Below are 144,179 nucleotides of genomic sequence, written 5' to 3' on the forward strand. Positions count from 1 at the left end.
GACATGGTTTCTAGACCTTTCACCATTTTACTTGCCCTCCTTTGGACATGTTCCAGTTTTTCAACATCCTTTTTGAATTGTGGTGCCCAGAACTGGACACAATATTCCAGGTGGGGCCTGACCAAAGCAGAATACAGTGGCACTATTACTTCCCTTGATCTAGATACAATACTCTTACTGATGCAGCCTAAAATTGCATTGGCCTTTTTAGCTGCCGCATCACACTGTTCACTCATGTTCAGCTTGTGGTCTACTTGGACTGCCAGATCCCTTTCACACATAGTCTCGTTTAGCCATGTGTCTCCCATCCTATATCTGTGCATTTCATTTTTCCGCCCTAAGTGCAGTACCTTGCATTTCTCCCTGTTGAAGTTCATTTTGTTAGCTGTGGCCCAACTTTCTAGTTTATTCAGGTCATCTTGAATGTTGATCCTGTCCTCTGGAGTGTTAGCTACTCCTCCTAATTTGGTGTCATCTGCAAATTTGATAAGAATGCTTCCAATTCTGTCATCCAAGTCATTGATAAAGATGTTGAACAGTACTGGCCCCAGGACAGAGCCCTGTGGGACTCCACTGGTCACTTCTCTCCAGGATGAAAAGGTGCCATTGTTGAGCACCCTTTGCGTTCGGTCAGTCAACCAATTACAAATCCATGTAACAGTTGCCTTGTCTAGCCCTCATTTTATAAGCTTGTTTGCAAGAATGTCATGGGAAACTTTGTCAAAAGCCTTACTGAAATCAAGATACAGTATACGATATCCACAGCATTCCCTTCATCTACCAAGCTAGTAATTTTATCAAAGAAAGAGATTAGATTTGTCTGGCATGACTTCTTTCTCTGAAACCCGTGTTGACTTTTTGTGATTATGGCATTGCCTTCTAGATGTTCACAGACTCTCTGTTTAATGATCTGCTCCAGAATCTTTCCTAGTACTGATGTCAGACTAACTGGACGATAATTGTTGGGATCCTCTTTTTCCCCCTTTTTGAAGATGGGGACAACGTTTGCCCTCCGCCAGTCTGCTGGGATCTCTCCTGTTTTCCAGGAGTTTTCAAAGATCATTTGGCCAATGGCTCCGATATTACTCCTGCCAGTTCTTTTAATACCCTTGGATGTAGTTCATCTGGTCCTGGAGATTTATATTCGTTTAAATTGACAAGGTATTCCTGTAATATCTCCTTACTTATTCTGTACTGAAATTCCCCTATTCTGTCCTCTGCTCCATTATCCTCAGGTTGAGCACCTTTTGCCTTTTCTGAGAAGACTGAGGCAAAGAAGATGTTGAGTAATTCTGCCTTTTCTCTGTCTCCTGTTAGCATTTTGCCATCTTCTCCATGCAGTGGCCCTACCGTTTCCTTCTTCTTCCTTTTGCTGCGGACATATCCAAAAAAGCCCTTTTTATTGTTCTTAACCTCGCTAGCAAGCCTGAGTTCATTCTGTGCTTTAGCTTTTCTGACTTTACCCCTACACATGCCTGCTATTTCTTTGAATTCCTTTTTCGTGATTTCCCCCTTTTTCCATTTCTTATACATGTTCCGTTTCAAACTTAGCTTGGTTGACAGTTCCTTAGTCATCCATCCTGGTTTCTTGAGACACCTCCCGTTTTTCTTTCTCACTGGAACTGTTTGAAATTGTGCCTTCAGTATCTCCCTTTTGAGAAAGTCCCATCCGTCCTGAACTCCTTTATCTTTCAGTATTTCTGACCATGGAATTGCCCTCAATACTTCTCTAAGTTTACTGAAAGCCGCTCTCCTAAAGTCTAGAATGCGTGTCTGACTATGCCTGGCTTATCCTTTCCACTGTATAACAAACTCCAGGAGAACATGGTCACTTCCACCTAAGGATCCCACCACTTGCACTCCATTAATTAGGTCATCCTTGTTGGTTAGGATCAGATCTAAAATAGCTGATCCCCTTGTTGCCTCTTCCACCTTTTGGTCAATGAAATTGTCTTCCAGGCAAGTGGGAAATTTGCTAGACCTTGAGGTATCTCCCTCAGACCGCAGATGGCGGAGGGGAGGGAATGGCTGTGAGTAGTGGAGAACGGAGCTATGTCTAAGGCAGAGCATGCTGTCCCACCCCCAATGTTGAAGTAAAATTCAGCTGCTTACTTTGCTCTCCTTATTACATGGAATGGAAAAGGTGCTACAATATCTCTCTATGTACTGATTCTACAGTCTAACATGGTTATATCTTTGAATTCTACCACTATGGAAAGCACCAAACCTAACCGAATGGAGTGGAAATCCATCAACCTCTTCAAGAAATCTGCTCAGGTACAGACAGATGTATATGTCTATACCTGGCTTCCACTCCACCAGATGCATCTGAGGAAGTAGACTGAAGTCTATGAAAGCTCATGCTACCAATTTCTTTATTTCAGTTAGTCTCAAAGGTGCTATAAGATCTCTCTAAGTCAGGGGTAGGCAATCTTTTTGAGCTGGGGGCCGGGTTGCTGTCCCTCAGACAACTGGGGGGCCGAAGCCAAAAAATAAATAATTAAATATTTTTTTTTTTAAAAAAAATTAAATATATAAATAAACCAGGACAAATGTAGGACAAAATTTTCAAATGGAAGACACTTTTTTTAAAAAAAATGGAGGACATGTGAAAAAAATTGCTGATTTTTTAAAAAAATGTTAATATAAATGCATGTTTCTGAGGCTACTATAGACAATTGCCTCCCAAAGGCCCCAGCGGCAATCGGCGGCAGGACCGGGCTGGGGCCAGTCCCAAGGCCTCACCAGGCCGCATCTGGCCCGCGGGCCGCAGGTTGCCTACCCCTGCGTCTAAGTACTTTACCTCAAACAGTGGAATGTCATGGACTGGTCCTATAGGCTTCTTCCTTATTAATCTGCTGAAGATTGATATAAGCACATCCCAAGACATCTTAAATATTAGTGCACCTGAATACAAAGCATTTATATATCTTAATATTCCAGGCTCATTGTAGGTCTTGTGTCATTGCAGGGGGAATTGATAGTTTTTCTCAGTGCTAAAGGATGCACATTTGAAACTAGTTATGGTGTGACTCAAATGATGAGGAGCCAAACCCCTGCAAAGTGTATGAGTAAAGGAAATAAAGAAAGGACTGGACATTTAAGATGGAGAAGGTGCAAGGAAGGTGGATCTGAATTCTTGATATGCCCATATTTTCCTCCTTGAAACTGCTTTCCTAGACATTTTCTGTCCTGGTACAAGTTATTTTGATGACATAGCTGCACAGGGAGAGAAGTTGCTGATCATACCAATAGATTATGTCACAGGAGGAACAGCAAGTGAGGTAAAACTTAGCTCCCCATTGTGCTCTCCCCATCCTGCACTATACATTTCCCTCAGCCCACCTGATTGGGATTCATTGGCAGGCTCATCCTGACAGAAGGACACTTGCTCCCACCATACCACATTTGGCTCTATGCCAAAATCGCTGTCAATTCTATACAAGGGTAGAGAAACAGATACAGTTGTGCATGTATCTATCTGTCTGTAACACAGGTGGAAAATGTGCAGCCCTTCAGATGTTGAACTGCAGTTCCCAGCAGTACAACCGTTAGTTATGCTGTTTAGGGCTGCTGGGAGTTGCAATTCAATGACATCTGGAGAGTCACATAATTTCTAAGACCTTACTCTAATATTTGGCTGATTTATATGGTACTACATAAATTTATGAATGGTCAAATATAGGATTTTTCCAAAATGCAAGGTACTGCATTACTGAAATACTTGTGGAACAAAATACAGTATGTTGATTTGCAAGTTTCTGAAAGTTGTGGTTCACTCATCTCAGGCTGGAGAATGGGTGGAGTCAGGAGAAAGGGATGATGTCAGGAGGACTGACTTAATGAGACTACGTGTGAAAGGCATCTAGGAGTCCTAGTAGACCACAAGTTCAACACGAGTCAACAGTGTGATGCGGCAGCTAAAAGGCCAATAGGATTCTAGGGTGCATCAACAGAAGAATAGTGTCTAGATCAAGGGAAGTAATAGTTGGTCAGGCCTCACCTGGAATATTGTGTCCAGTTCTGGGTACCACAGTTCAGAAAGGATGCTGAGAAGCTGGAAATTGTCCAGAGGAGGGCGACTAAAATGGTGAAGGGTCTGGAAACCATGTGTTATGAGGAGATACTTAGGGAGCTGGTTATGTTTAGCCTGGAGAAGATATGGTTAAGGGGTGATATGATAGCCCTGATCTAAGTATTTGAAGGAGTGTCATATTGAGGATGGAACAAGCTTCTTTTCTGCTGCTCCAGAGAATAGGACCCGGAACAATGGATACAAGCTATAGGAAAAGAGATTCCACCTAAGCAATATGAGGAACTTTCTGAAGTGCACTTCCAGGAGTGTGGATGCACCAGGGCTGTATTTGGGTGGCAAATTTGGTCCCCAAAACCTTCTGATAACATCAGGATGCCACCTAAATTGAAATTTAAACTGGGAGAGGTAAGCCGAATTAATAAAACAAACGATAAACTCATATGACTCACAAAGTTCTCTTTCAAAAAGAATGGGGAGCAAAACGCTATGGGATTCCTGGAAATTTCTTTCCCTCTGAAGAATGACAGTTATACCTAAGTCACTTTGCTGCCTGGAGTGGGCCTTCAAATCTTATCCCCACTCCATTTATCAGCTATAATCCAGAGCCTTGCTGCATAATTCAGAAATCAACTACTGCCTTTGTGTATTCCCTGAAATCCCAATGCCTGTAACCTGAATAGAGATGCTACTGGTAGACTTAAGGGCTGTACAGACTGGCACTTTGTGCTGGCCTGTGGGTGGGATTACAGCACAGCCCCTGCACGCTGTGTGCCCTACCCCTGCCCCCAGGGTGTCATGATGGTGCGCACCCTTCCAGACGGCATGCACCATGATGATGCCCCTCCAGTGCTGCATCCACATGATGCAGCACCAAAAGGGCATCACAAAGTGGCTCCTTTTTGAGCTCTAAGGAGGCCCGATTGGGGCTGATGCTGGATCGTATGCACTTGCTGCGGCTATGATCCATCTAGTAAAGGGACGGCTGCATGCCACCCATCTGTACAGTCCCTTAGACACAAGCTGAAGTGCACTCAATTATCCATCATATGTTTACAATGTGATTTCTTGTGCCTCTTCCTTTCCTGAAACCAGCTGGCTCCTCAGGGATTTCTTGTTTCATATATGGTAGGAGTCTTTGCTGCAGAATTTTGAGCATGACTTTGCTTGCATGGGAAATTAGTGTGGTCTTACCATTGTGTTTTGCACCACATTTTACATGAGTAAAACAATCCAAGAATAACGTCAATAATCATCCCCATCTTTTGTGATCATAGAAGAATCACATATCAGTGAAACAAAATGTTATAATGGTATAGATAGATGATAGATAGATAGATAGATAGATAGATAGATAGATAGATAGATAGATAGATAGATAGATATTACTTAACCTGAAAAGGCAGTGTAATGGCATTCTGCATTTGATTGACTTGGCAGGCATCATTGTTAAATACTATACTGTTACTAATATAATTGTAAGATTTTTTTTTAATTTTGTAGTTTGGAGTTTAAACTTGGGCTAATACTGGAATAGATAAATCTCATTCAGTTATCCAAGTGAGTTTAAATCAATTAAGTTATACTTTCTACATTTGAGATGGTGTACTTATAAACCATACCAGACATCCTCATAAGAGAGATACTGTAGTTACAGTCTGGGAAGGTGCCTTCCATTTGACATTTCTAATGTTAAAAATAATCACTGATTTGTTCCCAAGTATATATTGCCCTATTAACTGGAAACATCAAACTAGAGACAGTAGGAATTGTTCTCCAATATATTTGGAAGGTAGCAGGCTGGGGAAGGATAATCCAGTGGTTCCCAAACTTTGGTCCTCCTAGTGTTTTAGATTTAGATTTCAACTCCCAGAAGCCTCAGCCAGCTTGGCCAACAGGAATTCTGGGAGCTGAAGTCCAAAACATCTGGATGACCAGTGTTGGGATTTCCTGTTGATATCATTAGAACCACTCCCTACCTGCTCAGTTTAATTGTTTCATTCAATCATTAAAGTACTGGTGGAAGATATAATAATAATAATAATAATAATAATAATAATAATAATAATTATTATTTTTATTTCTACCCCGCCTTTCCACAGGTGTGATCAAGGCGGCTTACAAAAATGAAGAACAATAAAATACAGTTAAAAACATCAGAGTATAAAAATTTAAAACAACATTACAAGGGGATATGAACAGGAATCTATACAAATCACATTCATCAGGGGCAGAATAAGCGGCACTATTTACAGTAATCTGGGGTCAAGAAAAACAGAAAACCAAGGGGCAGAAAGAGAAGAACACTATTAGCTAAAGTGAAAAAGCCAGCTGAAATAAGTATGTTTTAAATTGTTTCTTAAAAGAAACCAATGATGCAGAGGAGCGGAGCTCTATGGGAAGCTTGTTCCACAATGAGGGGGCAACAACGGTAAAAGCCCTCTGTGAGGTCCTTGCCAGATGAAATTTAGGGACCTCTAACAGATTTGTCCCAGATGATCTGAGTGTGCGGGGCGGATTATATGGGGAGAGACGGTCCTCCAAGTACCCTGGGCCCAAGCCATTTAGGGCTTTATAGGTCAAAACCAACACCTTGTATTGAGCTCAGAAGCGAACAGGCAGCCAGTGTAGATCTTTTAAAACAGGGGTTATGTGGTCTGTCCTGGAACTACCAGCGACCAATCTGGCTGCCATATTCTGCACCAATTGTAACTTCCGGGTTTGGTACAAGGGTTGCCCCATGTAGAGCGCATTGCAGAAATCCAATCAAGAGGTTACCAAAGCATGTACAACAGTTTCAAGGTTCCCACGATCCAGGTAGGGGCGCAGCTGGCGTATCAGCCGAAGCTGATAACAAGCACTCCTGACCGCCGCATCCACCTGAGATGTCAGCTGGAGCGACGAGTCAAGGAGCACTCCCAAGCTGCGGACCGAGTCCTTCAGGGGGAGCGTGACCCCATTCAGGACTGGGTGACAGATCTCACCACCCGAAACTGGGGAACCTATCACCAGTACTTCCGTTTTCCCTGGATTCACACTGAATTTGTTCTCCCTCATCCAGCCCATTACCGACGCCAAGCAGGCATCAAGAGGAGAGATGCCATCCTTAGTTACTGCATCAGTTGGAGACACAGAGAAAACTATCTGGGTGTCATCAGCGTACTGATAACACCGCGCCCCATGTCTCTGGATGATCTCTCCCAGCGGTTTCATGTAAATGTTAAAAAGCATAGGGGACAAAATCGCTCCCTGAGGGACACCAGATGTAAGGGCCCTCTTATCGGAGCGACAGTCCCCCAGCTCCACCATCTGGAATCTACCCGAGATGTAGGACCGGAACCACTGCAGAGCAGTGCCCCCGATACCCAACTCCCCCAGGCATTCCAGAAGGATACCATGGTCGATGGTATCGAAAGCCGCTGAGATGTCCAAGAGCACTAACAGGGACACGCTTCCCCGTCCATGCTCAGACGGAGGTCATCAACTAAGGCAACCATGGCAGTCTCAACTCCATAGCCCACCCGGAAGCCAGTTTGAAATGGGTCCAGAAAATCGGTGTCATCCAAGATCGATTGAAGCTGGAAGGCGACTGCTCTCTCGATCACCTTCCCCAAAAAAGGTAGCAGCGAGATGGGCCGATAGTTGTTGTGAATCAGGGGGTCTAAGGAGGGTTTCTTAAGCAAGGGTTTAACCACTGCTCCTTTCAATTTAGATGGAAACTGACCCTCTCTTAGAGATGTATTAACGATGCGGTGCAACATAGTCAACACCACATCTCCCCCCTGAGCTGCCAACCATGAGGGACAGGGATCAAGAGAGCACGTCGTCTTCCTAACGCTTCGAAGGATCTTGTCCACTTCATCGGTACTAACAAACTCAAAGTGATCCAGTATAACTGGGGCCACGGACGCTTCGGACACCTCTCTTACAGGATCTGCATAAATACTGGTGTCAAGATCAGCTCTAATCTGAGAGATTTTATCCGCAAAGAAGTTGTTAAAATCGTCACAGCAGGCTTTAGATGGTACCAAAATAGGGCTCAGGGAGGAAGGGAGCTGGGTTAGCTCTCTCACAACCCTGAACAGCTCTGCTGGACGCGACTCTGCGGACGCAATACGTGCAGCATAGAACGAATTCTTTGCTGCACCCATTGCCACTCCATAGGCTTTCAAATGAGAGTGAAGGAGTGTCCTGTCAGATAAGCGCTGAAGTCTTCACCAGTTACACTCTAGTCATTGCGCAGCCCGCTTCCTTACCCTGAGGTCTTCCGTATACCAAGGTTGTTTATTGGAAGCAGGCCGGTAAGGACGCTTGGGAGCGACACTGTGTATAGCCCTGGAAAGATTAGTATCCCAGATGTTAGCCAGGGCATCAACAGAATCGCCGTCAGTACCAGTCGTATACCCCTCTAGGGCTTCTTGGAACCTTTTGGGTTCCATCAGCCTTCGAGGGTGGACCATCCTAATAGGTCCGCCACCCCCAGGGGAGCTTAAGGTAGAAGCCTTGATTCGAGCCTCAACCAAGAAATGATCTGTCTATGACAAGGGAGAGATATTTGAAATCTCTACCCACGGAGCCTCCATGTCCGTACTAAAGATCACATCAAGGGTATTACCAGCACAATGCGTAGGCCCTGAGACTAATTGAGACAGGCCCATGGCAGTCATGGTAGCCATGAACTCCCGAGCTGCACCTGTTGGAACATTACTGGCCTTGAAAGGGATGTTGAAGTCCCCCAGGACAAGAAGCCTAGGGGACTCCAACACCAGTTCTGAGACCAGCTGTGTCAGCTCGGCCAGGGAGTCTGTTAGCACACGGGGTGGCCTGTAGACCAACAGAATCCCCAGACTGTCTCTAGCCCTCAGGGACAGGTAAATACATTCGATGTGATCTGTTTTCCGGACTGGGATCCTGGTTAAGGACAGGGTGTTTTTGTGGAGCAAGGCTACACCGCCCCCCCGTCCACTTAACCTGATCTGGTCCTTAACTGAGTACCCGGCTGGGAGGGCCTGGGCCCACACTGCCTTACCCCCAGGCCCAAGCCAGAGATTTCCAGAGATGTTGGCCTACAACTCCCATCAGCCTTACTGAGTATCAGCAGCAGGAAGGGATTGTAGAAGCTTAGTCCAAAGCATCTGGAGTGCCAGTGGGTCTCGACATACATATTAAAAATTTGTTTAAAGGATAATAACTTCTTGTCAATGCACATTGTGGATGTAGCAGAGAGAATTGCCCTGTAGATGGCAGCAATAATGAATACAGTATCATTATCATTACTAGACAAAAGTGCAAAGGCAGGATTAATGTTGAACACAAAGAAAACTAAAATAATGACCAGAGAAGAAATACAAAAGTTTAATCTAGACAATGAGAAAACTGAAATAGTCAGAGAATTCGTATACCTAGGATCAAACATTGACTAGAGTGGTGACTCCAGTCAGGAAATAAGAATGGGTAGGACAGCTGTGAAGGAATTAGAAAAGATCTTAAAGAGTAAAGGTACATAACTGAGTGCTAGTTAGAAATTATCCAGGCCATTGTATTCCCCATCGTCATGTGTGGATGTGAGAGCTGGACTGTAAAGGAAGCAGACAGAAAAAAAAAATCAATGCATTTGAGATTGGTGCTGGAGAAAAGTGCTTAGCATACCTTGGACACCAAAAAAGACAAACAGATGGGTCCTTGAACAGATCAAACCAGAACTCTGCTTGGAAACCAAGATGATCAAATTGAGGAAGTTGAGAAGTCATGGATCACTAGAGAAAACAATAATGCTAAGAAAGGTAGAATGTAAAAGAAAGAGGGAAAGACCGCATGCCAGATGGGTGGGAGCACAGGCATGGGTTTGCAGAGACTGAGCAGAGCAGTAGAGGATAGGGAGTCTTGGAGGTATGTCATCCACAGGATCACCATGAGTCAGAGTCAACCCAAGGGCAGCTAACAACAACAACTTACAGTAAGAAACTTGGCCATGTTACAATGTATATCTAGATGAGAAAATAGCTATGGTATAGTACAGTAAATCTCAAATTATCTGATGTGTGGGGACTGGTAATTTTTTTCCCTATGAATGAGAGATCTCCATGTCACCCTATCATCAACTGCCCTGTTCCGGTCTTGCAGCTTTAAAGCTATGACTTCCTTGACTAAGTCTATCCATCTATAGTGTGGTCTTCTTCTTTTGCTGCTGCCTTCTGCTTTACCAAACATTATTATCATATCTAGTGAGTCACTCTTTCTCACAATATGGCAAAAGTATGGCAGCCTCAGCTTAGTCCTCTTGGCGTTATGCTAAAAGGACAAATAAATAAGTCTTAGAGCAAATCAAGCCGGAGGGCCTTATGGACCAAAATATGAAAAAAATAAACCAGAAGGAGTCAGAATTCTACTCCCAGTCACCACAGTGGATGATCTTCGTCTGAGCATTGATAGGGGGAGTGTGTGACTTCTGGTGCTTTTGGACCTCTTAGCATTAGATACCATTTACTATGGTGCCATCCTGTCAGCAATGCTGTTCCCCATCTACTGTACATTCTATGTGCTGTGGCACTGAGGGGGGGGAAGTGCCCTTTTGGCCCTGCCTCCAGAAGCCCTGCCTCCGAGCACCCTGGCAGGGATACCACTGAGCTGGAGCAACTCAAGATGGTGGTGCATGTGCTGGTGACTTCAAGGCTGGGCTTTTGCAATGTGCTGTACATTGAGCTACCTCTGTGCTACGTTTGGAAACTGCAATTAGTTCAAAACATGGCAGCCAGATTAGTTAGTGGGATATCCAGGAGTGATCATAGTATACTAATATTAAAATCACTCCACTGGATGCCAATTTGTGTCCAGGCAAGGTACAAAGTGTTGGTTATTACCTTTGAAGCCCTACACGGTTTGGGTTCACATTACCTAGGGGGTCGCCTCCTCCCATATAATCTGCCCCATACACTCAGGTCCTCTGGCAAACATTTACTCCAGTCACTTGGGAGTTGGGACTAGGTTGGCAATTGTCAGCCAGAGGACCTTTCCTTCAGCCGCTCCCAGCTGTGGAGTGACCTATGGGAAGAGATTAGACAGCTGAATATGCTGTCTGAATTTAAAATAGCATTAAAGATCAGTCTCTTCTGGCAGGCTTATCCAGATGATTTTTAAATTGAGAATTTTAAAGGTAGATTGTTTCAATATGTGTATATCTTATTTGTCCTTTTCAACTGATATGTGTTTTAACTGATGCATTTTAACTGATGTCATGTATTTGTTAATTGTTGTTGTTCCCAGCCTCAATCCATGGGGAGAGGCAGGTAAGAAGTTGTTGCTGTTGTTAAAGGGAAGGTGTAGTTCCTGCATGTAGAGTATTTGCCATGTCTTTCTGTCATATTTAAATTTATACTGGTATGGTTATCTGGTTATTGAGGATCAGGCATGTAGCTATGTGGGGAGAAAATGGTGGTATTGCTCCCTCCAGATAAGGATTTTGCCATCTCCATAAAATTTTCATTCACTCTCCCAATTCCTGGCATTTCACTAGATTAAAACATCAGCTGAACATTTATAAATAGAATTGAGACTTCCAAAGAAAAGTGGCAAGCTAAGTTCCCAAGGGAAGGTAATCACAGCAAATATAAGATTTCTAGGTGTGATCAGTTTCCAGTGTCTCATTCTTTACAGTACTAGAAATCTGGGGACTGAAGGGGAAATTTGCAGGGGGGTAGAATTGTTATTTGGAGGGGCAATGCCCTTATTTTGGCCCCTGTTCCTACAACAGCACTGAAGATGATAGTCAAAGATCACTGATTCCGATGCATCATAACCACCAATTCTAAGGCAGAAACCTGACCATTCACTTGATGTCCAGTCAATACTCCCATAGTTTTGAATATTTTTGCAGTCCAGATCACGTTACACTTATATACAAACAGCATGACATGATACAATGAACAGTTCATGAAGTACAAGGTAAACATAAATCACATTGAATGCATCATGTTCTTCTGTTTAGACAATAGTTCTGCATCATCTTGTTTGGGAGGGGGGAAAACACAAAGTTTTCTCAGTATTTCAGTGTGGGAGGCCTACACTTTCCACAAGACCTAATTGTTCTGCTCAAGTTTGGTCTTTCTTTTCAGTGCTCAAAATCTGTTCTGAAAGACTCTACAGATACTCTACACCTGGCACTGTTTGAGCCTCTACTCCACATAAAAAACAAGCTAATTAAATAATGCTAAACTTTCCCAGGAAGTTACGATGTTACACTAGTCATGGTACAAATATTGCAAATATTGACCTTGGCTCTGGAATAATATCTGGCACTAGGAGCTGAAAAAACATGAAAAGCAGGCCTGGCAGTTTCAAGAAACACCAGCCATATGGCAAGACCCATGTTGTAAAAGAATCCACACTACTTACAACAAGTCATCTAAATTCTGAAATTTCTAAAATCATATTATCTGACCTATATGACCATCCCTACCAGTAAACTACCTTAGGTGCTATTTTCTAATCCTTGGTTTGTGCTCGAGTTTGCAGAGACCAAAAGGTACCTCTGAATACTAAGCCAAGAGAATTTTATGCACTAATTCAGCTGCAAGAAATTTCAGAATGACATAACTGTTAATTCTGCAAACTCTGTTGGTAATAATAAGAGTGGTCAGGATCCAAAGGCATGCAAAAGGCCCTTTAGGATTCTTTTAAACATTTTCCATAAAAGAGCAGATCCCATATTATAGAACTGTTTTTGGACGTTCCCTGCATTTGAGAAAAAGCTTGTCATGGGACACAAACATGAAAAATACAAGCCTGCCCACCACACTGGCAGGTAGAACTATGCATGCTTTTCTCCTGGTTAAAGCAATAATTGTTGTTGTTATCATCATCACCACCACCACCACCAATTTATGCCTTGTAAAGCTTGGAAATAACACCTTGCAAGTAACATTACCTCTAACATATTACTTTTTGCAATAATGCGGGCATAATAACATTTTAAATGAAATAATTAAATATCTAATGACAGTGTTAATTAGTGTTAATGGCTAATGACCAGAAGACCTGTCTGGAAAACAGATCACATTGAGTGTATCTACCTGACCCTGAAGGCTAGAGACAGTCTGGGGATTCTGTTGGTCTACCATCCACCCCGTTCCCTAACAGACTCCCTGGCCGAGCTGACATAGTTGGTCTCGGAGCTGATACTTGAGTCTCCCAGGCTTCTTGTGCTGGGAGACCTCAATATCCCCTTCGAGGCCGGCTCATTAGATATAGCAGGTGCAGCTCGGGAGTTCATGAATACCATGACCACCATGGGCCTGTCCCAATTAGTCTCAGGTCCCACATATTCTGATGGTAATACACTCAATGTGGTCTTTAGTATGGATCAGGAATATCCATGGGCAGAGGTAATTCATACTTCTGCTCTGTCATGGACGGACCATTTTCTGGTCAAAGTAGGACTAAAGGCTTCTATATCCCCCTCGGGGGGTGGAGGACCTATTAAATGGTCCACCCTCGAAAGCTGATGGAGCCAAAAAGGTTCCAGGAAGTTCTAGAGGGTCTTATGGCTGGAAATGATGGTGAGTCTGTCAAGGCCTTAGTTGATACCTGGAATAAATGACCTTACCAAGGCCATAGACATTATTGCTCCTGAGCGTCCTTACCAGCCTGCCTCAAATAAAAAAACCATGGTACACAGAAGATCTTCGTAAAATGAAGCGGACTGTGCAATGACTAGCGCGCCGCTGGTGGAAACATCGACGTTTATCTGATAAGACACTCCTTGAGAACTTATTGGCTTTTTACTGAGTGGCAATAGATGCAGCAAAGAATTCTTTCTATGCTGTACATATTACATCTGCAGAGTGTTGTCCAGCTGAGCTGTTTAGGGTGGTTAAAGAGCTAACTCAACTGCCTCCCACCCTAAACTTATTATTACAACCAACTTGAGCCTGCTGTGATGCTTTTAACAACTTTTTCACGGATAACATCTCTCAGATAAGGGCCAATCTCGACGCGGGCATTATGACAGAGATAGAAAGAGAGGTGTCCACTGACTCTGTGGCCTATGTTAGACTGGATCATTTTGAGTTTGTAAATACCGATGAAGTGGACAAGATTCTTGGAAGTGTTAGGAAGACGACATGCTCCTTGATCCTTGCCCATCGTGGTTGACCGCCCAGGGAGGGGATGCAACAAAAATATTACTACAATCTATAATTAATGCATCCCTTAGGGAGGGGAAATTTCCATCGAAATTAAAGCAGGCAGTTGTCAGATCACTTTTTTAAAAAAAAACCTCCCTAGATCCCTGGAGAGGAATAACTACAGATCGGTCTCCCTTTTACCATTCTTGGGCAAAGTGATCAAGAGGGCAGTTGTTTTCCAGCTCCAAGTTATCTTGGATGAAACCAATTATCTGTATCCATTTCAAACCAGTTTCAGGGTGGGATATGGAGTTGAGACCGCCATGGTCGCCTCAGTTAATGATCTCCATCTGGGAATCAACAGGGGAAATGTGACCCTGCTGGTGCTCTTGGACATCTCAGTGGCCTTCAATACCATTGACCATGGTTTCCTTCTGGAATACCTGAGGAAGTTAGGTATCAGAGGCACTGTTTTGCAGTGGTTCAGGTCCTACCTCTCGGACAGAGCCCAGAAGGTGTCGCTTGGGGACAGTTATTTGTCCAAGAGGGAGCTCATATCAGGTGTCCCTCAAGGCGTGATGCTGTCACCAATGCTATTCAACATTTACATGAAGCTGCTGGGAGAGATCATCCGGAGTCATGGTTGTCATCTCATATAGATGCGACGGCCAGGAGTGCTTGGTATCAGCTTCAGTTGATACGCCAACTGTGTATCAAACTTGAAGGACCTTGAAGCAGTGGTACTTGCACTGGTAATCTCTTGTTTAGATTTCTGTAATGTGCTCTACTTGGGGCTACCCTTGTACCAAGTTCGGATTGGTACAAAATGCGGCAGCCAGTTGGTCACCGGAACATCTAGGTTTGACCATATATCACCAGTACTAAAATCTCTTCACTGGTTGCCAGTTAGCTTCCGGGCGCAATACAAAGGCGTTGATCATCACCTTTAAAGTCCTACATGGCTCTTGCCTGAGTTACTTGCGGGAATGCCTCTTCCTACACAATCCACCCCACATTCTCAGAACATCAGGGAAGTATTTACTGGAACATCACAGTACTAGGTTAAAGACAACTTCCTACAGGGCGTTTACAGCAGCGATTCCAAAATTATGGAATGGCCTACTGGAAGAGATCCGTTGCATTACTACCTTATAGGCCTTTAAGAAGGCACTCAAAACGGATCTCTTCCAGTGGGCTTACCCATCAGATTCTATATAAAAGCTGATGACAATATCCCACTCTTGACTGCTATCACTGACTACTGATAAACTGATTTTAGGGAACTAATAGGAATTGGTAAATACAATATTAGTGTTTTATTGTATTAGTATTTTATATTATTTGTATTACCTTGTATTATATTATTGTTGTAATCCTGCCTCAATCTTTGGAGAGGTGGGAAATATAAATAAACTCGATGATGATGATGATGACTTATTCCTTCCAAAGCAATGGAGTTTGCAGATCATTTTCAGGGATTTTTAGCCATTTGGGAGCATTTTTCTATTTTTAATTTTTAAAAAATAATAATTATTTTTTAAAAAAATATATAATGTATAAGCATCTTTAGTAACACACTGCTGAGAGTCCGTATGGTGTAGTGTTTGAGCATTGGAGTATGCCTCTGGAGAGCAGGATTGGAATCTCACTGGGTGAATGTGGGCAAGTCACACTCTCTCTGCCTCCATGGCAGTGGCAAACTCATGAAGAAACTTGCCAGGAAAACCCTATAGTAGGTTTACTTTAGGGTCACCATAAGTGGGAAATGACTAGAAGGCACATAACAATATTAACAACAGCAATATAGTAACACATAACAAATAACAACTTAGGCAGAAAGTAGCAAAGTGTGGCCCTGGGGCTTCATGTCATCCTCCCAGGCTGTTTTTTCAGTCCTGGATTCATCCACATTCCTTGGATCTCAGCTTTTCTGACCAAAAAAAGAGAGAATACATATATCAACAAAGGCTACCTCTTGTGACATCACAAGGGTCATCCGTAAGATTTTGGCCCTGAAGTGTCAGGTTCTGGAATAGTCCTGACCTGGCAGCGATGCATCATTTTAAAAGTTTGTGGGACCTTCTTGCACTATTTATCATTACAAAATATTCTTTGTCAAAAAAAGGTGTATTTCAGGCTATTTCTGCTTTGGTTTGTTTATTTGTTTTCAGAAATTTGGCAATCCATGCAGCCTCCGCAGGGTCCCAGGGCAGGAATTTGGTCCTTGGACCTGCTGTAGTTGCCAGTTCCTGAATTAATGTATAACTTTTTTAAAATGACACTAACATACTAGCTTTTCAGAACACTGGTCGGGCACCCCCACCCCAGGTAAAGACAACAGACTGACTCATGTCAGTGCTATATGTATTAAGGGATGTTCAATTTGGGATCAACAAAAATTACAGGTAAACTTACAACCTCTAAAAAGTCATACCAGTGTTAAGAATGTGTGGGAGAATAATGTGTATCAGTGTGTGTGTGTGCGCACGCCTTCAAGTTGCCTGCCAAGATATGGTGATGCTATGTTGCTTTCGGGTGCCTTTAAGGTATTTAGGCCCTTGAATATTAATGTACAATATACAAAGTCTACAGTTTCTTAACAAAATGTTTTAAGAATACCTATCTCGTATTTGAATATGAACAGAAATGTCCAATGGCCAAAAGGGCTGAGTATGCAGCCATTCCTTCATGCCAGTTATGCAGCTGCACACTGTCTGTGGAGGGTTCATTCTCCCAACTGCTGCCTCATATTCTCAAGCATTTAATGCCTTCAAGCCGACAGGCATCTCCACAACATGCCACCTCCTATTTTTCCTCGAGTCTTAATTCTTGCATTTCTAGATCTGCAGCTTGCCTTTGCCAGCCTTGTGTACATGCTCTAACAGCCTCTCAGTCCATTATTTTTTTAAACTCTTTATATTTCTCCTTCTCACCTGCTTTTTGACACCTGCTTGTGCATGTGTATCATCACCTCCAAGTTAGACCGTAGCTCAGTTCTGGATCACATTATTTGCTGTCGTAACATCCTGAATTAAATCCACAATACATTTCACAACTTTCAGGTTCAGTACTTGGTGGACAAGGCATTCCCAGGCAGCTGTTGAAGTGCTTCTGAAGAGGCCCTCCATAGACTCAAATTATTTGGCCATCTATCTGCCAGTCACTAAATACTGTTAGATGCGTAAGTGGCAATCAGCTCAGCTCTAGGTATTCTTAAATGCATGGCCAATCCCAACATTAAGATGAGTGATTGATTAGGGACTGCATAATTTTATTTTCTTTAACAAACATGATTGTGACAAGAACAAGGCTTGCCCGGTAATGTCCTATGTTTGCCATGTTCAAGTGCCCCAAATCAAGTCCCCAAATCAAAGTACAATCTGTTCTTAGGACAAGAAGCTATTGTTAGAACAGCATACTGTGAAACACAATGGTTCCCAGTTGGCAAAGGGGTCAGGCAAGGCTGCATACTTTCTGTTCAACTTGTATGCAGAAAATATCATATAAAGAGTGGGACTGGACACAGAAGAAGGAGGACTGAAGATAGGAGGAAGGAATATCAGCAATCTAAGATATGCAGACAACACAACACTATAGCAGAAAACATTACAGACCTGAAAAAACTACTAAGGAAGATCAAAGAAGAAAGTGCAAAGGCAGGCTTACTGCTGAACATAAAGAAAACAAAAATAATGACCATGGAGGATCTACACAAATTCAACCTAGATCATGAGGAAATTGAAATAGTAAAAGAGTTCCCATACCTTAGATCAGAATGGGGACTGCAGTAAAGAAATGAGTGGAAGACTAGAATTGGGGAGGGCAGCTATGAAAGAACCAGAAAAGATCCTAAAATGAAAGATATACAATTGAGCACAAAAGTTAGAATAATACAAGCCATTGTTTTCCCTATTGCCATGTAAGGATGTGAGAGCCGGACAGTGAGGAAGCAGATAAGAGGAAAATCAGTTCATTTGAGATGTGGTTCTGGAGAAGAGTGCTGAGAATACTATGGTTAGCAAAAAAAAAAAATGGGTCCTAGAACAGATCAAATCTCAAATCTCCCTGGAAGCCAAGATGATAAAGTTGAGGTTGTCATACTTTGATCACATCATGTGAAGGCATGATTTATTGGGGAAAACAATAATTCTAGGAAAGATGGATGGATGTAGAAAAAGGGGAGGACCACATGTTAGAAGGATGGATTCTATTAAGGAAGTTACAGCTATGAATTTGCAGGAACTAAGCAGGTCAGTGGAGGATAGGAGTTTTGAAGATGTCTCATCCACAGACTCGCCTGGAGTTGGGATCAACAAAAAGGCATTTAATAACATCAACAACAAATGCAGGCAGCCTAGTTTTGCATATTATGTACATTTTCTCATGAAAATCATGTAGTGGGCCCATAAATCTTCCTCTCCACTAATTTCCTGCTCAAACACACTTTTTAAGCATTATTTTACAGGTAGGAAAAAGAAGGTGGGGTTTCCTATATTCTTTGTATGTAATGCAGAAGTGTGATCATGGCCCATGGGTCACATTCTCCACACTGCTCAAGTTGCTTTGTGCCCCCTCCAAAAAGTTTTATTTACTACCTTTTTGATCACCCATTGTCTTCACAGGGCTCCTGTGGCTTTAGCCACAGCAGATAAACTATCCTGCTGCTTTCACATTGTCTTTTTTTTCTTCCCTAAATGGATTGGGACCTATAGAACTGCCTCAAAGAGAAGTAAAAGGGAACCATGGTCTGCAATGTCTCTACACTAATGCACAGAGCATGGGAAATAAGCAAGATGAACTCGAACTCCTAGTACAACAAAGCAAATATGATATAATAGGCATCACTGAAACCTGGTGGGATGAGTCTCATGATTGGAATGTGGAAATAGAGGGGTATAACCTTATTAAGAGAAATAGGCCAAACAGGAAAGGAGGAGGAATAGCACTATATTTCAGAGATATTTACACCAGTGAAGAGATCCTGGACATCAATCATGGAAGCCAGGTGGAGAGCATCTGGGTAAAAATTAAAGGGGAGGGAAACAACAAGGATGTTACGGTGGGAGTCTACTACAGACCCCCAAGTCAGAATGAGGAATTGGATGATATCTTTCTAGAACAGATGACCACACAGTCAGAAAAGAGAGATGTAGTAGTGATGGGCGACTTCAACTATCCTGATATTTGTTGGAAGTCAAACTCAGCAAAATCCTCAAGGCCTAGCAAATTCCTCACTTGCTTGGAAGACAATTTCATGGTCCAAAAGGTGGAAGAGGCAACAAGGGGGTCAGCTATTTTAGATCTGATCCTAACCAACAAGGATGACTTGGTTAATGGGGTGCAAGTGGTGGGATCATTAGGTGGAAGTGACCATGTTCTCCTAGTGTTTGTAATACAGTGGAAAGGAGAAGCCAGGCATAGTCAGACACGCATTCTAGACTTTAGGAGAGCGGCTTTCAGTAAACTTAGAGAAGTATTGAGGGCAATTCCATGGTCAGAAATACTGAAAGATAAAGGAGTTCAGGACGGATGGGACTTTCTCAAAAGGGAGATACTGAAGGCTCAATTTCAAACAGTTCCAGTGAGAAAGAAAAACGGGAGGTGTCTCAAGAAACCAGGATGGATGACTAAGGAACTGTCAACCGAGCTGAGTTTGAAACGGAACATGTATAAGAAATGGAAAAAGGGGGAAATCACAAAAAAGGAATTCAAAGAAATAGCAGGCATGTGTAGGGATAAAGTCAGAAAAGCTAAAGCGCAAAATGAACTCAGGCTTGCTAGAGAGGTTAGGAATAATAAAAAGGGCTTTTTTGGATATGTCCGCAGCAAAAGGAAGAAGAAGGAAACGGTAGGGCCACTGCGTGGAGAAGATGGCAAAATGCTAACAGAAGACAGAGAAAAGGCAGAATTACTCAACACCTTCTTTGCCTTAGTCTTCTCAGAAAAGGCAAAGGGTGCTCAACCTGAGGATAATGGAGCAGAGGACAGGATAGGGGCATTTCAGCACAGAATAAGTAATGAGATAGTAGAGGAATACCTTATTAATCTAAATGAATTTAAGTCTCCGGGACCAGATGAACTCCATCCAAGGGTATTAAAAGAACTGGCAAATGTAATATCGGAGCCATTGGCAATAATCTTTGAAAACTCCTGGAAAACAGGAGAGATCCCAGCAGACTGGAGGAGGGCAAACGTTGTCCCCATCTTCAAAAAGGGGAAAAAAGAGGATCCCAACAATTATCGTCCAGTTAGTCTGACATCAAGACCAGGAAAGATTCTGGAGCAGATCATTAAACAGAGAGTCTGTGAACATCTAGAAGGCAATGCCATAATCACAAAAAGTCAACATGGGTTTCAGAGAAACAAGTCATGCCAGACAAACCTAATCTCTTTCTTTGATAAAATTACCAGCTTGGTAGATGAAGGGAATGCTGTGGATATAGTATATCTTGATTTCAGTAAGGCCTTTGACAAAGTTTCCCATGACATTCTTGCAAACAAGCTTGTAAAATGTGGGCTAGACAAAGGAACTGTTGAATGGATCTGTAATTGGTTGACCGGCCGAACCCAAAGAGTGCTCAACAATGGCTCCTTTTCATCCTGGAGAAAAGTGACCAGTGGAGTCCCACAGGGCTCTGTCTTGGGCCCAGTGCTATTCAACATCTTTATCAATGACCTGGATGACAGAATTGGGAGCATACTTATCAAATTTGCAGATGATACCAAATTAGGGGGAATAGCTAATACCCCAGAGGACAGGATCAAGATTCAAAATGACCTGAATAGACTAGAAAGCTGGGCCAAAGCTAACAAAATGAAATTCAACACGGAGAAATGTAAGGTATTGCACTTAGGGCGGAAAAATAAAATGCACAGATATAGGATGGGTGACACCTGGCTGAATGAAACTACGTGTGAAAGGGATCTAGGAGTCCAAGTAGACCACAAGTTGAACATGAGTGAACAGTGTGATGCGGCAGCTAAAAAGGCCAATGCTATTTTAGGCTGCATCAATAGAAGTATAGTGTCTAGATCAAGAGAAGTAATAGTGCCACTGTATTCTGCTTTGGTCAGGCCCCACCTAGAATATTGTGTCCAGTTCTGGGCGCCACAATTCAGAAAGGACATTGAGAAACTGGAGCGTGTCCAAAGGAGGGCGACAAAAATGGTGAAGGGTCTGGAAACCATGCCCTATGAGGAACGACTTAGGGAGCTGGGGATGTTTAGCCTGGAGAAAAGAAGGTTAAGAGGTGATATGATCGCCCTGTTTAAATATTTGAAGGGATGTCATATTGAAGAGGGAGCAAGCTTGTTTTCTGCTGCTCCAGAGAACAGGACCTGGAACAATGGATGCAAGCTCCAGGAAAAGAGATTCCACCTGAACATTAGGAGGAACTTCCTGACAGTAAGGGCTGTTCGACAATGGAATGCACTCCCTCGGAGGGTGATAGAGTCTCCTTCCTTGGAGGTCTTTAAACAGAGGCTGGATGGCCATCTGTCAGGGATGCTTTGATTTGGATTTCCTGCATGGCAGGGGGTACACAACAACAACAAAAAGAATTTCAAAGAGCTGCCTTGGGGGACTCCCCATGGTCCCCAGTGCTACACTTTGCTCCTGCCTACATTAAATATTCTAAATTTCTGGGAAATGGAGATAAAGCCCACTTCCTTGTCAACCAGATCTTTCAGAAACACTTTCTGTACAATTGCACAATGTATTAGAAAGCAGCTGAGGCAGACAAGGTTCAAACAAAGCTCCTTACAAGTTCCTGTTGAGACTGCTTCTTTACCACCAAAACCCCTCAGCTTATATTTACTACAAGAACTGAAATCACAGTCACTTTGTTTCCAGAACACTGTAATTTTCTTCCCAGGCAGTCCTGTAAAATTTAAGATTGGCTATAGTGCTATTCTTAAATGCATTCTCCTTCCCTACTGACCCACAGATCTATAAGCCTAGCACATGGGATCAGCATAAGTGGTTCATCCAACATGGAGGTAAAAACATTTTTTACTTACCAAGAGAAAAGAAAAAGTGAGTTGTTGGGGGCAGGGGGATGGAGCAAAACGGAAGTAGCTGGCTAATATATAATCAATTTATAAATAATAATAATAATAATAATAATAATAATAATAATAATATGTTTTATTTATATACTGCTATTCCAAAGATCATAGCGGTGAACAGCAAGTAAGCTAATTAGCAAGAAATTACAAGAGTAGCATTCTCTTCACCAGAATTTATTAAACTGTAAACAGATTTCTGAAAAGATAGACTTGAATTCATGATGACATTTATAAGTAATCTAGTATTAAGAATTTGTAACTGATTCATATTCACAACCTTATGTATTCAATAATGTAAGCAATATGTAGGGACCATAATAGTCCCCATCCTGACTTGCTAGGTATTAGCTATTGTGAGTGATGGAAGTCTGTTCTCCTATCAATCAGGGCACAGCAGACTGATGTTTCCATCCCTCTCCCACTAGCAATCTCCATTAGAAGGGGAAATTGCAGTAGGGATCTTGCTTCTGACTGTTACATGTAAATGTCAATCTGATGCACCCCAACTGACAGGAGAACAGATCTCCAGCACTCACAGTGACTGATGTCTGCTAAAACAGGATTTGAAGGGGGAAGACCAGGCTTAGCTATGTATACTTAACTAATGGCTCTTGTAGCACCTTTGAGACTAATTGAGCAAAAGAGCATTTGACTGCAAAAGATGTTGTAGCATAAGCTTCTTCCTCAAATCTGAGGAAATAGACCAAGTATACAAAAGCTTATGTCAGAACGTCTTTTGCTAAGTTAGTGTCAAAGGTGCTACAAGATCCCTTTGTATACTGACATTGCAGACCAGGATCTCACCCACAATCTTTAGCAAAAAAGAAACTTATGCCTCTTAAGAAAGTTCACATGTACAACCTTTGAATCACTATACTGTCTTCCTATCATGTACTGTATGTGATGACCCACGAAAGTCATTATAAATTTTCTATGGATATTATCAGATCAGGGACGGGACAGGACAGGGTCAGGAGTGAAGCGGATCGCTCTCCTGTCCTTCTCCTGTCTTTGTCTCGATCATGCGAAAGCGTGATCCTGTCATTGAAGTGTAATTGTATTAACACAAACTCCTGTTAATACAAAATGTTAGGACAATTCCACTTCAATGATGGGACAATGACAGGATAAGAGCAATGTCATCTGAAAGCCTTTCGCACAATTGCTGTCAATTGCACTTTCAGGATGGGACAATGTCCAGATAAGTGCAATGTCATGTTAAAGTCCTTCCTGCTACCACGTAGGAAGGATGGGACAAGCACGAGAAATGAATGGGACATCCTCCATCTGATAATCCCCTAAGTCTTTTTCACACTGCACAGTTGTAGCACTAACTGCCATGGCTGCATCCTATGGATTCCTCAGCTTTGAAGTTTAAGGAGTCAGGAGAGGTACTATAAAAACCATTGTAATTATAGTGGTACTGAAGTGCTAATTGTGTAGTGTGAAAGAGACCCTAATCTTGATGCTTACCTGGATTTTAAAGCACTTTGCTCACATTCAGCTCTCAGCCCAGTCATAAACATATTAGGTGGACTCAGAAAAGCCAGTAGCTTCCATTCTTACAACTCATTGTGGGGGTGTATGCACTGCTCTGCCTTTCATATTTGTGGTGGCCATTGCTACAACTACCCTGAAAGGTAGCACTAACTCTATGGGATGTATGATCATTTAGGAATAATGCTTCAGGTTTGCAAAGTGATATTGTTAAAAGGATTAATCATCTAATTTAATTTAAAATAGCTTCCTCTATCAGAGTAGGGTCTTACTAGAACTACCAGGAAACTAAATTTCTTCTAAAGCAGTGGTTGGGACAACATTCTTGTTCCCTTGCAATTGCCACTAACCATTTGGTAAATGGCTCTACTGAACACAGCAGCCACCACATGATGGGTGTTGTTTTGTGCCTTTAAGTCATTTCTGACTTATGGTGACCCTATCACATGATTTTCTTGGCATGTTTCTTCAGAGGGGATTTGCCTCTGCCATCCTCTGAGTCTGAAAGAATGTGACTTGCCCAAGGTCACCTACTGTGTTTCCAGGGCCAAGGTAGGATTTGAATTCTAATCTCCCGAGTCATAGTCCATCACTCAAACCACTACATCACACTGGCTGTCCACCACCTGATATGTCAAATATCCATTCATAAATGGGTCAGATAGATTTTATTCCTTCTCTTATTGGTTCTTGATATGTGATGTCAAGAAGAGAATAAGAGTTTACCAACGAAGCTTGAATTGGGTTTGAAGGAGATATTTGGAACTCTTGCAGTAGAAACAATGATATTATGGTAGAGACAGTGATTCCATTAACAATTATAACAAAATCCACATCTGCAAAAGATCCAGTGGCAATTCCTGGCCTGCTTTATTTTGCCCACCTATGTCATGTGTGCTGACTTTCTACATACTATCTCTACAATAAGAATTCCAAATATCTCCTTCAAACCCAATTCAGGCTTCATTGGTAAACTCCTGCCATCACACATCCAGATCCAATAAGAGAAGGAATAAAATCTGTCCGACCCATTATGTTTATGAATGGATATTTGGCATATTATCTTTGACATACCTTTTGTTTTTAGACACCCGAATAAAAATTCATTACTAACACTCAATTAACAGGGATTGCAATACATTCGGATTATGGAATTGTCTGGCAGCTGCCTCCTGTAAGATGAGTACATGTAAAAGAAATCAGTTTGTCAAGGGAAGAAGTAGCCTGGGGTGGAGATTCACATTGACTCTGCTCAGAGGACACAGGTGCACAAGCCTTCTCTTCTCTTTATTAAAAGAGGTGATAGCAAAGCCTCCTGCTGTTCCAAGCCAAATTGGTTCTTATCTGACAACTCCTCTCTCTGTCTCTGTCTCTCATGTACTTCTGATTAGTCAACCACCACAGACAAGCACCACAGGAGGGGAAATAGGGTAGGTCATGCTTGATTTTGTTTTTGTTTTTCCCTGCCAGGGATTTCTTCAGAATGAATTTATAAAACAGCCAAGGTTGTAGTTGAGTGTCTTTCAAGAATGTCTTGAAAGTGAGTGGTGGAAATCACTGAAGAAAATGTTGCATGCCTTAGGCCACACCTGTCAGGAAATGTCAAATAACATTTTGATCTTTAATTGGGTTTTATTGGGTGTGGAGGTTAACCTCCAAAATATTTTATTTGTTTGTTTGTTTCATTTGTATGCTGCCTTTCTCCCAGAGTGGGACCCAAGGCAGTTCCCAGACAGAGTCAATTATAAAAGCGTCACTATAATTTAAAAAAAATAATTAAAATCACTACATAAAACAGTATAAAATCATTTAAAAGATATACAAAAGTTTCAAAAGATAAATGCAGTTGGCCCTTGATATCCACTGGGGGTTGGTTGCAGGACCTCCTGTGTACATGAAAATCCGTGGATGCTCAAATCCCATTAAATAAAATGGTGTAGTGAAACTGTGTCCCATATATAAAATTGAAAAATCAAGTGTTGCTTTTTGGAATTATTTTAAAAAAAAATATTTTCAAGCCACGGATGATTGAATCTGTGGATATAGAAGGCCAATTGTAAAACACCTCCGGCTTACGCATTAAAAGCCTGCTTTAAAAATAAAGCTCTTTGCCGACTGGCAAAAGGAAAGCAGGGAGGGGGCCAGCCTAACCTCCCCACTGAAGGGAATTCCAGAGGGTGGGAGCAGCCACTGAGAAGGGTCACCAAGACAGCCTGTCATGATGGTGAGACCAAGATGTTAAGAGATGTTTGTGGGACTTCCTGCTTCATGTGCAAAATAATGTTTGTAGTTTTGGATACTGGCTTCCACTTTGCTTTCAAGCTCAATCCAAGGTGCTGGCATTGACCTACAAAGTCCTGAAAGACATGATGCCAAGATATCTGAAAGACCACCTCGTTCTACAGGAGCCTGACAGAAATTTGAGATTTCTGTGAAATTAGGTTGGTGGGTATACATAAGGGGGCTTTCTCTGTAACAGCATCTTGACTGTGGTGCTCCTTGCCCAAGGAAGTTAGACTGGCCCTGTCTCTTTTAAGCTTCTGGCAGATAGCCCAAACAGTGCTGTTCCACATGGCATTCAGCAATTGAAATTGTGGGTTTAATGGTTTCAGAACTGGATTTTAGGAGTTTAATGGTTTCAAAACCATTTTTAGATTGTTTTTAGACTGCTTTTAGTAGTTTTTAAAGAGTATTTTAATATTTTTTCTAAAAATGCCTTTATCGTTGCATTGTTTTAATTGATTTTTATTTGTTCATCTCAGGAGCTTTTGAGAGTAAGAATAGGGAGGTGCTGTTTGATGTTCTGCCCCAGGTAGCAAAATGTCTTGGGACCATCCATGTGAGGGGCACATTGTACATTATTTATAAATGTCTATAATGAAGTCCACACACATATTTAAAGCCACTCTTGAGATGATGCAGCTTTCAGCAGAGGAGCAGTAGAAAGATGTATTACTCTTCTCCTTGCTAACCAATAATCTTCTGAATCCACTACTTCCACCTCTCTCTCATAATCCTTCATAATGAAGGATGAAACAGCCTTTTATCCCAGCCTCAAATTAATTGCCATTGTGAAATCCCATTTTAGAACTCAGTTTGAGATTATAACAGTGGCTACTCTTCATGACATCAACTGAATATTGTCGCAAATAACTTTGCTAGAAAAAAAGACACATCCACTTAAATTAGGTGTAAGATTAAAAAAAACCCTAAAGGCACCAGATCACATCCAATCTTCAAATCTAACATGGTCAGCCCTGGCTAGTACTTGGATGAGAGTTCCCCAATAAATACCAGGTGTTGTAGGCTTTATTTCAAAGGAAGGAACTGGAAAAACCAATTCTGAGAGCTTCTTGCCTAAGAAAACCCTATAAAATTCATGGGCTCACCATAAGTCGACAGGCAAATTGAAGGTGTGTGCGCACATGTACACACATAAACCTAAGATTTCTGATTTTTATGCCACATGGCAAAACTTAATTGCATATACAAATCAGGGCCAGATACAATAATATTTATCAAAGCCATTTCTCAGATTATGAAAGAGTTCACCCCTGCCCCAAATTAGAAAGATGTATGAGAAAGTGTGTGTATGTGCGTGTGTACCTTCAAGTTGCCTGTTGACTTATGGTGACCCCATGAATTTCATAGGATTTTCTTAGATGTATGTAAAAACTTTAAAACTGTCAGTTGATTCATTTACATATTTCCCTGCAAAGTAAAGAAACATATTTTAAAGACACTAACTTCTGTCAGCACTCGGATCTAAGTACAATGTAACTGTGTTTTTTTTCTTTTTAGTGTGGTCTTTTTTAAAATCTTGTTTTTGTTTCTTGTTTGTTTGTCATTAGGTCAAGAGGTGGGGAGAGAAAAAAGACGCTGGTGTTTATCACACGGAGGTTTTTGCAGCTTTTTGCAGCTCAGATCCGATGTGACTGCGGTCCCAATGATGTGAATTCACGTTATAACGTGAATGTGTTATCAGACAAGATTCCTTTCAATGAGGGTTCCTTCCATGGCACTTCCGCAGTGAATCCAAAATGACTCCTCATTTTGATGAATTAAAAAAAAAAGTGAATTCACAGACTTCGTTTTCAAGCTCACTTCGATTTCACTCCGAATTGGTCTGGAATGCAACTTTGCTTCTGCACCACCACAAACCCCCCGGGTTGCAAATTTCCCATGATGCGGCACTGCAGTTTTCCCCCATTTCACTTTCACTTTCAGGGCAACTTTCAGGGCAACTCATTTTTTATATGTGTGTATGTGCATGAATGTGAATATACAGGTCTGTCTGTCTGTCTGTCTGTCTATGTGTGTGTGTGTGTTGAAATTGCTGAAATGGAAGGGAAAATAAAAAAGGGATGAAGAAGACACAGAAATATTCACGAGGCAAATATTCACGCAATCACGCAATTATGTGAAATAGGGAACAAGAACTTGCACCCCTTTTCACCCCGGAAATGTACAAGGTCACAATGCGTTCAGACCCCCACTGAGCATGCGCAAGGGTGCTGATTCGAATCATTGAATCCCACCAGTGTGGTAATACAATTTGCACTCACTCCACTTTGCTTGAATCCGCATCACATGACTTGCCTTGGATTCCATTCCTCCTCAATTCAGAAGGGCAACAGAAGGGCAACCAGGTGTGATAAAACATTCACATTATAATGTGAATTCACATAGCTGAACCAGTAGTCACCCCGGATCTGAGCTGCAAAAACCTCCGTGTGATATACACCATTGTGATACAGCATTCTAAATATCTAAGGAGAACTAAGGAATAAACAGATTGTGGGAGATCAAGCTATAACAATAAAAATAACTCTTTTTATCATAACTGTCTCTGTAAATATGTTATACTCTTATGCCTTTTGCCACACCTTTTCATTTTTTTTATCTCCTCCTTACTTGTGTTAATTAAAAAACAAAAATCCTTGGAGCAGAAAATTGCATAAGTGCTTGTTCAACATAATGGCCACTCAATTGCATTATACCAGTGACAAGGCCAGGTTGTGTATCTGTAACTGTTGTTCTTTAAGTGGTCATCTGTGAATTCACAGAAATGGGTTATCTGCAGCTATGTAATGCATCATTATGAACCTTCTAGAACCTGCTTATTGTTTTAATGATTGTATTTTATGGAATTGTTTTACTGCTGTAATCCCGCCTCGATATTATTATTATTATTATTATTATTATTATTATTATTATTATTATTACATAAGCTTACTAGCAGTAACTCCAGGCACCTTACTTCCTCAGATCCATAGGTGCTGTAGCAGAAGCATCCAAGGAGCTAAGGAAAGACAGTACATGGCAAGGAAAGGGTGGGCTGGGGTTGGGACAAGATGACTTTGTCCCTATGAAAACATAAGTAGGATTTGTCCACTCTTTGTCCACATAGATCTCCTGCATTCTTGGCAGATGTAATTGCCACCAAAAAGGCTGTCTTTCAGACAAGCAGACAAAGATTGTAGGAGGACATTGGCCTGAAAGATTTCCTGGAAAGCTGTGATAGCTCCAGCTCCATGGAGAAGTTGCTCCCAAAACTGGAGGATGAAGATTCTTGTAACTCTTTAAAAAATTCTTCATCAAAGGGTTCTAGAAGCTGGAAAACTTTCCAATGATCAGTAAATCAGCTGAGATGGTGGCCAGATGAAGGATAGAAGGGAAGGAAAGGATGTGAAGTCAAAAGCTTTCATGGCTGTCATCCATAGATTTTTGTGGGTTTTTCGGGTTATGTGGTCGTGCTCTAGAAGTGTTTATTCCTGATGTTTCACCAGCATCTGTGGCTGGCATCTTCAGAGAAGAGGGAAAGGACTCTATCAGAAAGAAACAAAAGAAATTAAAAGGCATGTTGAATCTGACCTTGAGCTTGAAAGGTCCCCCAAGGTGGCAAGAATGACGGGAACTTCTTCTACTTGTAAGCATAAGACTACTGGGTGAGAAATCTATGCACTGCAGCAATGGTCTGTTGAATGGTATCAGGGCAATGTATCAGTTGACTTATGGTGACCCCATGAATTTCATAGGGTTTTCTTAGCATTCTCTGTCAGAGACTTCTATGCCACAACAATCTACAAATCCCAGAATTCTGTAGGATGGAGTAATGACAGTTAAAGCAGTAACAAACTGCATTAATTCTGTAGTATGGCAACAGCCTTAGAATCCTCTGCTAGAAAGCTCTTATGCACTGCTTCTCTGGCTATCTGACACGTGGAAAAGCATAAGAGCAGAGCTGGGGTTGTGCACCTGATGGCTTGTATGTATTCTCCAGGCCATGCAGGGCTAACTGACCACAATGGAAGACTTCTGGAGGTAGGAAACCCAACAATAACTGCCAGTCACCAGAACTGTGGCTCAAAAGAATGAATGAGAAATGCTAATCTACGTCAGTGGGCATCAGATCAAGCCCACAGACCAGAAATAAATACAGAATGTGACATCTGCCTTCAGTATGGTTTCTAACTGTTGTTGAGCTACACAGCTACAATAGAAGTATGAAAGCAATGGGAACACGTAGCATTTTCCAGCAGCTGCTGTTTAATTGAAATAATAAATTTAGCACAAGAACTCATTGTCACCATCAGTTTTCAAAGGAACTGGCAATCTTCGCTAGTCTTGAAGAGTCGATGGAAATACAGAAATATATCAAACAGTACTTATGTGAAGAAATTCAGTGCTTCTGTAAATCCCAAAATAAATATTTTTCACAGTCTGTATGACATACACAAATGGGTTATCTGTGCCTGTGCAGTACATCATTCAGAGCCTTCTAGAGCTATTACATAAGCTTTTGGTGATAACCCTGCCCACCCTCTAGGTGCCTTACAAGCACCGTTCCTGCTTAAATCCTCCATTTCTCTTTGTCTGCTGCATCAGAGGAACTGTTTGGAGCTACTCTCTTTTGCCTTCATTGTCAATTTCAGAACTGTCTTTCTGGTTCCTTCTTGTGGTTTGTGATTTGGCTCAGTGGTTCTTTGTCCTTTGGTGTTCTGGATTTCTGACTTGGTATTTTACTTTTCTCCAGTTTACTCCTTCTGCTTTGTTCTTGGCTTCTGATCTTCTGGTTTGATTTGGCCTGCTCTCACCCATGTTTTTTTTTCTTTTCAGTTTTGCACTTTGGTCATTGTGCCCTACTATGGCTTCATCTTGCTCTTTTTTAAAAATGCACCACATGTGGTGCTAAGTTTCTTAAATAGGATGGACACTCAAAATGCTTACTGTGGCGGGTTACAAATGGCCCTCAAGGGGCCGTTTTCCCGCCGCCGCCATTCGCTGCGTAGGGAAGCCCCAGCTGCCAGACCGCGAGGCTTCCCCGCACAGCAAAAAAGGAGCGGTGAAATGCCGCTCCTTTTTGGAATGCGGAAGTGGCGCCACGAGGGGTGGAGTGCACCCTCGCGACGTCACTTCCGCTGCAACACGTCTGGACGCACAGCGTCCAATACGTCAACATGGCGGCGCCCATGTGGATGGGCACCGCAAAAAAGTCCGCGCTCCGCACGTACTGGGAGGAAGGGCCGTCAGGAAGGTAAGAACCTTCCTAACCCTAATACGGCCCTTCCTAACCCTAGTACGTGCGGAGCGCGTACTTTATGGCGGTTTGTAACCCGCCACAGTCTCAGTGAGGGTGACAATGTGGGGTCTTGTATCCACTGTAAGGCATTCACCCCTCAGACTTGTAAGAATCATGATTCCAGGCTGCAAGTTTTGCTATATGAGCAAACTCTTGAGTCTGCACCTTCCAGTTCTGGTCCATTCTGCCTTGTTTGGTTTTGGCCCCAATTACCTCTGGATCTGTATTGAGAGTGGTGGTTAAAATATCTTTGCTTGATTCTGCAATTTGAGCAGACACATCTTGGGATGTACTTCTCACTCATGGCCTGGAGAATACATACAAGACATCAGGTGCTTAACCCCAGTTCCATTCTTATGCTTTTCCACATGTAAGATAACCAGAGAAGCAATGCATAAGAGCTCTCTATCAGAGGATTCTAAGGCTGTTGTCAAACTACAGAATTAATACATTTTGATACTATTTTAACAGTCATTGCTCCATCCTAGAGAATTCTGGGATTTGTAGATTGTTGTGGCACCAGTGGTCTCTGACAGAGAATGCTAAATATCTCACAAAACAATACATTCTAGAATTCCATACCATTGAGCTATGGCAGTTAGCAGTGTCAAATTGCATTAATTCTGCACTGTAGATGCAGAATTCTTTACCAAATGTATAAACCCCAGGATTCCATAGAATAGTCACCATGACCACTAAGGTGATATCAAATTGCTATAGATGTGTAATGATGACATACGCTGAGAGACAGTGACCCAATCATAGTAAACACAGGCATATGTAACTCTGGAATCAGATTCCAAAGGTGGATTCAATGTCTATTAGTTTCTGTCTTGACCAGATTGGTGCTTGGAATGTGTGTGTAGTATGTAGGGATGTGATACAAAACTGTAAGCAAGGACTGTGACCTGATTATTGTGAGTTTATTAGCTCCCTCTGTATATGGGTAGCATGTGATATCAAAATGGGTGCAGTCCATCATTACAGGGCTTTAGCTGGGCTTCCTATGAGATTTGAATTTATTTACACCACGTTCTGTGTGATGCTGTAGTGTAGGGGCTTCACACAAGGCCCTGAATCCCAGAAGTTGCTGGTGGGTAGTTCTTTCAGCCTGCTTGCTGTATCCAGCTTTCCAATAGCATCCTACTGGAAGCTGTCACTATCTGTTTGAACCATGGAGAGTATAACTTATTTTAGATGTGGTTTTTACTGTGCAGTTTCGTTGGTGCATTCACAGAACACATGAGACATCTAGATGACATTTTGTTCCAGTTTGCAGCTTTCCTGTCATGCAGAGCTTGGAAAACTTTTTTTTTTTTGAGCTCTAGCTTTCGAACCACATAGCTAACTTGCTATGATTGACCTCTGCAGTTTTTCCAAGCTCTCCTTATGTATATTCCCATTGCTTCGTTGTCTTTTTTCTTGCTAGAAGAATCTGTTAAATAAAAACATAATGCAACAGCTGAACAATGCCTTTTGAAGGTTAGCAGTAGAGCAACTCTGTTCAGAAACATCCATTGGTAGTCCTACCTAGAGTAGACCCATTGAATCATAAAACTTACATGAGTGTTGATTTATCAAGTGCTCAGTGGTTCAGTGTGTCTACTCTACTTGGGGTTAGCAATCAGATTTTGGCCAATCTCCTTTTAAATATTTGGCTGGTAAGTGAAAAAAATTATTCTAGAATCCCCCCCAGGCCAAAACACCTTCCTGATTTTAAAATCAGTTAATATATTTATGTATTAGAAAAAAGATATCTTAGCCTAATAAGATGGACTACTTTTTTTATCACTCATCTTTTTACTACTAGTTTCCCCATCTAATCTTCCCAAACCCATTTTCTGAAAGGCTTAACTGGCATTCCCTTCCTGGCACTCTAACTTCACCCACTATTTTGTCCCCTTTCCCCGCTGTCAGTCATTCCTCCAGGTATTCTTCTGTTTCAGTCTCTTTGTGTGTGTTTCTCCTACTCCCCTCAGTCTGAACATATAAATATGATGGTCATTAAATTGCTGTGATGGAGGTGCATCTCTTCCACCGGTCCTCTGCACAGCATGATTGGCATAGAGTATTGTTTTGTCATTCTCCCTTTGTCAACTATTATAAGAAAGGAGGATAGGAGGTTTCTCAATATCAATTGTAAGTCTTACATGATTCACCAGCTCTGTTCGGTCTTTTAATGCTGAGTATCCTTCGTATTCCCACACGCTCCGGCTGTTTGTGGTGACTCTGGGAAGGATGTGGTTCACCAAAAATAATATTCTTTTGACTTTGCCCCCAAATGCCCAATTAATTTCTCTTCAAGTTAAACACCAGGAACCAGTTTCCACCTTCTCCTCAGCATCTATTTTTAGTAAACATTTCCTTCTGCTTAGTTACCAATTTCCCTTTCAGTTGCAGGGACATAAGAAATCTGGCAATGATCTCCAAGTGGCAGCAAATATTCTAATGAAGTCTAAATGAAAAAGGAAGACAGCATATCTGAAAAACAAGAAAATGCTAATAAAAGATTGGGGAAAAGTAAACTACAAGTGAAAGAAATAAATTTAAAAAACAAGGCTGGCATTCTCATAGCGTCAGATAGATGTCTGTTGTTTTGTGCCTTGAAGTCATTTCTGACTAATGGCAACCCTAACATGCGGTTTTCTTGGCAAGATTTCTCAGAGGAGATTTGCCTTTAAGGCTGACTGGGGGTGTATTGCCCAAGGCCACCCAGTGCAGTGGGTTTCCCTGGCTGAGCAGGGATTTGAACATTGATCTCCAGAATCCTAGTCCAGTACTCAGACCTCTACACCATGCTAGCCCTCATTGATAGATGTAAGTCTTTTTGGTTTTTTGATTTGGTCCTCATGGAGATAGCAAGTCTCTGCTGACCTCACACAATGACCAAACTCCCTCATCAAACCTACCTTTTACTTGCTGCAACCCTCAGACATGCCCAAGTACTGACTAGTGAAGAGCAAAGGTGTGGAGTGGCAGACAAGCATTCAGCTTTATTCCTGTAGGTCAGTACTTCTCAAATAGTGGGGTGCGCCCCCCGGGGGGGCGCGAGACTCCATAAGGATACAGTACTTATAACAATTTTATAGACAAATGATACTATTTACAGTCGCGCGGGGGGCACGAAATGTTTTCTTCTTCCTAGGGGGGGCATGACAGAAAATAATTGAGAAGCACTGCTGTAGGTGGACAGACAGCAATGATGTCATGTTCCGGGGCCTCCAAAGTATCACTGGGAGATGGTGGAGGATGCCTTGTCAATGTGTAACCAGCTATAGCAGTGGTCCCCAAACTTTTTTGGGTTACCACCCCATTCTTCAGTGACAACCCTTGGTCCCAATGCATATCTCTTGATATTAGGTCTACTGTTCTACTGCAAATTCAAAACAACCAATCTTGGTTGCTGTTCCCTTTGCCACCTGGTCATCCTGGGAGCAGCAACTGAGGAGCTGGCTACACCCATGCTGGCTTTGCAGCAAGGGCCAGTGTAGGCAAGAGGTCTCTTGAGCACAAAACATACTGCCCCAAAAGGGCGGGCTGGAGGCGACCGGTTTTCCTCTGGAGGGACGCCACAGCAGCCAAACTGAGTGGCGTCCCTCCGCCCCAAACCTGGAAAAAACAGGTTCTTTTCAGACACCATGCGGATGTCACGAGTGCGCCATTGGCACACTTGTGATGTAAGCAACACACAACGATGTCTATATGCTGCACATTGCTTACGTCATGATGGCGGCCCCCATATGGACAGGAGGCCGCCATTATGATGATGCTGTGACGTGCTAGGGAACATGCAGTTGGTGTGCAGTCCCTAACCCTAGAATCGCTGTCTGAATATCACTTCTTGGCATTATGTATCGGGCCTTGGTCACTGTCAGTCAGCTGCTCGGTTGCTGCTCCAAAGATAACCAGGTGGGAAAGGAAAAAGCTTCTCCTCAGAGGAGAAGGACTGTCAGTTGCTGTGTGGATGGGGACAGGAGAGATTTTAACTACAAGAGCCACTCCAAGACAAAGGACTCTTTTCAAGAGTTGACTCCAAATACTTCCCCCCCTCCTTTCACAGAGGTAGTTTGCCATTGCCATCCTCTGAGGATGAGAGAGTGTGAATTTCCCAAGGTTACCCAGTAGGTTTTCGTGGCTGAGCAGGGATTCAAACCCTGTTCTCCAGAGTCATAGTCCAGTGCTGCAACAACTACACCACACTGCCATTAGAAATATTAAACACTCGGTAACCCATGAGATCAGTTCCCAACTTTTGAAAATCAAAGAACATTGTAGTTTATTTTGGGAAGAATACCATAGAGACAAAGCTGCTTACCTGTAGGAAAAGGATAAACAAAGTTGGATGAAACAGACTGAAATATTGATAATTTCTTAGTTCTTTATTGAGAAAGGCAAGAGATGAAAACAAGCTGGGCTAATTAAGCAAGTGTGTGCTGCTCAAATGTAATGGGACCAACAAGTATAAAAGACCTGCAAAACAGAGATTTGGAAGCAATAAAGTGGGGACAAGGAAAACTCAGGATGTATGACAAAGGGTTCCTTGACAACGTAGTGGCATGAAGTGCAACTGCAGACCCAAAGTTTAGTTGGCTGCTTTTACCTCCTCAGGCTGCATCTGCACTACACAAATAATACATTTTGACACTTCTTAAACTGCCACAGCTCAATACTATGGAATTTGTAGTTGTCAGATATAGAATTTTCTATGTCAGAGGGATCTGGTACTTCAACAAACTACAAATCCCAATATTCCATAGCATCGAGCCATGGCAGTTAAAGCAGCGTCAATATAATGAACATATTCTGCTGAGAGCAGCAGAAGCAGAATTGTGCAGACAGTATTGCACCTTGTACATTGTTCCTGTGCATCCTGCGCTTTGTGTTGTGGTTGTGCATCAAACATTGTGCATAGAACAATGATACCCAGTCATTGACATGTGTTAAACAAAGTTGCTATTCTGAATGGAGTTATGTGGTGTGAGTGTGGCATATGTTCATGTGTGGGTATTTACACTATGCTAGGGGACTCCCAGCTCGGCCATGGAAACCCACTGAGCGATCCTGGGGAAGTCACCCTCCCTCAGCTTCAGAGGGTGGCCATGACAAACCCCCTCTGAAAAAACTTGCCAAGAAACCCCTGTGAAAGGTTGCCTTAGGGTCGTCATAAACTGGAAACGACTTGAAGACACACATCATCAACAACAACAAGGGAATGTTGAATTGAGGCCCATGAGCTGCTTAGGTCCACAAGGCAGACTTCAGTCTTGACTCTCACCATGATCCTGTGAGGTTACTGAAATTAAAGTTTTGTGGAAGATGGGACATATGCCCTATTCAAAGAAGGTCTAATCATTGACATCTCTGGCTAAAAAAATCGAGTAACATATAATGGAAAATACAGAGACCCTGAAGAGATAGCTACTTAAATAAGAAGGATTTGGATGCAGGAGACCTTTAGGATTAATATGTATACGCTAGAATATTTAGTACTCCAGACATGGTGTCATCGTATGAGGGGTATGCTGCCATTGGTCTAACTGTTCTGTTGTTGGAATGTATTTGATTGGCTTGGTTTCAGGTAGTTGGTAGGGCACAACTTGGGAATGTTTAATCCTAGACAAGTTGTTGGGCTTTCATTCCCATCATAGAATCAGGGTTGGAAGAGACCACAAGGGCCATTCAATCCAACCCCCTGTCATGCAAGAAATCACAATCAAAGCATCCCTGACAGATGGCCATCCAGCCTCTGTTTAAAGATCTCCAAAGAAGGAGACTCCACCACTCTTTGAGGGAATGTGTTTCACTGTCGAACAGCCCTTACTGTCAGGAAGTTCCTCCTAATGATAAGGTGGAATCTCTTTTCCTGTAGTTTGCATCTATTGTTCCGTGTTCTAGTCTCTGGAGCAGCAGAAAACAAGCTTGCTCCATCCTCCATGTGTCAACTCCAGTCAATTTGGCCAATGACTCAATGATATCTGAAAGGTCACAAATTCCTCATCCCTATACTAGTGGTCCTTTATATTGTGGGAAATTAAACCTTTTCATCCACCTCATAACTAAGGGCTTTCAAGCGATATCATGAGAGTGCAAAATCCGTCATAGAAGGGGATGGTCAGATATGAGGCTAAACAGACAGGCAAAAAGAGGTGCTTTCAGGCTGACTTGAAGGTGTGGTGTTTAGATGACACATGCCTTGAAGTCAGCAGAAAAGAACCCTCTAGGTGCCTTATGCAGAGAAAAGCCATTTAAAAAAGAAAAAGCTTTTTTCCACTTCTTCCTGGCTTAAAACCATATCATGTGGTCATGACATGAGCACTCCAGCTGCCTTGGGCTGGTGTGGTTGGTGGGATTTCAATGTAGCTTCAGAAAAGGCAGCTTCAAACCACTTTTTTCTGTCCATCTGTTTCACTCTTATATTATCCTAAAAGATGTGGAGGTAAGCAGATGTTGGGAGTCCCCAACAGCAGTGTCAGTGTCTCCTTGAAATTCTGGAAAAATTCCTTCTTTACCATCTACCATGTTTAATAAACATATTTCTAGTTCCAATCTGATTTTTATTTAATATATACTGGCACGGTACAGACCACCCCTTCAGGGGCGGCCTGCACCCGCCCCTTTTCTCACCGGATTGGGGCCAGGGCAGCTTCACCGGCAGCCCAGAGGCCCCAATTCAGCACTTTTCGGGACCATGGAGAAGCAGCAAAATGCCACTTCTCTGTGGTACCTAAAAGCGGTGTCCTTGGGGCTTCATGCTCCAGGATATCCCTGCCTAGAGCAGCTCCTTTGTTGCGGCACCGCAACCAGGAAGTGACACCGATATGACACCACTTCCTGTGCACCACGTTTGGGTGCTCAGCACCAGTGCCGGCGTCATGGTGGCCCCTGTGTAGATGGGAGGCTGCCAAAATGCCAGCACAGTCCTATACTAGGCTTAGGGAGCGTGCAGATGGTGTGCGCTCCCTAACCCTAGTATCAGCATGAGTACACCACTTTATGGTGGTCGTTACTGCACCATCTTATATTATTTTGTGTACTTCTTTCCTATATCTTTTTGCTTTGGGGCAGGGAAGGAAATTTTTTAAGCAATATTATATTTGTTAACAACAGCAACAATGACATTTGCAAAACACTGAAAAGAGCCAGATCTCAAATATTGATGAATGGCTTTTAAAAGCCCTAGATGTAATTGAAATGGATAAAATAACAATGTTGATGAGAGATGAATTAGTTAAAGAAGAACAGATCTTGGCTTTTGCATCCTAAATGTAAAAGTCCTGACAACATTTCCTAGTTTGGAATGTGGAAAAATAAAGGGCTCTATACATTACAAGATCCCCCCCCCTCAAGGGTAAGCCCAAATCAGCAAATTAGCTACTTAAGACCTTAGCACCCATTCAGCCCCCATGGCTTCAGCTACAGCAAATTATCTCCCTTATAGCAAACTTGGTTAGGGAAGGGGAGACTTTGTGCCCCCTTGCAATGTTTGAAAATTATTGTAAGGCCTCCATCCAACTCCCTAAAGGTATTGTGGGGAAACAATTGGCTTATAGAGGAAACTTGTGGTAAGGGGCTGGCGTATAAAATGAGATGGGAATTAGATCTGAAAATATCAATTTCAAAGGCTGCTTGGAATAAGATTTGGAGTCTCCCCTCATTTAAATCAAGATCTACCCAGCTTAGAGACTGTTCCTTAAAATTACTGTATAAATGATACCTCACCCCTGTGCAACTGGCTAGATTTTCTAAGCAATCAACTACAGAATGTTGGAGAGGCTGTAATTGCAAAGGAACCTATGTCCATATGTGGTTACATTGTGATAAAGTTACACAGTTTTGGTCAAATGTTTTACCTATTATTTCTGAGATCACTCTTCAAGAGATAGCTCCCTGGGTTTTTTATTACTCTCTCTATTTCTGGGGGAGAAGAAAGACTTGAAAAATAAATCTTTGATTTTTTTCACCTGGCCATTACAAGAATTGAAATACCTAAGAACTGGAAGATGGGTGGCATAGGCTAAGGGATATGCTATGGGATAGTTTACTAATGGAAAAGTTGTCGGACAGAATGGATAACCTCTATTGTATTTCTTTTGAGGAAAGAACATGTCCTCTTTTGGAGTATATTAACAATCACTCAAGTCAGCTAAAGCCGCCAGATCAGCATTTGAATTTCTGGAAAGGGACCTTTATGGAAACCTAATGACAATGATTGTTTATACTTATATGGTTGTTTGTTTTAGACCCTCCTTAGTGGTATTTGGCCTTTATCTCACCTCTGTCTGTTTTATTGCGATTTCTTGCAGATTACAATAAAGAAAAGAAGAAGAAGAAGAAGAAGAGATCTGGGAAATATTGTAAAAAGAGATGGTCTAATAACTGATTATAAAATGATTATAAAAAGAATGACTAATATATTATGTATACAGTAGAGTCTTGATTATCTGACATAAACGGGCGGGCTGATAGTTGGATAGCCGAAAATGTTGGATAATCCGGAGGGTCCAAGAAAAGCCTTGAAATCACTATGAATTACAAATGTATTGAAGTTTTATTGCAGTAACAGTAAAAGTAATGTTGCAGTAACATTATAGGAATAACACTGTAATGTGTAAACAGTCCTCTGAAAATGTAAAGAAATCACTGAGCAGCGACGTTGGATAATCCGGAATGTTGGATAATCAAAGGTTGGATAATCGAGACTCTACTGTATAGTTGAAAAACAAGTTTCTTACAAATGAAGAAGAAGTGAGTATAGAAATGTACATAGTCTAAAACTAAGAATGAAATACATATACAGAACTGTGAGGTGGAGCTGGAAATAGATAAAGAAAGAGGAATATATGAGTAAATGCTGTAAAGGAAGTTACCATGATACAGGCTAACATTGTAAGGGGTAGGGAGGGGAGGGAAGGGAAGGTGAAAAGAATATTGAACGAATACAAGGAAAAAGTTGTATTTTAAATGTACAGTATGTATTAATAAAGATAATTTTTTAAAAAGAAATTCTGGAAAAATTATAGCTCAAAAAGGCCTGTGAAAGGAGGGTAACTTTGGGGACCTTTTCACTTATGTATTGCAGCACTAACTTCAGAGAGCACTCCAGTTTCAGTGAATAAAAGGGTTTTATTTAGAAATGTGCAAGAGTGCACACAAATAACCAATGCAATCTTAAGAACCATACAAAGCTATCAGAAAGAAAGGTGTGGAATATTGCATAGAGAGGAATCTCAAGTTAACAAGGGCATTATTATTATTATTATTATTATTATTATTAAAGTTTGTTTATATAGCACCATAAATTTGCATGGCACTTTACAAGCATAATTAAAACAGCATATAACCTGCCAATGGCATACAATTTAAAAGTCATAAAATATTAACTATACAAAATTAAGCAAGTTATGCAGTTAAAATACAAACTGAAAAAACAACTAATATATATAATCAAATATAAAATTATAAAACAATATTAAAATACAGTTCCAAATGTTTTAGAGAACAAGAAAGTCTTTAATTCAGATTTAAAACAGCAAGAGAAGAGACAAGTTACAGATGTTCAGGGACGCAAGAAAGAAGAAACCCTTAGGTGGGTAAGACGTTACAAGCTCCTGGACCACAAATTTCTAATAGGATGGTGAGATGAAATAAGGAATGACAGGTAAAGGGGAGATGGGTTGTGTAAAGCTCTAAATGTTAAGAGAAGAAGCTTGTACTGAATCCTAAAAGGAATGGGTACCAAGTGAAGAGATGCCAGAAGTGGGGTGACATGATCAAAGCGATGAGCTAAAAAAGATAATCTTAGCAGCAGAATGTTGAATGGAAATCAGAGGACTAAGGTGGGACAATGGGAGCTCCATCAAAAGAAGGTTGCAGTAGTCAAGGTGGGCGATAACTAGGGTATAAACTAAGGTCTTAGCAGAAGAAGCTGATAGAAAAGGTCTAATTTTAGCAATATTATAAAGAAAAAATTGGCATGACCTGGCTACAGCCTTAATCTGAGGAGTAAAGGACAAAGAAGAATAAAAAATAAAACCAAGGCTACATGCTTCCTTCATAGGATGAATGGGAACATTATTGACTGTGATAGAAAATGTATATTATAAGGTAGGTTTTGGAGGAAAGATGAATAGTTCTGTCTTATTTGTATTGACATCTTTGCATACCAATGGCATATATATGTCTGTGTCTGGCTTCCATTCTACCAAATGAATCTGAGAAAGTAGACTGAAGTCTATGAAAGTTCGTGCTGCCAATTTCTTTCTTTCAGTTAGTCTCAAAGGTGCTACAAAATCTCTCTACATACTATCTTAGCTGTGTTAAGTTTTAGATGCCAATGAATAATGATCAGTCCTGAAGACAGGTCCATGGAAAGTGGAAGGTGGCTCAGACAGCATCTGAGGGTTACAGAGGGAGAGTGGAATGGAGCCCTGGTCTGTGAACAAAGTGTATAGGGTTGGGATGCATATTTATATCTCATTTCATACCCTCAAGGGGTGCTTGATGTTACCAAATGGTGTAACAAAGGCTTTGATGGTTTTCCCATTGAATGGACAGAAAGGGTTTAGAAGACTTGATGGTTTTGGCACCAGAGTGTTAATGCATTGATTAGATTTGAGACAACTCCTTGATGAATGGACAGAAAGGGGAATGTAGGAAGATTAGGAGGTGAGATACTGGTTATGGTTTGCAATAGGAATCCCTTTGTTTCCACTGCAAGAGAAAATGCAAAAAGCTTGGGAAGGACTGCTAGGTATTCTAGAAACTGATTTCCCTGTACTGAAGTCTCATGTATGTCCTCAGGTCAGTGTGACTCCTTACGCGTGTAACTTTCGCAAGTCATCATGACCTCTCAAAACATGTCCAATGCTATATATTAATTATGAAACCCCCTATCCAGTAAGAGGGATGTAGAGTATGCTAACAGACAATGTTTGTGGTAGAGCCAATTTGTAAAATTGGATTGTGTTTAACCAGCTTGCAGTGCAATCTGTCTTTCTCCTCACCCACATCCTCAGTTTGCCTCTCACCAAAGCGCCCTAGCCGCTGGACTTTCTACAACCAAATAGTTATTTTTCTTTTCTCAGACTATGCTGTGACCTTTACTACATCTGTTTAGCTGATGTGAACTGAAAGGACGTCTATATTTCTTGTTTGTCATAAATCCTCTGATTCTATTCACTGTAAAATAACACCTGTTCTTTCTTTTAAAAAACATCCAGAAGAGTCCTGTTCCTCCTCAAACAGAACCTGTATGGATAGAGACTGAACTGTCACTTGCTTGTCCTCCCAATACATTTAAATTTTACAACTACAATATTGTAATTGCCAGTCCTTTGTATATCTTCTTGGGAAAAGGAGGAAATTCCAGAAAATAGTAGTTTAAAACAATATTAAAACTATATTCTATAATGTGCTATAATGAAGAGCAATCACATGTTGTAGCTTAGTGAGATTGTCTTGCATAATGTGGTGTGTGTGTGTGTGTGTGTGATAGTTTCAACATTAAATTTACTTATCTTGTGCTGCAAATTGTTTCTCCATCTCTGTCTGAAACATGTCTAGGCTTTAATTTGAGAGCTACGGCTAACCCAAAGGAGACATTATGATTCTATTTGATGGGTGTTCGTGCTCTCCTTGTAAACGTTCCTACCTCTTAGCAAGACGCTGGGCACCAAGCACTCGCACAGAAGCTAATAACCTAAATCACACTCACTGCTGTTGGATGTTTAATTAGGAATTTAATATGTGCAACTTAATTACCTCATGAACTTTATTACTGCCTGAGGCCACCCTATCCCTTGGGTAGTAATCTTGTCAGATTTCAGAAGCTGAAAGTGATGGGGCTGAGCCACTGCTTAAATCAAAGGCAATGAAGGAAAGCCTTCATGCTTCAAGAGGGGATTCAATAGGTGGCATGCTTCCCAGACATGCTTATTTATATAATGCTATGAAGTGGCCTTGCACAGCACGAGGATCTGCTTGGCTAAGGCAGGAGCCAAGACTGGACGAATGAGATGGAAAGCTGAGATCCTCAGCCACTTGTGGCACTTCTCACAGGAGTTGAGGGGTTGAAGTCTGCCGTCTGAGCCAAATTCCACTGTAACCAATTCCAGTTCTTTTTGCCTAGTTAAAATTCTGTTCAAATTCCAGCTGGAATCTGTTACTATTCTCCGCTTCCCAACACTATTGAGCAACATAATGCCAAGGTCTGTTTACACTACAGAACTTGGCATTCTCCAATCTGGCTCAAGCACCTGGAATCAAATATGAAGTACTTTGTGTCAGCAGCACACTATGATGGTGCTAATCTTTCCCAGACTTACTTTCTGCCTGATATTATTAACATTATTATTATTGTTCATGGAGCTAATTAGGCTCTATCCAGCTCATGTTGCTTTACCTACTCTTCAGAACTGTAAGGAAAATAACATATAAATACATGAAGCTGCCTTGTTGGACCATTTTTTTAAAAAATCCTAAATTTTATAGGGTACCATAAAATTATCTCTTAAGCAGCATACAAATGTCAGACAATGTAAATTCAACAGTGAAGATCAGTTGTAAACAATTTGAACAGCCTCAGAACAATAACATAGTCAGCCACAGAAACATCAGCAAAACAGCAAAAAAGTAAAAGAAAAAGAAAGAAATGACAAACATTAAAAACCCACTGAAATAAAATAAGGCTTGATGAGCTTTCAAAACAGGGAAAAGCTCGGACAGATTACATGGGTGAGGGAATTCCAAAGTCCAGGAGTTATTCATCTACCATAATGCTCTAATGATGAGTAGCATATTTCACTGGGGTTTCCCCCCCAACCCTAATATATACTACAGCTAAAGGAGAGACCAGTTAAGTGATGCTTTGTTGGAAAATAGTAAAAAAAGTAATTGTTGGCTTCAAGTACTTTTATAAGGTACCTTTCATGAAAAGACATTTCTGTTGATATCAACAAGTCTTCCAAATAAACAGTTTTTGAACTAGGGCACTCTAGACAGCTCCTGTATCACAGCATGTATTTTTCTTATGTGGTTATTACATGCCTTTCTGCAATATTTTTCTAGATGGGCCTATGTGCTAGTCCTTTGAGGCCGCATGTGGTCCCAATGATTTTTTTTCTGGTGGCCCTTGATACCTTCAGAATCTTGAGGCTGATTTTCTGGCTAAAGGGAGAGAGTTTATTGCTCATTCTGAAAATTTCCAAGGTCAATCGTTTATTTTTAGGCTTAAAGACCTAAAAACATGAGAGAAAAAACATCCATTTTGTGAGAATCAATTCCAGCCACTTCAAGGGAGGAATTTTTTTATTATTATTGTCCGTTCATTTAGCCCCTGTAGAGCCCTGGGTTTGTTTTCAAACCTGCCACATTTGCATACCCCTGCTATAAGGCAATTTCTTGAGAGCTACATATACTGATATTGCTTCCTCCAAGGAAGAGTGTCCCATTCATGGGACTATCCCACCATTGCAGAACAGGGAAGTGACAGTCACAGATTTCTACTTTTACTGGCACCAGGGATGTAGCAGTGGGGGGCCGTGGGGGGACTGGGCCCACCCTTCCGCTAGATACAATGAATGGTGAGCGCTGCTGCGCCGCCATGTCCAAGCCCCATTATAATGGTGGCACTTAGTCTGGACCCCACCCCCCTTCCTAAAATCCTGGCTACGTCCCTTCTGGCACCCTATTTTGCCTCTTGCAAGTTTGCTCTGGAGGGTTGGGGGACGTGCAGGAGGGAGAAAGAAATCACAGAAACTTCCCCATCTCACTTCCAGTGATAGGACCCTATGCTTGATCTTGATCTTCTCCTTGGAACAGAAAGTGCCCTCTGGTTTGCAAACACCTCATTAGTCTCCAAGGCATGGAGCATTCCACATAGATTCACAGGCAGATCCTTTCCAAGCATAGACCTGCTAAGCTTCAGAGATCTCTTCCTTCCAGAGTAGTCTCTGTGGCTGATTTAAAATCTGTTTAGTTATTTTGTAGTGTTATTATATAAATAGCTGCTGGTGAGATGAGTCTGTCTTAAGTCAACAGATGGGAGAAACCGGAATGTTGCTGCCCATTTTGCCTTGTTCCAGCTAGACATTTTGCAAGGCAAGACCTGAGGAAGTTGTCTGGCATTAACTAGTCACAGGATGTATTCCCCAGACATCTTCAGGGCCAAACAGAAACAGATGAGAAGCACACCCTGCAGCTGCTTAAAAGCAGCCACAGTGTCCTTTCCTCCAGGTGATGACCAAATAAAATAATTTGTTTGTCACCGAAAGTTCCTATGTTCCAGCCTTACCAACAGGGAAAAACAAAATGTGTTAGGTAGCAGGCTATGGCAATAATGAAGATACAGAAATGGGGTGTGGAGAGAGAGAAGAAGGGAGCATAAAATTGCAGTGAGGGGCTAGGGGATCACAGTTAGGTCCTATTGTTTTTTTAAAAAAATAATTGATAATGTAATTGCATTTTATTATTATTAGGAGTAGGGTTATAATGTTGTTATATTGTTATTGTATTTTATTGGTTTATTTTAATGTAAGCCACTTTGAACATTTGGAGGAGCGAGATATAAATACATTTTATTATTATTATTATTATTATTATTATTATTATTATTATTGAATGGTGCACTCTTGTTTGTGACTACAGGTCTGGCTAAAGCATGAAAATGCAAAAGGAATGGAATGTAGTTTAGTCTTAATAGTACTCAAGTGGCTTTTACTCATGTCACAGTATAAAAATAACCTCTGCTAATCCATTGCTTGCTCATGAGTAGTTGTTGTTGTGGGCCTTCAGTCTTCAGGTAATTTCCTAGCATATTTATAGTAATCCTAAAGGAAAACTATCACAGGATCTTGTTGGCAAGATTTGTTCAGAATGGGTTTATCACTGCTGTTGCCTGATGCTGAGAGAGTAGTGATTTGCCCAAAATCATCCAGTGAGTTTCCATGATCAAGTGAGGATTTGAACCTTGATGTCCTGAATTTTATACTTCTACTATATCATGTTGGCTCTCTTCTTAAGTCTGCACACACAATAACAATAATAAGTACAATGTCTTATGGCAACTAAGGCGCGTTACAGACCGCCCCTTTGGGGCGGCCTGTAGGCGCTCCTTTCCCCGGTGTATCGGGGCCTCAGCTGCCACAACGGCAGCCTCCGAGGCCCTGATCCTCCGCTTTCCGGGCCACAAGGAAGGGTCAAAAGACCACTTCCCTGCGGCCTGGAAAGGGGTGTCCTTGGGGCTTCAAGCCCCGAGGACACCCGATGGCGGTGGGGAGGAGGAGAAAGGGGCCGCTTGGCCCCTTTCTCCTCTGCGTCGCTGGGTGCAGCCATCTAAAGGCTGCGCCCAGCGACGCAAACCCGGAAGGAGCTCTGAAATGGAGCTCCTTTCGGGGCCACGGAAAGGGCGCACTAAGCACCCTCACGCAGCCCCACTACGTAACAACTGCACTGCCTTGTTTGGAGGCAGCGCAGTCGTGACGTAGTCATGGTGGCGGCCGTGTGGAACAGCCGCCGCCATTTTGTACATGCTGAGCACATACTAGGGTTGGGGGGGTGCGGAAGCGCCGCCGCTTCCTAACCCTAGCACGTGCTCAGCACGTACTTTAAGGCCCGTCTGTAGGGCCCAAGTCAACATATCAATCAATTGGCATCCTGCTAACAAATATATTGTGTTTTTAGAAGACTGTCCAGAACCTCCTTTTCTCCACACACTGCTATGAGGCTTTAAAGAAAAGTCCTATTGGAGTCAATGGGGTCTCAAAAAAAACACTTAATTGCAGCATAGGGAGGGTATTTCTATGGAATGGTTGATGCTGGGGAGAGAGAGGCAAAGGCTTTCCTTTCCAGTATTGAGTCCCCACTTTGTTTTAAATGAAAACAACTGAACTTTGCAATGACTTAAATATATCTTGATCAGAGCCTGTATTCCCGCTAAGCCCACTGGCGCAAATCTGTGTTATTTTCTAAGGAAAACCTAGAACTCTATGGCGTAATCAGAGATAGCCACCGACTGCGTCACTCTGCCAAACCAAATATCACTCAGAATCAATGGTAGCAGGACAGATATAACACCCTCCATTTTTATTTATTGAATTATACAACATAGTAAGAGTTGCTTAAAATTAGATTCTCATACAAATCCTCTTTTAAATAAATTTAGTTGTACTTCTTTTAGTTTTGTACACATTGCTCCATCATCCTGCTGCTGTGGTCTCTATGTGTAAATGACATGTACAGGAAAATCTGGAGTGCCCTGGATTTTTCCAGATTTGCAGCAAGCCTGGGGCTTGTCTATACTATTAATAGTGACATTAAAGCTATGTGCAGGAAATTTAGATTAAGCAGCCACATGTTCCCCCATTCAGAGGTCATGTCAATACAAAATGGTGAGGTTCCCTGAATTATTTTTGGGCATACGAGAGTGGTTGGTCTGCGTTATTATTTTTTTAACCTGTCCATCAAGGATGTGCCTGAATATGTATGTATCTGGTGCAAATACAGAGAAGCACAGATCAAATATATCAGGCAAGCAGATACAGTGCTCCCTCGGGTTACGAAATTAATTCGTTCCGCGGCTAATTTCGTAACCCGAAAAACCTTCGTAACCCGAATTGCCATAGGCGCTAATGGGAAAAAAAGCCGCTCCATTTAAAACAGCGCCGGCGTTTTTTCGTAACCCAAAAAAACGTTCGTAACCCGAAACAATAAATCCCTATGGGATTTATTCGTATCCCGAAAAATTCGTAAGCTGGGTAATTCGTATCCCGAGGTACCACTGTATACATAAAGTGGCTATGTGCATAAATGCAGCAATCCTTTTTTGAAAAATTTTGATCATGTCATTTGGACCTTCTGGATGTCTCTTGGGGACTTATCACTTCCTGGTGGGAACTGTCCTGGCATTCCTCCCACAGAATTTGGAATCCACTGCTTCCATCAGCCACACTTATCTCACATCTAGATGTGAAAATCCAGAAAAACTCATGACACTTTTTCTCCTGACCAATCTGTAAAATAATCCTTCAGGCACCTAAAAACTACACACACACTGTGAATTGCTCAGAATGTTGTGTGTCTGGATTGCCACCAATTTGGGTTGAGTAAGGTTTTTTTTAAAAAAGTGTAGACAAAGCCTCTGTGTGTGTGTGTGTGTGTGTGCGCGCGTGTGCATGAGAGAGAGAGAGAGAGAGAGAGAGAGAGAGAGAGCATGCACACACACACGCACACACAGAGGGAGAGAGAATATCTCAATGTTGTGGCTCAGTCCTCATCTATGGCCTGTTACAGACAGCCAAAATAGAGCTGCTTCAAGTCACTTTGGAGTTATGGTATTTCAATGATACATGCATCCTAAGAGTCCAAAGGCCGCACCAAAGCCACGCTCCACTCCTAAGGACTGGAATGCAGCTTTGGTGAAGCTTCCAGACTCTTAGGACTCATGCATCATTGAAATACCATACCTCCAAAGTGACTCGAAGCAGCTTTATTTTGGCTGTCTGTAACAGGCCTATGTTTCTACAGCAGTCTAACAGGATATTATGAAAAGAAGTTTTTGTTGATCTCTTTCCCTTTCTTCTACTGGGCTGTTCAACTGGACCAGCTTGGCACCATGGACACAGAAAGCTATCAGCACCTTTGGTGTAAGACAAGGGGAGAAATATTCCCAAGTGTTTGGAAGGGTATCCAAGCTTTGGGCATAAGCCCAACAAAAATAAAAACCTCAATAATTTGCTTAACAGAAAAATCCAGTTTTGGAGTTTCTGGGGGAAAGTTTCATCTGAACGAACCCTGGGTAAACTTCTTGAGCTGTGCCACTCTGAGAGAACAGTGTAGTTTAATAAGTAACAATCCATGTACCACACAAAAGGTTACGTGCAAAAGGTTGAAGATCTATGTTGTGCCATCACCTTGTTTCTTTGACATTTTGTGTCAACTCCTTGAGGCCTCTTGCAAAATGACACTGGTGGAGCTTTATGCTCTGCCGACATTGAAAATAATTTCAAAAGCTGATCCAATTTAAATATGTGTGCAGGAGGATTGTAGCTGCTTTGATGGCAGGAAGGGAAGGGAAGGGAAGGGAAGGGAAGGAAAGGAAAGGAAAGGAAAGGAAAGGAAAGGGGGAATCAAGGCAACCTTTGGAGTACTTCACAGAAGTTGGCAGGAGTGTGGATTCCAGAACAAGTTGTATTCCAGTTCTGCACATTAATTTATGAACTGTAGTTCAGATGATTTTGCTCCAAAATTCAGTCCCCTGCCAAATTCCTATGTGTGGGTGGATTAGTTGTGCAAATCACATATGGAACAGGATAAGATGGCGGGAGGAGGATATGCATGGAGTCTCATAGAAGTGTGTTACCTCTATTCATGTTTTAAATAACTTTTTTTTAAAAAAAGATGGAAGCCATAAGACCACCCAGAAATCCATTTGCAAGGACACAATATTACAATGTATAAAGGGTGTTATTTCTTCAGTCATAGAAAGCCCCATCTAGAATTAGGTAGCCAGCTGACAGCAGAAACACCTCAGTGCAAAAGAGGTTCTTGTCTGTGTGGGAACAACCAAAGTCTGTTCCATTCCTTTAGGTGGTCTTCCTTGGGGAACGATCCCTAGGACCCATAGGTAGGGAGTAAGAATTCTTATTCAAGTTATCCAGCCTTATTTCTTGCTTCAGAGTCTTCCATCCTAAGCAGCCTCAAAGAGTGGCTTTATCTTTCATCCGTTTTTATTTCGAAAAGGTTTTAACTTCTTGTTTCTTTGTCTTTCATCAAGGCTTAGCAAAGTATTACTCAAGTGCCTATGCTTAACACAAAGTTAAAATAATAACAGCTGTTGGCAGCAGGCTGGCCTTGGACAGGTGATAATCATTAACCATTTGGCTGCTAGCTGTGGTAACCAGCACATCAGACAAGTAAAATGGCCACAACCATGCACAAAGTTGTTCTGCCAGACACTTTACCAGGCATGTTCATTGGTAGCTGGCATATTATTCTTCCAAATAGTCCAAGAGTTCTGCTCAGTGTTCCAATCATGTGTCGCTGCAGCACAGTATTTTGTGCTGTCTGTTTTTAAAAGGTTCACTGTGTGGGGAGCTTAGGACTTTATCACATGAAACTAGAAAAGTGGAATTTTAACAGGATAAATGTTTCTTTGGCTGGTACTTACCACATGATGTTGTTAGCAAGATGGGATTTTTTATAAATTCTGGAGTGTGTGTGGAGTTCCTACATGACCTCAAGCTGAACTCCCAGATGGGTCCACTATTACTGGTAGGTGAGGAGACCAGGTGGGACCCCATGACATCATCCTCACAGGCCCCCTGAAAATAACACTTTGGAAATTCCTCACAGGAAAGGTTTGAGAGTCACTAATGGGAGAGCCATCACCTCCATGCTTAAGACAATACAAACTGGTTGTTCGTGGGCGCACACTTGATGGGCTGGTGATCAACTCAATGACCCACCCATCTGTCTGGATATCTTCCCCGACTGTTTCAGACCCAACTGCAATGGCAATGCTATCCTACACCTCAGCTTAACAATGCCCAGGCAATGAAACACCTTTGTCTAGGCTCCGGCCAAGCCATTAAGCCTATCGCCAGAGACTAGATGCCACACTGAACTCTGATTTTAGCTCCAGCTTGACCTACCCCTTCCCCTGTTCTGTTGGCCGTGTCTTATTCCCCCATTCAACCCCCTTCATCTGCATTGGATTCCCGGAGAAGACTACTGGAGTAAGTATCACCCTAGTGAGGCCTCGAATCTTTTCCATTTTCCCCTCCTTTATTTCCATTGAGTCTTGTGTGTGTGTGTGTTTTTGTCCTTTTAATAAAAAATAGACCTTAATTGAAGAAGCCTGTCTCTGTGCTATTTCTTAAGGGATTAATTGGTCCTTCCGTAGACAAATTTGGGAATAGGTCTTGAGTAGTCCATGGGACATCCTCTCAGCCATTTCAGCTAATTAAAAATTCCCCTAAGTAGAAACTTCCTAACAGTGTCATGCACATCTTGCTGCTGCCTCACATTCCTTTTATTACTGTAGTGCACTTTTCATTGACAGGCAAAACCTGTCAGTAGGTTCTCAGTCTTGCTGTAATTCCATTACTGCCTTTGTGCAGTAGGTCCCTTTCAATGCAGTTCTGCTTCTCAAGCAGTCATGTGGTGTGTGAGTGGATGTGATTCAGTCTTCTCCTCACTCCTCCTAGCAGTGATCATGGTGGCTGACATTGCATATATGATATGATGGTTCCCACATTGTTCATGAATATGTGATTGCAAGCAGAGAGAAAGAAGTTTCTCTTCCCATTCTTTTGCCAGCATAGGGGAAAAAAACCAAGGCTTTAAGAGAGGGGGACAGTTTCATATGCACCAGGTTATTTCTCCAGTAGAGGCCTAAAACTCAGCTTGTATAAACTGAGGGGCTGTGCAGATCACCCCACGGGGTGGCCTGCAACTGCCCCTTTTTAAACCATATTGGGGCCACGGCAACCACATGCTACGGCCCCGATCTGGCCTTTGCAGGGCAGAAAAAGGGGCCACAAAAAGTGGCTCCTTTTTTTCACCCTGCAAAGGGTGTGATAGCTGTGGCACCACAGCTTTTTGGCACTCCTTCGGCACTGCGTCACGTGGATGCAGTGCCAGAGGAATGCCATGACATGGCACGCTGTGTGCTGCTGAGTACAGCGTCACACCGCCCTGGGGCTGGAGCCGGGACCTGCGTCATATGGACGCTACGCCACAACTCTGCCCCTAATCTAGCCTTTTCCGCCAGTGTGTACAGGACCTTAGTTGCAGGTAGGGCATTTCAGATATAACACTATACCATGGCACAGATTTGCATGCATGAACATCTGCCTTGTATGCTCTCTATTTCCCTCACATACAGCTATTTGTTAATGCCATGCCTAATGCTGTTTCCTCCATATTAGGTAAAATTCATAAACTATAGTGTTCCTGCTTACCAGACTAGTGAACTGGAGTAATTTTGGTTTGTATGCAATCTATGGCGGGATACATACCACCCATATGGGGCGGCCTGCACCCGCCCCTTTCCCGGATGGATCAGGGTCTCAGCTGCCACAGGGGCAGCCCTGAGGCCCTGATCTGCCACTTTTCCTGGCCTCGGGGAAGTGGCAAAATGCCGCTTCCCCGTGGCCTGGAAAGGGGTGTCCTTGGGGCTTCAGCGGCGGGGAAAGGGAGATTTCTCTTTGTATCACTGGTGCAGCCGTTTAAAAGCCGCACCAGCGATGCACGCGGCTGAAGGAGCTCCACAAGCGCCCTCCAGTGGTGCTAGGACGTCACATCTGCGTCACGCCATTTGGCTGTGGTGCAGCCGTGACGTCGTAATGGCAGCGCCCATGTAGAAAGGGCGCCGCCATTACAACGTACTAGGATTGCAGGGCGTCTGGAAAGGATGACCCGAGGCAACTCTAGTATGTATCCAGGCCGGCGCTTTGCGCTGGTCTGGATACCGCCTATAATTGCTGGGTTCACATAAAAATGTGACTCTGGTAACAAACCAATTCTATTGAAAAGTGAGGAATAGAAAAAAGAAGGGAAGGGGGAGTGTGTATGCCTGAAGTTCATGTTCATCATGCTACTTCAACTCCCAGAAGCCCCAGACAGTTTGGCCCAAGCTGACGGCCTCTGGGAGATGAAGTCTTAAAACATCCTAAGGACAAAAGATTGTAAGATAGTGAGCTAGACTATGGTTTACTGTTACATCAGAATACTCTATTCACAGCTGTCAAGGAATCCAAAGTGTAGCACTAATGTATCCATTATGGAAAGGATTAGCTGCAGTGTCCTCTGATTTAAAAACGACTGTCATGAGTTGTTGTTTTTTTTTTAAATCTAAACTACATTGGACTATATGCTCTTTAGAAAGAGGATCAAAACTTTATAGACATGAGTGGTGCTGGATGATATATGTGCTTGCAAGCATGTCACATTGATATTTAACATTTTAAATATAAACGATAAAAATTCCTTTAAAGAAAAAAAAAGTTGTACACAAAATGGTCTTAGCAGAGAATGTGAGAGAATAGTTTTTCATTACAGACTATGGAGCTTATTGCACAGCTTTCAGAGTCAACTGACTGCTCCTGAATTGAATTCTAATCTGGGCTGCATCCAGATCCTATTGCATGGATTTTTGCTGCTGACGCAACTGGGCAGGTACAGCCCATGTAACTTTTGGATAGAATTCAAGTTCAGCTGGCCAATTTGCAAAGCCGGGAAGCTCCTGGCTTTGCAAATCGACCAGCTGAACTTGGATTCTATCCGGACATTACGTGGGCTACACCCACATCTGTGGCAAAAATCCATGCGACAGGATCCGGATGCAGCCCGAATTAGAATTCATAGAATCACAGAATCATAGAGTTGCAAGAGACCGCAAGGGCCATCCAGTTCAACCCCCTGCCATGCAGGAAATCTCAATCAAAGTATCCCCAACAGATGGCCATCATGGTAAGTCGATTTTAAAAGATGCGTGATAAGCATGTATGACTGCAACAGTTTAAAAGAGGAAGAGTAGACAAACCGTTCTCCTCCATTTCTCCTGTGCATTTCACCAATTATTCTCTTTCTCTTCAATTGCTTTGTGGTTGAAAAAATATGCAAAAAGCAGTGGTCAAATCTGGGAGGGATATAAATGGAAGACAGCAATTTCTCCTTCATAAAATTTGATGAAGCAAGATACTGCCCTAGCTCAGTGCTAGGATATCCTGGAAATTGTAGTTTATTGTGACACCAAAGCTCTCCGATAGAGAAAACTAAAAGTCTCTGAAAATTACAATTCCCAGAATTTCCAGGCATTGAGCCAGGACAGTTAAGGCAGTCTCAAACTGGATTATTTCTGCAGTCTGTTTTGGACCTAGGACTCTTGGCAGACGGAGTCCCACAACATCTGGAGGGCCCCTAATACCTGGTGTCTGCCCTAGCTATTGATACTCTTTGTACACTTATTAACATTAGATATGTTGGAGAAAGAACCAAGAGGGCCTTCACTTGGTAGATCAGATTAACAGATGCATTTGTTGCAAGGGAGTAGTGCAGGAACCAGGAGCAAGGCTGTGTTCCCCTCTTTCCCCTCCTTCCTTTTCTGCAAAAGTTAATGGGTATTCCATAGCCCACTTTATTGCCCCAGACATGACCAGCTGTGGCTAATGGGGAGTCATGCAACTTCCTCCACCTGGTTTCCTGCCATCAGGACTTCTGGCTCACAGATGAGAGCAGCTTCCTTTCTGTGTGCTCCGTTGTCCCCTTCAGGCAGAAGAGGTGACTCCACAGCGATGATGCATTTGCACCGCAGGATCTGCGGAAGGAAACACACAACTCTGTCTCAGCTGATCCCTGAAGTTTCAGAAAGATTGTGGGAGCAAATAGTGTGGCAGGAAGACAAGAGAGTCACTACTGAGTGCAGATACAGATAAAGGAAGCCATGAGTGAAGTTAATGAACAACAATTGCTGGGTCTGGGACTGGTTTGAATATAAGGAGGGTGACCATATGTCCTCTTTTCCCAAGACATCTCCTACATTTTAGCTTTCTGCCCAGGAAGAATTCCAAAATGTCCTCCATTTTGAGCAGGACTAAGGCTGCATCCACACTACAGAAATAATCCAGTCTGACACCACTTTAACTGCCTTGGTTCATTGCTATGGAATTCTGGGAATTGTACTTTTGTGAGACATTTAGCCTTCTCTGTCAGAGAGCTCTGGTGCCATGACAAACTACAAATCCCAGGATTCCATACCGTGGAGCCATGGCAGTTAGAGCGGTGTCAAGCTGCATTATTTCTGCAGTGCAGGTCAGCTGGCGGGGAGGAGGTGGCAAACCACTCAGAAAACCAGATACAAGCTACAAATCCCAGAAACTATCCTTGGCGGCAGAGACAAACCAAGGTTCCACATTCACTAAGCAAACCATGGGCAAAAGGTCAGCACTTGGTTTAGCTGTTCTTACTTGGAGGAGGATTGAAGTGAGAGCTACTAAACAGCATCTAATAGTATGCTGGGTCACTCACAAAAAGGCTGAATTCTTTTCGTATTCTAGCCTATTGTGACGTGCAAATGTAGCTACAGGTAGAAGGCACAAAACAGTAACGAGTTCTCTAGATTTAATCATTTATTTATATTATTCACAGGCCACTTTTCAGGACAAGCTCTCCCAAGGCTGCATACAATAACAATTTTTTAAAATGCAATGGAAATGCACAAAATAACTTTTTAAAGCAGGAGAAACATAGTATTATTTATTATTTATTTATATCATTTACCAATCCAGTTGAAGTGGTCACCTGGAACCACACAGTGGAGGCTGAGTCTTCTGTCTCCTGAATTATTTCTTTAATTAATCAAACTCTCCTCGACTCATGAAATCTCTGTATGAGACTGTTTCCACATTGTACAACATTTGCACAGGTTTTGTCTTGTTCTTGACTTGAATCTATCCTTCTCCCACTCTTTTAATTCCATAAGGGGATTTTTCGGGAATTTGTTTATTGCTTTTATGTCTCCATTCTGGACCTTTCCGAAGTAAAACAAAAGCAGAGCAGAGAACCATTAATGTATTGACGTGAAGTCAGTATGGGGAAATTAACTGGTTAAATTGCAAAGCATGTTAATATCATTAATTTGTTAATTAATTTGTTAAATTAAACATATTGGCCAAGATCCTAATGCCAAATCACCTTTGAATATTCTTTGCCTAAGAAAACCATGTGAAATCCATGGAGTTGCAACTTGAAGGCACATATTAGCCTAGAACTACATGGGAAACATGGAGTGTAACTGCTCTGTGCATATTTGTTGTTGTGTGTCTTCAAGTTGTTCCCGACTTATGGAGACCCTAAGGTGAACCTATCATGGCAAGATTTGTTCAGAGGAAGTTTGCCATTGCCTTCCCCTGTGGCTGAGAGCATGGGTTTTATAGCCGAGGGGGAAATCAAACTCTCATCTCCAGAGTTGTAATCCAACACCTAAAATCATTATGCCATACTTAGTTCCATGCTTTTCCTTATCCCCAGCAGCAGCCAATGTGGCTGTTGTTGTTGCTGTTAAATGATCATGTAAAAGGAGGAGGGAGGCTCCCTCTGCATTCACCTGCAGTTTGCTACAGAAAAAGACAAAGAAATGAGAACATTCATGCAAACTGTAGGTGGGGTGGACAACTGTGAAGGAGGCAGGTGTCATGTTTCATACCTGGATTGGAAGTACATTGGCACTGCAGATGTGACCAGAAGTAACATCTCATCCCTTCCCATTCTTTTTTCAGCTGACTTCCATCCAATTGTCAGGGTGGGGTGGAAAACTGGGGCAATGAGAGGGCAAAATGCAACATTAGTAGGTGGTTTTGGCCATATGGAGGCCTTTTTAACCCCCAAATTTTGCAGGAACTTGAGGCAGGAGAGACAGAATCTTGTCCTTCCCAGTAGCTTCAGGCAAAAGCAAACTGTTGCAACCTTTCCTAGCTTATGTCTTGTTCCACATTAATAACTTTTGCCATCTTGAGTGCACTCTGATGTTGCTTGGCCACATTTCTCCTAGTTTTCATCTTTGAAATGTTGGAGGGTATGCAGCCCATTACCACTTCCAGGCATCCATTAAGTACTTCCACTACCACACTTGGATTAGATGAAAAGGAGAAATACAGTGATTTATGCCAAACTTCTCCCTGCAGTTTCATGTGCATATTAACTAGCATGTGGGATAAAACAGAGCCATGTGGTATTCAATAGCACAAATGCCTGGGGGCAGAATGTAAGAAGGATATTGCAGGACTCTTCAGTAGTCAGAATTTATTGCCACATTGGCCAAGGAGATGCCTTGGGGAAGCCCAGAAGAAGGACATGAGGTGAACTGTCATGTCCTGCTTTCATGTTCTCCCACAACTGTTATAAAGAGACATACTACCTCAGGGTTGCAATAAGTTAGAAATGATTTGAAGGCGTGCAACACGCATGTACACACACACACGCAACCTCTGATGCTAAAGATACTATGTAGACATCATGGCTAGTAGAAATTGGTAGACCACTTCCATGAACTTCATAGTGTTCAGCTAACATATCCAGTGTTGGCCATATAGCAAAGTACAAAAACATGAAAAATCCATAAAACAGTGATATTTTTATTTGATCAACCAAAATGCATAAAATATGTGTTGTAATCTTTCTGGCAACATATATTTTATGCATTTTGGTAGGCCTCATAAAGGTATATCTGTTTTATGGATTTTGCATGTTATTGTATGGTGTTTAGATATGAGACAAAAGCCAAGTCCCTGTATCAAGCAGTCACAGTTTAACACTATGCCTGCATAATGCACACCCTGGTGCTGGTTGGCCATATGTGCCCTGGGCTGCATCCACACTGCAGAATTAGTGCAGTTTGGCCCCGCTTTAATTTCCATAGCTCAATACTGTGGAATCTGAGGGTTTGTCGTTTGCTGAGGCACCAGAGCTCTCTGACAGAGAAGGCTAAATATTTATTATTAAATAAATATATCACAAAACTACAAATCCCAGTATGGAAAAGCACAGAGTCATGTGGCAGCAGCCTTAATTGTCACCTGTAAAATGTTGGCAGGGATGCTGCTGCTGGGGTTAATGGAAGACTCACTGTACCAGCCCTTAATAAGTTCCCCCACCCAGCCCCTATGCACTGCTGCTAAAGTTGCTGCAGCAAGGATAATGAATTGTGCTGATGATGCTCCCTCTCTTATTCCAAAATGCATAACGGGCCCAAGTGCATCTTTCTTCCCATTTCCCTTCCCTCACATCTGCCTGTTGGTGCACCAACATTGCAGTCACATCATATATGCAAACACTTTCATGTTGAGCAAGACAACTGTGGTGCCAGTCAGGAATGTATACAAATGAGTACTCAGGATTTAAAACCACTTTACACATAAAAAACACATTTCTCCTCCTCTAAAACTGTTCAACCCTGAGATTTTTGTCTCTGCCTGGAGACTGAAAAATATAGCAGTTTCCTGAGATTTCACCCATTACCTGACCAATGGACTATTGGTCCTAAGTTTAATGATGGTAATGAGTTGATGGGATGGAGAGGTAAGGGAGAAAGCTTGAATGTGGCAGGAGAACCAGCACCAAGACATCTAGCAGAGTCCAAACTGATGCTCGTGAGTTCCAGTACAGTACACAAAGGAGATCATGGACCATTTTAGGTGCAGTGCTGAAACATAGCTTCAATTTTACTTTCAGCTCCTTGTGAATGATGAGCAAGACCTCAGCAGCATTAAAGAGCTCAAGTCTGGAAGTATCCTATAAGTCTCTAGCTCCCTTAAAACTAGGAAAGAGGCCCCACAAAGAGACAGCAGCCTTTAGAAACTTTCTGCTATTCAGACAAATAGGGTGAGTCCTCCTTTTCTATCAGCATATTTCATGACTTGTGCACATTGAAATGGAAGCTATTTCACAGGACTGGAAATAAACATTCTTATCACGGCTTCTTTCTATCCAGAAATAGTATATGTTTATCTGCCGGGAATATGGGCCCCTGGGAAATAAAATGTGCAGACTCAGTCTGTTCAGCAGATCTCCTACACCCAAGGTCTGTGGGTAGGAGGCAGCCTAGACAGGGTCAAAGGTTGCATGGTGTGTGTGTGTGTGTGTGTGTGTGTGCATGTGTGTGCACATAGAAGTTTGTAAAGAGGACATGGCTGTTTGAAAATATGAACTTAATTCCAAATTATTCAAGATAATAATAGGCAACCAGGACATTATTTAAGATATAATTCACTAGACACCAATTTTTAAATGGTTTCATCAGAGCTGTTCAAACTAAAGAAAAAATAATAATTCAGAAATGGTACTAATTCACTATAAACTGCAACGTGTATGAATGATGGAATTAAGGATTACTGTATGGATTATTTTTCATAGTTTTCCTCCTTGCTTTTTATAATCGGAAAGGCGCATGCAAGAAAATGGACACTGAAATTCTTGGGAATTTAATTCTGCTACCCCTGTTATGTTCAAGATGTCATAAATGTATGTTAGGTTGAAGACAGGGGCTAGCACTGAAAGCTTATAATCCATGCAAGGAGTGGACATTGCAAATCACTCATCACTCCATATTAAATGGAGATAGGAGTATTTGTGATATGCAGATATATAGAGCAGCTCTGTTGATATTAACAAAGATTGGAGTAGCTACTTTGGATCTCAAGTAGTTATTTAAATTTGCATAACCCCAAGCCATATCGCTATGCTGGATGGAGGATTTGGGGAGCTATAGGCGCATTACAAACGCGGCAAAGGGGCGTGCTAGGGCTGAGAAGGGGCGTGTTCGGGTTGAGAAGGGGCATCACTTCCTGATGCCCCTCAACCCTAGTACGGACCGAGTCTGTACAAAATGGCAGCGCCTGTCCAGACGTTGCGTGGCAGAAGTGACGCTGCAAGTGTGTGACTAGTGCCTCGCAGCGCCACTTCTGGGGCCCAGAAAGAAGCGCAATTTCGGCGCTTCTTTCTGGCTGTGCCCAGGAACCGCGCAGTTTGACCGCTACGGTTCCCGGACAGAGCAACCAGTCTAAGAAAAGTAACATTTCCAAGCTCTGGATCTGAAAATATAGGCTATTCTTCTGAGAACTATTTCCCCCTATTTTCTGATAAATGGTTCTTTCATAGTTACCAGGATTTTACCTTACAGAAGGCCATGACCTTGGAATATTATCTTCTCTGCTCACAAGCCTTGGGTGATAATAAGATAGCCCTTGTTTAGAGAGAGAGAGCGAGAGAGAGAGAGAGAGCGAGAGAGAGAGAGCCAATCTGATGTAACTGCACAATAACAGTGGACCATATATTATGAAGATGCAAGCCCAGATGGTAAGACTCAGCACATTTATTCAGATAACTCTGTCACTGAGCTCAAACCAAATTAGCCAGTCTGCATGCTGTCTAGATACCATCATCTGCCAGTTGTGCCCTTCTATCATTTATGTCAGACGAGACAGAAAGTGGTGCATCACAGGACATTAAAATGTCAAATAGAGAAATCAGTGTGGGAGTATCTCATTCTCCTCAGATCTTCTGTTAAAAGTAAGGATATGCCAACCACATGAAGTTACTAAATGGATAACCATTGTACATGCTAGAAATGCTGAGTTCCTCACAATTAAAAACCACCCCTTGCTTCTTGGTATTTGTTTATGCCAGATGTATGAAACATTTGGCTCTTAAGATGTTTTGGACTACAGCTTCCACTATTCCTGACCATTCTCTCTGCTGGGTGTAGGGTTGCCATAACCCGGTTGCAACCGGGTTTTTCTCGGTTTTGGCTGCACCTGCCCGGTCACGGCATGGGTGCAGCCAAAAACTGGGAAAAGCCCGGTTGCAGCGGGGTTGCTGGGCAACCCTGGGGCCTCACTGCCCTCCTCCTCCTCCACCGCGCATGGTCACGCGGAGGAAAAGGAGGGCAGCGAGGCCTGGTGCGGAGGAGGCTGCAGGGAGGCGGCGCCTCTTGGGCGCAGCCGTGCCAACCTCCCCGACCGCCGCAGGCCTCCTCCCCTCCTTCCTGGTCCCAGCTGGGGCCAGGAACGAGGAGAGGCCCCAATCCTGGCCTCCGATCGCAGTGAGGCCCGGGGCCCAGGCGGGGAAGGAAAGCCTCCTTAAGTGGAGGCTTTCCCTCGCCGCTTGGCCTCCGCTCCCTGCCGCGATCGCCAGGGAAAATGTAGGACAGAATTTTCAAATGTAGGACACATTTTTGTGTGTCCTACATTTGAAAATTTTCTCCTACATTTTCCCCAGTTTTGAGGTCCGGCGCTATGGCAACCCTAGCTGGGTGGGCCTAATGGGAGTTTTGAGACTTAGCATCTGGAGAACTAAAGCTTTTCACCCATAGTCTACTATTAATTCTGCTGTCGCTATTCATCCCTCAAGACTGCTAATGGAGGGCAAATCATGGTGACTGGAGTTAGCCTTTATTTGAATAGGTTCTTTGTTCTTTGTGCTTTCTATGGTACTAACCTACTGCTGTATCTCTTGTATTGCTTCACCTTTTGGCCTTTCTATGTATAGCTCATTTTTTCCTGTTCCCTGTACTCAGGCTATATATACTTACCCACAAGTAGATTACTAGTTCATGGATTTAACTGGAAAAGCACAAACTGATACCACAAGGCAAGCTCCCCCCCCCCCCCCCCTTAAGGTGCCACAAGACAAAATGTTACTTTTAAACATTGACCTTTTGGGTAGTTTTTAACATGATGTTGGCACTTTTACTCTGTTTAGCCTGGAGAAGGGATGTTTAACCTGGAGAAGAGAAGGTTAAGAGGTGATATGATAGCCCTGTTTAAACATTTGAAGGGATGTCATATTGAGGAGGGAGCAAGCTTGTTTTCTGCTGCTCCAGAGACTAGGGACCGGAACAATGGATACAAGCTACAGCAAAAGAGATTCCACCTCAACATTAGGAGGAGCTTCCTGACTGTAAGGGCCGTCCGACAGTGGAACACACTCCCTCGGAGTGTTGTGGAATCTCCTTTCTTGGAGGTCTTTAAACAGAGGCTGGATGGCCATCTGTCAGGGATGCTTTTATTTGGATTTCCTGCATGGCAGGGGGTTGGACTGGATGGCCCTTGCGGTCTCTTCCAACTCTATGATTCTATGATTCTATGGCGCTTTTCAGCCCGTGTTTGCTGCGCGAGGGAACCGCAGCGGACAAACCACGCGATTCCCCCACGCAGCAAGAAGAACCCGCAAAAAGTGGGTTCTTCTTGCGGCAACGTTGTGACGTTGCAAGGCGCCAAGGGCGCCATTGCAACATCACAAGGGCGCCGAGATGTGCGGACGCTAGGTGTCCGTCACGTCAAAATGGCGGCACCCATCTGTATAGGGCGCTGCCATTTTGACGTCTTCGTTATGTGCGAGGGGCAAGGCGCATCAGGAAACGCTGCCCCTCGCGCATAATGACAGCACCCAATAGGGCCCGTCTGGAACGCGCCATTGACTCTCAAAATGGGGGGTGGGGATGAGTTAGCTGATAATAACAAACTTGTGTCAATTACCCAACAATTTTTTTCACTTTGAGGGTATGTACCACTAGCACATGTTTTAAAAGGGTACTCTACAGTTAGACTAATAAAAAAAAAATAAACCCTGAATTTATTCATTGAGCAACTTTTAGTTTTGGAAAACATTTTAAAAAGTGGGGTGGTATTTTCAATGTCTTTTATTAATAGATGCATACGGCAAGCCATATAGTCAATTACCATTAAGATGGTATTGACACATATATTTACAGGTATCGTTGATACAGTCTGTCCTCACCTTACGCGGGGGATCTGTTCTGGATCCCCCGCGTAAGGCGAATTCCGCCTATGCTCGAGCCCCATTGGAAACAATGGGGCTTGTGCGCGGCGGCGCGGGCGCGCGCAGTGCACAATGGGCGCGTGCGCCCATTCAATTGAATAGGATGCACCGCCGCTTCCGCCTTGTGTGCGCCCCGCGGCTTGAGCGCATATGCTCAAGGCTGCGTATGCCGTGCCTGCGTATGGCGCGGGCGCACTGTATTACGTGTGCATAGCAAATAGGACATCTGCTGAGCTCTTGACATTTCAGATAAATGCTGAGCTATTACAATTGAAGAGAAATGCTGAGATTTAGATGTTGAGGCTTTATTTTTATATTAAATGTTAGGGAAAGGACAGTGTATCCAGTTCATATAAGGAACAAAAAGCAATAGTGCAAGAAGTTTGAGCTTAGATGTTAACTAGATGTTAACTACATAGCATGATAAGAGGTTTAGATATTTGGGGCTGGTTTTAAAGTGACGTCAAACAAGAAGACAAGGGCCAAAGGAATATATCTCAAGAAGCTGGGGCAGCCTTATTGGAATAGGTAAATCTAAGCATAGAAATATCTAAATTGTCTAGATTTGTGCATCATTATTGTCATTCTTGTAATGAATATGGAGTTAGAGATCATTAAAATCATTGCTCAGGAAGTACTGAACCACCTAATGCTAGAAATGGAACATGAATTGTCCTTTTCTAGGAAGAATATCGCACAGCGTTCTGAGAACGTTCTGGGAACCCAATGGGAACGGAACACATTTCAGTTTACCGCACATATGTGTTCCTATCGGGTTCTCAGACCGTTCCCGATGTGTTCCACATGCGTTCCAGGGTGGGGATGGATTAGATGTGTTCCCAGTGAGCTGTAACATTCTCAGAACGTTCCATAAGAAGTCTGTGCAGTATTCTTATCTGTTCCCAATTCTGTTCTCTCATTCCTCCGTCTCCTGATTGGCTGAAACAATGCCCTTCTCTTTAGTCCTCCAAAGTCCTAGAGTGTACTAAATTTTTCATTGCTCTCCCATGTATGACGCGGCGCCCTCTTTGACAAAACTAACATAGATTTTATCCTATTTTCACCAAACTATATATATATATATGCGCACATTGGCAATATGGTTCTAAATGTTGTGTGTATATATATGCATATATTTAAATATATGACTCTGTATATGTCTGCTTTCTGCACACACAGACAAACAAATATATATATATATATATATATATACACACACACAGAAACTATACATAAAATGGCTAATGTGTGCATATTTGTGTGTGTGTGTGTCTCAGTTTGTTCTGTGCACACACCCAAACACCCAAAAATACAGACAAATTTATATAGATAGAATTCATAGCAGTAACTTTCACAGGTTGAATGTTTGCAAACTTAAATGGAATCTCAAAAGTCGAAGATACGTTGTCTCGGGAATTCTCACAGTGACTGTGTCGCCAACGGATAGCAATGTGTCTAGAGACATTTTTCTGTAGCGGCGTGTTAATGGCCCACCTCTGTTGGCTGTACACACCGTACAGCATGATATCAGAGGGCGAGTGTTTAGTTGAGACGTCATCAGTACACAGCCCTCAAAATGAAATATGTATGCACTACAGCAAAATGTTCTGGGAACGTTCTCAAGAAAAAGGGATGCGCTGTGCGGTAAAATGCGTTCCTGTAACATTCCCATCACGTTCCACTTTCTTGAATGCAATAATACCCATTCCCAGAACATTCCATCTCGCAACGTTCTGAGAACAATATGCAATAATCTTCTAGGTGTCTTTTGGTGTACATATTGATTTTTTTAGATCATCATTATTTTGTCTTTATTATTCTAAACAAATATACTTAAATTGATTTGGACCTTCAGAATCCTGTCAGTGATATGCATGCATGCAATTGTGGCTTACACACGTGTAGGTCTATTTTTGGATGAACTGCTATTCTGTAGTTCTTTGTGCATTCCAAAAAATCCCTTCCCAGCAGCTGTGAAGCCCTGACAGGGGCCACAAATAATGCTCTTTACCTGTAGGGAGACGATGGGGTGGGGATTAAGATGTAGCAGGTCTGGTCTCGGGGAGGAGAGAATAAGGAGTGTGCACTCTATTTGTGAGCTCTATATCCTTTCCACAGAAGAACAGATCAACTGTATGTATTTAATATATTTAATATCTTTCCAGCACCAGGCAAAGACTCTCTCCCCATTGTTGTGTGCCTTTGGGTCCTTCTGATTTATGGTGACTCTAAGGTGGTGAAGCTATCACAAGGTTTTCTTAGCAAGTTTCCTCAGAGGGGTTTTGCTATTGTCATCATCTGTGGCTGAGAGGGTGTGACTTGCCCAAGGTCACCCAGTGGGTTACCTTGGCCGAGCTGGGATTCAAACCCTGCTTTCCAGAATCATAGCTGAATGCTTCAACTACTACATCATGCTGGCTCATATAGTTTTGAACTATTATAGATTTGTGGATTTTATTTCTCTGTCTGCAGTTTTAAATCAAGTCATTACTGTACTGTGAATTTGTTTCTCAGTTTCCATTTTAAAGTGGCTTATGATTTTATAACTGTGTTTATTGGTCCAAAATTGGGCCTTAATCCAGTTGTTAGTCTAACTAGAGAAGAGCCACTGAATCAATGGGACTTGGTACATCAGTACCAATGTCAGTCCCATTGACTCAATGGTCTGCTTTATCTGGGACTCATTATTTGTGTATGCCTTTGCTGCACATTTTGTTGCTCCATTGTATGTTTGTAAGTCACCCAGAACACATGTTACATGGCAGTGTTTAAGTTATGTGTACAATGGGATCTTGGTGTCCACTGGGGCTTGGTTCCAGGACTCCTTGTGAATACCAAAATCTGTGGATGTTGAAGTCCCACTATATACAATGGGGTAGTAAAATGGTGTTCCTTATCAAGGTTTACTTTTTGGAATTTGGTTTTTGAATATTTTAAAGCTGCAGATGGTTCAAACCATGTATGTAGAATCTGTGGAAACCGAGGCCGGACTGTACAAATGAATTGTGTTTTGACAGATCCATCATTCCCCAGCCCCACCTTGCAGTGCTGCCTGTGTACAGTGGTGCCCCGGGTTACGAAAATAATTCGTTCCGCCGCCGCTTTCGTAACCCGAAAGGCTTCGTAAGCCGAAAAAGCCATAGGCGCTAATGGGGAAAAGCCGCGATTTGGTGTGAAATAGCGCCGAAAAGCACCAAAAAAATTTTCGTAACCCGAAAAAACATTCGTAACCCGGAACAGTTTTTTTAAATAGATTTTTTTCGTAACCCGGAAATTTCGTAAGGCGGCGCATTCGTATCCCGGGGTACCACTGTACTTGTATTTTTTAATTAAATTGATAGAATATGTGATTGATAGAATATGTGACTGTTTGATTTTTTGGCAAGGCAAGTCGTTGCAAAATCAATCAATCAAAAATTATATTATATTATATATATATGCATTGTCCTCCCCTTCATCCTTCTCCTCCATCCCCCTGGTGCCTCCTCACTTGGCTTCCCCCATGCCTACTCGCTCTCCTTGGCCTTGGCTCTCTCCCCCGCCAGCATGTGCTCCATCACCGGCTTCCCCCATCCCCAGCTTGAAGCAGTGCAAATGGGGACAAAAACCCCAAAACCGATTCAAGTGGCTAAAAAAAAAATCCCCTTTAATAGTGAGAACGAGGGATCTTTTGAAATCAGTTACAAACACAGAGCGGATCTGAATCACAACCCGTGTTATTCTGCCAGTGGGAATGAGCCCTCTTAGCTTGTTAATTCAGATCTGGCAAAGGATGTGTTCCTGTGATAATCTTTCCAATAAACTCTTTCTGGTTTCATCAATAAAGTGTATTAATATAGTTATATAGAGACGGGGCATTACATCCATTTTTACTGCTCTTCCTCCTGGGTCTTTCGGGTTAAATCTAGTGTTGTCAGAGTGAAAACTGGAGACAGCTGCTGTACATTGAATTGTTGTGTAGAAGAGGGAATTTCAGCAGGTATTGCTTGTTACCTGGTTGTAGGCAGGGAAGTAGCTAAGGGGGGGGGGTTCTTGGGGTTCGGACCCCCCCTTCCGTTAGAAAAATGAATGGTGCGTGCTGCTGTGCCGCCGCACCCAAGCCCCAATATAATGGTGGCACTTAGTCTGGACCCCCCCCCCCTTCCTAAAATCCTGGCTATGTCCCTGTTGTAGAACAATCAATATCTGCTGAAATTCCCTCTTCTAGATAATCATTAAATGTACTGGACCCACCTCCAGTGTTCAATCTGGCAACTGTAGTTAGATGATACTGCATAGCCTTTCCCACAGAGGATACTGTACTTTGAAACATCCTCTAGGAAGAAACGTGGCCATGTCTTTCTTTCTCTGCATACATGGGTTATTGTTGTAATATATCTGTATCAGGTTGCCTTTTCTTTGGGTGAATGACACAGCCAACAAGACGGAAGAAGATCTTGTTTACTTTGATAGCATTGTGCATCAAATATATTCCTCAGTTCATAAGCAACCTACAGTGGTGGGAAGGAGCTATTATTTCTCAGTGTCTGTTTTGTTTTGTTTTTTTAAACCCACCACCACCACAAAAGAGCTCACCTCGCATTCTGATCCATTTTAGGCACAGTTTACTTTTGTTTGACATTAAAGGTAATGACTAGATATATTGGCTCCTTGTGCGCATTCTCCTGCCAGTGCACAATGTTCTCATCTGCTGTTGTGTTTTATTTGTTTTAAAAGGCCCACAAGGAGGCTTGCTCCACTTATCCTGGTAGTCGGCAGCCTGACGTTCTCCAGAAGCCCCACAGGACCTAGCTCTGTTTCTGTGATAAACATCTGAAGAGACCTTCTCTCCCTCCAATCCCACACAAGTTGAACAGGGTGTTGTGGTTAATGTCTCAAGAGAGACATGATATGCTCTATGGGATATAGGCTCCCATGTGGTTGCCGCACTTCCCTTCCCACTTGGCTCCTAACGACACATTCTCAAATTGATCGTCTTAGTCATAAATCATCCTAAACTGTGTTATGACCAGAGGCCTAAGCAGGCTGAATATGGTCTAAAAATGCAGCAAATGTGAATCAGTCCTGTTGGCAGGTATGCAGTAAAATAGTGCCTGTCATTATCTCATAATGAATGATGATGTCTACATTAAACTTCCCAAGGTAATGTTTGGATATAGAAGACCCCATTGTCCAAATCCAATGACAGGAAACCTGCTCATCAACCTCCCTTCCCTTTGTGGTATTTTGTAAATCCCTTTACCTTATATGGGCTTTTTGACACACTGGAATTGCTAGTAGCCAGAAGTTGTTCTGAAGCATGTTATCAAGAGTTGCATCAAGGAACTCAGGCCTTGAATTGACCCCACTATCATAGGATGGTCACTCAGGTGACTATTAAGAGTCCAAATCTGGGAATCAGTGAAGTAGCAAGTTCCAAGTAGTGTCCAAGTGTGTGTGTGTGTGTGTGTGTGTGCGTGCGCTATTGCAATCCTATCTCTGGTAATTGAGATGTTTGGTCCATCTGTCTGGAATTTCTCCCAAAGCACTTATCACCACTGTTGCTGTTACTGTTGTTGTTGTTTCTTCCTCTTCCTCTTCTTTCTTCTTCATGGGAAGTTGGATTATTGGGCCATGCAACCTGTTTAAGCACAAATCTGGTGCTTTTAGAGGATTCTAGAAACAGTGATATTTTCTGTGTTTCTGTTTGTTGGTTTATTGGTTGGGGAAGCATCAGGTGTGTTACAGGGACTATAGGCTAAAAAGAAAAGGCCTGGCAGGGCATGCTGCACTTTGCCCACCCTTGGTGTTGGAGCTGCAGGACAGGTTAACCTCCAAGAGAAGGAGATGACCAAGGAACCCAGGAGGAGTGTCTGGAGGCTTGCCATTCCCTCCCAACCTCCACCACCTGAAGCAGTTGCCTCACTCTGCCAATGGTAGGGTGAGCCCTAGGTTTGTATTTTTCTTTGCATCTGACTACTGACCTTGTCTGACAGCTGATGATCTCAGCTTGTCTCAAACTGCTGTCTGCATCCTAAACTTACCATGTAAAAATGGTAGGCATCTCTGTATACAAAACAGAAAGTCTTGTTTGGCCTTCCCTGCTTACATTTTGCTGCCTGCACTTGGCTCAGTTTTGGCAAACAAACTCATACACGTTTTATGACAATAGTCTTAAGTCTTTCATCAATGCAATTTGTCCCACAAAACGGAGAACATAATATACTTCTGGATGCCAGTGTGAGAAAATAAAATAGTCCTGGAAAGAAATATGACCACCTCTCTGGTAGGAAATCCTTGGTCACAACTTCCTACAGTTGAGAAGGCTTCACTCAAGCTATTATCATCAGTGTACAGTAAAACTAGAGAAGCAAAGCATCTGTATTGTACAGTGGACACTTGTTATACACTGGGGTTTGGTTCCAAGATCCCCCTGTATAACAAAATCCATGGATGTTCAAGTCCCATTAAATATAATGGCATAGCAAAATGGTGTCCCTTATAAAAAATGGAAAATCAAGGTTTGCTGTTTGGAATTTATACTTTTTTGAACATTTTTAAACCGTGGATGCTTGAATCCGTGTATAAGAAATCAGTGTATAAGAAGGGCCGACTGTGCTGCAGTCTGTGCTGTACTGTAACTCTCTGCCCTATCCATCATAGCCAATGTTAAGAAATGCATCACAGTTTGTGCAAAAGTGCTCCTCCAAGTGGCAAAAGAAGTTTGTTACTGAACATGGTTTTTCTTACCTGCATATTTTACATTTAGCGTGTCCCTTGCTTTTGGTCTTTAAAAGGTAAACACTGATTTAATGTGCAGCTCCGATTCCTGAGGCATGTTATCCATGAGGAAATCCAGTAAGGAAAGTGGTTTCTCTTAAAATTTAGTTTATCCTGTATAGGATTGCTCTAACAGTGAGGCACAGTGCAGGGCTAGCCTAACATGTTTTGCTGTCTGAGGGAAAGAACAAGCTAGCCATCACTCTTGTTCAAAATGCTGGATTGACATTTCAGTTTTACTTCAGTATTAGTGAAGGAAGACTGTCCCTCCACAATAGCTGGATTAAAACTTTTGAAAGCCCTAAAGATTTAAAAGTTTTTGAGGCCCCAAAAAGGATTATTATGATCAATCCTAATTATTACTTATTATTTATAGTATTATTGCTATTCTTATTTTTATTATTGTATATATGTGTGTGTTATTTTTTTCCAATTATTGTGGAAGCCATTTTTCTTGAGAACCTGGTTCAGCTGTACCATTTGAAGTTTTGCACCATATGGTCCATGGTAAATCCAGCAATGGAAAATTTCTCTGGTGATCCCCCTTCCCTTGATGCCCTAAATACATGCTTATTTTGCTTAATGGTTGTAAATTTTAAATGATGAATTTTAAATGTGGATTGTTTTAATATGTGTAGATTTTATTTGACCTTTTAAACTGATGTATGTTTTAACTGATGTTGTTTGTAAATTGTTGTTGTCCCCTGCCTCAATCCATGAGGAGAAGTGGGTATTATTATTATTCTAGCTCGCCCATCCACTGAAGTTAAAAGTCTGGGTAGGGGAAGGGAGTTCTCTCCCTGGCCCAGTATTTTCTGCTGGAGATATTTGCCTCACTTTGTTTAATAGTGAGGGTGGCTCTGGAATGGTATATGCAAAGTATGCTATAAATGTTAACGTCTTTGAGAGGATAGTATCCACCAGGGGTATAAATGATATCCTTTCAGTCCAGAGCTTGAACAGCTGTCCGACAGTGGAACACACTCCCTCGGAGTGTAGTGAAATCTCCCTCCTTGGAGGTCTTTAAGCAGAGGCTGGATGGCCATCTGTTGGGGATGCTTTGATTTGGATTTCCTGCATGGCAGGGGGTTGGACTGGATGGCCCTTGCAGTCTCTTCCAACTCTGTTCTTCTGTGATTCTATGATTCTAACTTAACTGCCATGTCTTCAGCAACTTGACCTGCTGTACCAGCTGCACACCCAACCCAGAGGCAAAAATGCTGAACCTCAAAAAACTTGTCTGCTTTTCAGACTACTGTAAATTTCTGCTCTATGGTGATTCATGCTTTGTTACTCAAATGTTATTAAAATTTGCTGTTGAATTATGTAGACTTCTAGATCTTGGGGAAATTGCCCTTTTTTTGGACTGGAATTTAAGGGATTCTGAGGATTGGTCTCAAAAAAGTAAGCCTGTCAACCTCTGCTCTGTTCACATACCCTGTGAGGTTAAGTGTTTTGAAAATCTCTTTCTCTCAATAGGTCATCACAATTACACAACTATATAAATCTTTTTTTAAAAGCAAGATAGGTCTAAGTGCTTTACTTCATGCTTGATCTTTATTGTGAATCCAAATGAATGAAGGCTGAAAAGGTAACAAAAGTGATGTGTAGGAAGACAGAAGACTGAATGCCTATGGTGTGTGTGCGCACATGCATATGCGTGTGTGCACACATACACACACACACATGGACCTTCAAGTTACCTGTTGAGGTAAGATGATCTCCATGGATTACATAGGGTTTTCTTAGGCAAGGAAAACTCAGAGGTGGTTTTACCAGTTCCTTCCTCTGAAATACAGTGGACCCGTGTCATACACGGGCACGCTATATGCGGTTTTTGGCATATACTGAAAGTTGCATGTGGGGCGCAAGGGGCGGCGCGCCCCATTGTGACTAATGGGGCATGTGCCCGTGGCGCGCACTCACCGCCGCGCCACCACATTCATGAGCCCCATTCAGTTAAATAGGGATTGAACATGCGTGGTATTTGCTTTATGCAGGGTAGTCTGGAATGGATCCCCCACATAGTCTACAGCACTTGGTATTCATTGGCAGTCCCCCATCCAAGTACTAATCTGGGCTGACTCTGCTTAGCTTCCAAGAGCAGATATCATCTGGTGCCTTTAGGGTATTTAGGCCATTTTGTTTTCTTTCCTCAGCTTCCCAGATCAGATGTCCCTCTTTCCTAACCACTGCAAAAACAACATATGCCAGCAGCATCTCCACAAACTCCCACATATTTTAGATATTTCTGCTGCAGGTCAACCCAGTTGGCTAACTCAACTGAATCAGGATAAACTCTGAATTGAGAAAAAATCCTTGATTGAGATGAAGAGCTTGTATGCAGAGCTCTGTGGCAAGGCATGTTCTGTAACCATTTGATTCTTAAAGCTGCTTTTCCCTAATGTTGGTGGTCATCATGATTATTGTCATGAACAATGAACACACCTAGCTACACAACGTTAATAACTTTGCAAGTAAGTTATTATTCATCACTAATGGCTATCTATAACTAGGCTCCAGGAATTATTTTGGTGAAGATAATGTCTGTCAGTGAAAACAAGCCCATCTTAAAACACACACACACACACACACACACACACACACACATCTGCATTCTTATAATTCATTTTTATATAGAACTCTTCTCTCACTCACTGTTTTCTTCTCGTAGGTTTGGGCATTGACTTACAGCCAGTAGCCAAGAAAGTTATTTGTCACAAGACTACAGATGGTTAGGGTGATTCAGCAGAAGGGCTTATTTCAGCCAAAAACTTCCTGTCAGTGTTGTTGTGAAATGCTAGGTCAGTAAGTGGAAAAATTGCCATGCAAGATTTAATAGTTCTACCAGGCAAAGTGGTTTCAGACCTCTTCCTGCCATTGGCTTAGTGAAGCAGCAACATGAGCTTAATGGTGGAGGCATAGAGGGGGAATGCGGTGCTTTATCACCATGTCACTTTCTGAGTGTTTATACACAGGTCTTCACAGCAGAACATGGGTCTTCTCAAAATTAATTCTAGCCATTCACACGTACAGCAGATCATATGCCTTGATGCAGAGATCTACACAGGAAAGGACAATAGCAATTTCTTGGTGGCAGGGGTTTTCTGTAACTCCTTTGCCCTAGTGGTGCTTGGTGTGGTTTAGTCATATGACCTTCTGACTTGAGTTTCCAGGATCCTGCTGGTAAAGTGCCTGAGCATTTGCTGATGGTCCAGCTACTCACATTCTTGGACATCATATTCAAATCAGTCTAATTACAAGGAACTTATCCCTTGGTTACCTACTAGGTGACTTACACTGGGAAGTGGATGGGCAATGAGGCCATCAGTTTTCTAGAGCAGTGCTGGGGAACTGTCAGACCTTCAAATGTGGATGACTTATTTTTCTCACCATGGTTTACCATTGGGCAGGCTGGCTAGAATGGATGGGACCTGGAGCCCAATAACATCTGGAAGCCCACATGTTTCCTACCCTGTAAAAAGATTTCTAGATATGTACCTTCCAAACATTGGGCCTCCAGATGCTTTAGACTTCATCTCTCCAAAGCCCTCACCATTGCTATGGCTGGCTTATATCATAAAATATTGGGATTGCCTTGTTGGGATTGGAGTATCAAGCACTGTTTTACACTACTTTTGATGGGTAGATCTGACCTGAAGCTTCTAGGAGATGGCCGCTCTATGGCCTGGCCCTTGGGGTTATGTTCTGTCATGTCTCTCATGAAAACATCTTATTTAACATCCACATAAAAACACCAGGCGAGGTAAATCAAGCACTTGGGGTGCTGTGTCATCAGTATGCTTGTTTCCCTTTTTCATCTGTGTCAGGTGTGGCCTTTTGACGCTTTGAACAGGTGTCTGGGATAAATCAGACTTAATGAGAGTGAAAACACTGAAATTAATCCAGACAAGGATTGGGGGTAGCGTCTGACCTGTTCAGCTGAGGTTACACTTTCCCCAGAGTCAAGCTAGCAGCTTTCTCTTGCATTCCAGCTTTCCTCCTCCTAAATGCTGAAATGGCAGCTCTAACCTCTCATGGGCAGGAATGAACCAGCTATATCATACCTGATTTGATATCTTTCACACTATATCAGTACAATATGATTGGCATACAGTTACCTTTGAACAGTGCTTGGGAAAGCTCTGACTTTGAAAAATGTTCCAAAACTATATGTACCTGGTCCTGAAAGTGGCCAAAGAAATATTTCTTGGGTTGAGTCTCCCTTATCTGGAATTCCAATATTTGAAAATATTCCAAAAACCAAAACTTTTTTCATGGATGGCTAACATAGCAACAGCTTTGCCTTCTGATGGTTCAATGTACACAAACTTGGCTACATGCAAAAAAAAAAAAATTGTGTAAAATTATCTTCGGGCTGTGGATATAGAATATATGTGAAACAAAAATGAATTTAATTTGTTGAACTAGGACTCAAGGTCACTCAGGTTCAAATCTCTACTTATCTCTGAAACCCTTGGATAAGTCATACGCTCTCAGTCTAGGTGAAGGCAAGGGCAAACCCCCTCTGAACAAATGATGACAAGAAAACCCCGTGATACGTTTGCCTTAGGGTCACCATGTAAAAAACAACTTTAGGACAACAACCTTTCTTTCCCCAGCTGCTCACCTTCAGATAGAAATACAGCTTGAAGAAAGAAAAAAGAGGCCACTGGCCCAACAGAGATATTACAAATACTAAACTGACTAGTATGGGGGCCAAATTTAGCAATCTTGCATGTTGAAACTTCCCCCTCCCTCAGATGTTCCTCCGAAGGGCAATTAGACATGGAATTTGACACCGATGGAATATATAGATTTTTAAAATAAAAACAACAAAAAGCCCCAATCACTGCACAGGAAGAGATTCAAGACCTGTGGGATGTCAGATGGGGCAGATCATTCATGGCTAAAACCAGCACACCATTTGGAGGTGGCCCAAAACTGCTTCAGTGTCAGATGAATGTGGAAACCACTATGCAGGCAATCTGGATAACCGGAGACAGAATTTAGCTAACCAGATATTATGGCATCCCATGGGGGTGGGGGAACTGGCAGGCAACAAAATGCATTCAGTAGCTGTATCAGTTGCCATTGTTGCCAGTTGCAGCTTTCACATATACAGGTGGGTAATTTTTCCAGGCCCTATGCTGGTACTGGGACTTGTGGAAAGCTTACTTTCAGCTCTTTCTCCTCCACCCCAGACCTGTGCCACTGCTGTCAGGCCTTACACACAAGGTAGCTCACCTGTCATGATACTCATGGCCTAGTCCCTATCTGGAACAATATGCTAAATTCCAGAAACACATGTTTCTTTCTCTCCTATTCTCTTCCTTGGCTTTGGGCTTTTTGGTGCACTGGCATGATTTTTTTTTGTGCTTAAGTTTAAAAGCCATGATGAGAACTGTGAATGAATGAAGACATATCCTGGCTTTAAAGCCACTTCACATGCAATCACCAAATTTTCTGCTCTTACAAGGCCCCTTATCCCAAGATTGGTCTGACTGCAGCCTTGGAAAAGCATATTAGATCCCCAAGACTTCAGCTGCTGTTCCAAGACCCTGCAACCTTGTGATCCATGCAGGCTGGGGGATCCTGGGAGTTGTACTGTTTTCATTTTATGAGGTAGCCCCGGAGTGAAAAAGGATCACAAAATACAATATTCTGACAGTTTTACTAATGCTTTCCCAACCTGCATTTTAAATAAAATAGATACTATGGAATTCAGTTTAATTGGAACTAGGAATGTTATACCAGTGCTTTGTCATCTTTGTTGGATCACCTGTCAAATTCTGGGCTTATTTTCATGGACACATCATGACTTTTAAGGCCTTTCAGGGCTTAGGGCTGGGACAAGATTGTCCCTTCCCATAGATATCTATCCAGACCATGAAGTCTTCTTCAGTGGTCTTCCCACAGTGACCCTGCCAGCAGATGATTCCGCTCCCAGTCTATGGAATCACCTGCCGGATGAGAGCCATCAAATTACCAACTTAAAGACAGAACACTTCCAGCAGGCTTTTCCAGGATAAACTACTCGACCATGTGGCGATTCCACCACATATATGTGATGACTCTGCCACTGTTATTGGTTTTTAATAGTTATATAATTTTAAATCTTATAGTGTTTAATCTTTTTAAGGGGGATACTTTGTATATATGGATGTACTATTTTTACTGTTGTAAGTTTATCAAAAAATGGGGTATAAATAAAAGTTTTATTTATTATTATTTATATGATTCCTAGTGGGAAGGCCTTTTCAGTGGTGGCTCATCAATAATAGGAATGCCCAGCTCCCCTAGAGGTTTCCCTCTCACCCATCTTGTTTTACTTTTGTCACCAAGCAAATTACTTTTTTATATTCCCACGCCTTTTGTTCTCACTTCTAACTGTGACTTGGCCTCATTATTTTAGTCTCCTCTCAATGTTTTGCACTGGATTCATTTGTTTTACTGTCAATGTAATTGCAATAATGTCTGCATAACTTCCTATTGAAAGCCACCTGGATAATTTTATTATTAGGTAGCCTGTAGTAAATATAATCATTAAATCTACTCATATATAATTGAATCATATCCTCTCTCTGTTACCCTTGTTTCTATTCTCCTTCTACCTCTTTTTCTCATGTTGAAATTTGTAATCATTATTTTTATTAATACGTTATATGTACACAGATTGATATTCTTTTTCAATCTACATAAAATTATATATTTTCCCCATTGTTTACATTATGTACATTATGTCTCATGTGGAAATTTAAATTGTGGGATCCTTTGGGCAGAGACCTGTGCACACAAATGGAGCAAAACAAATAAGAAATTGAAGTATTATATTTCTGGATTCTGGGAAGGGAAAAAGAATTCAGTAAATGGTGAATTTTTTGTATTTATCATATTTGTTGACTTCTGTCTGCCCAGGAGTTAAGTGTTTTAGACACTGAATGAACCATGCACATAAATGTTTGCTGTTTATATTGTTTCAAAAGCTGTACATTCCTACCCAAATAGTTTCCATCTGTTTAATTGGGGTCTGCAGGATGTTGGGTCAGCTCAATGCAACAGTAGAGTGTCTCTAATTCAAATATAGTTCACTAGGGAGCTGGACAGGGAAAAGGAAGAGGAAAGAAGAATTTTCAACCAAGGAAAGAAAAGGAGGAGCACACCAGTGAATGTAGGAAGCTTAGGTTCTGGAGGCATCTCCTGCTACCCAGAATCTCTGGAGTTACTAGGAGCCCCACATCTCACAAGTGGCACAACAGCACACTCTATTGGCTCATCCCTACAAGCACACCTAACAAATAAATACACATTGCAGAAACAGCTCAACGTTGTAGTAATTCTTTTTCCATACCAAAAGTTATTTGTAGAGTTATGAATATATTGCTGAGCAGAGCCAATACACAGAATGGGCGATGATTAAAATGTGAACAGCATGCTTGGACTTGTGTCAATGCAGTGTGGATCAGTTGGGAAGTGTTGAGGATGGGCCCACCTGTGTTAAGCTCTAGCCCACTCACTATAGTCATGTTCCTCCCTTTTCCCATGTCCTTCACATGAATGAATATGGCTCTTGGCTAAACAAAAGTATCTCAATAGCGATCTTTTAATGCAGGCAGGTTTTCAGCAACTGACTGCTTGTTGAAAAAAAAGGTTTTACCTAATTGGTCCTGCAATTTTTTTTAAAAAAAAATCTGTTTTAATATACTTGTGTGTTTTGCATTATTCATTCCTGTCTTTTAAAATCTATTCCTGCTTTTATTTATACTTGTTTCAATCTTGTGAAGTACTTGGAGACTCAGTCCTGGGAGAAAGGCTGGATACAAGCAACAAATGTGTGCACACTGGTTGTTGACAGAGCGAAAACCTCAGGGAATGTATTGATTTCTTCAAATACTGGTCGACCACATCCAAGAGAAATCAAGGTTTATAGATAATTGAGCCCTATGTTTTATGAAAACAAGGCAGAGACTATATGGAAAGGTCTCTCAGCTATGTGAGCTCAGTATAAACTTTGCAAAATAATCATTTTTTCTGGATAAATTTTTTGCACAGGAATCATGTGGGCTGACCAACTGTTATCTCAAAATGCAGCGTTTCTTAAAATTTTAATGTTTATTCAACATGGAGTGGCTATTTGGGTTTACTGTCATTGAGTATGCTATCACATATATTTCCTCTATCATGAGATGGCTTTTGTAAGCTGTAGGCTGTGTTGATCCATTCATAGTTGGTATGGAAATTTGCTTAGATATGCTTTGGTCTGTAGTCTAAATGCTCATGGAACAATTCAGAAGCCTAAGAGGGACTGTGACTAAGAGAAAAAAAAATTGACAAATGGCTTGGTCATACTGTTAAGGAGGCTGATCTGTATGTGGTGGTGGTGAATATTTCTATGATAAAGTTTACACTGTGCCCACAAATCAGGAAGCTGATTCCAGTGTTCTCTGCCCTGTTTTCACAAAGCATGGAGCTGATCCGCAGCCTCATCCCTGGTCTCCTAACCATCTTGGTGTCAGCAGTGCTGATGGGAAGGATTTTTTCTTACTTGCTAGCCCTGCATGGATTCCTCCCTTGGCTCATCTGAGGAGGGCAAGGTCCCAGACATCCCTAGTCTAGCCTCTCACTGAAGAATAGGAAGAAGGTAGAGAGCCTTCTTGTTGCTGAAGTTGTTGAGAAGATCTTGTGAAGCAGAAAAGCAAGAGAAAGGGACATGAGGCAGGAATGAAGACTGACCCTTCCAGGGATAGCTCTTGCTAAGGTGTCCCTCAAAAATCTGTATGTACTATTCCTGCATGATAGGTTGAGACTGAGAAACATCCCATTTCAGGATTTTCAGCCTGGGAAATGCTAAGTTCTGAGAGAGAAAGTATTCGTGAAATCAGGCTATCAGAAGGCCTTAGTGAGCTCAGAAATTGGGAAAGCAAGAGTGGGGAAATCAGGAGGTGAAAGACTCAGCCAGCAAACCTTTGGATGCCTTCCAGGCCTCATTTATTAAGTGAATGAGTACAAAAATAAAATTATATAAAGGTGCAGAAGCCCCTCAAGGAAGAACCACCATGATTAGGAAGCAGCACAGCATTAACAGAGTCTATTAAACAGATTTTTTTTTAAACAAGCAGCGAGGTCACCGAGACAAGATGGCTGCTCCAGCAAACTTAACCCCTAACAAGAAACAATAGGAATGCTTAGTAATTATAGGAGACTTCAAGATTCTTTGTAACCTGTGAACAAGCATTGACTCTTAGGCAGCATGTTGAGCCAACAAATTCTCCCCTTGGGTCTTTTACTGCTGTAGCTAGAAGTGCAGAGAAACGTACCATACATGAAGAGGTCACAAGTTATGCAAAGCAATGGTTTGTTGCACTTGGCACTCTTTGAGGTTGGACCCCCTGCACCAATCCCACCTGTCTTTGGTCAGACATTTCGATTACCAAAAGTCCACACAGTCCCTGTGAGACACACAAGCATCAGAAATGCCACTATTTATTTATTTTTTTTAAAAACCTAGGGGGAACACCCTTTTTAATCATTTAATTCACGGGGGTCGATAGGGCTTGAAGATAACCTGAACAATTTAAGAAGGACACCAGTCTTCCGATAAGGGTACCCCCTCACAGCACTTGACAGCCCTTGACCATGACAAATAAAACTAGCACAACAGAAGTAAAACTGCAGTTGGAGAAACAATATATCCATGGCAACCTGTGTGTGTGTTAAAAAAATTACTTTCAAAAGTAGAATACATGGCATTTCTCCTACATTGCACCAAATGTAATTTGGAAGCACTTTCAGTTGGTCTTAGAGACAGAACAAGGAATGGAACAACAAGCCACATGAGGCTTTTCTACTCCCACTGTATACTGTTAGCTTTGTCCTTTGCATCTGTATTGCTTTCATATTTCTGAGTCTGCATACATCCCATTGATTAGATAGTCCACCTGAGTATAGTCTTTCTTTCTGTAGCTCTCATAGGCCTGTATAGCAAATAAGACTACAATTGTTACAAAAAACAGGACTCCAAAGAGAAGAACTGCTAGGAGCAAAGTGAAATCTACCTGCCGATAGCTACTCTCACTCTCTGTGTCCTGCTGATCTTTTCCTTGTTCCACAGTTATTGATTTGGATGGAGTTGATGAACTTTTAGTTGTAAACAGCACCAAGGAATGTGTATAAGTCGTTTCTCCCACTGGTTGACTGGTAGACTCTGTCTGCTGTGTAGCAGTGACTTCAGCACCCTTTGTAGAGAAAGCTGGAGTTACCATACTTAAAGAAGGCTTTGCTTTGTCTGTCACAACTGTTGTGAATTCAGCTGACTTTGTTGCTGCTGCTGCAGGGATAGCTGCTATCAATGTTGTTGCTGCAGTTGATCTTGTAGTTATTATAGTTGTGTTTGTGATGGCTGACGTTGGTGGACTGTGGGTGCTTGTACCTGTAGACAAGATTACTGGTGTGAAAGTGCTAGGTGGAATAACTATTTTGGGGGCTGTGGAAAGCACTAAATATTTTGCTGTTGTGCGCAGAGCTGCAGCAGCAGTAGCAGTAGTCCTGAGAGGAGCTTTTGCTGGTGTTGTTCTCTCAACTCCTCCTGAAATTAAGGTACTGGCCTGCACTCCTTTTGAACCTTCTGTAGTCTTAACATTAGTACCATCATCTTTTGAAAGGGAAGGTGTGGTAGCTGATAATGTGGTGTTAAGGGAGATCCTGGAAGCTGGATTAATAGTTGCAGTGCTGACTTTTCTGTTCTGTGGCTTTGTGGTTTTGTTGTTAGTACTGTTGGTTATGGCTGTTGCTCCTGCTCTATCTTGAGAAATGGTAGTAGTCACAGGGCTAGCACTGGTAGCCTTCTTCGTATTGGATCTGATTGCTAATGTGGTGTGGACTGTAGTATCTTCTGTTGTTGCCCTTGCTTGAGTTGTTGATGAAAGAGGCATTTCTATATTTCTCTCTGCATTATTTAGCATCTCTTCTTCTTTATTTGCGCTTTCTGTACCATTCATCTTATGGGATGCATCATGGTCTCTTCTTTTACGGATCATAAATTCTGTAAAAAGCAAAAACAGAGATGTGACCCACATCTCCAAAAAGCCCACTAGATATGAGTCTCAAGAGCTGCACATGAAAGACAATTTATTTTATGTGTTCCTGTTGCCTCTAATTTACTTAGCACAAATGAATAGCCATATCAACTAGTTATATTATGTCTCTCTTTGATTTGAATGTTGCATACAAGTATGTGGTAGCTCTCAGCTTCTTGACCTCTCTCTCTCTCTCTCTCTCTCTCTCACACACACACACACACACACACTCTCTCTCTCTCTCTCACACACACACACACACACACACCATCCATGGTAAAGAATTACATATTGGTGGTATTTTGATAAATGAGTATCCAAGATCTTTCAAAGAATGTATACTTTATTACCACATATGACAACTACTATTCTGTAATTACACAAGCAAATACCTTTGATAATATTGTTCCTGTTGCTGTTATGTGCCTTCAAGTCAACTCTAATTTATGGTGATCCTATCACAGGATTTTCTTAGGTTTTTTCAGAGAAGGTTTGTTTGTTACTGCCTTTCTCTAAGACTAAGAGAGTTTGATTTGCCCAAGATCATCCAGTATGTTACCATGGCTAAACTGGGATTTGAACCATGGTCTCCTAGAATCCTAATCCAACACTCGAAACCCATGGTTAACTGTACACAGGGTGCTGATGTTCCCATATATATTTATCATTCACATCAGACTGGCAAAATATTTTACAGGCCTACTATCAGAAACTGAGTGAGGGATGAATGGACAGTAATACTACTTTTATTCACTGAAACTTCCATACAAACCAAAGCACAAAGATATGGATCTTTAACCCCTCTCTTTTCTAATATGAACAGCAAAAATGGGCTTTGTTGGAATTATGGCACAACAGACAGCTTATGTCTGGCTGTTGCCAATGATCTGCTGTGGTGCTAAAGAGGCCCAAAGCTTTGTGGTAGTATTAGGATCCTCTAGCCCATCTGCCATGGCCCCAGAGGGAGAGACGAACCAATGAATTTAACCCCTTCCCCATCACCATTCTTTTATCTTTTTGCGTCATGTCTTTTTAGATTGTAAGCCTGAGCACAGGGAACTGTCTAATAATAAAATGTAAGCCGCTCTGAGAGCCTTTGTAGCTAAAGAGCGGGGTATAAATACTCTAAATAAATAAATAAATAAATAGGATCTCAGTGCCTGTGCCTTTGTCTCTACAGAATATGGTGACTGAGCTGTATCACTGATGGAGGTGGATGGGAAATGCTCAAGGGACATACTGAGGACTGAACAACAGGCAGGAAACCTGTAGTCCTCCAAATTTTTTTGGATTTCGGGTCTCAAAGGCCTTTGCCAGCTTGGTGGGGAATGGTAAGCATGGTAGTTCATCGATATCTGGACAAGTGAAATTTCCCCTGCTCTGGGCTAAGCAGATAGCACTTGGAAACTATATTGAGCTTCCTGGGTATAATTTGCCTATTGTTTCTGCAGTTCATCCTCAAATCCCTTTTTAAGACTTCTTAATTCAATTTATTTAATATTTGAATATCTTTTTTAAAAGCCACAGCTGAAACCAAGAACACATAGTTCTCATTAGTACTGCTGTCTCTTGGATGTAAGAATCTGTTCAACTTAACATGATTGCTAAATCCTTGAAAAACCTTTTGTGGACCACAAACAACCATGAAAAGTAGCTTTGTAAAAAACAACATATGTACAGTAGAGTTCATGCATATGCTTTATAAGGTTGTTGCCCCATTTCCTAACATGCTCCATTTTGTTATGGTGTCACTTTGAATTAGAACAGAAGGCCCCCTGCTGCGGTTAAATCCAATGTTAGCCACTACTGCTAAAACCATTCTGATTACACACCCAGCCTCTAAGCTTTGGCTTGACAGCCAAGAGAATACTAATGCCAAGACTTCCTCTTCTGGTCTAGGAAATTATGGATGCAAAACAAACCAAAAACTACAAAGGTGGAATGGAAGTGGCACTTATGAACTTGGGACAACTGTTTCAAACCATGTGGTTTCATTTCTATAGGATTTAATTTCCTTCACTAGATTAAAATATCCTAGGGGCCTTGTGTCAGTCACGACAGCTTCCAGCCTCCAGGTTATGTGACTCTGAGCAAGAGGCCTGTTGTCTGCCACCCTCCTCCCAGGAGTAAACCACTGCACACTCAGTTCTATGATCCTCAGTCCACCTTCTTCCTTCTGGCCTCCCAAAATTAGGGCATTGCATGAGGTCTTGAGTTCAGATCAGTAGGCCCCTCCATCTTCTACATGTTCTTACAGCTTCTTATTCTCACCTGGTGCAGGGCAGGATATAAGGATTCTATTTCCTGCCCTCTCAAGCATCCCAAAATAATATAAACTTAGTGGTTACTTTGCCAGATTTGCCTACTGACCTCTTAGTAGGCCAGGTGCAGTACTGTTTAAGAGAAATGTTCTCAGCTGCATTTTCAAACTACAGTTGGGAATTTAGTAAGGTGGCATTTATATTTAAAGCTCTAGATGGTTCTGGGGCCAGGGTCTCTTCCTAAACTGCATTTTTTAATATAAACTGGAACAATACCCCTGCTTCTGAGCCCCTTCTTTTCAGTGGGCAATGAAAATTATATAATTTTATCAGGCATCTGAGTTGTATGTTCATTAACTCTCTGATTTTCTCCTTCTTTTGCTTTTACTACTGTTGGTATAGTTGTCTGATTATACAGCGCATCTTTCCCTTATGTGGGGATCCGTTCCAGACCCCCCCACATAAAGGAAACTCCATGAATGTTCAAGCCTCATTGAAAACAATGAGGCTTGTGCACCATTGCCTTTTCCTGTGCGCAGCTTTCAGCATAAGCTGAAAGCTGTGTATGATGTGGGTGCACTGTACTATTTTGTTATATCTGTTTTATCCTAAACGCTCATAAATGGCTGTTCTGCCTAAACAATCAGGAGGCATATATTTTAAGATAAACAATCAATCTACAAAAAAAAAGTCTGTAATAACAGTTCATAAGGGCTGTTACCTCTCTGTCTAAACTTGTGACAATCCCCCAGAGCCCCCTTTTAAACACTGCAACCTCTGGAAGTTAAATAGGATAAAGGAGTTTGAGAATCATGTAGTCCTCGAGAACTTGTTGTACTGCAGCTCCCAGAATTCCTCAGCAATGGCTATGTTGGTTATAGGCTGCTGAGACTTCCAGTCCAACAGCATCTGAAGGGTTGCAGGGTTTGCACCCCTGAAATAACAGAATATTGCCTTGTGAGTAAAACTTTTGGAGTATTTTGGGAGTGGATTGAACCAAGAAAGCCTTCTGTTAAGTTCGTGTTACCTCCCATGAGTTCTTTGATATCCTGTGTGCTGGCATTCTGACATGCACTCAGTTGGGGACAGCGTAAGAGGACACAGCGGCTTTGATACAGCACCGACCAGCAGTAGTGATGACCTAGAATACCACAGGGAAAGCAGATCATAACTCTCATCTGGAAAAAAAGCACACCCTATACTAGATTAAGCATTCCAGTTTATTCCAGGCAAGGCAGGCCATTCAATGCCACATCTAACCTCTCCTCCAGCCAGTAATGGCCAATGACTAGTAAGAATGGGAGTTAAAATGGTAAAAATCTGGAGGGACCCATACTTTGGTTAGGCTGAACTGACTTTTTCTGGTTTTTCTTTTTAACCACTCTGCTGTTTCACTATTGCTTTGTTGGTTTTCTTTTTGCCACTTTTGTGCAGAGCTTTGAAAATTTACTTTTTTGCACTACAGCTTCCATACATGGTCAGCCAACATGGTCACAGGCTGGTGAATTCTGGAAATTGTAGTCCAAAGCCTCCCACAACTTTCCCAAGCTATGGATTTACCCCACCACCAAAGTTAAACAAAAGCACAACTGTTTCTATTTCAAGTCTTTAACAGCTTTACCAATGGACCAGCTCAGGAATCCTTCCTTCCTAATCAGCTGAAAATGAAATGAAACTGGAAGTTCTATATATACTTAATGAAGCAGGCCACTCATCCAGCAAACCCCTCTGTATGGCCAAGTTTGATGCAGGGAGTCCTGAATATGTGAATAAGTACATGTTAATTTAAAAGTTCCTCCTTACTTATCCTGCCTGTTGATTAGGGCTATGAGATCTGTGGTGAATGGTAATTTGCCTCTTTTTATGAGTTTCTATTCTAGGAGGCCTTAATTAGTGTACTGCACCAAAATCAGTAATTAAGACCCCACCTCTTAAACTAGCATAGGAGCAATTAAGGAAAGCTATTGATGGGGCAATTCAGATGCTATTCGCCATTAATCCACTTGCTGAAATTTCAAACAATAAAAACGGAGAACTAGCCCAACCCCCCCCCCCCCCCAAAAAAAAAGTGGGGAAACCTCTTAACTGATGGTATGGAGCTATCACTTTACCTGTCCAAACTGTTTTTCCTAAAAAAATAAATAAATTATCCAATCTAGGAAGATAGGATGATACTGGATTGCAATTATATGACAACAACACTGCTTAAAGTTATTAGACATAAAGAAAGGGGAGGAACAAGAAAAGTACTGGTTCATTGTGCAAGCCATCACAACTGGAGCCAAAGTATTAATAATAAAGGTAATATGTCACAGTGTACGTTGTTAGTAGGGCAGAAAGCATCCAACCTCCCAAGCAATTCCTTCGGGGGGGGGGGGGGAGAGACTTATATAGAAAATGCAACTACAAAGGCATAGAAGACCTGCATTTTCAGTCAAGTGGGAGAGGATCCAACTCAGCTGCAGAGCATATGTTTGCATGCATAACACCCTCAAAACTATCCTTGGTATCATCTATTAAAAGCATCTCAGGCAGCAGGACTGCATAAGGACTATGCCTGAGGCTGTGGAGAACCACTTCCAGTTGGCAACGGACAGGCAACCTCTTTGCATAAAAATCTGGAAACTCACACCACATGACAAAAAGGCAAAATGTTGGGACATGTTTCATTTAAGAGGTTTGAGGGGCAGAAATGCAAAGATCAAAGATGTTGCCATAAGGCAGTGAGACTGTTTGTGTACTTGTGCTATAGCCTGCCACCATTTTAATTATCATGGACCCATGCTATAGAATCCTGGGATTTATACCATAGATACTCAACTATAAGTCAACCTCATGTATAAATCGAGATCAGATTTTGGGGTCAAAATTACAGATTTTGCCATGACCCGTGGATAGGTCAAGGATAAAATTTCCCGCCTCTTCCTTCGGATCAGGGCGAGATTATGTCAGTTAAAATAACTGTTGTGGCATGCTATGTTACCAGTGCTTACAGCTTTTTAATACTTTAGACTTATAGACGAGTATATATGGTAGCTTGGTAAGGTACATATTTAGAACTCTCTGAATTGCTTTGTACTAGACTTCTCTGGCAGGGATATCTAAGTCCCTCAGTTAATTCGAACTTCCTGGACTTCATAAGGTAGAGCAATGTCAGTTAAAGTGGTATGAAACTGCTACAACGGTAATGAAGATACAGCTCATGAATATCTTTCAATTGGCAACAAGACTAACTAATACTAAGCTAGAATTCAGAGAAATAGCTATGTTAGTCTGGAATATCAATATGTAAAAGGATCTTGTAGTACCTTTGGGACTAATTGATCAAACTAAGCTGTAACTTAAGCTTTCATAGATCCAGTCTGTGAAAATTCAAGCTACAACTTCTTTCGCTCAGTTAGTCTTAAAGGTACTACAAGATCCCTTTGCATACTAATGATAAACTAGGCTAGGAATGGTGACCCAGTGGCCCTCCAGATGTGGCTGGACTACAACTTCTACCAATCTCAGTGCCATAATTAATGAGGATAATGGGGACTGCAGTTCACAAACATTATGGGGGCAGTATTGACTCTAGAAAATTGAGTCTTCCAACAAGACATCTGAGTTTTTTGTTTGTTTTAAATAAGGAGACACTACTAGAGACAATGTATGTCTATAACATCCTCAAGTTGCAAGAGGGTTGGCAGAAGTGACCCCTGAAATCCAGATTACATTTGCTTCTAAATACTTTCCAAGGCCTCCCAATAATATGGCAAGAAAGACACACAGGAATGTGAAACATCACCAAATTTAGACTTCTGGCTGTGGAGCACGTTAAGTAATGTAACAGTTTCCATGCTGGTCCGCCTTACAAAGACTCTTCTGTGCTTACTGTGTTGTAAAAGTCTGGCCAGTCCCTTCTCTGTTTTCAATTTAGCTGAAGCTGTGAAGTCATTTAGCTGCTGCATACAGAAGCTGTAATTACAAATGCTGCAAAAGATGTAGGCTGAAGAACCCAGTTCCCTGCAAAAGAAAACATTTACAGTACAGCAAGGCAGACTTACCTGAAGCTGTGAGTCCTTTACAAGCTTGTTCACAGTGTTTTACACTACTGAGGGGGTGTATGTGTGTTACCTGGATCCAACTCTCCCTCAAGACAGAGCTCTCACTTTCAGACACACCCAAGGAAATTAGGAAGCAAGAAACAAGAGCCACCCACATCTTGAAGGGTTGCTCTGGAAGGAGATGAAACTTCTCTGGATGGTGTTCACCAGATTTACCAGTTGCTGTCAGTCAGGCCCTTAAGTGACACATCTGCAAAAGGAAAATTGCCAAAATATACTTTTCAGATTTTTGAGTGACATATTGTATGCAGCCTTTGCCCAGCTGTTTGCTGCAGCTCTTCCCCTCCCCCCCAGAATTCCCCAAACCAGACTGCACAAGTAGTTTAAAAGTATTAAAAAGCTGTAAGCACTGATAACATAGCATGCCACAACAGTTTCATTTCATTTGGAACATTGTTTTTTAGCTTCTCAGAAAACAGAATGGCCTCTGGCACAGCTAGGCATGTAGCTTTTAAAAGTATTAAACAGGTCTTGACTATGGGGGGAATGCTATGGATGACCAGGCCCTTCAATTTTCTGAATGACTGGGATGGGGGGGAGAAAGACAGCCAGTCCTACAGGACTTCCACACAGCTAAATGACAGTGGGGTCGCCCCTCCACAGATATTCGAGGTCACGGATCTCAGATCCACGAGTTAGGAGGGGCAACTGTAGTTTCATATTCTTATCCTTCACCCCTAGCTATGGAAAAACAGTCTACAACACCTTTAGTATTTCCTCCTATTTTACTACCTATCCCCAAGCAAGTGGTCCATCTGAATTTTTCCAATATGCAACATGTGCAGAATGACATAGGCCAGAAATGGAAGATAAAATATTCCTTAGGAAAAATATTTTAATTTCTTTGTTAATCAATACTTTCCCAAATAGATCTTAGGAGACACTTGAAGTGCTCCTTTACTGCCTTGGCTGAAATATTGCATGATCAGTTTTGCTGCTGATCATAATTATCTTGTTAAGCGAAAAGCAACTTTAGTACGGTTCCCTCTCCAGCACCTTAGCCAACCAAAACAGACCAAATATCCTGTTATAGGAAAACCTTCCCCTTTCCACCTCCCACAATCTACTATATATACTCAACTATAAGTCGACCTCATGTATAAGTCAAGGTCAAAATTATGGGTTTTGCCATGACCCATGGCTAGTTCAAGGGCAAATTACGGAGGTTCCTTCAGTGTGTATGTGTGCATGTGGCAAGAGAGACTCGAACTGAGGCTTTTTGCTTCAGTCACCCAGGACTCTTTCTGCTTGGCTCTGGAGAGAAATAAACTCCTCTTTGAACTGCATGGGGAAATCGGAAAGAGCTGCTATCACATTACCATTTGTTGTTGTTAGCTGCCCTTGAATTAGTACTGACTCATGGAGATTCTGTGTATGAGACATCTCCAAAAAGCACTATCCATAACCCTCCCGGATTGATTGGCCAAAGTATGATAGTCTCAACGTGAGCATCTTAGTTTCCATGAAGAGCCCTGGTCTGATCTGTTCAAGAACCCATTTGTTTGTTTTCTTGGCTGTCCATAGTATCCTAAGTACTCTTCCCCAACACCACATTTCAAATAAGTTGATTTTCTTTCTGTCTGCTGTCCACTCTCACATCTGTACTGTCCACCTCTCACATCTGTACATGGTAATGGGAAATACAATGGCCTGAACAATTCTGACTTTAGTGCTCAGTTGTATATTTTTGCTCTTCAGTAGCTTTTCCAGTTCTTTCATAGCTGCCCTTCCCATTCCTAGTTTTCTTCTTATTTCTTGACTGGAGTCTCCATTCTGGTCAATGTTTGATCCTAGATATGGGAATTCTTTAACTATTTCAATTTTCTCATTGTCTAGATGGAAGTTGTGTATTTCCTCCATGGTCATTATCTTTGTTTTCTTTATGTTCAGCATCAGACCTGCCTTTGCACTTTCATCTTTGACTTTCCTTATTAACTGTTCCAATTCTTGAATGTCTTCTGCTAATATTATGGTATCGGTTGCATATCTTAGGTTGTTAATGTTCCTTCTTCCTATCTTCACTTCTCCTTTTTTTGATTCTAATTCTGCTTTTCTTATGTTTTCAGCATATTAGTTAAACAAGTAAGGTCATAGGATGCAGCCTTGCCTGAACCCTTTTCCTATTGGGAATCACTCTGTTTCCTCAAATTCTGATGTTGGCCTCCTGTCCTTGGTAGATTCCTCATCAGAACTATCAGATATAGTGGCACACCCATATCTTTGAGTGCATTCCATTGCTTTTTGTGAGCTATACAATCAAATGCTTTGCTGTAGTCTATGAAACATGTGCTGATTCTTTTTTGGAATTCTTTAGTGTTCTCCATTAGCCATCACATGTTTGCAATGTGGTTATTAGTGCCCCTTCTGTTTCTAAATCCTGCTTGCACCGCTGGAATTTCTCTCTTTATGTATGTTAGGAGTCTATGCTGCAGAATTTTGAGCATTATTTTGCTTGCATGTAAGGTTAGTGCTACCGTCCTATAGTTGTTGCAGTTTTTTGTATCTCCTTTCTTGTGGACTGATATCTTTATTGAGCGTTTCCAGTCTGTTGGACACTGTTTTCCACATTTACCATAGTGACTGGTAAATAAGTTGACCTGGGATTTTGGGGTTAATTTTTAGGCATAAATCTTTAGATTTATAGATGAGTAGATATACGGTAGCTACTTTTATGATTCTCTTTGGGGTTGTTCATGTTACTTGCTTGCTTAATGTTTTCTAAGTAAATAAGCAAGCAGATCTAGGATTTAATATCAAGAAATCCTTAAAACGTTTAAAATTTAGATTTCCACGTAGATGCCCATCCCATCATGAATAATTACAATACTCTTCATGGAAGGTGTAATCCATTTGGAAGCCATCATTTCCACCAACAATCTCAATACAGGTTGAGTCTCCTTTATCTTCAGTGATTGGGACTAGAAGTGTTTTGGATTTCAGATTTTTTTTGGATTGTGGCATACCTATATTTACATATGTGTACATAATGAAATATGTTGGATATGGGACCCAAGTCTGCACACAAAATTAATTTAAATTTCATATACACCTAATACACATGACTTGAAGGTAATTTTATACAATATTTTAATAATTTTTGTGCATAAAACAAAGTTTGTACACACTGAACCATCAGAAAGTAAAGCTGCCACCCACTAAAAAGTTTTGGGTTTTGGAGCATTTCAATTTTGGAATTCTGGATAAAGGAGACTCAATCTGTAGTAATAGGGAGTATGATAAATATGTTGTTGACATACATGTAACAGGCTGTCTGCTCTGCTAAAAAGCTTTCCTGTGTCTTCTTTTCTGAAAACCCCTACTCTGTATATAGCAGTCTTACCACATTGCAGCTTTTAACATTTTATTTGTATAAGAGAAAACTGAACTGTGCTAACATTTATGATGTGAGTAGGGACACATGCTCTGTGCTTGGAGGGAGGTACTGGAATATACATTTGGCTTTCTTGGGCTGGAGAATCTGTAGTACATTAAAGAGCAAAAAATAAATTAAAATAAAATAAAAATCACTGCACAAGAAAGATTTTGTTATTCAGCTTCCAGAGGAGTAACCATTTTAGTCCACTGTAGTGAAAACAGACTCGTGGTACTTTGAAGATTAACAAAGTTATCATAGCATAAATTAATCCTGGAAGAATGTGCATCATAATAAACCTGGACTATTTTTAATTCAAATAACTGGAGTTTGGCATCTTACAGAAGCATCTCTCTTAAATGTTAGATGGACCCCCTTATTATTCACTAATGATAAGAAAATACCCCCCCACACACACACCATTATCATTAAGACTGACCAACGTTTACAATAAACCCCCTCCCCCCCCCCCCCCCCCCATTGGCAGACTCCTGATCCACAAATCTGACTGCTCACAGATGGGCACATCCCATATTATTCAGTGGTGGTGACATGGATATGCACATGCTGAAGTGTGCACATTTATGTTGCTGGCATTGAATAATATGGGGCACAATTATCTGCATTTTTAGCATCTGTGCGAGGCTCCTGAACCGAACCCCTACTGATGCAGAGGGACCACCAAATTGGACTTGCAGATGCTCACCTAAGCAAAATAATAAGTTATAAAACTTTAATTTATATCCCGCTTTTTGTTACCACAATCAAAGCGGCGTACAACCTTAAAAAATACAATATATACAATCCCCCCCTTAAAAAAAGGATTAAACAATTCTATCCATTAAAATTACAGGTGATAAAATCTAAAAACAATACAATAATAAAATAACGGTGGGCAGAGTCCTCTCTTATATATGTCTGTGGGGGGAGCATTATATGGCCGGGTTCTATTCCAGGAAGGCCTGCCGGAAGAGATCCGTCTTGACAGCTTTTTTGAAGCTCTCTAGGTTGGTAATTTGACGGATCTTGTCCGGCAGGCTATTCCATAAAGTGGGAGCGATCGCAGAAAAAGTCCTCTGGGAGGTCGCCGTCAATCTGGTCTTTGAGGACTGCAACAAATTCCTCCCAGAGGATCTGAGCACATGGGGCAGATTATATGGAAGGAGGTGATCCCTTAAGTAGGTTGGGCCCAAGCCATGGAGGTCTTTAAAGGCAATGACCAACACCTTGTACTGTGCCTGGAAACGAATAGGCAGCCAGTGGAGTGATTTCAGTATTGGTGTAATATGGTCACTCTTAGTTGTTCCTGTAATCTATCTGGCTGCCATATTTTGTACCAGTTGAAGTTTCCGGACTAGGCATAAGGGTAGCCCCATGTAAAGCCCTTTGCAAAAATCAAGTCTTGAGGTTACCAGTGCATGTACTACAGTTTCAAGGTCACCTGGCTCCAGGAAAGGGCGCAGCTGACGTATCAGCCGAAGCTGATAACAGGCACTCTTGACTGTTGCATTCACCTGATTTCTCATCTGAAGCGACGAGTCGAGAAGCACCCCTAAGCTGCAAACACAGTCCTTTGAGGGGAGAGTGAACCCCTCTAAGGACTGGAGGTTGCAGCCCAATACCTGGTTTGGGGCCCCCTACCGTAACTACTTCCTTTTGTCTGGATTCAGCTTGAGCTTGTTTTCCCTCATTCAGTCCATTACTGCTGCAAGACATTGACTGAGGGGAGAAATGCCATCTGTCCTCATTGCTGATGACCAAGACATGGAGAAGTATATTTGGGTATCATTAGCATACTGATAACACCCTACTCCATGTCTATGGATGATTTCTCCCAGCGGCTTCATATAGATATTGAATAACATTGGAGACAGGATGGCGCCCTGAGGGACGCCACAATTAAGCTCTGTTTTTGAAGAGCAACTGACCCTGAGCATCACTCTCTGGAATCTACCTGAGAGGAAAGAACGGAACCACTGCAAAGCAGTGCCTCCAATTCCTAACTCTCTCAGGTGTTCCAAGAGGATGTCATGGTCTGTTGTTTATTTTTTGCAAGGACATGCATTAAGTTTCTGAACAAAGGCATGGTTCTTAACATCTTGCACATCTATCTGCAAAATGTTTCTACATTAAGATGGAATGGAATAAATCTTTCCAGATATAATTAGGTTGCAACTTTGTCATGTGATGTAACTTTCTCCAAGTTCATACAAGCATCCTAATAAAAGCAGCCATGGGAGCTCCCCTTTGAATTACAAAAGGAGTCATATGCAAACTGTGTCTCTCAAACCCAGTGAAATGTACAATGCAGGCTGAAGCAGTCTACAAAGATAAAATTAGGTTCAATGCCCTTCTTCTATTCAGAAATGAGTTCACAGTGCCTCTGGATGTTTTTGAATGATAAAATATCGATGCCATAAAAGCTTCAAACAGATGGTCAGAGGCTGAAGGGAACGATCATGCCATTGAAAGTGGGACACATGGGAAAAAGAAATGCATTGTCACTTTATTATGCAACCAAAGTTAACCCACATTTTTGGATTCAGAAATAAGTTTCTGAATTATGGGAACAGATCCTTATGGAAATAGAAAACATCCTTATAGAGTGTCATATCATTGTCACACCCAGTGTTTCCAGATAGCAGCTCTCCAGGTTTTCAAGCAAAAGTCATCCACCCTGCCCCAAAGATGCCAGGGACTGAACCTGGTACTTTATGCACACAAAGCATATACTACCATTATGATTTGACCCTCTTCTTTCAAGGACACAATAAATGTGAGGAACAGCAGGATGGTCATGTCAAACTGAGACCTCCACAGTACCCCTATGAATCTCAGCACGGGTGTCATCATTCTACATTTAGCTATGGGGAGACACTTTTGCAATCCTTCTTGCTCTCCAGGAAGCAAGAAATGGCTGCATAGCCTTCAGAGACTGTTCAATAAGTTGGCATGTGGTTTGGGCCCCCTGCAGAGGAAGGAAATACCAACCCCTGCAGCACCCCAAAAAGGTCATATATACATGTAAGGGAAATTTACATGTCTATACATCCCTAATAGGATTCCAGTCAATGTCTGCCAACAGTTCAGAAACATTTCTTCACATATTCAAGCTGCTGGAGTTTTCAGGACACTAATTGTTGGTTTTCTTTTGCAAAATATCTATTAAATTAACCTTTTCTCTGTTTCAGAATGTAACATATGGTCAAGAATTCCAAAATAAAATCACTTGTCAAGTCAACAGCTATGATATTAAGTGGAATGATGCATTTTCAGAGAAGCAATTTCATTGTATAAAAAAGACAACAACAACATGGCTTCAAGTTGAGGAAGAAGCAGAATCAATATTTGCCTGAAGAGGAGGTGGTGTTTTGTAGGATGTCAAGCAGTGGTGAATGAGATGCCAAAGAAGCGTATAGGAATTTGGCTCAACCCTGCAGAATCTACTAACAGCACAAAACATTTCAAACTCCGGTGTGGAGTGTAACACATCACTGCAGCCAATGCTCTACTGGATGTAGGCTCTACATGTATCACAATGATGTGAAACAACTCTTGGAAAGATTTAATTCTTACACACCATAAATAGCCCTGAACAGATTTCTGACATGTCCCAAGCTAAACAGTAATCTTTTGGTCACATAATTCAGGCCTATAAATACTAAGAACATCTGCCCAGGCTTCTGATGGATTGTTTTAAAAATACATGTTCCACCCAGATTTTTATGATCTGCACGGAGAAGCACTTTTCTCTGCTGGGGAAAGGCTCAGCTCATGCTTGCATAGAAGTCAGTAACAGCCTTGGTATGGCTGTCATTGGGGACTGCTGGCCTCTAGTCTGGCTCTGGCAGACAAGACCTTTCTTTCCATCTGGCCCACTTTCTTTCTTCTCAGGCTGGGCTTGCCTCTCTCTCTCCTTTTGTGCTCACAATCCCATAAGCAAGATACTTGCTTCCTGTAAAGAGTGAAAAAGGGAGAGCAAGAGAATGGCAGACAAATGACATGCAAGCTCAGAAACCCAGCCATGGAGTACAGCAGCTAGAGCAGCATAGCATCTTTTCTCAATTATTCTTTCAGATTATTCTCCATGGAAAAACTAAAGATGCCAACACACACTTTCCAACTGCCTTTCCAATGGTTTCCATTGCTGCCTCCTTCACTCCACTTCTTAGAACCTCTCAAAAATGGTTACCTCTTTGTAATGAAAACATGCTTCCTAAGATGCCACTAAAGTTTTTCTAGACATCACTTACAACTGTAATTTTGATGAACAAAAGGCACAGAATAAACCCTGTGCTATGTTGATTGGCTTTATCTTCTGACTTCTTCCACACCAATCTTTTTCTCCATAACCGGCAGCCTTCACAGATTCACTCACTGAGAATTACTGAGAATTTAGATGATCTTCCTACCCAAGTTTCTGCATCCTGGGTTCTCCCTGCTGTCATCTTGTTTTTGTGGTCTCCCTCCTCACTCTTAATCTGTAGTTTCCACAGCTATTGTAACACAAACCTGTTAGGTATGAACAAACACCATTATCTTACCAGGTTTAGTCAGAATGCACATGTCATCTTTTTATATTACTTGCCCAGCAATAACCATTGCTCAAGGATGGTGCAAATTTTAAAAAAGTTTTTTTCAATGTTGCCATACAGAAGTACCCAGTGCTCTCTGACCACCACCCCACCCCCAGAATTCCTATTTCAGCTGCACAGACATCCTTGTTCTTCCTTTTCTGCTATGAAAATGTTAACTAAGGGACAGCCTGTGAATAATTCAATCTGCCCTACCTTTTCAGGAGGACCAAATTATCAGTCTGTTTCATTATTTTCATTCCATTTCTTACCAATCAACTTGATTGTGTGGAGTGAAGTGAGGAAATGTGGTCAGACTTATCAAATTTGAGTAATTATTATCTGAACCACTATGTGAACTTGTTATGGCTTACTGTCAACACAATGTCAGAGATACTATGTTTTCCTCCCAGATCCATGTCTCTAATCTTTAACTGACTATTTTCTCCCCATGGAAATGAAAAGAGAGACTGGGTTAGGCTAGTGTCCATTATGCTACGGCATGCAGTTACTGAGTAGGAGGTAAATGGCTTCCTCTTGTACCCTTCAAACTTTTATAATGAATCATAGAGTTCCTTTTCAGCTTATCATGGGCTCTTCAATGAGAAGATCAGGACAGATCAGCCTCCCTAAAAGAAGTGCATGGAAAATTCTTTGGACCACAACCCCCAGAATTCCTAAGACAGTACCCCCATATTGGTTGGGAATTCTGGCAGTTGCAGTCCAAAGAAGTAATTTTGCAGCCTTTACTTAACAGATAGCAAGCCTGCAGATCACCATCTCTTCTTGTGAGATGTGGCTCACAAGGGACACAACACATGTTCTAGGTCATGGAGCTCAGTAAGTGAGGCACAGAGACCAAGCACATATACTACAGGTGGGAAGCATTTTTCAGCTCACAAGCCTTGTTCCAGTTTGGGAAGAGTATTAGGATCTGCATTCTAGCAGTGGGCAAGGCTGCAGGTACAAGTAGAACCAATGCAAACTGGGTATTGTCAGATGTAATTCTTACCAATTTGACCATTTCTCACCACATATATGAAGCACACCTCAATTTTACATGTGTCCACTTGGAGCAAGCCTCAGCTTCTCAGATGGCAAAGCACAGCCTGGTTCTTCACAACTGATTTTCAGACTGCAAAGCTCAGCTTAATTACACAGAACACCTTGCCAGGGTTAAACAGCTTCTTAATGCTTGTTGCAGAATGACAATAATATCAGAAGAAGCTTGCAGGCCGTACAGGGAACTCTAGTACTGGTCTTATCCTCTGGTAGTCCCACTTGGTCCTCCCATCCCTGTTCTAAAGCACGGCTCAAAATCCACTATAACTAACTCCTTTTCTGTGATAGACTCCTCAGCACATGAATCCATATGAAAAAGACTGGAAGGTAGTTGACATTTTGAAAGAGACTTTGGAAACAAGAAAGAGAATGACACAAAGTCACACTAAGAAATGTGTGTCCCCTGTCCATGTTAGCAAAGAGGATGCATGTAAAGCTTTAACTTTGCTCAGAATTATTCTTCCACCCCTACCATAGCACCCACACAACACTTTGCCAATATGTTCCAGAAGCCGCTACGGTAGACTGCATTGCTCTTTGAAGGCTTCCCTATGAAAAATGACTAGGCTACAGTCTCCATTTATGAAATGTCACTTGGTTAGGTATATCTGAAACAATCTAGTTTAATAAAAAGAAAAATGAACTGCCATGTGCTCTGGTTATAAAAGCCAGCACTGGACAATCAATCTGTCAATGCAAACATCTCCAGGGAATAAAAGTCTGTCTTGAAACTGGACTGCTGCTTTCCAGGGCCTAATCATGACTGAAAGGCACAAGTGAAATTGCAAATGCACAGCCTCCATAAGGAAATGAAGAGTTTGTTACTTTTCACACATATTGCAACTAATTAACAAAACTTTGAAACTCAAAGCTTACTTCCCCAGTGGCTCTTCAGTGAAGTCTGCATTTAGAAGGCCATAAACTCAGAGGGCAATCTCCTAACACATTGTTTTTTCTTTCTTTGTGAAGTCAATGTGAATCAGGTTAGCTATAACTTCCAGAAGGGAGCAGCCATATTAATATGCTAACAGGAAAAACAATGAAAAGTCTTGTGGAACATCCATGATTTTACTGTTCAATATTGCTAGCTATAATCCTCCCTGTGTGCCCTATATGGCTGAAAGATATCCAGTGAACATTTTTTTTTGTAAAACAAGGATGAGCAACCTGGTGTTCCCAATATGTTTTTAGACTATACCTCCCATCATCAACCATTGCCACACTGGGACTGATGGCAGCTGTAATCCAGATTTCATGGAAGCAACTGAGTTGTGCAGCCTCTGTTACAAGCATGTACTAAATATACAAACATAAACCATGTGGCTTAATGTGCAAGTTTACATTTACTGGTAATGAGGCATTTGTCATAGCAACTGATCAACATTTTACAGAGAAAGAACATACAGTCAGCCTCTGTATCTGCAGATTCTGTATCCGTAGCTTCAACCATCTACGTCTTTAAAATATACTATGTGTGTGTGTGTGTGTGTGTGTGTGTGTGTGTGTGTATAAATCCAAAATGCCAACTTTGATTTTGCCATTTTATATAAAGGACACCATTTTACTTCCCCATATCAGATTTTGAGCATTCACATATTTTCGTAACCACAGGGGTCCTGGAGCCAAAACCCAACAGATACCAAGGGCTACTGTATGTAAAAGGAAGTAATAAGTTGTTCAGGAGGGCATAGGAATGTAGTAAGAGGGCAAGGCATTTAGAAGAGAGGCAATGGCAGTATCCAGACCGGCGCAAAGCGCCGGCCTGGATACATACTAGGGTTGCCTTGTAGTGTCCTTTCCAGACGCCCCGCAACCCTAGTACATGGCCGCGGTGTTGTAATAGCGGCACCCTTTCTACATGGGCACCACCATTACGACGTCACGGCCGCGCCGCAGCCAAACAGCACAGCGCGGACTTGATGTCCTGGTGCTGCTGCAGGGTGCTTCTGGCTGCAGGATGCTCCTTCAGTTGTATTGCTGGTGCGGCCTTTAAACAGCCACGCCAGCAATACAAAGAGAAAGGGGCCGAGCAGCCCCTTTCTCCCTTTCCCCGCCACTGTCGGGGTGTCCTTGGGGCATGAAGCCCCAAGGACTCCCCTTCCCGGGCTGCTGGGAAGCGGCATTTTGCCATTTCCCCAAGGCCAGGAAAAGCAGTAGATCGGGGCCTCTGGAGCTGCTGCTGTGGCAGCTGAGGCCCCAATCCGTCAGGGAAAGGGGCGGGTGCAGGCCGCTCCAAAGGGGCGGTCTGTATCCCGCCAATGACAAGGAAGAGTTCAACAGCACAGGCAGCCCTTGTCTCATTGGTACATACTCTTGCTAGCCAACTGGCCTCAGTCTGTTGGAAGATTTCAAAAGTCTGTCTACTTATCATTCATGCCAACAACAGGAACTTTGTGATACTCCAGATGTTGCTGTACTGCAGTTCCCTGCATTACTTACTAATGGTTATATTGACTACAGCTGCTTGGAGCTGGAGTTCAACAACATCTGGAGAACTGCAATTTGCCCACCTCCACCTTAACAATCTATTTTATGCTACCAGTCCTGAGGAATAGCAAAATAAGGACTCAGCAAATGCAAAACCACTCAGAGTTAGGGGCTTTCCCAGCAGATAATGATCACCAATTTGCAGACATTAATCCTCTTTTGCATTAGCCTCCCAGCCTGAGGCCTGCCATCAGCACAGAAAAATACACATGCAAATCACTCCTGCATTCCCAGGCTCACACAGTATATATCTATATACCCACTTTTTTCCAGGCAAGCATTCCCTGACGATGCCAGCCACAGATGCTGACGAAACGTCAGGAAGAAAATCTTCTAGAACATGGCCACATAGCCCAAAAAACCCACAAAAAACTATGGATGCCAGCCATGAAAGCCTTCAACATCTTTTGTGACTATTGTTTCACACTGCATGACATCAATGAGGGCTATTCCAGAAACAACATACTTGCCCAGCAGACTGACAGGGATAGGACTCCTCTCCACTTCTAGATTTCCACGACCAAGGTGTGTGTTCACCCATGTATAAAAGAGCATTCAGTCACATGAGCCCCCAAATATAGTCTAAAGTAGGACAGCCCTAGCAGCGGTTTTCGCTGTCTTGGTGAGACGTAGTGGTGAACCAGACAGATCAGATATTTGCTACCATGTAGCTACTTTGGTGACAGCCACACCGTTCACTTGGTGACCTTGGGCTAGCCCCATTCTCTCAGACTCAGAAGAAGGCAATGGCAAACCCCCTCTGAACACATTGTGCCAATAATACTCCATGATAGGTTCACTTCAGGGTCAGAAACTATTTGAGGGCACACAGTAACAACAACACCTATTTCTAATTCCTGTTTTACTTCCTCTTCAAAATACACCTGTGCAAATGCCAAACAAATACCAGTTCTATTTTTCATCTACCTCCCCCTGACTGGAGGGCCATGTAAGATCGATTAGGAGGCCAGATTGGCAGGGGTTCTGGTGCTAAAACTATTCTACAGATATCCATCTTTGGAAGTATGTATGCTGCTGCCAATCTATGGTAAAACTTTGTGTTTTTATTCTTCAAGCTAAATTCTACTGGGAATGACACATCACACAGGGACATGAGAGAGGGCCTTTTTCTGCAGTGGTACCACATTTATGGTATGTCCTCTCCTTAAAGACCCACTTGGTGCCACATTGGTTCCTTTTAGCCATCAACTTAAAACATGGTTTTGTAAAGTGTTTGGAATCTTATTACTTATTATTTCTTGACATGTACATGTACATGTATTAAATTGTTTTAGCCTTTTTGGTTGTTTCCATCTGGTGATTTATTTAATATACTTTAATCCTATTTAGAATAATTCTGTTACAATCATAGAGTAGGAACAGACCACAAGGGCCATCCAGTCCAACCCCTTGCCATGAAGGAAGACACAATCAAAACACTTTCAACAGATGGCCATTCAGCCTCTGTTTAAAAACCTCCAAAGGAGGAGACTCCACCACTCTCTGAAGGAGTGTGTTCCACTGTCAACCAGCTCTTACTGTCAGGAAGGTCTTCCTAATGTTTAAGTGGAATCTCTTTTCCTGTAGTTTGAGTCCACTGCTCCATAGCTTAGTCTCTGGAGAAGCACAAAAGAAACTTGCTCCATCTTCAGCATGACAGCCCGTCAAATATTTAAATAGGGTTATCATATCACCGCTTAACCTTCTCTTCTCCAGGCTAAACACATACAGCTCCCTAAGTCACTCCTCATAGGGCATGGTTTCCAGACCATTCCCCATTTTGGTTACCCTCTTCTCCAGCTTCTCAACTTCATTTTTGAATTGTGATGCAGTATTCCAAGTGAGGCCTGAACAAAGCAGAGAAGAATGATAATACAGTGCTGTTTTTATCTGCAATTGTTTTAAACTGTTTTAATTGTATGCCATCCTGAGCACCCACAATAGAGGGCAGCGTAGAAATATTTAAATAAAGAAATACGGCTGGGTTGCAGAAGACCTGTGCTTCCTACTGAACCTTTAGTGTAGAGATGGACAACTTGCACTCCTCCAAATGTTACTGCACTACAAGTTGAATCAGCCCCAGCCAGCATCACCAAATGGGAGCTGCAGTTCAACAACATCTAGAGGTCAACCCACATCCATCCCTGACTGATCCTATGCTACAAACTCTCCTATACCTAGATAACCTTGAAACTGTGAAGTCGAAGGCTTTTATGGCTGGCATCCATGGTTTTTTTGTGGGTTTTTCGGGCTATGTGGCCATGTTCTAGCAGTTTCCAAAACTATGGATGCTGGCCATGAAAGCCTTCGACTTCACATTGGAAATCTCTACAGGGAGAAATTGTTCCAAGACACTTGGAGACTGGAAAGCTCCAGACCAGGAAAGCACATCTACTCTGCTCACTAACTTTCTTGCAGAGACACAGACACCATACCACAATTTCTCACAGCAAAAAGGACCTTCAAATCACCACGGGCCAACCGCATCTACAACAGGATGGAACATGCTCTGTTATGGGAGAGAATACACACCACCCGCAAAGAACTGGACAACATAGACAAGGAACTGCTTCCACTCCACCTCAGCATCAGCCAAAAATATGAACACCCAAGACTGGGACAAAATTGACAGCCTCACCTACAGGAAAATGGAAAAAGATATGGCAGATCACATCAAAACACAAAAACAAAAATTCAACAAATGCCATAAAAACCAGCTTAAAAACCACATTGGATACATCGCGGACCATCATCAATCTCACACAGCGGCAACTTTCAAATGAGGAAGCATCCATCCTGGCCAAAGGAGGCAACTTTGCAGTAACCACCACCAGAATCCCTGTTGAAGACATCATTGCCCAGATGGAATCCACCCTCCACCACCTCCTAGAGGAGGAAGCAGAAGAAATAAGAGGGGAAACAGCAAGGATTCTGCGCAAGGCAAAACCACTTCCCAGCAACATAACCAAAAAAGAAAGAAAAGCCATCAAGTACCTCAATTCAGATCCAGAAATCACCATTCTCCCAGCAGACAAAGGCAATGCCACAGTAATCATGGAAACAGAACAATACAAACAAAATAAATAAATAAATGAACTCCTGGATCCTATAGTATACAAAAAGCTGAAACAAGACCCAACCAGCAAAATCACCAGAAAAATGAACACCCTGATCAAAAACTCCTCAATTCAGCCAACCACAAGACAAAGTTTGTGCAAATCTCAGGCTCTCCCACCAAGACTATATGGACTTCCCAAGATCCACAAGGATTCCATTCCATTCCGACCCATAGTGAGTGCCACTGGATCCCCCACATATGACTTGGCCAGGTTTCTGGCCACACAGTTACAAATCCATATAGGGCAGAACCCCCACTACATCAAGGACTCAGCTCACTTTATAGGAAAAATCAATAACCTTGAACTAAAACATGGAGACATATTAATCAGCTTTGATGTGGTCCCCCTGTTCACCAAAGTCTCCATAATGGACACTTTATCCAACAGATTTTTCCAGAAGACATCACAGTCGTGTTCAAACATTGCCTCACCACAAGCTATTTTCAGTGGGACAATGGATTCTACGAACAGAGAGATGGGGTAGCAATGGGAAGCCCCCAAAGCCCGGTGATAGCAAACTTTTACATGGAACACTTTGAAAAGCAAGCCCTGGAAACAGCACCGAAAAAGCCCACAACTTGGTTCCGATACGTGAATGATGCTTTCACCATTTGGAGCCATGGAGAAGAAGATCTGGCTGTATTCCTGAACCATGTGAACAACATCCACCCCAACATCCAGTTCACTATGGAAAAAGAAAAGGAAGGAACATTGCCATTCTTGGATGTCCTAGTAATCCGCAAACCGAACCAACATTTGAGTCACACAGTATACCGAAAACCCACACTGATACGTGCACAAGAACTCCAACCATTACCCAGGACAAAAAAGAAGCACAATCAAAACACTGGTAGACCGAGCAAAACACAACTGGAACCCCACTTCTTGGATGAGGAACTGAAGCACCTGGACCGGGCTCTACAGCTAATGGCTATTCCAGCTCAAACATCAGAAGGCTGTCAGGCTCAGGAAAACCCAGAGGAGGGAAGACAAGCAGCCACCCAAAGGGAAGGTATTTTTACCATGCATCAAAGGAGTCACAGACAGAACAGGCAAAGCATTGATGAAGCACAACCTGCACATGGTTTACAAACCGACGAAGAAAATCCAGCAAATGCTTTGCTCAGCCAAGGACCAGAAAGACCCTCTCACAGCCGCAGGAGTTTACCGCATACCATGCAGCTGCAGACAAGTCTACATAGGGACCACCAAACGCAGTGTGCAAACAAGAATCAAGGAACACGAGAGACACTGCAGACTGGGCCAGCCAGAAAAATCAGCAGTAGCAGAACATGCCATAAACCATCCTGGGCATAAAATACTGTTTGAAAACACTGAAATTCTGGACCATGCCAACCACTACCATGTCAGGATGCACAGGGAAGCCATTGAAATACACAAACACCTGGACAATTTCAACAGAAAAGAGGACACTCTTAAAGTAAACAAGGTTTGGCTATCAGTCCTGAAAGACAGCAAGATAAAGACTCAACAAATGCAAATGAGAAATCTCCCAGCAGACAATGAGCACTATCAAGCAGACATTAATCCTCTTGTGCAGACCCTCACACCCTGAGACCTGCCATTACAACAGACAATATGCATGCAAATTACTCCTGCCTTTCCAGGTCACACAATATATATAGCCAAGTCCTTTCCAGGCAAACATTCTCTGAAGATGCCAGATGTTGGCAAAACATTATGAAGAAACTCTGCTAGAACATGGCCACATAGCCCGAAAGATTCACAAAAAACTAACCTTGAAACTGCTTTCAATACGTTAGAAATTATTCACAGGGCTTAAACTCACATGACGTTTAATCTCATTAATACTCTTGAAATTAATGCATCATCTTCTGTTGTGGCTCCACAGTAGCTTAAAAAAGAGAGAACAATCTCCATGAAGCAGTTTAGGGCAGTATATCCCCCAAAATGTTATCTGTTTATATATATCTTCCATTCTTTCCCACTGGAGTTCAGGGCAGCCAACAGCCTTCACACTAAATTATCCCCCATTACAAGATTCTGGGGGAAAATGCAATAAAGCCAACAACAACAGATAAAACACTAGCATATAAGAGTAACACTCCTGTTTTACTACCATGCACAGGATGCAAAGTTTATAATCACTATAGCTATGTTGTGTTTATAATCATAACTGTGCTAACTTGTTTAAAAAAAATGGGGGGGGGGGGAAGGCACATAGGAAGTCAAGCTTCAAGGCCAGCCCTTGTGATTCTCCTGCAATAAAGAGGTTTATAGAACACTCAGCCTTACATTTATTAACCGTGGTGGCTGTCCTAACAACAACAAGCCCTACCATGCAGAAGTGCCATTGTAACAGCTTGCAAAAGGACTATGATATAATACTACAAGACTTATGCTAACATGAGGGGCACCGTCTTTCCTATATAATCTGCATCAGCCTATTTGTCAGAGACACAGATATGCTAAATCTGAAATATCAGTATGCAATCTCACAGCACCTTTGAGACTGAGTGAAATAAATTGCAGCATAACCTTTTGTAGACTTGGTCTACTTCCTCAGATGCATGGAGGAAGTAGGCCAAGTTTATGAAAGATTATGCTGCTTCCTTCACTCAGTCAGTCTCACAGCTGCTACAAGATTCCTTTGCAAGCCCATTATCTATTATTATAAGTCCTGTGTGGGAATTGTTTAAATTGTCACTTTATGAATCAGTCTCAAAGTTGACCCATAAAAGTCCACACATAGGCCTGTTACAGACTGTCAAAATAAAGCTGCTTCGGGTCTCTTTGGAGGGATGCTGTTTAAATGATGCATGCATCCGATGAATCCGGAAGCTGCACTCCAGTACAGTGGTACCCCGGGATACGAATGCGCCGGGTTACGAATTTTTCGGGATACGAAAAAATCCCATAGGGATTTATTGCTTCGGCTTACGAAGGTTTCTTCGGGTTACGAAAAAACCGCGGCGCTATTTTCCGCCACCGGAGGGCAGCAGAGAGCTATTTTTCCATTAGCGCCTATGGGAATTCGGCTTACGAAGGTATTTCGGGTTACGAAATTAACCGCGGAACGAATTAATTTCGTAACCCGGGGTACCACTGTACTTAGGAATGGAGTGTGGCTTTGGAGCGACCTCCGGACTCTTAGGACCCATGCATCATTTAAATAGCATGCCTCCAAAGAGACCCGAAGCAACTTTATTTTGGCAGTCTGTAACAGGCCTATGTGTGGTTTCCCATGGCCAATCAGGGATTTGAACCCTGGTCTCCAACACTCACACACTACACCATGCTGGCTCTACTGATTAAATGCCAGCTAGGCACAGTAATCAATGACAATGCCTATTCAGGGCAACCTCTCACAAATGTTGCATCCACACTGCAGAAATAATACAGTTTGACACCGCTTTAACTCCCATGGTTCAATGCTACGGAATTTTGGGATTTGTAGTTTTGTGAGGTATTTAGCTTTTTCTGTCAGAGATCTCTAATGCCACAACAAACTAAAAATACAAATCTCTGCAGTCTGATGAAATAATAGGCTAAAACAACCTTCCCTAAGCTAGTCCCCACAAATGGAATGGACTTCAAATCTCAGCACTCGCTAGAAATGTTGGGAGCTGGAATCCAACACATCTGCAGGGAATCAGGTTGAGGAGGCTGATCTAAAAGGAACATGATAAATCTGTATGCTTTACAAATCATAAGCAGTAAGTTTTTAAATTTTATGAGTCTAAAAAAGAAAAAGTATTGTTTTCTCAAAGAAACCATATGGAACAAATTTCATCTTAAGCCACGATGTGAGGAAACATGCCTATCAGTCAGTATTAATAGTAAATGTCCTTTCTGAATTGCTTTTATGTTGATACTGATCACAGCTGCATTGAGTGAAACAAGAATGCAACTGCATAGATTTTTAATGAAAAATATAGAACCCCTTAAAAACCTTGTCTGAGTTATTATAATTGACTTGTAAACTGAGAGTTTGAAGTAAAGAGAAACACAATTCACTTCCAAGGAAAGAATCCAGATGAAGCCTTTAAGGATGCCTTTTAAACTCTGGCTACTGCATCTTTGTTTTATAGACAGTTTCCACAGGTCAAGAATTGTGTTTACCGTGGATTTTCACAACCTGTAATCCAGAAGGAAAACAGATGCAGTAGTTCTACTCATCATAGTCTTCCAGCCCCAGTCTCATTTCATCCTATCACAGGCATTACAGCAACGCTTCCTGTATGTTTCTCTCTGAAGATGCTGCCGAAACGTCAGGAATAAACTCTTATGTGTATGAATTGTACTGTATGTTTTGTACAATTTCAAGTAGCCTGTAACCCCGCTTCAATCCATTGGGAGAGGCGGGGAAACATAAATATATTATTATTATTATTATTATTATTATTACTACTACTACTACTACTATTACAGAACATGGCCACATAACCCGAAAAACCCATAAAAAAAGCTTCCTGTATGCTTCAGTCCAACTACTTAACCTGAATCGTTTGGATTTAATGACCTGTACCTACTTAAGGTGCATTTGCTGTCCATTAGTCGCTGTCCCTGACAGAAGCCAGCTTCACACCAGCAGCAGTCTAAAATATCAGGACAATTTTTTTGCCAGGTATTACCACTAAGACTAAGCACTGATCTGCAAGGCACCAAAGCTAATGAACTGGGGACTATGGTCACAGTGCCCAAGGACATGAACTGGTAGCACGGGTAACACCAGCTCTGACATTCTCTGGCACACTCAAACTGCAGTGTGCCTCCCTCCAATCCGTGAAGAAAGATGGCAGAGTAGCTCCATCTACCACTTTCAATCCAGTAAGCGTCAGCCAATACAAGAAGCTAGCAAATTTCCACAGACTGTGCTGCTCATCAGCTGAGTCCATGCTCCAGTTGACCACCTTCTCTAAGCCAGCAGCCCCAACCATAGGACGCCACATCCCCAACATGAGGACTGGCTGAAGTACATTCACTGCAACTTGCCTGATGCCTCTCTCTTCTCACGATGAGAACAAGGGTGGGAATCATGGGCCCCTGAAGCTGTCATTGAAGAGAATCTGCCAGAATTTATCCCACTGGCTGGAGCTGCTGGGAGATGCAATCCAACAGAATCCGGGGGGGGGGGGGCTGCATAATTCCCACCCCTGACACAGAAGGTAAGTGTGAAATTTCAAGCATGCTATATATTCCAAGGCAACGTGTTTTGTAGGCCAACAAAGCAGAGAAAAAGTAAACTCCCTCAAATCTGCCATTTCCTTTTGAAGGAAATCCTTAAACATGTTGGTCAAGCCATGTTTGGACTACAACTCCCACCAGCTCTGCTCATCATGACCAATAAGGTACTGTGGGAGATGTAGTGCAAAATATTTCAAGTACTTTCTATATACCTAACATGGTGATTTTATGCCAAAACAAAATTTCACACAATACTTTATAGTTTCCTAAAGTAACAAAGCAATGAAGTGACTTTCAATCTGTAAAGGATGACCTTTTTCAAACAAAATTTTAAATTAAAAAAAATCCACATTCAATTCACCCCAAAGAATGAAAAACATTTTTTAACCACAGCTTCAAAACTTCCAGAAATGTTACATTTCTAGCAGCAATTCTTAACACAACCTCCTGCTAACATTGCCGCTTTCTCTTCACACCGGATTGCAATTCCCCTTAGTACCCAGCAGCCAAATCCACATCGGAAGAACAGAGGGAAGCACATCTAACTTTCCACATTACTGCACTTCATTCTTCTAGTGCTGCTTTTCCACCTTTACTGCTCTGGCTGCCTCCTGTTGCATTCTGGGGTTTGTAGTTCAGTGAGGCCTAAGAGCTCTCTGGCTGAGGATTCTGAATGCCTCCTTCATAAACTGCAAATCCCAGAATGTAACAGGAGGCAGCCAGGGCAGTAAACGTGGAACAGCAGCACTATAAGAGTGTAGTGCGGTAACGTGGTGGGTACCAGAATCAGTTAAGACTTCTTTCTCATGCTCCACAGGGAGCTCTGTCACTGATGAACCAAAGGGCATCATCCTTCCCAGGCCATCAAGAATAGAAGTCCATCCCCAATATTGTCTTAAACAATGTCTCCCACACATTAGGTATGCAGAAAAGTAATATCCTAGTCCCCCTACTCACTAGACAGCCTTGGGAAACACCCCAGCTGAAAACAGCCAGCCAGAAACTTTACAAATATCACAAACCGCCTCCTCTTAAGGGAGACTTAAAACCTAATTCATGGCAGCTCAAAGCTAGTCACAGAATCTTGCAAAGACCAAATTACACACAGCAACCCAATGAAAGTTTTCCTACGGAACTTGATTTCCCAGTATCTCCTAATATATTGACATTAATCTGTTTGCAGGAGAGGCGTGCCACTCATTGAGACTAATTCTTCCTTGTCCTGAGTTCTCAGGAGCAGTCTCCTTAATACCTTGCTAGGTAGGCATCCTTCCTTCTGTGGGTTATACTCACAAAGCTTTTGTGTCTCCATAATAAAATGAGATCTGTACTGAGTTTCCCCTCTCAAACCATTGCCTCCCACCCCTTTTGGGATATTTCTGTTTTCTTTATTGCATCTACACCCCATGATTGACTGTTGGCCAAGCCAAGTGTGGTGGCTCATCCTTGCCCCCACCAAAAAAAGATCATTTTGTATTAGTATTTTTTGAAATTTTACAAAACAAAACAAATTTAATATTCTTTCCATCCATACATGTACTTTTGCATCTCATTCATTTTTTTTAAATCCTAAGTATCCCCTCAGTGCACCCCTTTCTCCCCGGAGCCATTCCTGTCTTTATACTCCATCCAAAATTTTTTACTCCTCCTGTGGAGGTAATTTCCCATCTTCTTTTCTTAGTACATTTTCAATAAATGTTTTCCATATTTCGTCAAAATCATTTCTTTTCCATAATCCTTTTTTTTCTTTCAATTTACATGTTAATTTCCAAACGTCTTTATACCAATCCTTCAATTTTACATTTATTTTTGTTTTCCAATTTCTTGCTATGATTAATCACGCAACAGTAAACAAATTAGTTACAAAGTTTTTTCTTCTTCTTTCCATTCTACTTCATTGTATATTGATAACAATACTATGTTTGGTTTTCTATCTATCTTTATATTCATAATATTTTCTATCTCTAATATTACTATTTCCCAAAATTTTGGTACATATTTACATTGCTACCACATATGTATATATGATCCTACTTCCTGACAACCTCTCCAACAATATTTTGAGTTATCTTTGTTTATATTATGTAATCTCACTGGTGTCAAATACCATTTCCAGATCAGTTTATAATAATTTCCCTTAATTTGCACAAATAAATTTTTCAAATGTCTTTGTTCCCAAATCTTATTCCATTCATTATCACAAATTTTCCATCCTAATTCATCTTCCCAGATTTCTTTTAAAATAATTTGATTTAATTTTTCCTCTTATTTTCCATTAATATTTTATAAATTTTACTAGTTGTACCTTTCATATTTTCATTTTCCTCCATTTCTTTTCCTTTCTGGATTATTTGTTCAAATTGTGTATATTTTCCTTCTTCTATATTTTTTTTCTTCCAATTTTTAAACCATTGTTCTATTTGCATAAAATGTAACCAGGACAAATTTATTCCCCTAAGTTTTTCTTTTATATTTTCTTTTCCTATTTTTAATTCCATCCAATTTTCTATTTTATCTATTTTTCTTTCCTTTTATTCTTTATCTAATAAATCTTTTAAATTTTTGGGAAAGATTTTTCCATTATTATTGGTGTTCTGTTTTTCTTCTCTTGGTTATACAAACAGATGTTTCACCATATACCAAAACAAAGAGAAAAATATCCTTTTCTGCAAAATTGTTTTACTTGAATTTCAAAACACTGCTAGAATCACCTGTAAAAACTATGATTTTAACATAAAAGAATGCTAGTCACTGGGCTTTGAAACTAACTTTTACAAGTTCCAACACATAATTTCTGTACTGCAGTACCAATAGCTCAATACCTACTGTAATACAGCATAAAAATATCCTGATTTCTGCAAGCAAGCTCAGCTCTACAAACACCAGATGTGTGTGGGAGGATAGAAGCAACTTTGTACTGAAATACGTGAAAAAGCTATAATTCCCTGAGAATAAGAATAGTGATGTTAATAAATAACAATATGTAATAGCAGCAATAGTAATAGCAGTCAAACCTAAATGACTGTCCAAAGTCAAAACCACTAAACCAAGGCTATCATACTTGAGAGGATGTGTCTCATTGGAAAAGACAATAATGCTTGGTAAAATGAAGAAAAGAAAAACAGTAAGATCATATTACAGATGGATTGATCCAATTGAGGAAGCCATAGCCCTAGGTTTGCCAGAATTGAGGGGGGGGGGTTTGAGGGGGTGAGCTCAGAGAAGTCTCTGATTCATAGGGTTGCCATAAATCAAAGCAGACAGATGGCAAATATCAACAAAACCAACAAAAACCTCATCTCTTCTTCCACCCTAAGAGGGGGAAAGTAGTGACTGAGCAGAACTCAGCTGTCATGCACCATCGGCTCAGCCAGGACACCAAGAACAGTAATTTTAAGTAGTAGCAAATTTAACAGAGGTCAGATCCTGACAGAGACACCATTCATAAACATACCAGAGGTCTCCATCAGTTCTGAAGGCTTGACCCTAAAGTGCTATTACAGATATGAAACAAAGCACCTGCCAACTATGAAATCTGATACACAGCTCAGCTGGTAGAGCATCAAACAGATGGTGTGAGGTCTACTTTTTCTTATAGTGAACTCAAGTTGTGAATGCCAGCAGGACTGTACCCACAACAGAACCACAATAAGAAAGTAGTAGTATCTGCACACTCAAGGCAACTCTGAGATTTGCAGGAGTATTACTGCAAATGGTGGCACAGTGATTAAATGCCTGTACTGCAGCCACTCACTCATAAATGATAAGGTTGCAAGTTCAATACCAGCAAAAGGGCTCAAGCTCAACTCAGGCTTGCACCCTTCTGAGGTCGCTAAAATGAATACCCAGATTGTTGGGGGCAATTAGCTAATACTTTGTAAACCGCATTAGGGAGTGCTTAAGTGCACTGATAAGTGGTATAGAAATGTACTTGCTATTGCTACTTGCTATTAGAATACACATTTATAAGTCTGTGTCTGGGGAAGCAGGGGAAAGCAAGACAGACTTCAAAAATTCTATTGCCTGATTTCATCATATCATTTTGATTTAATTTATCAGAAGTGATAATGTTACATCTACAGGCATGATTTTGACAGATGAATAGGAACTGAAACTCAGGATCCCTGTTCCAAATAACCCCATTTTAATCATCATATTTCCACACTTAGTATCACACAACAGGAAGAAGTTACTTTCCTCCTTCTCCCCACCCCACAAGCTTCTCAGCTCAAAGGCATGTGTGTGGGAGAAGCATGCACTCAAAAATTACACATTCCTCTTCTCAGTCTTCAAGGGCCCCACATTAGATCACAAGAAGGAAAAGGCACACCACTAATCACAAGCAGGAACACGCTTTTTTCAAAACCTGAAAGAACTTCCAAATGCTTTGTAAAGTCTGAAAGAAAGAAGATATTATTAAGATCATTCATCTTTTCTGAAGAAATAATGTCCAATATAAATTTAGAGACATGCTACTTTCTCAATTGGCTCTAATACATTTAGAGGCTTCTTGAATAATCAGAATATGCTGTCTATTTCTTTCTAAAGGAAAACCCCCCGCTGAATTGCAATAACCAACCTATTCAAGATTTCTGATGGTTTCAAGATCAGGTCACTATACCTGCACAAGGCCTACAGCAGTCTTCTCTAAGCTGGTGAGCTGCAAATATGTTGGATAACAATCCCAATGATCTTCACACAGCATGGGAGCTGTAGTCCAACACAATTACAGGGCAACAGTGAACTACTAACAGTGGACTACTACTGCTTACAAATAGTGAACTACCAAACTAGACGGATGCATTTGTCAGTATCATTCAAGAAGACCTTTGGTCTCAGTTTGAAGATTCCTTGAGATAAGAAATCCATTGGTGAGATATTCTTAATATTTATTGTCATCACAGTTAATAAAATCTTCTCAAACTAACACTATGAAGCTGAAAGGGATCTAAAAAGCTTTTTCTCCTGTGAAAAGTCAGTGATTCATGTACCACACACCTACTGATCACCCCATAAAATCCAGGCAGAAGGTATCATAACTGAATAACAAAGGCTCCCTGGCACATATCTGCTCAGTAGGCCCTTCTCTTCAATAAGCCACTCAAGCCTCATGTTACAAAAAAGGCAAAACTTGTCCTGTACAGAATAGGAGATGTCCAACAGGGCTTGTGGGCATGTCACAGAACTGAAGCAGTCTGGGCTTTACATAAGCAGCAGGAGGCAAGCTTATGAAAAAAGCACCTTAGTCTTACAGCAACAGAGACCATTTCTGTTATTTCTATATTATACATAAGTGTAATTTACACATGAAATCTCCAGATGGACATGAAGCAAGCACGAAGATGATTTTCTATCTGAACTCAAGCTGTACTTCTGTTAGACTGACTGTGTCAGCAGCTGGGAGTAGTTCAAACAACATTTTCTAAGTATGCAAACAATCTTAACTGGCATTTGCTGAATGCATACCCACATTCCCATGCAAAAATGCATCCAATCGCAGAAGTAGCCAGCAAGAACTTCCAACCAGAGGAGCCCTTTTTCCATCTGCCGCAGTCAAAAGGAGCCCTGGTGGCACAGTGGTTAAATGCCTGTACTGCAGCCATTCACTCAAAACCACAAGGTTGCGAGTTCAAGACCAGGAAAAGGGCCCAAGCTCGACTCAGGCTTGCATCCTTCCGAGGTCGCTAAAATGAGTACCCAGACTGTTGGGGGCAAATTAGCTTACTTGCTGTTCACCGCTATGATCTTTGGAATAGCGGTATATAAATAAAAAAAATGTAACCAACGCCAGCTCTTTAAACCCTGCATTTCTCCACCTGCAAATTCCCAAGGATACCCTTCTGCACTACTCACTGTCTAAGAGAAAACTGGGCATCAGTTCACTCCACACATCTGAGGAAATACATCAAGTCTACAAAAGCTTATGCTACAACTTTTGCAGTTATTCTGAAAGGTGCTACAAGATCACTTTTCATACTGATATTCCAGACTAACATGAACATGTCTCTGAAAATAAAACTAGTTAGTGAACAGTCATGAGTACAGACCCTAAATCAGCTCAAAACAAATCAGTTCATTTTCAGCAAATTTCAGGGGCATGCAAAATCGATATATCATGAACACTGTGCAGCTTCTAGGACAGGGATAGAGAATTGTGGCTCTTGAGATATTTCTGGACTTCCAGACTCTTAATCCTTCAGCGTTGATTATGCACGATATGGCTGCATCTGAGGAAGTAGGCTCAAGTCTACGAAAACTCATGCTACCAGCTTCTTTTTTTCAGTTACAGTACTCTCAAAGTGCTACAAGATCCCTCTGCATACTGATTTTCCAGACTAATACGGCTGTTTTGAACTGGTCAAAAATATTCAGTTCTATTACCTGTGCTTGAATCATGTTAACAGGCCTTTTATCACAATACAGATGTTTAACTTGTTTATCAGTGCTAAGGCGCTTATCCACATTACTATTTGAATTGCCACTCTAATTAACTTACATACACCTAACCATTAGCAATCACAGAGCCAAATCCAGAGTTAATCCTATGAGCAGGAGGCACATACAGCCCCATATACTCTGATACCTGGCTCTGGAGGACTAGTGGACCCTTCAGAACAACATGGAAGGTATTGGAAGCTTGAGTGGATAGGAAGAACGGCCTTGAGTTCCTCCTCCAGTAGGAAGGATTTGCTGGGTTCCTGGTTCCCTTTACCACTGTAAGGACCTTTCTGTTCAGAAGGCCAACCCTGGAGCTAACCTACTTTCACTATTTCTGATTTAATTCCCTCTGGCCTCACTGATAGCATTTCTCCTCTTCTTGCTGCACTTGCATGTTTGTATATTGACTTGTCAACTCAGGATGACATTTCATTCAATTACTTCTGGCCTAGATACAACTGCTAATCCCAGCTAGAGAAGAACCACTGAATCCATGACAATCAGCCATTGATTTAATGGGTCTGCTGTTGTTGAAGCTAGTAACAGGATTTAGCCCATTGTCCTTTTTGTTTCAACATAGGACCATAGCTGTTCTTTCAGAAACAGATCCAAGACAGCCCTTTCATTAGGGTTCTTTGTAGAAGTCATTTAGGTTTTCCTTCATAGCTGACATTCTCAGATCACTTAAACCTGGTGAGATAAGAGTGAAGTGTCTTCTTAGTATATCATCATATACCCTACCAACCACCACCTGCCAAGTACTATTGTCAGCCAGGGCACAGGGATGAAAAAATAACATTTGGCTAAAATAACATCCTAAGAGTTAGCAGACAAGACCTGTACTTTTAGAGGCTGCTTTTAGAATTGCAGAAGGTGGCACATTTTCAAGGTGGTGCAAGAACTGCTTGATCAGCAACTACCTGAACAGGCCAAGGGAGGAAAAACATCTTTTGCCATCCCACCTCCCTGGAACAAAAACCCCTTCCTTTACAAATAGTTTTGCAACTAGATTTCAAAGCAGGGAGAGGAGTGTGGGATTGGGGAACACATGGCTGCATTCACCACTACCAGCAGCTGAAATAGAGCCAAATCACAGCTTGGACTCCACTCATTGCCAGTGTAAGAAGCAAATGGGGCAAACTCCACAAAACATGTCCAGGAGTAGCTGTGTTGGCCTTGTAGCAAAGTACAGTAACAGCCCAAATCCACAAAATAGTGATAGCTGCTATGGGCTCAATAAAGCAAGGGTTCCCAACCAGGGGTACCTGTACCTGCAGGGAGTGTGAAATGGAAATTCAGAGAGTGTGACAAAGAGTGGCCCGTGTCCTTGAGAGATGTGTCAGGAGTCATCATTTCTCAACTGTTTCTGAATAAATTAGAATCCAATTGCTCAATTTAGATTTGCACATTGAGCAACTGGATTCTAATTTATTCAGAAACACTTTATGCACTGTGTTAAAAGCTTATATTTTTAAAGGTTCGGTGGGTTTAAAAATTGGAACTTAGACTTCACTGTCTTCAAGGGGGTGGGGGGGGGGGGGGGGCTGTTAACTTGAACCCAACATTTCCTAGGGGCAAGGGGCATAGAGAAGGTTGAGAACCACTGCAATAAAGGTAGCACTATTTGGGGGGAACTTGGGGGCAAACTCCAGGTGCACATCCCTAGCTGGCAGGAGGGCAAAGGTGTTAGAGCTGAGCAGGAGGGGGCACCCGCTCTAACGTCACCCTCAAACCCCTGGGATCAGGGTGACCAGAGGTCCTCCTATTCCAGGACACATCCTCCATTTCAACTTTCTGTCCAGGAGGAATTCCAAAATGTCTTCCATTTTGAGCATGACTAAGAAGCCCACTGAGTAGTACCATGTTTGCTCTTCCCCTTCAAGAAATGTTGCTGCATTTAGATTCAGTCAAGGCTTTGTTGCTAGTAAAGTACAGTTTTAAGCCTTTGCCTTGCTCAGAGTTCTATAAGTATATTGCAAGCCAAAAAGGAATTTTAAGCAATCAGAAAAAATACAGTTGAGTACATAATAAAATACAGTATATGCAATATAGCTGTTGGAAAGCCAGCCTGGTGTTGTGATTTGAGTGTTGGACAACAACTCTGGAGACCAGGGTTCAAATCCCTGCTCAGCCATGGAAACCCACTGGGTGACATTGGGTAAGTCACACTATCGCAGCCCTAGAGGAAAGCAAGAGCAAAACCCTCTCTGAATAAATCTTGCCAAGAAAACCCCTTTCTTCAGAGTCGCCATAAGTCAGAAACAACTTGAAGGCATGGAACAATATAATAATAATAATAATAATAATAATAATAATAATAATAATAATGATAACAAGCGGGGAACAACAACATTTAACAGATTAACAACATCAGTTAAGCACACATCAGTTAAAGACATATCAGTTTAAAAGAACAAATAAGATGTACACCGTTTTTTGTGTGGTTTTTGGGCTATGTGGCCGTGTTCTGGAAGAGTTTATTATAAGGAACATTATATGGAACAAACTCTTCCAGAATATGGCCACATAGCCCGAAAACCCCAGAAAAAACTATGGATTCCAGCCGTGAAAGCCTTCGACTTCACATAAGATACACACATGTTGAAACAATCCACATTTAAAATTCATCATTTAAAACTCGTGATTTAAAAACCATCAGGATAAGCCTGACAGAAGAGATTGATCTTGAATACCATCTTAAATTGAGATGGCATATGTTTCTTCCGGCAGGTCCTTCCACAGTCTAAAGGCAGCTGAAGAAAAGGTCATCTGGCTGACACTTGCCAACCTAGCCTTGGATGAATGGCGTAAACGTCTGGAAGAGGACCTGAATGCATGGGGCGGATTGTATGGGAGAAGGCAATATTGATGGCGACCTGGACCCAAGCCATGTAGGGCTTTAAAGGTAATAAGCAACAGTTTGTACCTTGCCCAGGTAGAAAGCTCTCTCTCTCTCATGAAATGAATTTATATTTCAATGAGTGTATGGAGCTTTTCTTGGGACATGTCCTCCTTCTTCCTTGAAGATCCTCCATTTTGTGGTGCCTCGTCCTTCTTTGCGGTGAGGACATCTGGTCACCCTGAAGGGGACCCAAGACCCCCATCTCTCCCAGGGACCCCCTTCCCCAGAATCCCAGGTCAGAAAAAGAGGGCCTCCACAATGCGGGGCGGCCAGATGAGTCCAAACCATCTCAATGGAGGACAAGGGGCCGCAAAATGTAGGACATTCAAGGAGAAATGGAGGGCATGCCCAAATAAAACCTTTTTTAAAAAACCACTCATAATATAAATGTGAAATCCCTACTGCTTCTTAAATCCTCATCAGAATGTAGGACGTTTTGTGAATTCCTCCTGGGCAGAAAACAAAAGCTAGAAACACACTTTGTAGATATGAATGTAATTAATGTACATAGGTAAAGGTCAAAGTATTCCCCATTGATAATATATACAAAATGTTTGTTTGTTTGTTTCCTTCTGGACAGAAAAAACAAAACAAAAACACTCTTAATACAGTATAAACATAAATATAAATTTTGACATATAAAATATTTATTTACATTTTAAAAGACAGAAAATAACAGCTTAAAACACTCATAAATATAAATTATATATATATATATATATATATATATATATATAATATTTATCCACATAGTGAGATAAATATGTATATAAATATGAAACCCATGAAGTCCTGTTCAAAATGGAGGACATTGGGGAAGAAGGCTGGAGTGGAGGACGGGTCCGGGAAAAGGAGGACGGGAGTGGTTCCCTCACTCAATCCCTGGGTCTGGGGTCCCTCAAACTTGTCCAAGTCTGCGCATGCTCCCCTCCGAGCGCAGCCACAAGTCAGGCAGTCCCAAGGCAACTCCCCCCACCAGAAAAAACCTGAAGGAAGGAGCCCCCTACCTCGGAGTGGTCGGGCCCGGCTGCTCACCAGGAAGCGCCACGGAAGCGACCAAGGCAAAGCCAAGAGGGGGAGGCGGCAGTGGCTGCCTTCACCGCCGCTGGCCCGCCACATGCCTCCCCGAAGCCACGCCCACTGTTAGCGAAGCCACGCCCACCAGTCGGCCTCTGAGGAGAGGACACGCCTCCCTCCTCCGGCGCTCCTCCGTGGCCCCGCCCACTGCCCCTCCCTTCCCAAACAAAACGTCATCCCTGAGAAACCGGAAGTTGGGCTTCTCGGTTCAGCAATCGCTCCTCCATTTCACAGTCGCCTTTCGTGACGTCACGAGTGGAAGGGGGGAAAGGGAGAAGGCTGAATGCTGCTGGGCTTCTTCTTCTCCTCCTCAGCAGCTTTTTTTAAAGCAGCCTCCTCTCTTTGCTGTTTAAGTGCCCTCAAGCTGTTTCCCACACTTATGGCACCCCCCCAATAAAGTGTTGTTTTCTTGGCCAGATTGGTTCAGACTCAGAGGGGCTTTGGCCATTGCCTTCCTCTGAGGCTGAGAGAGTGTGACTTGCCCCCAAGGTCACCCTGTGGGTTTCAATGGCTGAAATGGGGATTTGAACCCTGTTCTCAAGAGTTGCTCAAACCACTATACCATGAGGGTGCCCAGTCTCCAGAGTCATAGCATAACACTGGAACCACTACACCACACTGCCTCTCCTCTCCTTTTGTTGTTGTCCTTCCACGTTGCTTCACACACTTAAGGCCAGATTTGTTCAGATTGGCCTTTGCCTTTCTCTGAGGCTGAGAGGGAGTGACTGGCCCAAGGTCACCCAGTGGGTTTCCATGGCTCAGCCTAGTGCTCTAACCACTACACCACACTGGCACTCCTCTCTTGGGGGCTTCTTTTAGCCTTGATCTGCTTTTCCTCTTGGCTTCGTATTCAAGATAAGCTGCTTTTCAGTGGTTGGGAAAGGAAGAGCATGAATAAATAAATAAAAGACTTTAAAAAATAAGGAACCTGAAAACTATTCAAGAACACTGTGATTGTTTTATCTGCCAGCAGTCTTTATGTCAAGGAAATCTGAGAAGAGGAGAAAAACAGGATTATTTAAAATTAAAAAGTCCCATCGTGCAAACATTATCCCAATATATAGTACTTAAATCCAGAATGCACACAAGATCAAATCCGTATTAACAGCTTTGAAATGCAGGCTCCATGGGGTTCTTTAGCTTCTTCTACAGGATTGCTACAATTACATAACGTTTATTTAAAGACGGTGATGTTAATACTTTGCAGAAAGATGGTTTTGGTGGATAGTCTCTGATTTTGCTCTTATATAATTGATGTTTATAGGATTTGTTTTTTATCTGTTCTGCTGACTAGCTATGGCTTTGTTGTTTTTTCTTTGTGTAAAGAGCTTGGAAAAGTTACTTTTTGGACTACAACTTCCAGAAACCCTTGGCCAGTATGGCCACTCTGTTGTTTTAATTAGATTATTTAATTATATGATTTTCAGTCTAATCAACTCTGAACCTTTGTGAGAAGTGGCATATCAATAGGTGTTGAATGAGGTGTGCTCTGTTACTATTCTAGTATTCAGCAATTTTATTCATGCTTACTTGGCAGTCGGTTTGATTTAACTCAGTGGGGCTTAGCAAAGGAAATGACAGGCAATAATAGGTCATATCCATCAAGTCTGATGGGACAAAGATGAGAGTCACCAGAAATCTGATTTTACATTTCTATCCATCTCCAATCTAACCTTGAGACCAGGGCATACCCTCTACTAGAAATTAGAAATTACTCTTATTAGGGCATTTCTTAATTCTCTTTGGATTCTATTGGAGCGGGTTCAGCGAAGGACAATGATGATAAGAGGTATGGAGAACAAAACATAGAAGAGATTGAAGGAGCTGGGCATGTTCAGCTTGGTGAAGAGAAGACTTAGGGGGTGACATGACAGCTTGAAATACCTTAAGGGATGCCCCAAAAAGTAAGACCAGGTCTTATGGTTTGAGGTTATGGAGGACTAAGTTTTTATTGAACATTAGAAGGAATTTCTTGACACAAATAAATTGGTTTGGCAACCAATTAACTAGAGAAGCAGTGGGGTCTCCTTCTCTGGATGTCTTCATAAAGAGGCTGTTGGGGATGTTTTAGCTGGAGATCCTGAATGGAACAAGGGTCAGAATTAGTGGCACATGAGACATCTTCCACCTCTTATGATTCTATCATTCCAATTCTGCTAATAAAGAATCAGTTCTCCCAAGCAGTAACTTCTGGTCCAGAAAGAAAAAACACCATTGTGCATTTTGTTTAAACACATTTTTTAATAAACCCACCCCCCCATAAACTCCATTTTTAGTGATAGCTAAAAAGGAAAATATAAAATATTTTTACAAGTAGTCTGCCCATTTGGTAGATGAAAGGATATATTAGCGTACTTGGGGAAACTTAAAGGCTTCATTTACATGTATAAAGAATAGGCCTAGGAATGAATTATACTTGTAAATATAGTTTGAAAAGAGCCAGCATATAAAATTAGTTCTGTTATCTTGCAAGTCATCCAAAAACTCACTCCACAGTATTTTAGCTCCAATTTGTTAATTTGGTAATATGTGATTATCACGGTAAATAGTTATTAGAAAAATAGAATCATAGAATCATAGAGTTGGAAGAGACCGCAAGGGTCATCCAGTCCAACCCCATTCTGCCATGCAGGAACTCTCAGTCAAAGCATCCCAGACAGATGGCCATCCAGCCTCTGCTTGAAGACCTCCAAGGAGGGAGACTCCACTACACTCTGAGGAAGTTTGTTCCACTGTCGAACAGCCCTTACTGTCAGGAAGTTCTTCCTAATATTGAAGTGAAATCTTTTTTCCTGTAGCTTGCATCCATGAAAAGAGATTCCACCTCAGCATTAGGAAGAACTTTGTATTATAGTGGTAGACAGCCTTTCCTTAAAGCTGTATCTTTTAGAAGACTGCAGCACATGGAAAGCAGCACATGGAAACCTCAACTCAGTGGCTAATTCAGCACAACCACCATCACCCTGTTCAGTGCAGGAACTCCAGTTAAACCATCCCCAGCAGGTAGCTGTCCAGCTTCTTTTGGCTTCTCGACACTGATGAAATAAGCATACTGACCTTGCAATGGCCACGAACTGGTCACAGACACTGTATTCTTGATGAATTGAAGGGAAGTTGCTATGAATTCGCAGGGAATGTAGTTCAGAGGGCTTTGAGCAAATTTTTAAAAATACACCTTTTATCTTGAATCTCTTCTAAAAATCAAAGCGGCATCAGTGTGGAGTGAGTTTTTGGTGAGCAGGACTGGTTCGGTCCAGCAAGCCTTGGGTGTGTTGCCATCTTTTTCTACTTTAATGTATAATCAGCAATGAGATCAGTGGTGAGGGGCTAGATCAAGCTAGTCCCTTATTCTCCCCCCTCCCCCCCCCCAAGTACTGCATTTGTTTTTACTCTTTTTATTCTTCCCCCTATCAGTATTGTGTTGTTTTTTTATGTCAGTAAATGGAGTGTTTGCACCCCCACCCCATTTGCTTGCTTACTGCAGACATCTGCAATATATTGGGGGGGGGGGTAAATGGGGGGAGTGCATGAGATCTGTGTTTTCATTAACCAATTTCAGACTTCTGTTTGACCAGAGAAGGGGAGGTTCATTGTTAATTTTGCATTCCTGCCAAAATTGTTTACTTCATTTACTTCACTTTGGTGTAAAGTATGTGACATGGTGGCTTAGTGGTTAAGATGCCAATTCTGGAGATCGGAAGACTTGAAGGTTGGCAGTTTGAGGTCTGAGCGGCTTTCGATACCATCGACCATGGTATCCTTCTGGAGCGCCTGGCAGAGGTGGGAGTCGGGGGCACTGCGCTCCAGTGGTTCCGTTCCTACCTCTCTGGGAGGTTCCAGATGGTGCAGCTGGGAGACGTGTGCTCCAACAAGAGGGCCCTTATATCTGGGGTCCCTCAAGGAGCCATTCTGTCTCCCATGCTTTTTAACATCTACATGAAACCGCTGGGAGAGATCATCCGGAGACATGGGGCGCGGGGTTATCAGTACGCTGATGACACCCAAATAATTTTCTCTATGTCTCCGACTGATGCAGTGACCGGGGATGGCATCTCTCCTCTCGTGGCCTGTCTGGAGTCGGTAATGGGCTGGATGAGGGAAAACAGACTCAGCTTGAATCCAGAGAAAACGGAAGGACTTGTGATAGGTCCTCCTGGCCCAGAGATGGCGGTGGTTCCACCTGTCCTGAATGTGATCACGCTTCCCGTGAAGGACTCTGCACGCAGTCTGGGGGTGCTCTTTGACTCGTTGCTCCACCTTACATCTCAGTTGGATGCGACGGTCAGAGCACCTGCTATCAGCTTCGGATGATACGCCAGCTGCGTCCCTATCTGAGCCGGGGGGACCTAGAAACAGTGGTACACGCTCTGGTCACCTCTCGGTTGGATTTCTGCAATGTGCTCTACATGGGGCAACCCTTGTACCATACCCGGAAGCTGCAATTAGTGCAGAATATGGCAGCAAGACTGGTCACTAATACACCTAGGACCAGTCACATAACACCGGTCTTAAAAGACCTACATTGGCTGCCTATTCGCTTCCGGGCGCAGTACAAGGTGTTGGTCATAACCTATAAAGCCCTAAATGGCTTGGGCCCAGAGTACTTAAAGGACCGCCTCTCTCCGTACAATCCGCCCCGCACGCTCAGATCTACTGGGCAGCATCTGCTAAGAGTTCCAGAGACCAGATTAGTCAACACCACCAGAAGGGCCTTTTCCACCTCGGCCCCTACTCTCTGGAACTCGCTGCCCATCGAGCTCCGTTCAGCAACCTCCCTGGCCCAATTTAAGAAGGGGCTGAAAACGTTCTTTTTAAAACAGGCTTACCCCTGATACTTCCCCTGAGAGCCCTCCCCCCTCTGTTAGCAACTTACGATTTGGCACAAGTTCTTTTATTGTTTTAATTGTATTGTTTTTAAATTGTAAATTGTATTGTATTGAATGTAGTTTTATTGCTGTAAACCGCCCTGATGTTTCGAAGGGCGGTATATAAATAAAGTTTTTATTATTATTATTATTATTATTATTATTATTATTATTATGGGGTGAGCTCCCATCAATAGTCTCAGCTTCTGCCAACCTAGCAGTTCGAAAGCATGCAAATGCAAGTAGATAAATAGGTACCACTGTGGGAAAGTAACAGTGTTCAGTGCAGTCATGCTGGCCACATGATCACTGGAGTCATCTTCGGACAACGCTGGCTCTTTGGCTTAGTAACAAAGATGAGCACCACCCCCTACAGTCAGTTACGACAACATTCATGTCAAGGGGAAAACTTTACCTTTAAAGAAACTAAGGGCTGCCCCAGAAGCATGGACAATTGTTCCTCCCTGTTCATGGACTTGGAGCTCACAGTTTTGGTCCTTCAGACAGCAAGCGAGGAGGGACAAAAAGGCATGTGCTCTGGAGCATGCTGCCATTATAACCAATGGGGCTTGGATATCCACAATATTTTGAATTCGCAGGGAGGGGGTCTGGAACAGATCCCCCATAAATCAGGAGGGACAAGTGTATTCTCACCATATCGCTCTTTGGGTTTTGCCAATTGTTGCTGCCTCTGTGTCCACTTGTTCCATTCTTTTGGGGGGCTGTTTGTTGCGATTTCTTGGATATACACTATAGTTCTTTAAGCATTTATTTTAAACTAGGTGTCAGCTGGTGCGGGATACTTCCATCCCCTCTATACTCTATATTGGACAAACAGAACAGTCTCTGTGCAAGAGGATTAATGGACACAAATTATTATTATTATTATTATTATTATTATTATTATTATTATTATTATTATTAACCTTTATTTATAAAGTGCTGTAAATTTACACAGCGCTGTACACATAATCTTTTTAATTAGACGGTTCCCTGCCCTCAGGCTTACAATCTAAAAAGACACGACACAAAAGGAGAAGGGAGTGATGGTGGGGAAGGGGATCAGGTCCAGCAGTTCTTCTCTACCTCCGAGGCCTGGACCAAGGGAGATGGACTGGAGGAAGGACTTGGCTTCTTGGAGCTAGCCTGCCTCTCTCTCCCTCAAGATGGTGGATGAAGACTTTAAAATCGGACTTTAAAAATGGCAATAACCAAAAATCAGTTTCAGAACATTTCAGCCTTCGTGGATATACAGTAAGGGACTTCCATTTGTGGTCCTTGAACAAGGAAATTACAAAGGCAGATTAGAAAGAGAACCAGCTGAACTGAATTATAATCACAAATTCCAGTCCATTAGCGGAGGTATGAACAAAGAAAATGGTTTCATGATACACTATGTATATTAATACAAGAGTGTTTACTACTGCACATATAAGAGAAGGAATCTTCTTAGAGTTTTGATCCCAGTAGGGTTGCCATAATTCTCTACTATAAACCAGGACAAAATGTAAGGAGCCCTGGTGGCGCAGTGGTTAAATGCCTGTACTGCAGCCAGTTACTCAAGACCACAAGGTTGCGAGTTCAAGACCAGCAAAAGGGCCCAAGCTTGACTCAGGCTTGCATCCTTCTGAGGTCGCTAAAATGAGTACCCAGACTGTTGGGGGCAAATTAGCTTACTTGCTGTTCACCGCTATGATCTTTGGAATAGCGGTATATAAATAAAACAAATTATTATTATTAATTATTAGGACAAAATTTAGACCAAAATATAGGACAATTGTAGGATAAAATTTAGCCCAAAGTGTTGGACATTTAAGGTCCTCCATTTTTCTTAAATGTCCTACATTTTGGGCTAAAATTTATCCTACAATTGTCCTATAATTTGGTCTAAATTTTGTAGATTACTTTGTCAAGCATCTGTGAGTTCTCCATGCCACCACTTGGGGGCAACTGAGCAAATATGTAATCAAATCAGAAACATGTGGTGCTCTGTGAAATGAATGACAAAGGAGTTTTGTTCCTCCATCATTCATCCTCTCTCCTCAGGCTCTCCACCACACATAGACACATCCTTTGTTCTTCAGTTGGAGTAGGGATGTTCCAGGCAGTGGAAGATGCATTAGTGGGAAGGTTATGGATAATTATTTATTTTTGAAGTATCTCTGCAACCAATCAAGGAATGTGCATGTGTGTGAAAAGGAAATGGAAGAATATGTCTGTGTGTGAAAAAGAAAAGTAGCGAGCACCAGCTCTTTGTAGGCCTGTCCGTATAAAAGTATTAACATTTTAAAGGCTGCACAAGTTATGCTATGTTGCTGCTTAATTTTTGGAAGCTGTGCAGTTTCATCCATACAGAAAATACAAATTATCTGACCCTCTCAATTCATTTATTTCATGTCCATGTCTTGCAGAACTGTTGCATTCTTAACTTACAGCTTTACATTGTATAACTCAGTACTCCTCCTGATTCTCTGTGTGATGAGAACCTCAGAGCAGATTTACTTTGCAAAAGATAATATTGGAGATTTCATGTGTCATGAGTGCACAGGCACCTATTTCAGTAGTGTGTGCAGAGGTAACCGATGAAAATGGAACCTCCTGCTGAGCTGCTTGAAGTTAATGAATCTTGAAGCCAGGTCACTCATTTGTAAATTGCACTGGTTCTGATTAGTTTGCATGTTTTGTGCTTTGTTGCTTCCAAAGCACTCTGTCTGCACATAACATTGTAGTTTCCTTTACACATTACTACAGAAATAGAAGCTGGGCTTCTCTTAGAGGAAAATGAGACCAACACTGACACATCTGGCAGATTTAGCTTTTTAAAATTGAATTATAAATTGCACCCTCAGCCTAACATTTATTTGATGTAAACTTTTGTGGACTGTGTCTAGATATAGCTAATGACAGTGGCTGCAATTTATAGAGGCCTGTCAATTAAAATACCACAAGATTCCTTAAGCATTATCATATTAGCCTGTTTGTCCAACAATCGTATTGTTTAAGCAAACAGAAACATACTGATAAGGGAAAAATCAGTATCACACCTTCTCTGAAATAGCGCTATGATGCCACTTTGGTGATGCATGTTCTCACAATCAGTCTTCCTCACTGCCTCACTGACGCACTTTCCTACCTGTGTCCATCCCATATAACACATGCATACTGTTTATTTTTTGTTTTTTTTGCCTCAATTGCATAGTTTCAGTGCTTCTTGTGAGACTAGCAGTCACTATGTTGCTCTTCCACTATATTGATTTCCTGCACTGACTCCATTTTGTTCTTGTGGTTTTTTGAACTGGTGCTCTGACACTGGCAGTACATATTTACTGATTCTCTGCATTGATTTGGCACACTGAACCTCTATTACAAATAGACCTTGCGTGAATGGCTGCCCTGTTACCATTCTTGGACAGCTGATGGAGGTTTTTTTAAAAGAGGGAGCAGCAGTGAAGGCACCAATGCCTTGTCCTATACGTTTTGATATATTTGAAATAATGGGGACTTTCACTTGTGACTCTGCCAAAACAAACAGTTGAAGTCAGGGACCAAGGACACTCTACTAGCTTGGTTTGGCACCTTCCCTGCACCAAGACATTGGTGGATGAGACTTCATGTCTGGTGGCAATAGTGGAGAACAGAGAGGCTTGCCAACAAGTGACTATGCAATTTCAGAATCAATAGGGCCACACTGTTTGATACTGTGAATGTTGTGTGACCTCATCTCCACTCAAAGAGAATGGTAATAAGAGGAACCATTACCATTGAAGAAAAGTCACCATTGCAATTTGGTGACTCTCTAACCTCTTATAACTCAAAATAGCAGTTCACTTTGGAGCTGGCACATCTACAGTCACAAAATAGAGGTCTATCTTGCCATTGAGCATGGGTGCTGAGAAAAACCTTATGCCAGGCTGGTCTTCAACTGTTTCTTTGTGTCCTTCTCTGTTGTCAGTGCTAGGAGGGGCTTATGATCTCTCCCATGATTTGATTTGATTCTACAGATCTGGGAATATTTTGCCATACACCCAAAAGGGTTTGACAGTAGCCTGGCCCCTTCCAATACTGGACTGCTGCCATGCCTTGGTTTTATGTTTATGCCATGAAGCATGCTGTGCCATTGAACTGAGCCCCAGTCTGTTAGAGAACATCCAACAACTGCATCATGCCTGTAGAGCTATGGTGAGGAATGTGGGAGGGAGCATTACAATCCATTGCAGCACTGTCATAGGACACTTGGACAGTCCATGGAGAGATGTGGGAGTGCAGATGCTTCTAACACTACACCTTCATTAGTTTTCTGATGACTATAATTTTGCTTTCCTTTTTCTGCACAGGTCATGAATGCATTCCAGACCATAGGATTCCCTCAGTGTGTGAGGGACATGAATGGGCCACATATCCTTGTTTGTGTCTCCTGGGTAGGGCTTAGGAATTCTTGAACCAGAAAGACCCCTACTCCACCCTGCTGCAGTGATCACACTGGCAGGTTTATTGGCACTAAGCTTGGATACACAGGGAGGAATCACGATTCCAATATGAACAAGCACTGTGCTTTGTGCCAGTTCATGGATTCAGGTGTGTTTGTGCCTGGGAACCTAACGATTATCATCACTGGGATTCAAATTCTTCCGCTCATCCTCACAGATGGCAGTTATCCTATGCACCAATGACTGATGAATCCTTAGAGTGGGTGCCTGGACCACAAGCAGAGGGAGCCAGTCAGAAAAGTTATAGATGCCATGCTGGCTGGACCATAAAGGCAGTTCCTGTAATTTTTGTTTGTTTGTTTGTTTGTTTTGGGAATTTGTGAGTATCTTGCAAAGAACTATACTGCACTCTGTTTTTACCACTGAGGTGTCACTGTACAAGCTCAGTATCCCCTTGTTCCAAATAAACTGTTCTGTGTATTCTGCTTGCTGTTTGACTCCTTGTGGATTACTACCATTGTCTCTTCATGGTTGCTGGCAGTTCCAGCCAGTCCACATAAAGTTTACACTTTCAGCTCTCATTAGACAGATATGGTAGAACTTGCAAGCTTTACCGCCACCCCAAACACAAAAGTTACACACACAGGGGCTGCTTACAGATGTCATCTCTTATTTGCAGGTGGTTTAAGAGATTAGAGACCCTGGTAGAGAGCCTGGTAGAGATACTATTTTGTTATTAAACACAACACATGGATTCTGACTCCATGCTGCTTTATTAAACTGAACTCTCCCCTTTCTGGCACTCCATTAGGTGAGGGATGCTTGGAGTTGTAATCTGAATATATCTTATTTTCACTCTGTAATGGGTCATGGAAAGGATTGTAGAGAAGTCAGTTGTGCAAAATGTGAGCAACAAGCATGCCATTATGTTTTTCATGGCATTACTGAGTTTTGGCCAACACATGAAAGGAAGGATTGCATATGCTGGGTTTCCATCTACTTTCCCCAGTTTTAAAACAATGGCTAGGTGGCAATATGCTAAACTGGAAATTATGTGGGACCTCGATTCCCTGCTGCTTTCAATTATGTCTGCATCCCATTTTTGACATTGCTAATAGGTTAACAAAATGGACCTTTCACACTAAATAGTTATCGTGCTGTAATTCTGCTGAAACTAACATGTTAATATCCTTTGTAATCCTGGGATTTAAAGTTTACGGAGGAAGTTGGGCTCTAAAGCTGCTAAGTCTTAAAGCTCCTCCCAACCTGCCATCTCTCAAAATGGCAGTGTTAGTGGCGTTATAGCACTGTGAACACGTAGTATGCTAGTGCTTAGATTGTGAGATGCATTGCACAAGGAATAGATCTGTAGACTCTGCTGGCTTACCAAGTTGTTAATTGATTGCCAAATGAAATTTGCTATATTCCATGCTACAAGGACGTAGCTAGAGGGGGGGTTTGGGGGGTCTGGTCCCCCCCCTTCAGGCCTGGGGGCATTCAAGCTCCTTCCTCCCCCCCCTCCTCCTCTCCATTAAAACCACGGAGCTCGGAGAGGGAAAGGGGGAAAGACAAAGCAAGCTCTTTCCCTTTCGTTTCCATAGGAGTCTGGCTTCCACTCCAACTCTGCAACTTGAGTACTTTATCATACTAGGCTGTTGTAGAGTGATTGCCATGGCAACGTGCTGTGGGATTATGGGTGTTGTAGTTCAGTGACCTCCCCCATCTCTCTATCTCTGGCTGAGCTTTCCAAATGCCCCTCACCAAACTGCAAAGCCCACGATTCTATAGCATGGGGGAATCTACACTGTTGATATAATACCCTTTGACACCACTTTAAGTGTTGTTGCTCAATTCTGTGGAATCCTGGGATTTGTATTTTTACAAGCATTTTTTTTCCTTTCTAAAAGAGTACTGGTGCCTCACAAAACTACAAATCCCAGGGGTTTGGGGTTGTTTTTTTAGTAGCCCTGGAAGTTAAAAGTGGTGTCAAACTGCATTATTTCTACAATGTAGTAGCTCACAGTGTTGCCACTGCTAAAGTTAAAACAGAATATAGTTCCATTACAGTGCATTGTGATCTGGGTTGTTGTTGTGTGCCTTCAAGCCCTTTCCAACTTATGGCAACCCTAAAATGAACCTATCCTGTGGTTTTCTTGGCAAGATTTGTTCAGAAGAGCTGTGCCATTGCCTTCCTCTGAAGCTGAGAGAGTGTGACTTACTCCCCAAGGTCACACACTGGGTTTCATGGCTCAGGTGGAAATCAAACCCTGGTCTCCAGACTTCAGAGTCATAGTCCAACACTCAAACCACTACAACAAATTTTACCTTGTGGGTCTTACATGACAAATACCAAAACCCATAAATTTGCAGTAACTTTATTAAGCCAACCTGCAGCAATAATCTACTTTGAGACTGCTTTGAGACTGCCCTGGCTGGCTCAGTGCTAGGGAATTCTGGGAACTGTATGGTACAAACACACACTGCAGCCAGGAATTCCACTTGTGGACATACATCTTTCCCCTCTTCATCCCTTGGCCTGTTGGCCTGTTGGACTGTCTTGTTTATGTTTTAATGATATCCAGTGCATTATTGCTGACCTGCCATGTTTGTTGCATAACCACATCGTATGTTTTTCTGAGCGATGTGATATTAAAATAGTTTAACAGTTTTTATATTGAGTGTTCAAGATGGATGTGTTTGTGATCAGAAAGAAAATAAGTTCGGACAGCAAACTAAAAGAGGTAAGCACATTAAATGTATCACAACTTCATTATAGGAAAAGAAGTGAAAGTTGTCAAATTGGCATATAGAAATAAAATTATTTGTAGTGGAAGAATTATATTTTAATCTTTTGAAGTCTTTTATTACTGTACTCACAATTACAATAAAAGTGTAAATCTATAGTGTAATAAAATATACTGGTTTGTCAACTGGTCAATGAGAAGCTAAGTTAGTTTTACGTTTTAATATACAGTCCGTCCTTGCCTTACGTGGGGGATCCATTCCGGATCCCGCCGCGTAAGGCGAATTCCGCCTATGCTCGAGCCCCATTGGAAACAATGGGGCTCATGTGCGGCGGCACGGGAGCGCGCGGGGCGCAACAGGCGTGCACGCCCATTCAATTGAATGGGACGCGCCGCCCCTTCCGCCCCGTGCATGCCCTGCGGCTTGAGCGCATATACTCAAGGCTGCGTATGGCGCGCCCGCGTATGCGCGGGCGCGCTGTATAATAATAACTCTGACATAAGCATTACATTGTTCAGGGACATAGCTGGACCCCCCTTCCATTAGAAAAATGAATGATGTGTGCTGCTGCCCTGCCACACCCAAGCCCCATTATAATGGTGGCACTTAGTCTGGACCCCCATCCCCTTCCTAAAATCCTGGCTACGTCCCTGCATGCTAGCACCTTGCTTTGTACTGGTTCCACTTCAACTGCCCATCTTATTCACATGTTTGTGTAGTGAGACTATCCTTGTAGCCATGGCTGTTAAAGTGGAACCATAGTGCTGTAATCCCATAGTGTGTCCCTTTGGATATTACTAGTTCATACCCGCCAACATTTTACCAATGAAAACTGGGACATGTGTGGTCAAGCTACTATAGTGTAGTCAAAAGGGTGTAGCCAGGCAACAAGAGGGCAAAAAAGTTATTAATGAGGAAAAACACATTAAAAACAAAAAAGCAGAGAAATCCTGGAATGTATGTACTTAGTTTAGGGGAGGCAAAACTTTGTTCCCTCCTCTCTCTCTCTCTCTCTTTCCTGCTAAGTTGACTGAGTGCAAACTACTTCTGCACTTTGAATTCAATTTGTAGCAACTGAAGCAAGACCAGGGGCCCATGAGCCATCTGGCCAAAAATTATAAATATTCCGTAATCTGCAGATCCCAAGAATCCATAGGATGGAAACATGACAGTTAAAATTAAATCATAGCAGTTTAACTGTGTATCATGTATAGATCCTTGTATGAATGGGGAAAGCAAGAGGAGGAGAGAGAAACTAGGACATTTTAAAAGCAGCCAAGAAAGTGGGATGACAGGGGAATAACTGGGGCTGCACCTGCCAAACTGGGACAACTGGAGAGTATGCTAGTTTTTTTTTCTATCCTCTCAGGGTAGGGTTGCCATAAGTCAGGAGCTCCAAACCGGGACAAATGTAGGACAAAATTTTCAAATGTAGGACACTTTTTTGTGTGTCCTACAGTTGAATAGGAGCCTCGCTGAGGGGAGGCTTTCCCTCCTGGCCTGGGCCCCGGCCTTGCTGCGGCGGCAGAGGCTGCGGAGCGCAAGCGGGCAGGGAATCCTCCCTTCAGGGAGGCTTTCCCTCCCAGCCTGGGCCCTGGCCTTGCTGTGGCGGCAGCGGCTGCGGAGCGCAAGCGGGCAGGGAATCCTCCCTTCAGGGAGGCTTTCCCTCCCAGCCTGGGCCCTGGCCTTGCTGTGGCGGCAGTGGCTGCGGAGCCCAAGCGGGCAGGGAATCCTCCCTTCAGCCCGGGGGCGGGGGAAATCCCGGGGGCAGGGCCAAAGCGGGGCGGGATATGGCAACCCTATCTCAGGGCCAAATCTAATGTTACATGCCCCTGTTAAAGAGGAAAAGCACTTTGGTAGCGGCACTTGAAAACAATGATGTAGATGGACGAAGGATGCTTTTCAACTTTAGGGATATTATGCATTTGTAGTACTAAAGTGTGAAATACCCCAGAAAATTGCTGGTGGGGAAAGGGTCACATAACTGTCCTCCAGTGTTTCCTCACTATTCACCTTATCAAAAGTGGATTTTCCTCTTCTAAAAGGACTTGCAAGATTATATTTTATGCAATATCTAGTTTGACCCTTGTTACCCATAAAGATAGAAGGCTTGGAGAGCCTCCACTCCTGGTAGCAGTCTATCTTTAATAATAATAATAATAATAATAATAATAATAATAATAATAATATTTATTTGTATACCGCCCTGTGGCGAACCAATCCGGGTGGTTGACAACAGTAATTATAACAGAGTAAAATATAAAATTAAAAACATTATAATCTCTCCCCTCCTTATGAAAGTATTAAAAATATGACAGATTAAAAACACAATATCAAAACATAAAATATAATTAAAACAAACTAAAAACCCTGGTGTCCCTCTGGAGATCCTCAACCATCACTGAAGATGGGGCCACGAGAGGAAAGAGGGGATCAGGGAGCCCAGGCCAGGATGGTTAATCTGGAAAGGCCTGCTGGAAGAGATCCGTCTTGACAGCTTTTTAAAAGCTGTCTAATGATGTCAACTGACGGATCTCATTCGGCAGGTCGTTCCAGAGTTTGGGGGCGACAGCAGAAAATGCCCTCTGGGAGGTTGCCACAAGCCTAGATTTTAGAGGCTGCAGTAAGTTCCTCCCAGAGGACCGGAGAGCGCGGGGAGGATTATACGGGAGGAGGCGGTCCCTGAGATAGCTTGGACCCAAGCCATTTAGGGCTTTAAAGGTAATAACCAACACCTTGTACCGGGCCCGGAAGCTAATAGGCAGCCAGTGGAGGGACCTCAGAACCGGAGTAATGTGGTCCCTCCTAGATGTACCAGAAATAAGCCTGGCTGCCATATTTTGTACCAGCTGAAGCTTCCGAGCCAAGCACAAGGGTAGCCCCAAGTAGAGTGCATTACAGAAGTCCAGGCGTGAGGTTACCAGTGCGTGCACAACAGTTTCGAGGTCCCTTACTTCCAGAAAAGGACGCAGCTGGCGTATCAGCCGAAGCTGATAGCAGGCGCTCCTGACCGTCGCATTTACCTGATTTGTCATCAGGAGCGACGAGTCGAGGAGCACCCCCAGACTGCGAACACAGTCACTGGAGGAGAGTGTGACCCCATCCAGGACTGGAGGTTGCAACCCAATTCTTGGTTTCGGGGCCGCTACCGTGAGCACCTCCGTCTTATCTGGATTCAGTTTCAATCTGTTTTTCCTCATCCAGCCCATTACCGCTTGAAGACATTCATTGAGAGAAGAGATGCCATTGGAATTCGTGGCCGACGAACGAGACATGGAGAAATAGATTTGGGTGTCATCAGCGTACTGATAACACCCAGCACCATAACTCCATATTATCTCACCCAGCGGCTTCATATAGATGTTGAATAACATCGGGGACAAAATAGCCCCCTGAGGAACCCCACAAGTGAGGTTCCTCTTACTGGAGCTACAGTCCCTGAGCAGCACCCTCTGGGACCGACCCGAGAGGAAGGACCGGAACCACTGCAAAGCAGTGCCCCCGATACCTAACCCCCTCAGGCGGTCCAAGAGGATGCCGTGATCTATAGTATTGAAAGCCGCTGAGAGGTCTAGGAGCACCAACAGGGTCACACTACCCCTGTCGATGTTCAGACGCAGATGGTCGGTCAAGGCAACCATGGCAGTCTCAACCCCAAAGCCTGTCCTAAAGCCAGTTTGAAATGGGTCTAGATAATCGGCTTCATCCAAGACAGCTTGGAGCTGAAGAGCAACCGCCCTCTCAACCACCTTGCTCAAAAATGGCAGCAGTGACACAGGCCTATAATTTCTCATATCCAGGGGGTCCAGGGAAGGTTTTTTCAGAAGCGACCTAACAGCCGCTTCCTTTAGACAAGATGGAACATGTCCTTCCCTGAAGGACGCATTGATGATATCCGTGAGGAATCTCATCAATGCATCCCCCCCCCTGAACGGCCAGCCATGATGGGCAAGGGTCGAGAGGGCAGGTTGTCTTCCTCACCTTACCAAGCAGCTTGTCCACGTCCTCGGTACTCACAGATTGCCACTGATCCAGTATAACTACATCGGCGGAGTCACTGGACGCCTCGCCTGTCGACTCTGTTTCAATGGTGGCTTCTAAGTCTGCTCTTATCTGAGAGATTTTGTCTGCAAAGAAGTTGTTAAATGCGTCACAGCAGGCCGTCGTCGGGTTAAGTAAGGGATTTGGTGCAGGGGGGCACCTGCGTCATCTCCCTCACCACCTTAAACAGCTCTGCTGGACGAGACTCTGCAGACGCAATACGTGCAGAGGAGAAGGCTCTCTTTGCTGCACGTACTGCCTCCCGATAGGAACGAAGAAAGTTCCTATGGCGAGTTCTGTCGGATAAGAGTCGAGTCTTCCGCCACCTGCGCTCTAGCCGTCGTCCAAACCGCTTCATCTTCCTCAGCTCTGGCGTGAACCAGGGCCTCCGATTTGGGGCGGGATGGCAAGGGCGCTTGGGAGCGATCGTGTCGATAGCCCTGGTAAGATCGGTGTTCCAGGTATTGACCAGAGCATCGACAGGATCCCTGGCATTCCCAACCATTAAACCCTCTAAGGCTTTCTGGAATCCAGTTGGCTCCATCAGCCTTCGAGGGCGGACCATTCTAATGGGTCCACCACCCCCGGAGGAGCAGAAATTGGCTCTGAGTTCTGTCTTGACCAGGAAATGATCCGTCCATGACAATGCGGAGGTGCTTACCACCTCCGCCCACGGATATGCCTGTTCGGTACAGAACACCGCATCGAGTGTATGACCCGCACAATGTGTAGGCCCGTTGACCAATTGGGATAGGCCCATGTTTGTCATGGTATCCATGAACTCCCGAGCCGCGCCTGTTAAGCTGGTCTCAAGCGGGATGTTGAAGTCCCCCAAAACTAAGAGTCTGGGGGTCTCCAACACCAGCTCAGAGACCAGCTGTGTCAGCTCGGTCAAAGAGTCTGCTAGACAACGGGGTGGCCGGTAGACTAGCAAAATCCCCAATCTATCCCTGGTCTTCAGGCTAAGGTACATACACTCGAAATGGATTGTATTCCGGACAGATATCCTGGTCAAGGTTAAGGTGTTCTTATGAACCAGAGCCACTAAATTGAGGAAATTTGGCTTGGCCTGTGAGTGAGGGGTAATGTCAGGATCAAAAGGACCAACTATACTAGTACTCACTGATTAAGACTCCAGGCATGAGTGGACTAAGTCACTTTTATTTGGAAAGAATATGAAAGAACACACAAGCATATGGAGTTAACTTAAATAGAAAAAGTGAAAGAACGCAGTTTAGGGTTGGATTGAGAGGTAATATCTACCTGTCTTGAAGAATGGTCCGTGGAAAACAGAGTCTGGGAGCAATAGGAGCAGCTCAGACCAAAATCTGAGGGCAACAGCCACTGGGCAAAGCAAAGGGGGGGGGGGAGTCAACTGCAGCAAAAATGCTAGGTTTTCCTGATCATATTTATACTTTAAAATTATTTCCAAGCCAAGATGATTTCATGGGAAACAAAAACGTGATAACCATCTGGAAGGGAAAAAAACGGATCCCAAAGTGGCTTGCTTTGATATCCAAAAGATGAAGAAGGCTAATTTGACTGAGAGTAGTTTATGATATTTCAATATTTTTGTTTCCTATCCAAAGGCTGAACCTTTAGGAAACTCAAATTCCCCTCCAGTTTCAAATATAGAGTGAGGTGTCCCTGGCATGTTTTAAATCATTAGTTAGATTAAACCTGCAATGGTATGCATGAGATTACTTGAAGATAATTCCCAAATAACTTAGGGGTATTTACTTCACAGTAAATATGGAAATACTGGGCTATATGAAAACTCCCCAACATTATAATAACTTTTTTGTAGCCAGTTGCTTCTCATTGGCTTTGTGTACTCCTAGTTCCAATATGCTCTGAAAATGGATCACAGATTATTTTAAGCAATGCCCAACACCTGTAGTAGAACTGATAGTCTATCCAAAGTACAGATTTTATCAGATACCTAACAACCAAAACATGTTTTTCCTGTTTCTCACCCAGAGGAAAAACTTTAAAATGCATTCTCCCCCACCATCCCTAAAGGCCAAGTATAATTGGACAGCTTTTTTTTATGGAGCATTTTCTATGGAGCAAAGTCCAGAGAGTTGCCTCTGAGTTGGCATGCCTAAGGTTGTGCTACATAGATAGCCACATCCAAAGGCGACTGGCTAGGAGATATTACTCATCAATGACCTGAGAGATAGATGAATTTCAGCATTAGTCTAGCTCTCCTTCACTCCTTCATTTAATATTTATACCTTGTGCTGTATCAAAAGATCTCAGGTAGGGATGGCATCACAGACAACAATAAAAAAGCTACGTAAACCCATTCAACAATTTAAGACAATTTTAATAGTTTAAAAACAATAGAAATTGACTAACCAAGTTAAAGATGTGTGCACTGAACCTTCAAAACCAAGTCAGACCATTCTCCTCAGGCCCTAAATCCTTTAATAAGGGTTTTTGAATAGAAGCTCAAGTTTAAACATCTCACCAAGGTGAAGATAACATCAATACCAATTGCCTCCCCTCAGAGAACAAACCATAACTATGGTGCCCTAACAGAGAATGCCCTCTCCTGAATCTCCACGTGAGGTATTGCTTTCACCATGAAGCATAGAGGAAAGCCCTTCCAGCAGTTATCTGTGTTCACATAAAGATATAAGAAGAAACTTTATTTCATGTGATGAGGTCCCATGTTCTTTAGGTTTTCAGATATTATTATCAGTGCCTTGAACATGCGCCAGAAATATATTTGCACCCAGTGAAATGTCTGCAGAGCGGGTGTCATGTGGTTATTATAAAATTTGTTCCTGCACATTGCACTAGGTGCAGCCAGTGGCATCCCCATCCTGTCACCTGTGCAGGGGGCGGAGCTTCTGGGGGTGGCATGTGCAGCCTCCCTTAGTGCCACTTCTATCATTCTCCTCATGAGGAAAAGGATGGGACAACAGGAGGAGTGTGTGCTCCTTGGTGCCACTCTGCCATTATCCTCATGAGGAAAAAGATGGGATGGCAGGGAGAATGTGCACACAGCCTCCCTCGGTGCCATCTGGTCATTTTCCTCATGAAGAAATGTACAGGATGGCATGAGAAGACAGAGGATGCTTGAGCTCCCTAGAGAGAATGCTACATCAGCACTGGGGGGAGGACGTGACAGGTATCACCCCTCTTTTGAGGTGTTACCCGGTGCGGCCCACATTCCACGCACCCTCTAGTGATGCTGCTGGATGCAGCTTCTGCCTCTATGGAGTTTATTGCACTAGAGAGATCCCAAAGAAAAACGGAATTTAAAAGAGATTTAAAGAAACCACAAATACGGGAAGTTTATCAGACGATGTTGCACTTAAAGTGAAATAACGCAAAGTTAAACTGAAGGTAAAGCAGAGAAAAGTGGCAGCTTTTTACTTTTGGAACTTCCGAAAGTAAAAAGCTGCTGTTTTTCTCTGCTTTACCTCCAATTTAACTTCACGTTATTTCACTTTGGCAGTAACTATGTGTGATAAACTTCCTACATTTGTGGGTTTTTTAAAAATTCAAATCTAGTTTAAATCCCATTTTTCAGCGGGGTCTCCCTAGTGTGATAAGCTTCCAAGTCTTTTACAAGGGCAGCCCTATGTAGAATTGTGATGTTTTCCACCCCTCCATAGGAATTGAGACATTATAGTCCTGTATCTCTATGGTTTTACCAACAAGGCATAACAAAGACTTGTCTGTGCCATAATGTCACCTGTCAACTTGTGGTAAGCACATGAATTTCAAGGGTTTTCTTATGCTCAGAAGTGGTTTGTCGTTGGCCTCCTCTGAAATATATACTCACAAATGTTCATTGGCCCCAAATCAATGTATAATTCAAATGCAATCTTTCCACCTCTTGTTTAGCCACGTGGTGGTGGTTTGCTAATAATAATCTTGTAAGGTAGGCCTCTGACAGCGTCTACCATAAAGCCACAATGTAAACTTAAAATTGTGTCAAGGATGAGAATTTAGATCTTTCTCTGCTGAGGCACTTTTGAAACTTGGGCTGATGAGTTAAATACAAATTTAACCACGTCATCAAGTGCCAGGTTCTTCAGGAGAACCTCTTTGGTGAGGAACAGTGTGTACGTTAAGATGCTATCGACTAAGATAAGATCTTCAGGTGTAAGCCTGAGACCTTTAGAGATAAAAATTAATCATATTTTGGAATATTTACAACCTGAAACAAAGATCTCAGGCAGAAATATATGTTTGCCTACTCGAAATTTGCATTCCACTAGTTTCAATAGGAAGTACATTGAGTATCTGGGGAAAATAGTTAACACTTCAGTACTATCATTTTAAAAGCATATACCACGCTAATGTTAGTTGCAGTTTGGTGAGTGACACATTAATAATTCATTACTAATGAATTTATATAACATTCAGAATAGAAAAATGTTCAAAAGTGGGCCTAAATGCACATTGTTTTGAAATTATGAAATATTATGCCAGATGCGAGAGAGCAAATGCGGTGTAGTGGTTTAGTGGACTAGGACACTGGGAGACCAGGGTTCGAATCCTTGCTTGGCTATGGAAACCCACTGGGTGACCTTGGCCAAGTCATACTATCTCAGACTCAGAGGAAGGCTCTAATCAGGTTGTGCCACTATATACCCCTCTATAAGTTCACCTCAGTGTCGCCATAACTTGGAAATGACTTGAAGGCACACAACACAGTGTCAGAACCCATGACACATTGATGTTAATATTAATCCCCACCACCACCATTCCCTTCTCCTTTTGTGTCGTGTCTTCTTAGAGTGTAAGCATGAAGGCAGGGAACCGTCTAATTAAATGATTTTATGTACAGTGCTGTGTAAATTTACAGCGCTATATAAATAAAGCTTAATAATAATAATAATAATAATAATAATAATAATAATAATAATACCTCAAAAGGATGTCATCACACCCTTTTTATGGCACAAAAGGGGATACCTTATAAATAACATGGCCAGGCAGCTTCAGTATCAGTGGGATGGTAAATTCATTCTAGGTTGCAGTCTGAACTTTAAAGGAGCTATCTAAGACACTGGAAAAAAGGAGGAGGTAGAATTAAGCAGCTTGGGCAGTGGCTTTAAGACAAAGGTGGGTAAAGTGTAGCCCCCTAAAGCCCCCTGACGCACTTTTAAAAAATCCAGGCAGTTTTCCATCTTCAGTGATGGGCTGGCTCATTTTTTAAGTCTGAATAAGTGTATAACACTGGCTACTCATGACATCTAGTGGTTAAAGTCAGTAAATGTTAAAGTCAGTAAATGTCTCAGTTATCTAAACAGATGTGGATGGCAGGGAATAAAGCATGAAGATACAGATACAGAGAGCTAGCTCACAGGCAGCCTTTCAGCTGTAGGACAGGGCTCTCTTTATTCCACTGGGCTCAGCTGTCAGACTGTACTTCATTTTTAAAACTGCTGTTTGAATTAGCACAAATTTGTTTTCATCTTCTTCATCTATTTTAGAAAGCGCAAGACTGCTCAGAATTTGGGAAGTTAAGTGATGTCATAGGAGCACTTTGCTGGCTTTGGCTTCAAATATAACTTTATGGTTTTCTTCTGTGCTGGAAAGGAATGTGTCTTTTGGCTGGAAAACAGTAAGAGCTCTTCAGCTTCTCTAAAGAGCCTCCATCTGCCTTCCTCTGAAATCTGAGACCAATAAAGACAGGTAGACGGGTAGAGCCAGTGTGGTGTACTGGTTTGAGTGCTTGACTACAACTCTGGAGACCAGGGTTCGACTCCCCTGTTCAGCCTTGGAAACCCACTGCGTGACTCTGGGCAAGTCGCGTGCTCTCAGCCTCAGAGGAAGGCAAAAGCAACCCCCCTTCTGAACAAATCTTGCCAAGAAAACCCTGTGACAGTTTCCATTTAGGGCTGCCAGAAGTTGGAAACAACTTGAAGGTACACAACAACATGAAGGTGAACGGGCAGGCAGAAAAACCAGAGGCACTCTCTATTAAATAGCCTGTCTCACCCACATAATATATGTCTGTGTAGTAAGCACACAGCTGTTTCTCAGTTGCAGTTTGAGATCTACCCGGTTTGCCTCGTGGCCAATTTCACTTCCCTGTTTTTGATTGTTGGAGTTGAGAATGGCTCTGGATTGGTGGGGGAAAGTCATCCCAGCCTTTTTGTGCTCTAGTAACTCCCACATTGTTTTTAAAGTTAGCCATTTTGGGGGGCAAAACATGAGATGGCCAGTTTCCACCACTGGGAACATACATGGGCCCAGATAGAGTAGAATTTTTGAATGCACCAACTGTAGACCCATATAATCAATGGGGTTTGCATGAGTAGTGCAACAACTGATTCAACAGGTCTAGCCAAGTTGGGACTAGCAATTGGATTTGGACTAGTATTATTAATCTTTATTTATAGTTCACTTTTCCCAAAATGGAGGTTCAACATGGCTTACAAATTAAAATTATAGCAATATTGTTAAATATATACAGAAGGAGACAAAACACAGTGATCACGTTACTTTAAAGAAGCTTGTTGTATTTCACTCTGAAGTCTTCAGAGTCCTATGGACATCCTAACCATAAATGATAAAGCAGAATATATACAAAAAAACCATCCTTAAAAATACAAACAGAAATATATCACCAATAAACAAAAGTCCATAACTTGAATATTCATTAAATGTTATCAAATTTGGGGGATAGAGATGGGAGAAAGAAAACAGAGGGGTGGAAGACTTCTCAAAATTATCCTTCTAGTACATCTAGGACAGGTTGTGTCTCCCTTATCAGAAATACTTGTGACCAGAAGTTTTTCGGATTTTGGATTTTTGGAATATTTCCATATACATAATGAGATGATGGGACCCAAGTCGAACATGAAATTCATTTATAATTCATATATACCTTATAAACATAGCCTGAAGGTAATTTCCTACATCACGTTTTAAATAATTTGTGCATGAAACAAAGTTTGGGTACACTAAACCATCAGAAAGCAAAAATGTCACTGTCTCACCACCCATGTGGACAATTTTGATTTGGGAGTATTTTGGATTTCAGAATTCTAGATAAGGAATGCTCAACCTGTATAACAAATACAAAATGCGAATTTTTACACTTTCCTGCACAATATCTCTTATTTCAGTAACAAATAAATAAATACAAGTGATTCAGAAATGCTTACTTTGGTGTAGTTGTTCTTCCAGCCTGACAATGCATAATTGCTCACAATTTAGTCATAACTGGTACTCATCTACTGTATTTTATTTTAATTATTACTTCTCAGTCTTGATTTTCCACTAAAGAAATAACACTCAAGGCAACTAGAAACCATGATTATAAACAAATTAAAAACAATGAAACCACTAAAAGAATCACTGTAATTGCACAGTTGTACATCTCTCAAACATGCATAAAATGTACTTTACTCGATGTTCAGCACCATGATTTACATTTCAGAGGTACCAGGATGGAGAAAGTAAATCATGGTGCTGAACATCAAGTAAAGTACATGGAGCATGGATTTTGAAGATAACTGCAAATGATGGACAGATTCATCTGTGTGGAGGTGTTCCTTTAATATCGTAAACCCAAGTCATTACAGTCTACGAGGTGAAACCAGTAACTTGATTACGTCATGGAAGCAAACATGAAGTCATTGTGTATTTTTAACAAAATCAGAGTAATATGTTCAGAAGTATGCACACCAGAAATTATTTGAGTATTATTCTAGTTGTAGTTTCTGAAAATCTTTCAAAGGCAGCACCTTGTCCAGTCTAATCTGGATATGAGAGAGGCATGTGTAAGTGCTCTACTTTCTTTGCTAATGGGCAGCACTGTCATATTAGTTAGAGGGGTCATTAGGATGGTGCAGGCCATATCAGGTGACACCCTAAAGGGGGGTGACACCACTGCTCCCCAAGCATCTACCTTTTGCCAGAAATAGGCTGTAGCATTTGCCTACATCTCTTTAAAATGCTGAAAAGACGGTGTAGAAACATTGACACAATGGCATAAAATAATCAGAGGTAGTCAATATAGGCCCAACCCTAAGAGATGTGTACTACATAAAAGGTGGAAAATTTATGGGGTTTTTTTTTTCTCTCTTTTGTGCACTATCTGTGTTAGTCTTTGTGAGAAATACTTTGGTGAAACACAATGTAAAATGGAAATGCATAATTTTTATTGTAAAGGCTGTGTTTTAAAATAAAAATAAAGTAAAAAAATGAAAAGATGGTGTGAATGGGGCAAGATTCAGTGGGAGGAGAAATGAGGCCCAGTTTTTTAAAAAATTAAATTTTAAAATTCTTTTAAAATTTTCTTTAAAAACATCTTACCAAATTTTCACTTTAACCAAATGAAACTATGTACATGTAAATAGATTTAGGCTGGACATATGATATTGTAATTTAAAGGTCTAATTTTAATGTTGTTAGTTGTTTACTATTGCTGTTACAACTACTGGGCACCATATGAATAAATCCTATTATTATTATTATTATTATTATTATTAGCATTATATTCAATTATGTATGGTAATTACAATGTAAGAGTAACATTAGTACAAAAAACATGATTCTGTATTGTGTGGGATGGGAGAAGGTCAATGGTGGGGTGACACCATGGTTACTGCACCAGGTGACGCTAACCGCTGATATTAGCTAAATTTGGGCCTAAGCATTCCTAGCCATAGCAACTACCTGCCTATTTCGGAATGACATAGGGTCCATCAGCATCCCTGAACAGGATCCCTCTCAACCCTTGCCCAACCTGGCTGGCTATCCAGGGGGGAGAAAAAATCATGGTGATGCTGAAAAACATAATTAATGCATCCCTCAGGGAAGGCTCCCTGCCTCCCTGTCTCAAGGAGGCAGTAGTTAGACCACTCTTAAAAAAGCCTTCCCTGGACCCCCTGGATAGAAATAACTACAGACCAGTCTCGTTACTACCATTTCTGAGCAAGGTGATCGAGAGAGCGGTTGCCAATCAACTACAAGCAGTCTTGATCCATTTCAAACCGGATTCAGGACGGAATACAGAGTTGAGATTGCCATGGTCACCTTAGTTGATGATCTCCATCTGGGCATCGACAGGGGAAGTGTGACCCTGCTGGTGCTCTTGGACCTCTCAGCGGCCTTTGATACCATTGACCATGATATCCTTCTGGAATGCCTGAGAGAGTTGAGTATTGGAGGCACTGTATTGCAGTGGTTCCAGTTCTACCTCTTGGGCAGGTTCCAGATGGTATCGCTTGGGGACAGTTGTTCAGCCAAGAGGGAGCTCAAATCGGGCATCCCTCAAGGCGCAATTCTGTCCCCAATGCTGTTTAACATTTACATGAAGCTTCTGGGTGAGATTATCCAGAGACACGGGGCTGGGTATTATCAGTATGCTGATGACACCCAAATATACTTCTCTATGTCTTGGACTAAAGCAGTGACTAAGGATGGCATCTCTCCTCTGAATGCCTGTCTTGGGGCGGTAATGGACTGGATGAGGGAAAACCGACTCAAGCTGAATCCAGGTAAGACGGAGGTACTCGCTATAGGAACCCCGAATCCAGGAATGGAGTTATGCCAGCCAGTTCTGGATGGGGTCACACTTCCCCTGAAGGATTCTGTTCGCAGTTTGGGGGTGCTCCTTGACTCATCACTCCAACTGACAGTTCAGGTGGATGCGACAGTCAAGAGCGCCTGCTATCAGCTTCGTCTGATACGCCAACTGCGCCCCTTCCTGGAGCCAAGGAACCTGGAAACAGTAGTACATGCACTGGTAACCTCTCGATTGGACTTCTGTAATGCGCTCTACTTGGGGCTACCCTTGTGCCAAGTTCGGAAACTTCAGTTGGTACAAAATATGGCAGCCAGATTGATCATGGGAACTTCTAGGAATGACCATATAACATCGGTCTTGAAGTCCCTGCACTGGCTGCCTATTAGTTTCCGGGCAAAGTACAAGGTGTTGGTGATTACCTTTAAAGCCCTACATGGCTTGGGCCCAGAGTACTTGAGGGAACGCCTTCTTCCCTATTGTCCATCCCGCACACTAAGGTCCTCTGGAAGAAATCTACTACAGCCAAAAAAATCTAGGCTAACATCAGTTTCCCAGAGGGCCTTATCTACTACTGCTCCTAAACTATGGAACGACCTGCCGGAGGAGATCCGTCACATTCCCACTCTGACAGCTTTTAAGAAAGCACTCAAGACGGATCTCTTCTGGCAAGCCTTTCCAACTTAGTTACCCTCCCCAGATATAGAGATATTGTCCCTTCATTTGTCTATTCTTCCCCGCCTATGTTTCTGCCTTTTTAAAAAATGTTTTTAATGTTTTTACTGTTTTTATACTATTATTGTTTAATTCTGTTTTAGTACTGGGAATGGGGGGGGGCGGTAGGTCTAGGGTTTGATTTTTTAACTCTATTGTAAATTGATGTATTTTATTGTTGTAACCCGCCCGGATTCTTCGTGATTGGGCGGGCTATAAATAAATCTTTATTATTATTATATTATTATTATTGTACTTCCAGTCCTGGGTCAGCATTTCTACTACTGATGAAATAGAATACCTGTTTTGTCTGGATGGGAATAATCAAACCTTCTGATACCTGAAATATACATTTCAGCTGTGGTCTTGTTTAGACTCTGGAAGACCAAGTGATGGCAAAGATGACACTTATTAACTGCATATCCCAGTTCTTTGTATTATGTTTTATTTTTATTGTCAAATAAGCATGCAGCTAAACCAATAAATTGTATTCTTATAAGGAAATAATAAAAGTCAAACAGTTAAATAACAAACAGTTAAATAAACACTCATATAAACAGCCCTTAATATACACAATATTTGTAGAGCTTAGCATAACTACTCATCTTGTAAACAGAGCTGCAGCATTTCCCTACTTCTCAGCCCAATGATGTCTTCACTCCCCCCTGAAAAAAGTTATTAATGAAGATTCAAACTACAATTTTGAATGAAGACAGATGTTTTTTCTCTGTGTGTGTCTAGACACACACACACACACACACATATGCAGAAAGAGAAACACACAACTACAGTCAGCCCTCCACTTCCACTGATATTTTTATCCACAGCTTCAAGTATCCATGGTTTGG

The 144,179-nt window shown here is 42.1% G+C and overlaps 1 protein-coding gene across 3 annotated transcripts; it reads right to left on the reverse strand.

The window, feature by feature from the left end:
• Positions 1–78,362: 78,362 nt before the first annotated feature.
• On the reverse strand, positions 78,363–117,098 carry C1H11orf24 (chromosome 1 C11orf24 homolog). 3 transcript variants are annotated; one of them, XM_042437272.1, is made up of 5 exons: positions 116,965–117,085; positions 94,619–94,718; positions 86,774–87,023; positions 83,755–83,868; positions 78,363–80,432 (listed from the first exon to the last, which is right to left on the reverse strand). In XM_042437272.1, exons 3-5 carry the CDS (start codon positions 86,928–86,930, stop codon positions 79,285–79,287), a joined length of 1,419 nt encoding a protein of 472 aa, XP_042293206.1. In that variant the 5' UTR covers positions 86,931–87,023; positions 94,619–94,718; positions 116,965–117,085; the 3' UTR covers positions 78,363–79,284. The 3 variants fall into 3 exon arrangements, with proteins under 3 accessions (XP_042293206.1, XP_042293195.1, XP_042293217.1); XM_042437261.1 differs by lacking the exon at positions 94,619–94,718 and having other exon boundaries at positions 116,965–117,098; XM_042437283.1 differs by lacking the exons at positions 94,619–94,718; positions 116,965–117,085 and adding an exon at positions 86,602–86,732 and having other exon boundaries at positions 86,844–86,979.
• Positions 117,099–144,179: the final 27,081 nt, after the last annotated feature.

Source organism: Sceloporus undulatus, chromosome 1 (assembly GCF_019175285.1).
Source record: "Sceloporus undulatus isolate JIND9_A2432 ecotype Alabama chromosome 1, SceUnd_v1.1, whole genome shotgun sequence".
In the NCBI taxonomy this organism is placed as follows: Eukaryota; Metazoa; Chordata; class Lepidosauria; order Squamata; family Phrynosomatidae; genus Sceloporus; species Sceloporus undulatus.

Bases quoted from the DNA above. Each gene is read 5' to 3' on its own strand.
- C1H11orf24 (XM_042437261.1), bottom strand. From the start codon at position 86,930: ATGTGGGTGGCTCTTGTTTCTTGCTTCCTAATTTCCTTGGGTGTGTCT. The intron at 83,869-86,773 runs GTAAGTCTGCCT...GTGGTATTCTAG, and splicing joins TAAAGGACTCACAGCTTCAG to GTCATCACTACTGCTGGTCG. The intron at 80,433-83,754 runs GTAACACGAACT...TGCTTTTTACAG, and splicing joins TATCAAAGAACTCATGGGAG to AATTTATGATCCGTAAAAGA.